Source organism: Nomascus leucogenys, chromosome 3 (assembly GCF_006542625.1).
Source record: "Nomascus leucogenys isolate Asia chromosome 3, Asia_NLE_v1, whole genome shotgun sequence".
In the NCBI taxonomy this organism is placed as follows: Eukaryota; Metazoa; Chordata; class Mammalia; order Primates; family Hylobatidae; genus Nomascus; species Nomascus leucogenys.
Genome location: NC_044383.1, coordinates 95,670,520 through 95,785,186, shown reverse-complemented (window position 1 = coordinate 95,785,186; position 114,667 = coordinate 95,670,520). Strand labels below are relative to the sequence as shown.

At 42.9% G+C, this 114,667-nt stretch overlaps 2 protein-coding genes, 1 non-coding gene and 3 pseudogenes across 4 annotated transcripts; 4 read left to right on the top strand and 2 right to left on the bottom strand.

The window, feature by feature from the left end:
• The first annotated feature begins 3,005 nt into the window (after window positions 1-3,005).
• Window positions 3,006-19,332, top strand: CD164 (CD164 molecule). Of its 2 annotated transcripts, none has more exons than XM_012505996.2 (6): window positions 3,006-3,361; window positions 5,886-5,969; window positions 7,638-7,709; window positions 9,258-9,296; window positions 15,385-15,441; window positions 16,834-19,332. In XM_012505996.2, the coding sequence occupies exons 1-6, from the start codon at window positions 3,187-3,189 to the stop codon at window positions 16,998-17,000; spliced, it is 594 nt and encodes a 197-aa protein (XP_012361450.1). In that variant the 5' UTR covers window positions 3,006-3,186; the 3' UTR covers window positions 17,001-19,332. The 2 variants fall into 2 exon arrangements, with proteins under 2 accessions (XP_012361450.1, XP_012361453.1); XM_012505999.2 differs by lacking the exon at window positions 3,006-3,361 and adding an exon at window positions 3,907-4,062.
• Window positions 19,333-30,753: 11,421 nt separating this feature from the next.
• On the bottom strand, window positions 30,754-78,695 carry LOC100601315 (coiled-coil domain-containing protein 162-like). The gene is given in 16 exon segments (XM_012505884.2): window positions 30,754-30,880; window positions 32,835-32,961; window positions 37,480-37,588; window positions 41,801-42,015; window positions 43,463-43,610; window positions 44,576-44,707; window positions 44,955-45,107; window positions 47,368-47,528; window positions 48,487-48,544; window positions 49,422-49,571; window positions 56,736-56,845; window positions 68,858-68,978; window positions 70,438-70,576; window positions 71,561-71,790; window positions 76,196-76,348; window positions 78,690-78,695. Coding segments are annotated over 16 exon segments (2,139 nt in total).
• On the top strand, window positions 57,909-58,670 carry LOC100603356 (annotated as a pseudogene).
• A 565-nt stretch (window positions 78,696-79,260) lies between the features above and the next one.
• On the bottom strand, window positions 79,261-91,968 carry LOC101176160 (annotated as a pseudogene).
• A 2,952-nt stretch (window positions 91,969-94,920) lies between these two features.
• LOC115834580 lies at window positions 94,921-95,022 on the top strand. The gene has a single exon (XR_004029520.1). It is a non-coding gene; the product is annotated as a small nucleolar RNA U13 (small nucleolar RNA).
• Window positions 95,023-95,420: 398 nt separating this feature from the next.
• On the top strand, window positions 95,421-97,880 carry LOC101177533 (annotated as a pseudogene).
• Window positions 97,881-114,667: the final 16,787 nt, after the last annotated feature.

Genomic DNA, 114,667 nt, shown 5'->3' with positions numbered 1-114,667 from the left:
AAGAATGGTCTAGGCAGAAGAAATTGCACGGATGAAGATCCACATGCAAAAGAAAACATGACCAGTTAGAAGAACTGGAAGTTCAGGGAGCTCTAGTGTAGACTGCATGGATGGAGTCAGAGCAGAGAGTAGGTAACAGACAGATTGGGAAGGCGTGGTACTCAGTCAACTTATCTCTTCCAAGAGCTACATAAGTGGAATACTGGGCAGTGGAGATGATTGGCTGTGGGCCTACAGATCTGGCAATGTCCTGTAGGGTTGAAGCCTGAAACGAAGTCCTAGCAAACCAGCTCCACATGCTAGGGATTCCTCCTTTTAAGTTCAAGTCTCCCTTGGCCCTCACACACTTGATTTCCCACTCCTGAATGCCTATAAGATTTACTGTCATATTCTTACAGTGAATGGATTCCCTTTAACATAAGCTAGTACAAGAGGGTTTGTACTTCTTGCTATTAAGTAGTGGAGCCAAACCTCTGATTATTAAGGGGCCACTGGATGTTAGTTATAGCTAGAAGGCAGGGTCCTGTTTGGAGTGTTGATCTTTTATTTGGGGAAAGGTACTGACACAAGGCTGAAGCATTGTTTAAAAATTTGCTGTTTAAAAATCTTAGAGGTAGCTTATACTGCTAGAAGATTCACAAGCGCAGAAGCACTGTGTCTTGCTGCTTTCGAGAAAACAAACGGTTAAGAAGGTCGCTCTAACAACCAATCAACAATCTAATTGCAAGCAATGTGTCTAAGAGGAAATAACCTGAGTGATGGCTGACTTTGTAGACAGAACTCTCTGAGGGTGCCTTTCAATTGTGATTTACCCCCAGGAGACATTTAACAATATCGGGAGATATTTTTGGTTGTCACACCTGAGAGGTGGGGTGCTTCTGGCATCTAGTGGGTAGAGGCTAGGAATACTGCCGAATATCCAACAATGCACAGGACAAGCAAGAATGAGTCAGCCTGAAATCTCGATAGTGCCAAGATTGAGAAACCTTGCTCTATGACAACAATAAACAGAACCTTACTGTCAGGAACTGGAAAAAAAAAAAAAAAAAAAAAGCTGTCTCTTTGAAATGGTGAAAATGACTTTGGAACTCCCCAATCTACCTCTACAGTTGCCATGCAAAATAAAACAAACCAATGGTTTTCTAGTCTTAAAACAAGCGCGTGAAATGTCCCTTTATCAGGACTGAGGAATATCTGAGGACTAGAGTTGAACATCCACGTGACAAACTGTTAAACAATGGTCTGCACAGAGGAGTGTGTTTATCCTAGGGTGGAAAGAAGATAACACACTGAGCTCTGAGAACAGAGCTTCTATTTACATTTTTTTTTGAGACGAGTCTCGCTCTGTTGCCCAAGCTGGAGTGCAGTGGTGTGATCTCGGCTCACTGCAACCTCCGCCTCCCAGATACAAGCGATCCTCCTGCCTCAGCCCCACTAGTAGCTGGGATTACAGGCACGCGCCACCATGCCCGGCTAATTTTTGTATTTTTAGGAGAGACGGGGTTTCACCATGTTGGCTAGGCTGGTCTCAAACTCCTGACCTCAGGTGATCCACCCGCCTTGGCCTCCCAAAGTGCTGGGATTACAAGCGTTGAGTCACCGCCCCCGGCCCCTATTTACATTCTTAACCTTAAAAAAAAATTAAAGTTGCCTTGTGCTTTCATTTGGTCTGGGTGCCAGATAGTCAAGTGTTAAATAAAGAGAGAGGCCTCCTGAGAGAAGAGCAGACACTTCTTTGAAGGGTTTATGGTGGGAGCTCACTTCCCTGACAGCATTCTCATGCTTCTGGGCTGGATCAGTCAAACTATCAGCTTTTTGTTTACATCCAAGCAACACTACTCCAACTAGCGTAGTCATTGGAACAAATATTCATAGTCCTGAGGGTACAGAAGGACGACACTGAAAAGATTCCAAGGGGGAAATAAGAGCTATTTGAGCAATAAGGTAAAGCACTAGGTAGTCATCTTTTTTGGCGTTCGTGGCACATCAAAACAGACCTCACGAAAGCAATTAATATTCCTATATTATTAGGATAACTTTGCATAATTAAAATTACATAAGTGTACAACAGCTGAAAACACAGCATTAAATACCACTTTTAAAGTCTAATTTTTACCATGTGATAACCGTATCAAATTTTGCGAATATTTTGTGAGACTTGGCAGTAGATGGCGCTCACCTTTACTAAAATTCTGAGCAGTGCCTGAACACTAACAGGCACTTAAGAATCCAGCTCTGATGCCAGGCAATCCCGTGTCCAGGTGAGGTCACTTTTCTAAGTCTCAGTTTCCTCACTGGTAATGTGGGGGTGGGGGCCGCCCCAATGGCCTCGCAACTCACACCGCTTTTGATTCTCTGACTACAGTGGTGGAGTTGAGACAGATCGGCTGCTGCAACCGCCGCCTGAAATAGCAATTCGGAAAAGTCAGGTTGGGAAAGTGACAGAGTAGACGCCCTGCGGCTCTGACTCGGGCGGCGCCTCAGCTGCCCACACTATGTGGGCGGCAAAGCACAAACTCCTTAACCACGTGGCGCCTCCATTCCCCTAGGGAGTCCTACCACGGGATAACTTCTAGCAAAATCAATCTTCAAGAAAAAAGGAAGGGGTCCTGCCGAAGATATAAGGAAGCACTCTGGGAATCCGGCAGCACAGCAGAAACTTAGTTCTTGTGAGCCGCACAAAACCAACTTCCGCCCCAGCAGAGTTACGTCCGGAAGGCGCGGCCCCCGAGGTCACGTGGGGCTGCGGAATTACGGCCTGGCGGGGCGCTCAGGTGGAAGCCGTAAGCCACGTCATGTCGGCTGTTCCATGCAAGTCAGGGTGGGGGCCGTCCCTATCGCAGGCATGAGACAAGTCCAGCTGCGTCGTGTGTGGCAATCTGAGGGCAAGAAGAACGATTTGCAGAGGCTCCCAGTTTTCTTGGCTGTGGCACAGTCGCCTTGAGGGCCAGCTTCCTTCGGCTTCCTCCCGACTCCCCCGCTTCCTCCTTAGGATTCTCGTTGGTATCGCCCGAGCCCCACCTCCCTCCTCTTCGCCCCCACAGGCCGAGAACAGGGGGCTCTCACGTGACCCCAGCGCGCTCCCGCGGGGGAGCGTAGTCTCGGAGGCGGCGCCGCAGGGGATTGAGGGGTTGACTGAGCGTTGCGCGCCACAGCTTTCGCCCGAACGCCAGCGCTGAGGAGACGATGTCGGGGCTCTCCCGTTCACTGCTTTGGGCCGCCACCTGCCTGGCCGTGCTCTGTGTGCTGTCCGCGGACAAGAACACGACCCAGCACCCGAACGTGACGACTTCAGCGCCCATCTCCAATATAACCTCGGCGCCGGTGACGTCCCTCCCGCTGGTCACCACTCCGGCACCAGGTGGGCGCGGGCCCTATGGGCTTCCCGCGCTCCCCTGCCCAGCCGAACCGCACTGCCTCCCCGCCGTGCGGGCGGGGCCCGGGTTCGGGCCAGGGTCGGGCGGGCCGGCCGCGCTCGGGGTGCGGCGGCGACTCCGGCAACATGGCGGCCAGCCTGGAGTCCACTCGCGGCCGGGCCGGGTGGGGAGCGCGCTGGGGGGAAGCGGACACGCGGTTCCCAGTGGCTGCGGGGTTGGGGCCCACCTCGAAGTGTTGCAAGTCGAGGTGCCTTTTAAAAGTGCATCGTAATTCCTAGCCTCACTTGGGGGTGAGGAAATGGAAATGGGGACGTGGCTTCCTTCTGTGGGGGCAGCGGTGGGGTTGAGGATGGGGCCGGGCGTCGCGCCTCTGAGGTTGGCGGTGGGGCCGAGCTGCCTCTCCCTGCCGCTGGTCGTTCACTCGCCCGGCGCCTCTCTCCGGAGGTAGCCTTCTCCGGAAGTCCGGGAAAGAGAAACTTAAAGACGGTAATGCTCATTCGTGTCTCAGTCTTAGAAAGTCGCTTGAGATTTAATAACATTGATTTTGCAGATAGGAATAGAACGTAGCTGACGTTTGAGCACGTAGTTAGTGAAAACTTCACACTTCAAGGTATGCGAAAAGGAAGAAAAGTACCCATCTATGTACCGGGTGTTTTGCGTACGAATCCTAAGGCTAAACTAGAAGGTAGGTAGTGAAACTTAGGAGGCAGATGCAGAGATGGAGATGAGTAAACTCTCCTGACATTGTATGTTTATTCTTTTTTAAATTGCATTTAAAATTTTCTTCACTATGTCCTGTGCTCAGATAGCGTATGTTTAGTAGGTCGTGGAACTGGGGTTTGTATCCAGGTCTGTGGGTTTTCTGAAACCCGATCAGGAGCATGTCTTTTGTTATGTGCAGTCGAATAGGGCTGGTTAAGGCATACATACATTTTAAAGCAGAAATTGCCACATACCGTGACAACACAAAAGAGAGAAGGAAGATAAGTTTGAGGTAATAAGCAGGAGAAACACTAGAGGTTTAAAACCTGCAGTCTCGTATGATTGGTTATTCTAGTTAACATTAGTTAAGAAGTAATGTTTACGTAGTTAACATTGGCTTCTTGACCGAAGAATGCCGAAGTGTAATTATTTTTATCACGGCATTCATATTCTACAAATTCTCCTCTAGTTTTAGTATTTGATAAAAGTTTAATAGAGTGTATAGTAAACTTAATGTTTTGTTTTTAGTTTAAGGAAGATGTAATGGTAACATTTCAAAACGAGGGAAGTAAATTGCAGTATAATACTGGGAATTCTAACCGCACTATTTTAAGATGATAGAGCAGAATATGTTCGTCTCCGTCTTAATTTGGCAGTTTCCTTTCAGAATTGTAGTGTGTGTGTAAGAGAAGGTTGGAAGTATCAAATTAATTTGTCTTTGTGTAATTGAAGTGCAAAGGAGGTATGTATTTTCTGGAAATCATAAGTGGATGTGGTGTGGTCTGAAAGGTAGCAAATTTAGTTCATTGTAAAGAACATTTCAGACATTTCACTGTTACACCCATCAAGCACAAAGGTTTTTAAACAGCATGTTTTACCTATACAAACTAAAGAAAATGTATTTTTACTTTATGAACCCTTCCCCACCCCACCGTACATGTCCCAGTCTTTAATAAGTACTAATGATGAAATATTGAAGGCAGTGCCTCTGCAGAACTGTTTTTTTAGGCAGGAGCAAAACAAATGAGAATGTTCGGAGGCATCTGGTTTCTAGGAAAATGAATGGAGCCCAATTCTTCTTTCTTTTATTTTGCTGCTTTTTCTCACTGGAAAAGAAAGCCCAGTTTTATAGTCCGTTCTCCAGAAATTGAATTATGGTGATGAGTACTTGTTTCTGGATTGTTTGGCCTAGGCTGAACTATTGACAAATACCTTGTTAACTTGAATTATATACACGTGAATATGGCCTTTTAGATGTTGTCTCCAATTGTGGAGGATCCTGTCGAGAGTGGATCATTTATTAATCGAGAATCCCTGGGAAATTGTCTTTGCAGCAGAATGGGCATCATCAGGGCTTGGGTTCAACCTGTTAAACTACTACTGTTACTACTAAAAATCTCAGCGTTTTATCTGATGTTTGGGGGTAGTGATTTTCCTATGTGTAGTGTTGGTCTTATATCAAAGCCTTTTTCTCGATATTTTTATGTATTAAGGATGCTTTGAAATGCCTAAATCCTTAATGGCTGTGTCTTCCAATAGTTGTCCTGTGAAAAAGGATTGGTTAGATAGATACCATCAGGCACTATACTGAGAGTGACCACTAGCTTGTTTTTCTAATGCGTTTACTTACAGCTTTGTAATAATTGGAATTTCTTAGTAAACCAGTATAAAGTTTTATCGTTTATCTGAATTAGTAATTTTGGTGCCGTATGTAATGCTTATTGTTCAAAAAGATAAGTAATACAGAGTCAAATAAGATACCAGTAAAATCATTGATTTCATGCATCTCTTCCCCCAACCCCCCAGAAACCTGTGAAGGTCGAAACAGCTGCGTTTCCTGTTTTAATGTTAGCATTGTTAATACTACCTGCTTTTGGATAGAATGTAAAGGTAAGAAACTTTGGGGATGCAAAACTGTTTTGTTATAACATTTTAAAACACAATAACTGTTGAACACTTGGAAGTTATGTAGGACATTTAGGATATTCTGCACTATTTATTTTGCAAATCCAATACCCTTTAAAGTGCCAGTTGCCTAGCACTCCCCCTGAAAATTTCTTCTTGTCTCCCATCCTCCCTTTAGATTCCTTAAGACTTGATAATTAAAGCTCAGTAGTTTGTTTTTTATGAGATGGAGTCTCCTGTGTTACCCAGGTTGGTCTTGAAATCCTAGGCTCAAGCAATCCTCCTACCTTGGCCTCCCTAGTAGCCAAGACTACAGGTGTGTGCTTCCTCACCTGGCTTTTTTTAAAGCCTGTTTTAAGGATTAAGAGTACTTTAATACACTGGAATTAGCTGTGAGTGAAGGTTGTGTTGAAAACTGTTTGAGACATTGATCCACAGGTGTCCTGCAACGTGAAATATAAAGAGACTTTATGAAACTGTTGGATGCTTAGGTGTAAAGAAGAATGAGGTAGGGGGAGAGTTAACTTTTCCTGTACTTTTGTTAATACAAGAGGTAGAGAGCTAGAGGGACGTACATTGAAGTTCAATAATGTTCTTATTAGAACCATGATATTACTGCATAAATTATTTTAATTCTGTTTTTTAATGTAAAGTGGTTGCACTTTCTTATCAGTAAAACAATCTAGTTGTTTTGGCGGTTTTTTTTTTTTTTTTTAAAGTAAAAAAACCAAACCATAAGTTTTTTAATATGGTAAAATTTTTAATAGTTCTAGAAATTATATCACTACGTAAATTTCAAAAAGCTCTTTAAGGTATTAACTAAATTGGGCTAAATTAACTTTTTTGTTATAGAAGTGTCTCTTTTTTTTAGGTCATAAAATGAGATTTAAGGGTGTACTCTTTCTCCTTTATATATAGAGAGTATTTAAGAGTTGGTGAATTTTGGAGATGGAATGCTCTACTTTAAGATTTGTTGGGAAAGGTTCTCCCCTTACTCTTGCTCCAAGTCTACCTATCCGGGAAAGTTGTTTTAGAAAGTATAGAAGACTAAAGCAGTGAGATCTGGAATAGAGTTTCAACAGTGTTACGGTGCCTCTTCTGTTTACTAACCTCTTAATAAAGACCCTGACCACTTCAACTTACTGTCTCTGCCCCCCCCGCCTTTTTTTTTTTTTTTGAGACAGAGTTCTGTATTTTTGGTAGAGGCAGGGTCTCACCATATTGGTCAGGCTGGTCTCGAACTCCTGACCTCAGGTGATCCTCCCGCCTTGGCGCCAACTCCCAAAGCGCTGAGATTATAGGCATGAGCCACCTGCCCTCTTTTTAGATGATGGCTGCCTTTCTTGATTGTACAGTAGTCTTTCCACAATTCTGAGATCTAAGTGTTGCAGATTTATTTGTTCAGTATATTAATGTGGATTTTTAATGGATAAAAGTTAGAGGGATCCTGTGTAATCTCTAAGTCAACGGGAAAAGGAGAATGACAGGGTTTGGTCTGTGGGTTTAACTTTAGGTCAAAACACCTCTAAAGTGGTTCCCACCGCCCACTTCTAAAGTGTTTGGGTTTGATTTCATAGAACTTAGTAGCAAAGTCAAAGATAACACAAATGGGTGGTTGATGCTGTTTGTCTCTTTTCCCCTGCCCCCCAATAGATGAGAGCTATTGTTCACATAACTCAACAGTTAGTGATTGTCAAGTGGGGAACACGACAGACTTCTGTTCTGGTAAGTATTCATATTGGCTGCTTGGAAGCTGACCACAGAGAGGTGAGGAAGATCATTGCCTCAGAAAGCCTTGTTTCAGTGCTTTGTTTGAAGCATTGCCATAATTCTCATCTTGTTAGAATTGGAATATGAATAGTATATTCATATTGATTGATTAAAGGATGATACTTGAAGCTTGGTTTAGTGATTTAGCTATAGTTTGGATGCTGTAAGTGTAGTTGCATTGTCTGCCCCCACACTTTTTTTTTTTTTTTTTTTTTTTTTTTTTTAACTTTTCTAGGAATTAGAAAGTTTAGACGCTATGTTTGCATCTTGCAGGTCTGGGAAACCTCATTCTGGCACTTTTGGTGTTATGATACTGGGGATTGTTGATTGTTAAATTTAGTCTGCAGCATAGTTGGTGCTATGGTTAAATGAGCTTTTCTATACCCATCCATTTTCTGTATTTTAATCTGAGTAACTTGATTACTTTTTAACCTTTACTATTCGTCCAGCAAAACGTTAAAATTCTACTTGAAGCTGCTGATTTTTCCAATGAGATTGTAAATCAGTGGGAAAGACACATTCCTAATTTGATGCATAGATAATAATTGAATAGAAGAAAGATTTTTGTGGAGTGTATCTAACCTTGGAAGACTACCTTTGACTCTTTAATTTTGGTAGGGGTTGCCCCATCCCAATGTGAATTTTGTAACTGAAGATTTCATTAGTATTAGATCAGTTTTACTTCACACAGGGTGCGTAATATAGTTAGGTGGCACAACTTTTTTTGAGACAGTCTTGCTGGAATTACATGCTTGAGCTACTGGACCTGGCCTAAACATTTTAAGTAATTAATATGTGTTAGATAAACTAATAACTCTGAGACCTGTTGTTTTGTAATATTGCTTAGAGACAAGATTAATGAAGATTTCATTAGTATTAGGACGTTTTTGAAAACTGATTTAAAGGAAAACTGAATTTGTAATACTGCTTATTTGATGATGCACCAGTTAGAATTAGTTTCAGCTATGAAGGACATAAACCCCCAAATTACAATGGCTTAAGCAGTGGACTGATTTACTTTTCTCTCATGTAAAGGAAGTCTGGACTAGAGTTCAGCTCTGCAACCATTAGGGACTGAGGCTTCTTAGGTTTTTACTCTTTCACTTCTCAAAAATGGCTTTGACCCTACTCTCCAAGGTGGGTGCTTATGTTCCAGCCATCACATTGATTATTTTCCTGCCAGCAGGATGAAGAAGGGAATGAAAGAGGCTTGTATCTTACTTTAAGGATGCTTCCTAGAGGTTACGCATGATGGCCTGGTTGCACTGGAGACTAGGAAATGTCTTTTCAGGAGGAAGGGAGGTGTTGATAAAAATTGGTGATTCTATTTCTAAAGAAGAGACTGGTATTTGGGGGCAACTGTCAGTCTCTTCCACAGGTAGTAGTTAAGTGTTGTAAAAACTGAAAAGTGGTACTCAAATGATTGCAGGTCAGGAAATAGCGTTATAGATTGTGATATTTTAAATAGCTTTGATGTATATGGTTTTTCTTTTTTCTTAATAGTTTCCACAGCCACTCCGGTGCCAACAGCCAATTCTACAGGTAATTCAAGATGACTGTTTTCTTCCTTTTCCTTCAGTATTTTTAAGCTTTCTTGATGGATTAATTTTAAATAATTATGTAAAAGTTGTTAGTATAATTTTAAAGATGAGTAAAAACTTAAAGTCTTGGACCACAGCAATTAACGTTAATCTCTACCTTTTGTGACAGTGACACATAGCTCCAGTGTTCTATGGTCGGTGAATGTGAGCAGATTTGCTGAGGCTGTGTACATTGAGTCTGTAAAGTACTTTTTATAGATTTAGTGGAAATCTTGGGAAATATAGAAGCCTAAAGCAAATTATAATTCTCATCATCCAAAGCATCCAAAATGTTTTCAGTGATTAATTTCTTCTGGTCTTTTTTATGTGTATCTAAATAAATACACTTTTTATGAAATTGTACGATAACGCTCATGCACCTTTGTATTTCTTTTTCTTTTTCTTTTTTCTTTTCTTTTCTTTTTTTTTTTGAAGGCGAAGTCTTGTTCTGTCGCCCAGGCTGGAGTGCAGTGATACAATCTCGGTTCACTGCAACCTTCACCTCCCAAGTTCAAGCGATTTTCCTGCCTCAGCCTCCTGAGTCGCTGGAATTACAGGCACCTGCCATAATGCCCAACTAATTTTTTTTAGTAGAGTCACGGTTTCACCACATTGGCCAGGCTGGTCTTGAAATCCTGACTTAAAGTGATCCGCCCACCTCAGACTCCCAAAGAGCCGGGATTACAGGTGTGAGCCACCGAGCCCAGCCTGTATTTTCTCTCTTAATGTAAGCATTATGGTATACACTTTACCCATCCTGCTCTTAATTGGAGAGTTAGGCCATCTCTCATTCTCCATGCAGTGAACATCTTATGTGGAATTGCATTTGTATTTATCTCTGATAGGTTTGAGTCAAACAATTTCTAGGTCAGAGGGTATGATTATTTTAAGGCTCTCCAGAAAGATTTATTATTTTCATTCCCATCAACCGGGAAAGTTTTTACCATGCCCTCAACAGCATGGATAAGAACTCCTTAAAATTTACTAACTTGATAGGAAGAGTAAATATTAAATACTTAATATTTTACCAATATTAAATGGAACTATTCCAAGACAAGTACTAGGGTAAATGCTAGGGATAAGCCAGCATTTTTTCTACTGTAGGAACAATGAAAGATCTTAGTGAGCACAGCGTGTTGGGAAATTTGTAAGAAGGTATGTGTATTGGGTGGGGTGCAGATGTGGTGATAGCTTGGTAGTGAAACTGCACTGGAAAACTTGGAGAGAGCCTCCAAGGTGGAGCAGTGGGTCAGCACATGTGGAGGAGATATGAAGTAGTACAGTGAGGTCGAAGAGTGTCCCATCCTGTACAAGGTGAGAAGGAGTTAAGCTGGTCCATCACCAGGGCAAGAGCAGAATTGGGAAACACCTTTGTATGCCTTGCTGGTAGACTTGAATGTTATCCTGAAAGATTTTAAAGTTTGTAGGTCATATGATCAGACTTACATTTTAATAAAACAACTTATTCTGGCATTGGGGAGAGTAGATTGGAACGATGCCAGAAGGAACTCAGGAGATTAGATAGCCTGTTACAATAATTCTAGAGAACAGATAGAGGTGGGCTGCAGATGTTTGCAAATAGGTTTGGGAAGTAGAAGGGGTAGGACTTCATGACTGAGAGGAGGAGAGGTAGAGTGATAAGGAGAAGGGGAGGAATTTTCACCAAAGTAAGCAAGAAAGAGGAAGAGCAGTCTATTGATGGTTGGGCCTGTCATTTGGGATTTTAGTTTAAGATGCCTAGAATCCATTTAAGTGGGATCTGTTCAGTATTCAGGAAACTGCAAGTCAGGCAAGAGCTCTTGGCTAGAAATATAAATTGGCATAGGCAGTAGTAGAGGCACTGGAGGAGCATATAGAAAGAAGGGATGGGGCTTGAAGACCAGACTCTAGGAAACAGTAATGTCTAAGGGCTAGGAAGAGGACAGGGGAGGAAATAGGGATGGGGGTAGGGTAGTAAAAAAGCCCAGAGAAGTATGTGCAAGAAACTAACAGTATGTGGTTGTGGGCATAGTTTTTCAAAGGGAGAAGTAGTCAAGTGCTATAACAAGGACAAGAACTCATCTTGAAACACTTATGCAGTGGTGTGTGGAGCTGGCTTGGACCAGCTTTTGCTAGCCAGTTATGCGTAGTAGCTCTTCCCAGCCCGTGTTCAGTGATACCATGTTGGTAACTTGAAACTGGTTACCATGGAAATAGTCATGCCATGGAAGTCTGCAAATGATACAAAACTTATTTTGAGCTGATGATTATATGGTGATGTCGTAAATGTTTAACACTCATTAGAAGACATTGACTAAGTAGGATGTTGAAGGTTGCTGAAACCAGAGGTGTTCGGAGAAAAGTAATTTTCAGAAGGTTGGTTATGAAAAGAAAATGGGGTGCAGGGAGTGGGGGAACAATTTCTTCAGAACTGTTGTTCATTTCTTCAGAACTGGGTTCACTCTTGATGTAGTTCTCTGCAGCTTTCTCCACCCTGGGTCCTCCTGTGAATTGTCATGAGTCTTTTGTGCTATAGCTCTCTTTGGTGCTGTAAAGGTGGAAAGCAGCAAGGGCTTATCTGCAGAAAATGCATCAGTTGACCGACACTAGTTGAAGAACAAACTTTTAGGCGGTTTCTTTTCCTGGCATGTGTACTGTCTGCCGAAGAGAGCAAGTGAGAAGTGAAGGAGCAGGTAAACAATGCAAGGAGAATCTAATTTATATAGAAGGGTGTATAATGAGGTTAATTAGAATGGCCCTCCTTCAGTGCAAATAATAGAATAGCCAAAATACGTCAGATATAGTGGGAAATGCTCGTATGAAGTGGAAGATGAACTGTATTAAGCAATTGTAATAAAATTTTAGCTTTTGTTATATACATGCCTAGAAAAATGGCAGGAAGTAACCTGTTACTCTGATGGGACTAATTCAGTATTTTTATGGCATTTTCTAGATTTTCTTACCACTAATAGCAACTTTCATAACTTACGATTTTTTTTTTAACATTTCCTAATGAAATTTTTTTTTTATTTTTTTATTTTTATTTTTTTTCAGTAAAAGAAACAGTAGGTCAACAGAGGTATATTCCCTAAGTGGCGCTTTTATTTTGAAAATACTGTCAATGTAATATTTTTTCAAAATTGAAAATAAAATATTTTGCCTACTTATTAAAAAGAAATAGTTTTTACCTTGTTCTGAGGCTGGGTAATGAGAACCAAATTGCAAATTTGCAGAATTTTTTTTCCTAACATTGTCAAACAATTGGTAATAGTGTTTTGAGATTGAACAGAATTTGATGTGTTTAATTTGTAAAGTGTATTTTTTGTGGTTACACAGAAGCAGTAAAAACCTTGACAGAAATAATGAGCTTTAACATAATCACAGCCTCTAATCTAAGAATTCTGTGTAAGGACCAGTCTTAACAGAGATAAGGTCTCTGTTATTTTCCTGTAAGATTTTCTCAGCATGGAGAGATGAGAGAACTGTTTAATCAAGAGCAGGATGGTTGGAAGTATGTACAACAATGCCTGAAGTAAGAGGGAAAAGAAAGCAAATGGGTCTGAACATATCCATCAGTATTATTTGTATATCACCTATTAGCTTCTAAGTAGTATCAATATTAATAAGTCTTTATTAATAAAAGTTTTTTATTATTATAAACAGTAAGCTCTCTGTTTACTCATGGTCATGTGAAAATTAGAATACCTTAGTTTCCTAGGATTCAGTCAACCTTGGGATTATGGGTAGTCAGCCTGTTACGAGAGTCCTGGTCTTAAAAAGATCTACTTTTAGCAACAATTCAGATATTTAGCAATGTCTGAAAACTGTCAAGCCCTGCCCTTTTAGTGTATATTTACTGTTAAAGCACAGAACTTCCTTTTTTATATTAGTAGAATTTGGGAGAATGCTGATTCCTATTGAGGTTTTTGTTTGATTGTTTGAAAGTCTAATGTAGTGAAAAGATTGCTCATTTCTGTGCTTCATCAACAGTTATTTGGCACCCTTTCCCTGTCTTTTGTGGGTTAAGCATATCACTTTGAAGTCTATTCAGTTATGTATTTTAAACAGAAGTAACATTTGTTTTCCAAATTCTCTTTAGCCCTCAAATCCTTTTTTCTGAAATAATACAGAAATGAATGTTTGCATAGCACCTTACATTTTTATAAAAATATAAATCTCATATGATTAATCTTCCTCATCTTTCCCCAAATCATCCCTAGCTGCCCACCAGCATAAGCAAATCCTCATATTGAAGCCCTTGCACTCTGAAGCCTGACTTACCTAATGATTTCCTGAGACAAAATAAGCTCTCTTAGCTAGTGACTCCTATAGTGCACTTTCCAAAAATTTGAACCCTACCCTTAGGACAACCTCTTAATGAAACCTTTCTCAAATGCTCCAGCAAACTTTGAATTTATTTGGTAGCCATTTGGATGTTAGAAAAAATGTTAATTTGTAGAAACTGTATTCACATCCTTCCTTTCTGAAGGCCTTGGTCAGACTTCTATTAGTATTCATACTACTAATAGAAACTTAATAGGTGATACACTGGCTGGGCGCGATGAGTCACGCCTGTAATCCCAGCACTTTGGGAGGCCAAGGCAGGCAGATCACTTGAGATCAGTAGTTCTAGACCAGCCTGGGCAACATGGTGAAACCCTGTCTACAAAAGTTAGTTGGGCGCGGTGGCAGACGTCTGTAATCCCAGCTACTTGGGAGACTGAGGCAGGAGAATAACTTGAACCCAGGAGGCAGAGGTTGCAGTGAGCTGAGATTGCACCATTGCGCTCCAGCCTGGGCAACAGAGTGAGAGACTGTCTCGGGGAAAAAAAAAAAATAGGTGATATACTAATTATTTAGTAGCTCTTTGGATGCTAGGAAAAATGTTAATTTGTATAAACTATATCCACATCTATGAGAACTCTTACAGATAACAACTTGTAATACACATTGTTCAATGTTCCTTTCTTAAGAGTGCTTTAGGTTGGGTGCTGTGGCTCATGCCTGTAATCCCAGCACTTTGGGAGGCTGAGGCTGGCGGATCACCTGAGGTCAGGAGTTCAAGACCAGCCTGGTCAACATGGTGAAACCCCGTGTCTCCTAAAAATAAAAAATTAGCTGGGTGTGGTGGCACATGCCTGTAATCCCAGCTACACAGGAGGCTGAGGGAGGAGAATCGTTTGAACCTGGGAGATGGAGGTTGCAGTGAGCTGAGAATGTGCCATTGCACTCCAGTCTGGGTGACAGAGTGAGACTCCATCTCAAAAAAAAAACAAAACAAGAGTGCTTTAGTCCCTAAAATGATTTTACATTCAAACTAATCCTTCTCAGAGTGTACATTTCTTTAGCGGTATCATCAACTATTAGGTTGGTGCAAAGTAATTGCAGTTCTTGCCATTAAAAGTAATGGCAACTCAAATAGTATTTTGGCCTCATGCAGTGTGGTGGACTAGAGCTTACTTACCCTTGGGCTCTTAGACTCTTACGTTGGGGAACTGTGGGCCCAGGGCCCCTGTTCTTATAAAGCTTTATTGGAATATACCATGCCCATTCATCTGCATGTTGACTTTGGCTGCTTTTGCATTACACAGTGCCCAAAGAGTAAAATATTTGCTTTCAACCCATTTAAGAAAAGTTTGCCAACTCCTGAAATGAAGAAGATAGGCAAATCTCAATACCCTCGTAAGAGAGAACTTACGACTTTAGTAGTTTTTGTCTTAGGAGAAAGATTATGAAGAACCTATAGTTTCCTCACCTAAATGGTCTTGCCCTTGGCAGTGAGCAAGATAAAAGTTTTTGCAAATTTTATCCAGATGTATACATAGATTTTATACAAGATAGATACATAGACATGAACAATTTTATGATTGCTTAATGTTTTAAAATACACTTAAATCCTAGTATTCTTGGGTGCATAGCTATGTTAGTGAACCATTAACGGAAATTTGGCTTTTGGTCTCTAAAAAATTGAAAGCATGTTGAAGTTGGCAGGATTTTTTTTTAAAGCTGTTAGATAACTGGGAAGCTAGAAATTTAAGGTTTTTTAAAAAGACATTTTGTTTTCATTCCAGCTAAACCCACAGTTCAGCCCTCCCCTTCTACAACTTCCAAGACAGTTACTACATCAGGTAATTGAGGCTTTTTAGATTAACAATGATGTAGGATGTGTGTATGATGTTGCCCTTTACAATTTCTACCATCATTTTCCAGCTTTCTTGATTAATGGTTATGGAACTGAAGTTCTTCTCTTACATTTAGGGGGGATCAAGGTAGTTCTTTGTTAACACAATAATGATAGCTTTGCTGAGATTCCCCTTCCCATTTATAAATGTGTAATTACATTTGACGTGACACTTTAGAATTAAGTAATAATGTTTTTCCAAACATTTCAGTACAACTTGTATGTAAAATCTAATTTGTAACTTCTGATTACTGTTAGGGATTGGTTGTGTGCTGTATGAGAGAGCGTGGCGATTTGAGGGAAGATAATATATCCGTCCTTTTCACTGAGAAAGGTCTAAAAAGGCAGAATCACTACCAGATGTGCACCTCACTTTCTTAACCGTTTCTTAACATTGCTCAGTAACGTGAAAATTAGCTTGTTATTAAATGATGATTTGACATAATCTAATTTAAATCATATTTAGGTTACGCCACAGGATACTGTAGGTACAAAGGTTAAGAATCCTTTCCTCTCTCCATATTTTAAAAAAACTGATGCTAATCTTCTACCTCCTTTTTGTGATTTCTTTTTCTTCATGCTTATGCCACCTTTTTCTCAGTTTCAGTGAAGCCATTCTGTCTTCACAAGAAGGAATACAAAACAGTTGTGATTAAAGTAACCAACTGGTACAGCCACCAGAACCAGTGTTCTTTGATAACTGTTACTTTTTTCTTAAATAGATTATTTTAAATGGGAAATCGCTTTTTCTGTTTCCTCTTGAAACATTTTTACTGCCTGAAAAGAAATTCAGATATTTGTTTTTTCCTTATTACTTGATAATACTTTCTCATGTGAAATTTGTTGGCAGGATATGCCTTTAAAAACAGTTATTTTACTTGTTGAAATTATAAATTGCATATTAGATTATTTTTGTAACATGAAAAATTGCAACCAAATTTTTTACCTTATACTAGTAAATTCAAAAGTCATGTGAATTTTCAGCACTATTGATGTTTACACTCACAATGAACTAAAAGTACATAGTCTGAAGAAATTGTTGCATATTTTAGAAGTGTTTGATATATTCCCAGGGCACAATTTATATACTAGGATAATTTTTCCCATTGTTTTTATATTTGTAGTAGTACAGCAGCATTGACCACTTTGGATCCTTGGGTGGAATGAAAAATGGGATATGGTTGTCTTCCTCAATTAGGGATAAATTCTAGCTGTAAAGACTTGAGGAAATACTTTATAGAATTTAACACATGGCAAAATAGAGGCTCAGGTGAGTCTTTAAATTACAATAGAGGACCATGAAACTTAGGATTGTTGTTTCTTTTGTCTCACCTAACAGGTACAACAAATACCACTGTGACTCCAACCTCACAACCTGTGCGAAAGTCTACCTTTGATGCAGCCAGTTTCATTGGAGGAATTGTCCTGGTCTTGGGTGTGCAGGCTGTAATTTTCTTTCTTTATAAATTCTGCAAATCTAAAGAACGAAATTACCACACTCTGTAAACAGACCCGTTGAATTAATAAGGACTGGTGATTCATTTGTGTAACTCACTGAAACCAAAATACTATCTTTCAAGATGTCCCACATGGAAGACGCTATTCCAGGATCTTTAAATTTCCATGGATGCATATAGGATGTTTGGGAGCATCATCCATGAAGAAAAAAATCAATTAAATCATTGTGTTCAACAGGAATATTTAAAATATTCTGCATGAATCCTGTGGCTGTCTTCTTTATTTTAAATAGCTGCTGCTGTGGGATTATATTTTTTTTCCTTAACATGCCAAATATAACTTTCTGTAAGTGATGGAAAATGTCTTGTGCAGACAACATCATGACTCTTGGCAGTTTAAATTTAGTAATTTTAGTGAACAGAATTGAGAAGAATGTGCCAAATGAGAATGGATTTTTGGCTGTCATTTCAAAAGTGGAATAAATTTATTAATTTAGTAGTACTAAATGGTATCCTTAGATTGAAATTTTGTGCTTGATAACAGCTATTTTTTCTACATTAGAAACAAGATGCCACAGAAGGAATTGCATTCCAGATTTAAAGAAATGAAAGGATACCATTAGTGTGTAAAACAGGTTATTGTTCATACTTGTAAAGCACCTTATGTCATTGAGAAAATAAAGAACAGTGCCTTAGAAGACAGTGAAAGGTAAGCTCTAGCTTAATGTCTATGATTTGTTCTTTGACATTAAGGAAGGTAAGGATTGGTCAGAGGATGTAACTTGATGTGAGCAGTAGTAAACCTGTTTTAGATATCATACTGTTAATATTTTATTGAAAATTTATTTCAGAGCGGAGAAACTTAAGCTAAAGGCTGTTATACAAAATTGAAAGCCTAAGTATCTTGAGTCTCCCAACATTTTTCTTATGGCTGTTGAAAAGTATAGAGCTAAATTGATTTAATTACACTTTCCTTTGTACTTTAAAAAAAAGTATGCTAGCACTATTGTACCTTAAAAGGATTTCCACCAGACTTCCTTGACTAGTGACTTCTTTGGTGAGGCAAGAAGGAAATACATTATTTTAGAATCATTTACTATTTAAATGAGACAATCATATTATTTTAGAATCATTTATTTAAATGAGACAATCATTTTAAGTTTTAAGACAGCAGAAGTGACCAATGTAATTTCACAACACCTAAGGATTTTTTGGTTGATCAGGTTACTGTAGATTTTTACTGATTGTCCTGGATGAATAGACTGTGCTTTTTCTTTTTCTCTCCCTTCCTTTCTTCTTGGTTTCCCATAGTATAGTAAGCATGCATACTTTAACTTCTATAGTTTTCTTGTTTAGAGGGTCTTCTTCAGTTTTAGAGGATTACTTCTCCCTTGCCTTTGACTCATTGGACTAGTGCAGAGGCTTTAAGTAGCTTAAAATGGGCTTTTGGTTTTCTAGGTCATTAACGTTTTTTATTTAGTTTCTTTAGCCAATAGTGGCTGAGTTTCGCAGTTGATTTTCAATATTTTATAGTAAGAAACGACAAATTGCTTGGTTCATTTCATAAACTGAAACTCTGCATTTAGATAACTATTAAAGGTTGTTAAGATGAAGATTTACTGTTTCCTTGTTACTCGTTGGTACAGCTGTTTGTTTTACTTGCACATTTGTACATATACTTAATGTTTTCAAGTGCCTTAATTGTTTAAAATCTCTGGCTTCAAAGTTTCTTGGGGAAAGGTCGGTTTACCTCACATTTTTTGTTTCCATTAGTAATATTCTAGGTACCTCACAAAATGTATTATGGTGCCATGGCTGTTAGTTTTTAGTGAGTGCTGTAGGATTAATTTAAAAATAGGCAGAATTCCATTCCTCCCAAAGTGGCAAAAATTAGCTACACTCATGTAATTGTCATTTACCTGGATATGAATTCCCTGACACCCATTAATGTCAACATATGTAGCAAATTTTGTGAAAATGTAACAGTTTGAAGCTTCTGTAATTTTGAGCACTGCTCTAACAACAACAAGCGTAATATAAAATTAGTTAGATTTTGCAAGTCTACAAATGAGCTCTTGCAACAGAACTCACAGCCTTTTTACTTTTTCCCCTAACTTTAGCAATGTAGTATCTTGAGCCATTAATTTTTGGATTTTTTTAAAAATCCAGAAGGTATATAGAAACCTTTTCAGATTTTTCATCTGATTTGTTCTTGCAGATGTCCTTTTATCAGATACCTTATTTTACCTTACAGATACTTGTTGTACAGGCAGATACTGCTGTATTTAGACATTTCTATTTCAGTTCATTAAAAACTTCAAAACCAATCTGTATCATGTACCAAACTGACTTAAAATAAATCTACATGTTTATTGAATTAATAGTGTGTTAAACTGCGTTTTGCTTATAAAATTTAATGCTTAGTGGATTTATCTTAGTCGGCTTGGGGTGGGCTTTCTACTCAATTTTTATTGCTCCTCTAGACCAGCCGATAGTAACTAAGGCACGTGTTGATATCAATAGAAAACAGAGCCTTGGAAGTAATAGGTGGAGGGAGGACTTGGTATACTTGTGGGAGTGATTTGCAAGTTGATCTTCCACAAATCAATAGAAATTATGCTGTAGTTTTCCAATAATTTTTGAGAGGAATACTATCTTGTTTTTATATATCTGAAAGCTAGTTTGTGACTTTCTGCCTTTCTAGTTCATATTGCATATACAGTAAAAAACCAAGAACTATTTGGTATAAATTACTATCAAGCCACATGCTGTGACTTTAGAGTGTGGTTCTTGTTATTTTGTGGGCAAAATTACGTTCTATTTTAAATCACTGGACTTGAACTAAGAATTTACTCCTCTGTAAGCCTTAAAACCTCTAAGGGTGGACTGAATAATTCCCTTCAGAAATCATGAATTTTGGGTTTTGTATTAGCCTTACATACAGTCACATTTGGTTTAAGTAATACAAAACTTGATGCTAAGCTTAATGACTCTGGTAAACATTAGAAACAAATTTTTTTTTTTTTTTTTTTTTTTGAGATGGAGTCTCATTCTGTCGCCGAGGCTGGAGTGCAGTGGCACGATCTCAGCTCACTGCGGCCTCCACTGCCCAGGTTCAAGCGATTCTCTTGCTTCAGCCTCCTGAGTGGCTGGGATTACAGGCACCCGCCACCATGGCCAGCTAATTTTTGTAATTTTTAATAGAGATAGGGTTTTGCCATGTTGGCCAGGCTGGTCTCGAACTCCTGGCCTCAGGTGATCCACATGTCTTGGCCCCCCAAAGTGCTGGGATTACAGGCGTGAGCCACTGTGCCTGGCCTTGTCCAGTGTTTCTTAGTCATTCAAGAATCCAGCCTCATTTCATCCCAGCTGGAAGAAAAAGTTCAACATAGGGTTTATAATGTATTATTTTTAAAATTTTCAATTAATACATAGATTTTCTTAAATATACTTCTTAGAAAACAAATTGCATTTAAATATTACAGATATGGTGTCAGTCTGCTTTGACCATCCCCAGCCCTTTTCTCCTCTTGCCTTCAGTGGTGATACAGAGGTAATCACTAACTGGTTTACAATTAATGGATTTATAATCACATAATTGTATGTACCTTTGGAAAATAATGTAATGTAGATTTTTTTTTATCCTGTAATGTTCATTCACTTTTTGGAGATCTTTCAAAGGTAGTGTATGTGGCTATACCAAATTTTTTTTTTTTTTTTTTTTTTTTTTTACATTCTTGGGTACATATGTACAACTTGCAGGTTTGTTACATAGGTATACGTGTGCTGTGTTGGTTTGGTGCACCCATCAACTTGTTGTTTACATTAGATGTTTCTCCTAACGCTATCCCTCCCCCAGCCCCCATACCCCAATAGGCCCCAATGTGTGATGTTCCCCTCCCTGTGTCCATGTGTTCTCATTGTTCAACTTATGAGAACATGCAGTGTTTGGTTTTCTTTTCTTGTTTTCTGTTTTGCTGAGAATGATGGTTTCCAATTTCATCCATGTCCCTGCAGAGGACATGAACTCATCCTTTTTTAATGGCTGCGTAGTATTCCATGATATGTATGTGCCACATTTTCTTTATCCAGTCTGTTATTGATGGGCATTTGGGTTGGTTCCAAGTCTTTGCTATTGTGAATAGTGCCATAATAAACATAGGTGTGCATGTTCTTTATAGCAGCATGATTTATAATCCTTTGGGTGTATACCCAGTGATGGGATGGCTGTGTCAAATGGTATTTCTAGTTCTAGATCCTTGAGGAATTGCCACACTGCCTTCCACAATGGTTGAACTAATTTACACTCCCACCAACAGTGTAAAAGCGTTTCTATTTCTCCACATCCTCTCCAGCATCTGTTGTTTCCTGACTTTTTAATGATGGCCATTCTAACTGGTGTGAGATGGTATCTCATTGTGGTTTTGATTTGCATTTCTCTGATGACCAGTGATGAGCATTTTTTCATGTCTGTTGGCTGCATAAATGTCTTCTTTTGAGAAGTGTCTGTTCATACCCTTTGCCCACTTTTTGATGGGGTTTTTTTCTTGTAAATTTATTTAAGTTCTTTGTAGATTCTGGATATTAGCCCTTTGTCAGATGGGTAGATTGCAAAAATTTTATCCTATTCTGTAGGTTGCCTGTTCACTCTGATGGTAGTTTCTTTTGCTGTGCAGAAACTCTTTAGTTTAATTAGATCCCATTTGTCTATTTGGCTTTTGTTGCCATTGCTTTTGGTGTTTTAGTCATGAAGTCTTTGTCCATGCCTATGTCCTGAATGGGCTATACCAAATTCTTAATTTCTGTGTTGGTATATGTAGTATGGATACCATAATTGACACAGGTATTTACCTGTTGAAAGACAAGCTTTTTGCAGTTTTTAGTTCATAGCAACAGTTTTACGGACCATCTTTGTACCTGCCACCTTGTTTATGTGTGACTTCCTCCAGAGTAGAAATGGAGGCATGGAAAGCTGCTTCATAGGGTTTCCACACTGAGCATTTTCACAGAGATTGCTTTCCACTTCTCACCAGCAGCAGATCACTTGGTATCCGAAAAGTTTTTAAATTTTAATATTCTGGTGAGTGGAATGATTTCCTTGGTGAATCATTTATTTTTCTTTTTTTTTCTTATCAATTTGTAGGGGTTTTTGTTTTGTTTTAATCTGAAAATATGCTGGCTGCTAATCCATGGTGAATAGATTTCAAAAAATACTTTCTTGGCTGGGTGCGGTGGCTCACACCTGTAATCCCAGAACTTTGGGAGGCCGAGGCAGGCAGATCACAAGGTCAGGAGATCGAGACCGTCCTGGCTAACACGGTGAAATCCCATCTCTACTAAAAATAGAAAAAATTAGCTGGGTGTCGCGGCGTGCACCTATAGTCCCAGCTGCTGGAGAGGCTGAGGCAGGAGAATGGTGTCAACCCGGGAGGCGGAGCTTGCAGTGAGCCGAGATTGTGCCACTGCACTCTAGCCTGGGCAACAGAGTGAGACTCCGTTTAAAAAAAAAAAAAAAAAAAATTCAAGTTTGTGTCTCTGATAATGGTTTGTGTCAACCAGCGTACAATCAGGAGACAAGCCACACAATATGAACAGGAAAAGTTTGATATGAAGAGATATTAGCTATAACAGTGGTTTGCAGTGATGAGGCATATTATCTGCAGAATTTTAAGAAATTTGTGAAGCAGTAAAAAGAACTTTTTTTATTTTTTATTTATTTATTTATTTTTTGAGACGGAGTCTTGCTCTGTTGCCCAGGCTGGAGGCTGGAGTGCAGTGGCACGATGACAGCTCACTGCAACCTCCACCTCCCAGATTGAAGCAATTTTCCTGCCTCAGCCTCCCGAGTGGCTGGGATTATAGGTATGAGCCACCATGCCTGGCTAATTTTTTTGTATTTTTAGTAGAGATAGGGTTTCACCATGTTGGTCAGACTGATCTCGAACTTCTGACCTCAAGTGATCCACCCACCTCAGCCTCCCAAAGTGCTGGGATTACAGGCGTGAGCCACCTCGCCTACCCAAAAAAGAACTTTAAAGAATACAGAGATAGCAGATGTAGGAAGCAGCCACCACCCACTCCCTCAAGCTGAATTTCAGAACTGATTAGCGAGCATGCAGTCCTGGCCCTCTGGGTGAAGCTCATGGTAGGTGCAAATCCATCTGAGAGAGTGCCAAGGAAGCCATCCATGTTTGTCACACCAGTGGCAATCTTCTGGGAAGTCATCCAAGGTGGTGAGGGGTAAGCCATACATAGGAGGTTGCCACACTAGTGGCATTCCACTGTAAAGTTGTGAGCTGCTGGAGCAGGGCACTGAGGGTGTCTCCCTAGTGGAGCAAACCAGAGCCAGGAAGAGAAATCCCTCCAGCATCCTGCCAGTGCCCTTACAAAACATCATGCTGCTTCCCCAATACTGAGGCCAGACTCTGAGGAGGCTTTCTAGTGTGGCTTAGTAGGAAGGACCAGGCTCAACTCCTAGCTTTGTGTGAGCTGCAAGTACTGTTTTTTCTAAACCTTTTCCCCAGCCTTGTGTATAAAGGAGAAATCGTCATATGGTCCAGCGTCATTATCACAGAGCAGGCAATGAGAGGTGGATTGGGAGCTGAGGCAAGAAGTTGGTAATAGTCACAGTCCACCCCTTTGGCTACTCAACTTCCACATTTGCCCATCTACACACTTTGACGCTTCTGAACAACATTGGAACAGCTCTACATTTCCATCTAACAAGATACAGCTATACTTCCTTATAAGTCACGTTTGCTCCCTTTCCCCAACACGAGAAGCCCAGTACCAGCAGTCATTGTATCCATTGTTGGCTATATGAATTACTCAAGTTCTGTCACTGTTCCACCAATTGCTCTGTTATCAAAAGACTGATTGTGGCCAGTGCGGTGGCTCACGCCTGTAATCCCAGCACTTTCAGAGGTCGAGATAGATTGGTCTGCATGATACATTGGTTTCATCTAAAAGTGGAATGCTAAAGCACTGCAGCCCCGCATCCAGACCAATCTGTCTTGGGCGGATCACTGAAGGTCGGGAGTTTGAGACCAACCTGGCCAACATGGTGAAATCCCATCTCTACTAAAAATACACAAATTAGCTGGGCATAGTGGCAGACACCTGTAATCTCAGCTACTCGGGAGGCTGAGTCAGGAGAATCACTTGAACCTGGTAGGCAGAGGTTGCAGTGAGCTGAGATTGTGCCACTGCATTCCAGTCTAGGCGATAGAGCAAGATTCTGTCTCAAAAAATAATAAACCGAATTGTCAATTTAACCTCTAAAACCGTGTATATTAAGTTAAAATGGAAGGAGAAAGTGAAAATGGTTAGAACATATGAATAAATACAAGAGGAAAATGGAAAACATTCAAAGCTACTATAGCCGTCATTTCTACAAACCTTCAACCTCTTTTAACTCCCTATTTGAGATTTATTTTGCCCTTGGCCAGAACCTCAGCGAAGAATCTTGAGTCCTCCTGTGCTACCTGTTTTGGTTGCTGTAATTTTTCATGAGCCTTTACTATTGGATGTGGGAATACTCAGGCACCCAGAGAATCTCCTGTGTTCCAGAAATAGTCCTTTTTGCCTCCATTGTGTACTAGCAATACACTCACTCTGGTAATCAGGATTGATCATTCCTGCCAGTATAGTTACACTACTTTTGTTCCTTATTGGTTCAGTGGTGTCAGAAACCCAGATGGCAATCTTGTCTTAGATCCTACATCAGTGGAACAAGTGTTGTATCTCTGATTGAAGGATCCCCTGGGAACTAAGACTGCCAAACCAGCAAGCTTGAGTTTGCTAAAGTAAGAAGTATAATCATGAAAGGAGCCACTCCCACTTCCACCCTGTGATTCCTAGAACTGTATACTCTGGCTCAAAGCATGTACTGTCATGTGGAACTCCATCCTTCACTGTGGTATCTGCCAGCTATCATCATAAGTGGGTATTGAGTGAACCATTCCACCTTTCAATTAGATTAACCACTTCTGGGTTTTGGAGTATGTTAATTTCATAGGCATGAACTCATTGCAGCATTTCATTTGCTGGGAAACTGATTCCATGCTTAGAAGCAATGCTATGGGAAATGCCATGGTGGTGGACAAGGCATTTTGTGAGTAGGTGGATTGGATAGTAGTACTGGCAGAAGCATTATGGGCAGGAAAGGGAATCCATATCCAGAATACGTGTCTATTCCAGTGAAGATGAATCTCTGCCCCCTACATGATGGAAAAGATCTGATGTAGTCAACTTGCCACCAGGTAGATGGCTGTTACCCATGGAATTGGTGCCATATTGCAGCCTCAATATTGGTCTTGGCTCTTGACAGATTGGGCAGTTGGCAGTAGTGCCTGTCAGCCTTGGTAAGGGGAATCCCCCGATGTTGAGCCCACACACAGCCTCTATCCCTGCTACTGTGGCTGCATTATTTATGGACCCATTGAGCAAGTGGTATAGTAGCTGGGGAATGTGCACTGAGATTATAATTAATGTAACTGATAACCTCAGCACATTGTTTTGTCAACTTGATTAATAAGAGCCTCCTCTGCTATGGATGCCCTTTGGTGGGTGTATTAGTCCGAAGCTGCTGATAGACATACCTGAGACTGGGCACTTTACAAAAGAAAGATTTAACAGGCTTACAGTTATTCCACATGGCTGGGGAGGCCTCACAATCATGGCAGAAGGCAAGGAAGAGCAAGTCACATCTTACATAGATGGCAGCAGGCAAAGAGAGAGCTTGTGCAGAGAAACTCCCGTTTTTAAAACCAGATCTCATGAGACTTATTCACTATCACAAGAACAGCATGGGAAACACCCCTTCCCCATGATTCAGTCGTCTCCCACTGGGTCCCTTCTACAACACGTGAGAATTATGGGAGCTACAAGATGATATTTGGGTGGGGACACAGAGCCAAACCATATCAGTAGGCATTAACCTAGGGCACAAATATCTTTAGTCTGTGCCCGTTCCCAGAGGTCCATCCACAGATGATTCCCAGACTTCCTTGTCACCAGCCTTCCAGACCTGTTTCTTCCAAGTCCCTATCTAGCCAAGCCATCGGCAGCTACCCATTAATTAGTATAAGTCTGTACTTATGGCCATCTCTCAGTTGAGACAAGTGGCCAACCAAAGGTATTACTTGAAGTTCTGTTCACTGGGAGGATTTTTTTTCTTTTGACCACTGTCCTTCAGGGTGGCCCTTGGGTGGGGCTATAGTGCTTTAGCTATCCACTTTTGCATGAAACCAACATATGCAGACCAATCTGTAAACCAGACTTGATTTTTTTTCTTTCTTGGTCAATTGGTTAGAACAACCCCCAGGAGACCATAGGTATGGGTTGAGGGAGAGAAGGCAATGAAAGAGGAGTTGGTGTTGAAAGAGTCTGAGCCAACCGTTGAAGCAAGCTATGCTACTTCTGTCTTCAGACCTGCTAAAGCAAGCTAAGTCTATTGTGCACCATTTCTGTCTGATGATAGATTGCTGCTTTGCATGTCCAAGTTCATGACTAGGCTAGCTACCATCCACATTATGATGGCAAGCTCAGGCCCCATGATCCCCTGCCATCCTATGGTTAGGTATTCAGTCTCCACCAAGGCACAGTAGTAAGACAACGGTTTCTTAAAAGCAGAGTAGTAATCTTCAGAAGACATGGGTTTTCTTCCCCATGATTCTCCTACTGGTGCTAAAAGAGGCTCCACACAATATCCCTATAGGCCGTGATACTTTCAGTATCATTGGATCTGCTGGATCATAAGACCCACATGGTAGAGCATCTTGTGCTGTAACTCAAACTTGCAATAGAGCCTTTTCTTGCTCTAGTACCCACTCAAAAATGATAATCTTATGGGTGACTCTAGATGGGCTGAAATAGCACATTGAATAAAGTATATGTTGCCTTCAAAATTCAAAATGACCTACCAAGCATCATGTCTTTTTAATCATGGTACACAGGTGAAGTGCAGCAACTTATCTTTCATTTTGGAAGGGGATATTTTAATTTGTTCCAAATCATTGAACCCCTAGAAACTTCACTGAGTTTCTGAATTACGGGATTTTTCTTTCACCTTTTAGTTTTTGTATGTTTTATTAAGCACCTAAGTACTTGCCACATCCTGCCCATTATTTCTAGTCAGCATAATGTCATCAGTGTAGTGGACCAATGTGATACTGTGTGGAATATCATGATGAACAAAGTCTCTGTGGACTATATCATGGCAGAGAGAAGGAGAACTGACAAAGCTTTGAGGCAAGACTATAAAGATACACTGTGGCTTTGCCAGGTAAAAGCACACTGCCTCTCATGGTACAAAAGGCTTTAAGGAAATAACTGCATGTCAAGTCCCAGGAGCATATTTGTTGCAGTAAAGATAATAAGTCTGTGACAGCAGCTGCAATTGAAATCACCACCTCATTAAGATGTGGAACTGATACTCCCTAGTTGTTTTCTAAGATCTGTTTTCTGCACAGGCCAGAGTGGTGAGTTAAATGAAGAAGGGATGGTTATCATCACTCTTGCTGCTTTCAAGTCTTTGATGGTGGCATTAATGCCCAGGGCCATTTCCCCAGGGTTATGGTATTGCTTCTGGTTTGCTTTTTTGATAGGGAAAGTTCCAGGGGCTTCCAGTAATCCCTTCCTACCATAATTGATTCTTAGCTCATATGTCAAAAAACCAATATGGAAATTCTTCATATTGTTAATTATATTTATTCTAATTATTCACTCAGAAACTGGGGAAGTAGTCACAGGGTGGGTCCATGTGCCAATTTGGTCCACTGTAATTCAGACCTGAGCTATGACTCCTTCTATAGCACCTTACCACTGTAAGCCTTCATTTTGTCTGGTAAGCCACAGTGGTGTTTTGGGAACAAGAATTAGCATTAATTTAGGCCCTGGGTCTAGTAACCACCAAAATGTCTGGATATTTTCTTTTCTCTGAAGAACAGTAATTTAAGAAAATGATTGCAGGTCCCTTAGGGAACGGTTTGGAAGAAGATATATAACATGAACCTGCAGCAGTGAAAGGGTCCTTCCTCAAGGAGATCCATCCTCCCCTTTGGTCAAGGGCCTCTGGTCTGTCAATTGGAACCTGGATCAGGGGCTGTGACTCTTCACTGTGGTGACTCAAGTTTTGGCTACTAGACCTATAGATTTTTCTGTTATATACATTAAGCAATTTTCTGTTACATACATTAAGCAATGTTATATACATTAAGCAATTTCTGTTACATACATTAAGCAATCTATGATTTCGTATGATTTCATACCTGGGGACACATTAACTACCAAAGATCTCTGCAGGCCAAGGGATTCTGACTACTGATACATCCCTGTTGCCCTTTATAATGGATGTGCCCACCTTGTCTTTGCCAGTTAAAGCCTGCCACTTCGCTCTTCTACTTTGGAATTGCATTTTCTTCATTGAAATCACAGGGCCCATCTCAATGGCAATGAGAAATTTGATGAGCTTATAAATACAACTGTCATTGTAATTTAGCATGCCCCTAATAAAAATTTGTGCTTGATTTTTAGCAATATTATCCCTGTGACTGAGAAATAAGAGATACTTTTAGGGGTATCATGGAAGTTCTCTGGTTTCAGACCATGAATTAAGCCTAGAATTAAAGGTCATGACTTGCCATTTTCTTCCAGAAGTGCTGAAGTGCATTCAAAAAAATCCACCTCACACCACAGTCTCTGTAGTCAACATGACTACCATGATAGTCAATGTAGTAGCAATTTAGGCTCCTAAAGGCACATGCTTCAGCAGGTACTTCAGCACAATCTGCCACAGGTAATAACGTGATTGTGATGCCACTACATGCAAAGAATACTAACATTCCAATTTCCTGTTGGCTCAGCACTGTGTTCAAGCCTAAGGTTGCAGCCAACCAAATCCCAAGTTCCATCTGTGTTCTGTTTCAGTACATTTTCTGTTGCTTATAACATAATACCTGAAATGGGGAAATTTGTGAAGAAAAGGAATTTATTTCTTAAAGTTATGGAGGCTGGGAAACCTAAGGTTGAGGAGGCATGTCTGGTAAGAGCCTTCTTGCTGGGGGGGACCCTCCACAGAGACCTGAGGCAGCACAGGGCGTCACATGGTGAGGGAGCTGAGCATGCTAGCCCAAGTCTTCCTTCCTTATAAAGCCACCAGTCCCACTCCCATGATAGTCCATTAATTTAACAACCCACAAATCCAATCCATGAATGGATTAATCGATTCATAAAGGCAGAGTCCTCATGACCCAATCACCTCTTAAAGGTCTCACCTTTCAGTACTGCCACATTGGGGATTAAATTTTAACATGAGTTTTGGAGAGGACAAACACTCAAACCATAGCAGGTCTATCCTCTGGGAACACCCTGCTCCTGGTACCAGTTCTGTCTCAGTCATGGGCCAGTCGGGAGATAGAAAGCACACAGTAATTCAAACAGGGAAAGTTTGATATAAAGAATTATTAACTATAACAAAGGATTGGCATACTGCTTGTAAGCAATAAAGAGAACTCTAAAGAATACAAGGATAGCGGATGTAGGGACCAGCCACTACCCTTCAGGGCTGAGATCCAGACCTCATTGGAGAGGATCTGGCCAAAGCTTACTGGATGGCTGGGAAATTCACCGAGACTGCAAAGCTACTCAAAGGGGTGCTGGAGGGGACCCGTCACAGGAGGTGCCATGCAAGTGACACTCTACCATGGAGCTACATGCATCACTGGAGCCAGGCACCGCAGAAGCTGTATATACTACAAGAACCTGGTGCTGCAGAAGCCATGCACACTGCAAGAGCCTGCCTAGAGGAGCACAAGGTAACCTGGAAAAAAACCCTGCCACCTCCTACAGGGTCCCTCCAGCAACCTCTACTGACAAAGCTTAACTTCTTGCCAGTTGGCAAAGAGGAAATATTTATAGGGTCCATATTTGTTATTGCAGAACAGACAATAAAGAATGAATTTGGAGCTGAGATATAAGTTGATAACTGATACAGTATTTTATCATACTGAAGTTTTCTGATATCAGAGTTATCAATTTTCCTATTGGCTTTTATATTGTTTAAAAAATCAGTTTGTGCATGTGTGTCGTGTGTATGTATGTGCATTTAGATCTTTAGTCCATTTGGAATTTATAGTGTATGGGGTAAGGTGATGATTTAATTTATTCTAAATAACCTCCACGTTCTCTTTAGTTTGAAACGCCATGTATATCATATATAAATTTATGCATGTAAATATGTTTCTCTGTTCCATTCATCTGTTTATTAATTGCTTTACACAATACAGATTTTCTTGTCTGAACAAAGGACTTGGGTTAGGACTTTATACTAAAGTCTGAGGAAGTCTGGCATTTATAGGAAGAATGAAAAGATTAATAGAGGATGGCAAATTTGTTTTCTAAGTGAAACAAATGCTTTGACGTTCATTTGTCTGTTGATCTCTATTAACATACTTTGGTTTTTCACTTGTTAGTAAACACTGCTTAGAAGCACGGGCCGCCATCTTAGCTGTCCTGTCTACCCACTAACTCTAGAATTCGTATTGAGAGGCTGCTGGTTGACCAGAGGCAAAGGCTAGCTTGTAGAAATGCAAATCAATGCTTAGGTTTTAAAGTCTAGGACCAACCCCTGCTTCACCTGGGGTTGGTTCAAGATGTAATCATCTTAGTCCTTCAACCCTGTCTTCCAAGTACAGACAAGAGAATTTCATACATAAAATTAAATAAGAGGTTTAATGGCATTTGGAGTCATTTTTATTCATTCAAATACTCATAGAAATAAAGGTTGGAAAAAGAAGATACGATCACCAGTCAGCTCTAAATGGGAATCTGGATGGAGCTGTTTGAACCTGAAAAGCTGTCAGTTGAAGATTTTCTGCCATATTGGGTAGGAAAACTTCGTCAATCCTTTTTTTGTGTTTAATAGGTACCTGTAATATAAGTAGATATCGGTGTTTATTAAGAACACGGTGAATAATTCTTGTTATAGCATCATAAAAAGTCACTTATTAATGAGACCAAGATCATTGATTCAGTCTGGGTTAGGCCATATAGTATGCCTTCTTGTCTGTATTTTGCCACTTGTCCTAAAGGGAATTGGTCAAGAATGAATCCATCAATGGAAAGCCATTTCCAGTTAAGTAAGAAACCACAGCTCATATTTCAAGTAATCTAAAAATTCCTTAACTTTTTGTCATTTGTGTTAGTGCAGGGCTAATTTTTAGAAAATTAACTGTATTCTTACATTTCAGCCATGTATAAATTCCTCTTCAATCAGTATTTATCTGACTTGTCTCATAGGCCTTGCTTGAGAAGTCAGACCTGAGATCTGAAGAAGTTCCAGCTAACTGTGTACCTTCCCTGGCCTTGAGGTTTTTTGCTTGGGGTTCCCATATTGTACACAGCCACTGGGCCAGTGGGCCACAAGACATTTCATTGTAGGCTTTATTTATTTGGTAGGGCAATGTTCATCAATTAGCCTTAGACCATCACCCTTCTGAAACTCTCAAATATAATAAATCTTCACTAATGCACTTATCTGCTTAGCAGCCTTTTCAACAAGTCACGATCACCAACACCCCCATGGTACTTACAGCTTTCAGGGTGAAATGGAGATGAAGTGATTGTTGAAAGCCCTTGTGATCCTACACATACAAAGTGAACTTTGCTTCTTTTTGAAAAAGGCTTTTGCAGAAACATAGACATACAATTTCACATTTTCAAGAAAGATGACTGCACAGAGATTGGTGAGTCAAGCAAATGGTGGACATTAGTAATGTGGCCCTCACTTGGTCAAGATGGTGTTTGGGTATCTTCCCAACCTGTCTTTCCCCCTTCTTAACTGCATGTTTAGAAATCTTGAAACTTTTGATCCTTATAACTAGACCATCAGCTGCAGAATTACACCATCGAATGACTTGGAATGGCATACTTTTCTCTGAAGGAATGATTAAATCTTTTCCTCTTAATTTTTCATCAGGTAATGGGAAAGAATATTTTTTTTTTTTTTTTTTTTTTTTTTTTTTTTTTTTTTTGAGATGAAGTCTCGCTCTTGTTGCCCAGGCTGGAGTGCAATGGTGCAATCTCAGATCACCGCAACCTCTGCCTCCCAGGTTCAAGCGGTTCTCCTTCCTCAGCCTCCCGAGTACCTGGGATTACAGGTGCCCGCCACTACGCCCAGCTAATTTTTGTATTTTTCATAGAGACAGTGTTTCACCATGTTGGCCAGGCTGGTCTCAAACTCCTGGCCTCAGGTGATCTGCCTGCCTCGGCCTCCCAGAGTGCTGGGATTACAGGCGTGAGCCACCGTGCCCAGCCAGGAGTTCTTAAATGTGTTGATTAGATATGTGAATCTCTAGAAGGGATTCTGAAAGAAAATGGAGCAAAGAGTAAAATATTTACTAAAGCAGTAGAAAGGCAGTGGAAGAGGAAGTATGTGTTGTTTTACATAAACTAAAAACAAACATTTTACGAGTTCTTCAAATACGTGCTAATCTGCATCCCAAGAATTTTCTTGGAAGGATAGATTTCTCACGTGTTTTAAAATGACTTCCGAAACTATTTCTGCTCTGTTGGGGAACTCAGATAAGGAGTCTGATGCTGCTAGTTAATTGTTGAAGATGATTGGGGGAAAAAAGAAATTCAGAGATGGAACACAGCAAGGTGTTGGTACTGATTCCACACCCATTTATTGACTTGTAATTTAGAAGGTGCTATTATAGGATTATTTCAACATCAGAATTTTCTTATCCAGATTCAAGGCATCTACATAAGCTCCTGATATATAATTTTTCTAATGTAAGTCTGAAGTGACCCAAAAACCATGAAATCAAATTGTAAGGCTTTATTGTTTAATGCATGTAAATCAATCTTATTATTACTTAGAGTCTGTGGCCTTTGAATCCATCTTGTTATTTTACTGCCTTTGAGATTAGTCTTTAAAAAGCGTTGCTGGGAGTATCTGGATGATGTGGAGACAGAAGTTGGGGAGTATTGAGCCTGGAATATAAGGTCTATAAAGTTAAAAATGTTAAATTATATCTCTGGTTGCAATGGATAAACCTAGATTATTTTGATTTTTTATTTTTTTGAGAGGGGGGGCCTCACTCTGTTGCCCAGGCTGGAGTGCAGTGGCACGATTATAGCTCACTATAACCTCAAATTCCTGTACCTAGATTTAATTCATAAAATTTAGGGCTTAAAATTGGCATCTAACTCAGCTTATTTTTCAGCTTCATCAATTTTGAGCAAATATGTCAAAACTTGGAGAGAGTTTTTTGCCCAATAGTCACATGACCAAGTAAAAGTGAAGGAGGTGACGAGAGACTTGGACTATGGTAGGTAGAAGCGGATGGACTGAAAGCTACTCAAATTAATAGGAGTTGGGAATTAACCAGATTTGCAGGGTGACAAAGAATAGCTCCCAAATTTCTGGCTTAAGCAACTGGGTATTTGGCACTACCATTTGCTGAAAGAGCATCTCCCCCACCCCAAAAGTAGGAAGGGGGCAGGATAGGAAGATGGGTTCCATTCCTGTTGAACTTGTGAGCCTGAGACGAATGTAGACATTATTCACTGGATATATGGGTCTACAGCTCAGAGGAGAGTTTTGAGCTGCAGATGTAGACTTAGCAAACAGTGATTAAAGCTGTGGGAAATATGCAATTATCTGGAGACAATGTGAGGTGAGAGGAGAAGGGGCCAGAAACAGAAAGATCCCTGAACAACTTCAATGTTTAGAGGTTGGTTACAGTAGGAGGAACTAGAAAAGGAAGCCAGAGGAAGAGAAAAACCACAAGGAGCAGTGCCAGGGGAATAATTAGGAGAAGGGTGTGGTCAGCTGTTTCAAATGCTGCTGAGACGAAATCAGTGAGAATTCAGCAGTGTCCTTTGGACTTGGAGACAGAAGTGAAGGTGATATTGGCAAGAGCAACTGCAATGAAATGGTGGTAAGAAAAATCAGATTGCTGGTGGTGTGGTAAAGACCTATTCTTGGCCCCCAATTGTGAATCTCCCCTAAGTCTTAGAAATAGACCTCACATTTTTTGTTCACACAGCATCCTAGAATAACAACTACATTTCCCAGTCTCCTTTGTGTGTTCTTGGGGCTAAGTGCTGGCCAATGGGATGTATGCAGAAGTGTCACAAGTGACTTCCAGGAAGCATTCCTCAAGCTTCAAGAGAGGGATGGGCCCTCTTTGTTGCCTTCCTCCTTCCTATTGGCCAGAAAGCTTAAGTAGTCATCTTGGACCATGAGGTAGTGAGCAACATTTGGAAGCCACAAGTCGAGAATGGCAAAACCTGAGAGAAATTAAGTGAGGTGAATCACGAAAGTGAGTTTAGGCAGCTCTTTTAAGAAGTCTGACTGGGAAGAGAAAGACTAGGGGCAGAGGAAGGAATATGTCGTCAAGGGGGTGGGGCGGGGGGAGCTATTTTACAGTGAATTTTATGATCCTGGCATATACGTCATAAGTAATTGTTGGTTGCAAGATTAGAGGGATGCATGGATGGGAAATGCAAGTATGTAGAAAAGAAGCAGATAGTTCAAGGCCCCTGAGAAGGTAGCAGCTGATGGGCCCTTTACATAGGGATTGGCCTGGGGAAGAAAAGGGACATCCTTTACATGTTCACAGGAGGGAAGGAGAAGCAGCAGAGTACAGATGTAGGTGGGCTGGGAGACAGGGAGAAGATGGCATTCCTGTCTGAGGGTTTCTAATTTCTCTGTGAAGTGGGAGATGAAAGGATGAGGGGTTGGGGGGAGTGTATGAAGGTCTGAGGAGACAAGGCAGATTTAAAACAGTTGCTGCAGAGAGGAGAGAGTGAGCTGACCCAACCCTCAACTCCAGTGGAGGAGCAGGTAAGCTGGGCCTAAGCCAACCAGGCATCTTAGGCTGTGGCTCCACCGATTTGTTCAAAATTGGCAACATGACCCAAGTCAGTGCAGGCAGAGCCCAGTTCTTTTTAACTGTCCCATCTCCACACCCTGCTCCTGCCATGCTGAGCATGAACAGACGGAAGCTACAGAGGTGGCTGCCATCTTGCTTTCAAAGAGCCTTGCTTCCTTTCTGCTCCCAGCCTCCTCAGAGCCAGAGATGGAGAGAGTGAAAGCAGTCCTCGTGAAGTAGTTCAAACCTTGATGAAGCTACCTTTAGCCAGGCCTCTTCTCAACATTTTACAGTTTTATGAGCCAAGTGGTTTCATTTTTTTCTTAAGCATTTCTAAAATAATTGATTTAGAAAAAAATCTTCATTTCTCAGAAGTTGCAAAATCCTAGGGGAATCACGTTAATGGCAAGGAAAGAGAGTGTGCCCTTTGAGTGCACCTATGCAGGATGCACCAGCAGGGATGCTGCTGTGGCTGCTGCTGCAGAAGACCCCTGGGTCACTTTGAGACTCCAGTTGGACAACAGCGGAGGAAGGAGTGGGAATATGGCTGACTTTTACTGCTTAGCATTAGCAGTATGGGTGATAGCTGACTGTGCCCTCAAACCCCTCCTCTACTTCCTGGGAAAGAAGCTTCCTTCCCACTCCTGCTCCCGCCCCAGTCCTGGGAATTAGGGTCTCCCCCACTTGCCTCATGCCTCACTCTGGTTCTCCTTCACAATAGGCAAGTGTTGGAGGACATGGATGGCAGTTCACTAGGACGCATTATCCCAGGAAGGGATTAGAAAGATGCTTGGCTAGGCTGCAGGCAGCGGTGAAAGGGAGAGAAAGAAAAAATCCCCTGGCACATGGAGAAGACAGTGTAAGGTACAGAACTGCATAGGGTCAGGTGCCAAAGTAGGGCCCTTGTGTGCTCTTGATGCCCTTTGTGTTGGGGCTGGGGCAGCAGCAACAACCAGTAGCTGGGGCAGGGGACACCAGCTCCCAATGTCAGGTCCAGGCAGCAACCCAGAGGCAGGAAGGAGGGCCCTGTGAGCTTTACTACCAAGTCCAGCTCTGCTCTTAGTAAACCCAAAGTAATTTCATCTGTGACTTTGTGCTCCTGAAAGGCTGTGTTTCCTCAGCTCATTCACGCTGGAAAGTAGCCAAAAGGAAATACAGATAAAGGGCTAAACACATGTATGCAAGTATAGTAACCAACACTTGCACAATTACTAAGTGCCACTAAGGTGTCAGACAGGAATTACTTCATTTAATCTAGGAGCAAGCCTTTGAGTGAGTATTCCCATTTTACAGAGAGGCTAATTAAGGTCTAAGGTCATGCAGCTAGCAGTGACAGAGCCAGGGCCTGAATTCTGGTTGTTTCACTCCAAAGCCCATATACTCAACTACCAGGCTATGTACAGAACAGGAAAGAAGAGACATGGCCAATCATAACAACAGGCCAATCATGGTTAGTGATATTTGGTGATATTTCTTTTTTTTTGAGACGGAGTCTTGCTCTGTCGCCCAGGCTGGAGTGCAGTGGCGCAATCTCGGCTCACTGCAAACTCCGCCTCCCGGGTTCATGCCATTCTCCTGCCTCAGCCTCTCCGAGTAGCTGGGACTACAGGCGCCCGCCACCACGCCCAGCTAATTTTTTTTTTTTTGTATTTTTATTAGAGACGGGGTTTCACCGTGGTCTCAATCTCCTGACCTCGTGATCCGCCTGCCTCGGCCTCCCAAGGTGCTGGGATTACAAGCGTGAGCCACCGCGCCCGGCCTGGTGATATTTCTAATAGTCAGATCTAGAAGAGAACTTAGAATGTATTTAGTCCTCATCTTATAGAGGAGGAAGCTGGTTTAGAGACATCCTGGGGTCTGGCCTCGGCTCCATGCTGCCTGCACTGCTCAGAGAGCTATTTTGATTGTTATATTCAAGGACACCCCAAACCCCCAGCACCCAAGAATCATCACGTACTTTATGAATAACTGAGAAATGGGGTCATTGGTATCCCAAAGCATTAAGATGTCTCAAAATCCAATGAACTGGTTCTGGGACCAGATTGTGTGTGTGTGTGTGTGTGTGTGTGTGTGTGTGTGTGTGTGTGTGTGTGTGTGTGTTTGAGACGGAGTCTTGCTCTGTCACCAGGCTGGAGTGCAATGGCTCCATTTCAGCTCACTGCAACCTCCAACTCCCGGGTTCAAGCAGTTCTCCTACCTCAGCCTCCCGAGTAGCTGGAATTACAGGTGTGTGTCACCATGCCCAGCTAATTTTTGTATTTTTAGTAGAGACGGGGTTTCACCATGTTGGCCAGGATAGTTGCAATCTCCCGACCTCGTGATCCGCCCACCTCGGCCTCCCAAAGTGCTGGGATTACAGTTGTGAGCCACTGTGTCCAGCCAAGACCAGTTTTTTATGACTGAAACCTTTTAGTGTTGTATGTCAGTACTCCAAGGTGCTAAAGTAGGAAGTTTTGACTGTAAATCAGAATTACGGTTTATCCATTTATGTGTCATTCAACAAACATTGTGGAGGACCCACTCAATAACCACTGGATAGTTATTGACTCAGTCCTCCCTGAGCCCCTGAGCCCCTCCTCAGTTCAGACCCCAGAGACTGGGAGGGTTTTCTAGCCAGAGCAGGGGGTATCCTTACCGCCTGATGACCCGTGGGGACAGCTGACCGCTGGGCATCGTGAAGCTGACTCTGCCGCTCCTCTACACGCTGGAGAGCATCCAGCTTCACACTGCGCTCCTGGGCAAGCCAGCTTCTCATCTGAGGGGAAAATGAGAAGCAGAGATGCTTTGTGCTCACTTTCATTTCCTCGGTTCACAGGGGGTTCCTAGGAAGAATGGGTGTCCCAGGCTACCCTGCAAAGAGAACTGGCTCTGGCCTGATTAGGCTCAGCTCAGCCTTCTGAGAATCAAGAACTTCAGGAAGACCAAGAACTTAACCAAAAAGGAACAGTCCGTGGAATCCCTTATACCTTATAATAGCTAGGAACTTATTCACAAGGTTATATCATTCATGTTTATTTCATCAGATAGGTAGAGGAAGAGGGGAGTGAGGGCCCAGTGCACACAGGGCCTTGGAGGCCCAGCCACTGCATCTACAATGAGGACTTGTCAGAGCCCCTGGACAGTTTCAAACAGAGGAAAGACTTGATCTCTGTCCTAGATCTCTGCTCTCAGCTCAGCATCTGCCAGGAATGCCCTGTTCTGACAAGCCCATCTCCAGAAGCAACCTTTGTATTGGCTTGTATGGCTCTCCCCCAGCACAGCTAGCCCACACTCCCCAGCCAGACAGTGCCCGGGTCCAAAGTGTATCATCTCATCTGCACAGATCACAGGTGTGCTTTTTCAATTTATAATCTCCTAATTGTTTTTACTTGTGGAAAACTAATACGTACTGTAGTGGTTTGAAAGTACCCCCCAAATTTCATGTCTACCTGGAACCTCAGAATGTGACCTTATTGGGAAATAGGGTCTTCATAGATGGACTTGTTAGGATGAGGTCATACTGGATTTAGGGTGAGCCCTGAATCTAATGACTGTTGTCCTTATAAAGAAGATAGGATGAGGATACAGACAGTCAGAGGAGCACACAGGAAGAAGGCTCCGTGATGACAGAGGCAGGATTGGAGTGAGGTAACTACAAGCCGAGGAATGCCAGAGACCAAAATGTGACTAAGAAGAGACATGGAACAGATTCTTCCTCAGAGCCTCCAAAAGGAACCAGCCTTGCCAGCACATTAGTTTCAGGCTTCTGGCCTCCCGAGCTGTGAAGGAATGCGTTTTTATTCTATTAAGCCACCCAGTTTGTGATAGTTTATTAAGGCAACCCTAGGAAGTGAATACACGTGCTAATCTCAAGCATTCAGCCACGTGTGTTGTACATCCCACTCTGCCTATACATACCCGGCCAGAAGGCCCTTGCATAGTATTGCCCTAAACATTAAAGTGGGCTCTTCCTTATGTCGGGGGGCTCCCAAGCATAGTTTAAATTTCAGAAGATTACCAGAGCTCCAGAGTTAGGAAAACTTCCTAATATAAACTAGGTCCAAAGTCCCTCTCCATACTGTAGGGATTTGTGTAGGATCCTCATTCCCTATAGGCTGGTGCCAAGGAAACATATCAAGATTTCCTGAGCCAGTCTGGCACTAGGAAACCTGAGAAATACCAGCAAGAAAGCGTGCTTCCTCAGGACCTCATTGTGTTAGGTCACTCACCCCAATGTCACAGAGGCTGGTGAAGTGACTTGCCCAAGGCCACACAGCCAGGATTTGAGTCCAGGTCTACCTACCTGTTTCCAAGGCTGTCTACCTTCACATTCCCAACAAAAATATCAACAGCCAAAATTTACTGAGAGCTATGTATCACACCGTGATTTTGCTGTTGTTTTGAGACAAACTCTCACTCTGTCACGCAGGCTGGAGTGCATTGGCACAATCTCGGCTCACTGCAACCAGGTTCAAGTGATCCTCCCACCTCAGCCCTCCGAGTAGCTGGGACCACAGATGCACACCACCACCCCTGGCTAATTTTTGTATTTTTTGTAGAAACAGGGTTTCACCATGTTGCCCAAGCAATCCTCCCACCTTGGCCTCCCAAAGTGCTGGGATTACAGGAGTGAGCCACCGCGCCTGGCCTGTTTATTTTTGTTAATTTTTTACTTTTTTTTATTTTTTAGAGACAGGGTCTTACTCTTTCACCCAGGCTGGAGTACAGTGGCATAATCTTAGTTTACTGCTGGCTTGAACTCCTGGGCTCAAGAGATCCTCCTGCCTCAGCCTCCCAAGCAGCTGGGACTACAGGCATGCCTGTTTGAGGCCTGGTTTTAAGGGCTTTATTTGAATTACCTAATTTCCTAATTTAATCATCCCCCAAATTCAGTGAAATGAGTACATTGTTTCCATTGTAATGATGAAGAAACCAAAGCATAGGGAGGCCACAGACCTTGCCCAAAGCCACACCGCTGGAGGGCCGGCGGTATGAACCACTCAGTTCCACTCCAGGGCCTGTGTTCTAAATCACTGGTCCCCAACCTTTTTGGCACCAGGTATTGGTTTCATGGAAGACAGTTTTTCCACGGGGTGGGGGCAAATGGTTTCAAGATGAAGCTGTTCTACCTCAGATCATCAGGCACTAGCTAGATTCTCATAAGGAGCAGGCAACCTAGATCCCTCACATGTGCAGTTCACAATAGGGTTTGTGCTCCTATGAGAATCTAAGGAGCATTGGTCTGACAGGAGGCGGAGCTCAGGCAGTTATGCTGTCTGCTGCTCATCTTCTGCTGTGCAGCCCAGTTTCACAGGCTATGGACCCCTGCCAGTCCACAGCCCGGGAGTTGGAAACCCCTGCAATAAATGACCTCAACCAGGTGCAGGCAACAGGTTAGGACACTGAGGCTCTCCGAGGTCAGACAGTGAATATCTGCCCATGGAGTCAGAGGCCAGAGATAGATTAAAGAAGCCACTTCTGGCTGGAAGGGGCCGGGGATGAGGGTGAGGGGCTCGGGTCTTGCTGGCTGAGGATTGCTGTTTAGAGTAGGTAGGCGCAGGGACACTTGAGCTGTCAGGAGAGCTGGAGGTGTACTCTACAAAGGGCCAATGGCTTATACATACATATGATAAAGTGCACATTTGTTGAGAGAAACCTCAAAATATTTGTTTTGACCACCTCTAGAATCTCTGCCATGAAACAAATAATTAACTAGAGAAAACCTTTAAGAAATGAATCTATGAACTTCTCTGTTTTTGTGGTGGCTTTTAGAAAAGCATAATTTGTAACAAAATTAGGATGCCAAAGTTTTCTTATAGGTTCATATTTTTGTTTACTTTTCAGGCAATAAATATGAAATTCTAATTTTTGTTCTAAAGCTACTCATTTTCTCTACCCGTTTCTATATAAATATTTTCTTTAGCTTTTACTCAATTCAAATTTTAATCTTTTTTTGTCATTTTTATGGATAGAATTCTCCTTATTGATCTCTTCCTTGAACACTTACTTGACCAGGGGCTGGGCGCGGTGGCTCACGCCTATAATCCCAGCACTTTGGGAGGCCAAGGCAGGCGGATCACCTGAGGTCAGGAGTTCGAGACCAGCCTGGCCAACGTGGTAAAACCCCGTCTCTACTAAAAATACAAAAATTAGCTGGGCATAGTGGCTCGTGGCTCATGCCTGTAGCCCCAGCTACAAAGGAGGCTGAGGTGGGAGAATTGCTTGAATCTGGGAGGTAGAGGTTGCAGTGAGCCAAGATTACACCACTGCACTCCAGTCTGGGTGACAGATGAGACTCTGTCTCAAAAAAAAGAAAAAAAAAAAAACACTTGACCAATAATTTATCTTTCAATTTCCATCTCCTTCTATCTCTGATGAATGAATTCAGTGATTTGCTCATTCAGTGGATATGTGTGAGGCGCCTGCTTTGGAAATTACTTTTTCCTTTTTTATTGAATTACATTGTTTTCTGCTTTGTTAAAACGTATTAATCCACATCTACATTCTAGTATTCTCTTCTATTTCTTTGTTGTTAGGTATAGTTAACAAAATACATTGGATCTGCAAACCACTTTTGCCTTTCATTTTTGTCTCTGCAGTTCCTGAAACACTTGAATAAAATCTTGTCATAGCCTCCATTAACACTTGCTGCTTTTCCAGGTTACTTCTTGGAATTTTCTAAAAGATTCCTAGTTCAAAGATAAGAGCTGGGTAGAAACAGGGTTTTCCAGTAGGTTACAGGGGTCCTGAGATTCCGAGCCCTGAGGCAGCCAAGCCACCATGGCCTGCCCAGCAATACCTGTGGTATGGGGAGACACTGTGGGGAGAGAGGCTGCCATTCTCCTGGGCTGCCTATAAGTGACAGAGGTTGAGAAACACTGCTGTGGGGGACAGGAGAGAGGCATGGGCACGCAGGGGAAGGATGCAGCAGCCCTCACTGGGGCACCAGGTGCACTCTGGTTGGACACTCCCTCTTACTGAGGTTTACCTGGTGGAGGTCCCTCTTCATTTTTTTCTGCTGCAGTTGGCCCAGCTTAGAAGCCTTCTCAGCCTCCTTGCTAAGGAGCTGCAGTTGCTGTTCTTTTTGCCCCACATCTTCCAAGAGCTTCTCCATCCTGGATGTTTTCATGAAATGCAGCTGCTGCTGGGTGAGAGCTTCCTGGGTCACTCTATGTTCTAACTCCTTCAGCAGTTGAGCCTGTGGCAGGAAAACACCAAAAGAAAGGAGGAGGCAGGGAGCCTTTCTTCCCAGCAGAAGTGGGGAGAGGTTGGACAGCATAATAACCATCCCCTCCTTTGGGGCTCAGGGACACAACTACATGGTGTATTCCTAGGCTCTAGAAAATGCTGCCCAATGATTCTGTCCTGTGCCAGCAAGAGCACCAGGATCTAGCCTAGCCTGGCATTTACACTGTGAGCCCTGCAGTGACAGTCAGAGGGAAGCAGAACAGACACCAAAAGCCAGGCACGCAATCACGCCACTGTACAGCAGTACCAGGGCAAATAATTTGGTCTTTTAATACCCAGATTTGATAATATGTATCAGCTTACTAACCAGATAATCATATCTAGCACAAACAACATTTACATTGTCGTGGAGCCTTTGTCAGGAGGTAGCCGTGGAAGCATTTAACACCAAGGAGACGGAGCCATGCCATACACACAATGAGCGAAGATAGGAGGTTCTGATTTAGGCTCTGTTTTCACTTCCAAAAATCTGGGGAAGTCAGATTCTAGATAGTTAAAGAAGGATAAGGGTAGAAATAATTTGGTTCTGTTCCAAAGTTTTTCTAATAAGTATTATCCTAAGTACTAGATGGTCAATACTTAATATTATTATTCATACCTGTATGATGACTTTACAGTTTATAATGTACTTTACATAGTTAACTCATCTGATGCAGAATCATGGAGGAATTAGGGTCCAAGATGAACAAATTAAATTTCATGCTTTAAATATGCCTAGCTTTCCCAGGCTGTTACTTCAACTCGGCTGTTCTCACTCTAAACCTAGAGTCGCCCTGCTTCATTCATGCCCAGAAGGTTGGCACAGTAAGGAAATGCTTAGGCTTAGAATGCCTTTATTTTGGTGCCAGCCCCTATCGCACAGCAGTAACTTCTGGAAGTGAGACACAGTATGGATCATTGGGACAGGACAGAGTCTCGCGTGGGGGATAATACTGCAAAGCTGGACCACACTCTACTTGCCAAGGATTGTTGTCAACTGAAAGTGTGCTGCTTGCCCCATGAAAGCCTGTGTTCAAGGCAGAGGCCTAGATCACAGGATCCCAGGACAGCCTCTAGCAAAAAGATCCTCAAAGAAATGGACACACACACACACACACACACACACACACACACGTATGTGATAATGATCTTGCTTATGAGTAATATTTTCTCAGCCGCATATGAGTAAGAACAATAGCCTTTTGGCCACCACCCTTGGTTTCCGGGCTGGAGAGGAGGGAGGAGAAGGGAAGCCCAAGTCCAGGCCATCTTTTCCTGGATGTGCCATCTGTGTGGCTTCAGGCTGTGGTGCTCTGGTGACTGCTCCTGGCAGCCACAGCACCAAGTGTGGTGGCCACGTTCAGCTTTGCAGAGTTAACTGCAAAGGGAACAAGGAAGAGGCTCTGAGGCTTGGATATCTGGCTGTCCTGCTGCTTCCATATCCTCGCGCTGTCGGCCTGTGCCCTGGCCAGGGCCTGCCTGAGAGCCAGGACCTGCTGACGAAATAAACCCATTTCTCGCTCTGCCATCAGCTTGATGCGCAAATACTCTTTTTTACTTTGAATAGATTCCTGTAAACATCCCAAACACAGTAAGATAGGAAATAGGTTTCCTTTCCAGATTTTTAGTTTCAAAAGCAGTATCTAAACCACTTTCCCATCCATTCTTCTTTCAAACTTCTGGTAAAAGGGAGCTCCTGCTAGTCACTGCTTCCATGATTTTATTTTATTTTATTGTTTATTTATTTAGAGATGGAGTCTTTCTCTGTCAACCCAGCCTGGAGTACAGTGGTACAATCTTGGCTCACTGCAACCTTTACCTCCCAGGTTCAAGCAATTCTTCTGCCTCAGCCTCCTGAGTAGCTGAGACTACAGGTGCCCGCCACCACACCCGGCTAATTTTTTTGTATTTTTAGTAGAGATTGGGTTTCATCATGTTGGCCAGGCTGCTCTCAAACTCCTGACCTCAGGTGATCTGCCCACCTTGGTCTCTCAAAGTGCTGGGATTACAGGCATGAGCCACCATGTCCAGCCTGCTTCCATGATTTTAATTCAGAAGAGGGTAACATATCAGAGTAAATACTTTCAGAAACAGGACGTGAAAGTTTCCAAATAGCTATCAATATGCGCTTTGGATTCAATTTGCCTTAAAGCAGATTTCTCACTTATTATTTTGTGACTTCATTTTCCTCAGATAATCATGTATGAAACCCAAAGATATGCAGTATTTTGACAAAGCAGCCTCAAGCCCTTGGTGAAGCTTTTCCTCCATCTTTTCACTGCCCTCCCTTATGCTGAATTCTCTGATCTGTTCTTTCTTGCCCCTTTTGCTTCTGCCCCCTTTCTATTTCTCCTGAAGTTCTCACATGGCCTGTTCCCAGGAAAAATCGCCAACTGTCAGGTCCTTCAGGATGGTTGGCCCTGCCACCTGAGACCAGTGCCACTCACAGCTACAGTGACACCATGGCAGCTGCAGCCATGGAGGCTTGGGATCAGCCATCCTGGGGACTGTCTGGGCCTCCCCCACCAGAGCTCACCTTCTCTGCCCTGCTTAGCTGGGCCTGGAAGTGTGCCTGCTGCACAGCCAGCCTCCAGCAGCCCAGGCTCCTCACTTTGCACACCAGGGTGGCCAGGCTGCAGTTGTCCTGCTCCAAGGCCCACAGCTGTTCCTGCTAAGAAGTCTCATTTTCAGGAAAGGCTGCCCCCAACATTTTCATAGGAAGGGCACAAACCCTAACATCAGAAACATGCATTCCAGAAGATGACACAATTGTGCAGTACGTCCCTGTGCCCTCTTTACAATGCCTGATGCAATGCTTTCTCAGAGAAATCAGGCTGGAATGCTAACAGGGTGAATGGTGGAGTCAGATGCTAGGATGAAATGCTGATATCACATTGCTAAATGAAATCACATACTTTGGCTGGGTTTTCTTTCATTCCTTCATCAGGGCTGGCAGAGCCCCATTTTTTCTTTAGGTCCTTCATATTGTCAATCCCTTCTGTTCTCACTTCACCGATGAGCTCACACACTTTCTGGATCAAATTAAGCTGATTCTCATCCAGCTTCTCCTGCAAATTGCAGAATCAAGTCAAGGAAGTAAAATGGATTTGGGTAGTGTGAAGGGCAGTTGAAGAAAAGCCATTTTGCCTTCTACAACTTAACTTTTGTAAGTAATTTCACATTAAGATATCACCTACTCAGACAATTATTCTGACATGTACTATAAGGAAGTCACACTTAGCGGCCCCCTGAGTGCTGTCTTTTATTCACAGGGCTTCATCATCTGGACACCAGCACATCTTAGATTGTGCCTTCCTTGTCAACACCAAGGCAAGCTGAGCCAGGAGGACAGTGGAAGGTCACACAGGTAGAAAACCTGCTGACCAAACTGCCCCTGGTAAGAGTTACTTGGGAAGCTGAACCAAAGATTTTTGCTGCTAGTTGACTCACAGCAGAATGTGACCAGACAAGACACTGCAGATGAGCCACTCCTGAGGAGCTCTGTTAAATATAGATAAAGTGGAGGAGGGAGTCAGGCTGGCTGCCTTCCTATTTAGGATCTAGCAGAAACCTCATTAGGAAATATTCCGTTCTGAATGGCTTCTGGCTAAATGGCTTGTGAGGAAACAGCTTGATCAATGGTAAGTACAACTGAAGACCCAGTGCTATGGACTGAATCGTGTCTTCCTCAGATTCATATGTTGAAACCCTAACCAGCAATGTGACAGCATCTAGAGATAGGATCTTTAAGAGGTAATTAAGATTAAAATGAGGACATAAGGGTGAGGCTCTATTGCAATAAACTGTGGCCTTATAGGAAGAGGGAGAGAAAGAGACCTTTTTTTCCCTCTCTTCCATGTGAGGACAGTGAGAAGGCAGCCACCTGCAAGCCAGGAAGCATGCCCTCAGCCAGAAGCAGACCACGCTGGCACCCTGATCTCAGACTTCTGGCTTCCAGAACTGTGAGAAATACACTTTCTGTTGTTTAAGCTGTGCAGCCTATCATATTTTGTTATGGCAGCCTGAGCAGACTAAGACACCCAGTGTCTCTGGGGTGAGAGGTAGGGTAGGGGTGTCCTCTCACTTCTAAACCACTTCCCTGGAGAGGAAGGCAGGAGGAGGTTGCCCAGCTGGGAGCCATGGAGGGAAGCCTGGCTCTGGCCACACAACAGAAGCTTTAGCACTTCGTGGGACCCTGGAATATAACAGGGATTCCCTGCTGTAGGAGGCTTGGTGGAACTACTTCAGCCTGGGAAACAGAGAGAATCTACTTTTTAACTGGGAATCTGGCAGAAGCTAAAAGGAACTTAAGACATTTCTCAACAATCTCACACCTGAAAGATGGCTTAGCAAATTCCAGCTGTCACTGTCTGCCCATCCTTCTCCTGCAGCACCAGACCTAATACATTTTGGGTTTGATCCCTTAATATGTGTAAGCATTTACACTGCAAGTAAGAGGAAATTCTCGCTGGAATGACCAGGCCAAGGTGAGTACTGGTGGAAGCTCCTGTTAACCTAGCAACCCTCAGGGCCACTCTGCAATCCTGGGGAGAGACGCAAGGACCCAAATGGGGCTGGCTTTGGGGTGTATCCAATAGCAGGGAAGGGGACAGGGTTGGGGGAAGCTGTGGACTTGCAGGTGGTAGGTTGTACTGAAATTCACACCAGTGAGTCAGCTGGACCAGTCTCCCTGATGGCCCATTTTAGGCATGGGGCATCTATCTTATGGCTGCTCAAACATCAGATGAAAGCGATTGGCTTCCACAGTGCTGCGGGTGCACGCGCGCCCCATCGCTTCTGCAATGGGTCTTTGCTGACATTGAATGTGAGAGTGAGGCTGGCAGGCATTTTGAGGGTTGGAAAAAATTGTGGAAGCTGATTCAAATTCTGAATGTGTCCAGGGAGTTCTCCAGAGGCACCTGCTGCTACCTACATAAGGTCTGGCCTGGCCCAGGCACTGTAGTCTGGAAAGTCACACTAACAGATAAAATGGTGGTAGAAACTGGGGAGGTGGGGGATTGGGGGGAGCAGAACACTCTCTCCTCCCAACAGCAATCAGACAGTGACAATGGCAACTGTCAACAGAGGGTAAAAAAAAGACTTCTATATTATCCCCAAATTCAGTGTCTGTCGTGGTTAATGACAACCCATTGCTGACTCTCTTTCTGCAGTGAAAGCTTAGAGCTAGAAAATTCTTGGGCCTAAGAATCTCTTGTTACCACAAAGCCCATCATTCTGTCATCGATCCCTGGGTGTGCAGCCACCATGGGAATCTGTTACACTCGGCTCCCCAGTGGGTGGCCCAGACGTTCAACACGGGACACTTACTTTTATGTGTAAACAGGTCTCAAACAAAGCTCGGACTAATGCTTCGTATTCTTCTTGGACTTCTTTTCTAATCTACTTCTTGAGATTCAGATTCACCTCTTCCCAGTCTGTGAGTTGGGCTCTTAGAGCGGTGATTTCCATGCTCATATCATGACTGAGCTCTGCAATCCAGAAGCATGAGAAAGTGTGTGTGTGTGTTTAGGAGTTTCAAACTGCTACTACAAAATAGTTTCTTATAGATCAGTATTGAATTTCACTGCTATTTTAAACCTAAAGAAGAGAGTGAACATTCTGCTGCATAAATGTGGGCAGAAGAATTTAAGGACAATTCAAAGGTCCCAGAACAGTGCCAGGCACTGACTGGTGAATAAGTGACCCCAGAAAAGCCACTACATAGGCCCTTTTCAGTTAGAGAAAAATACTTCAACTGTCTTGGCCTCCATTTCCAAACTGGCCTCCCCTTGACACCTCAGCCCAAACATCCCTTTTCTTTTTTGGAATGCATTTTATTTTATTTATTTATTTATTTTGAGACAGAGTTTTGCCCTTGTTGCCCAGGCTGGAGCGATCTTGGCCCACTGCAACCTCCACCTCCTGGGTTCAGGCAATGCTCCTGCCTCAGCCTCCCGAGTAGCTGGGATTACAGGCGTGCGCCACCACACTTGGCTAATTTTGTATTTTTAGTACAGACAGGGTTTCTCCATGTTGGTCAGGTTGGTCTGGAACTTCTGACCTCAGGTGATCTACCCACCTTGGCCTCCCAAAGTGCTGGGATTACAGGCGTGAGTCACCACGTCTGACCTGGAATGCACCTTAACTGGCATCAAAAGAAAACAAGCAACAACAACAAAACTCCCCAAAGTAACAACAAAAACAGAACAAAACAAAACCAGTACAAAATAACAAAAGCGACCAAAAAACTCAAGAAAAAAAATGCACCCTAAGGAGGGTTGCTCACCAAAAGTGAAAGCACACTCCTTGGTGTTCCTGCAGTGGACCTTCACTGACGGGACTTCTATGGGTGACACAAGCAAATGACTCTAAGGCATCCCATAGCTGGCTAACCCTGAGAGAGTGGATGTGAGAAACGGAGAAGAGAAACTTTTAATAGGAAGTGACCTACCTGGCCAGCACTGTCTTCAGGTGGACCCTGGCCTCTTTGTGTAGCATATAATTCCTGGGCAGGAGAAAGCAGTACACAACAAAACTCAAACATTTAGTCTTCCAACCATGGCTCAAGTCAGTACAGCACATTCCAAACACCTCCTATTTGTGTTAATGGAGCCCCATTTTGAGAACCTTAGGCTGTGCCTGGAGCTGAGACTGTGTGAGTTGCCCCACTGGACTTCAGGATGCCTAACACAGCCTCAAAAGACAACATTGACTTCCAGGTACCCACACTGATGCCAAGAACTGAGTAATGGGGATAGGCCAAAAGGGGGGTGGCTCCAAGGCTCATTGTTCATCATTTTAATGCTTCATTTGGTGTTTTGGCTAGTGGTTTAGATTTTTGAACTTTTCTAAGGTATAAACTAAAACCACACTAAACCTCTGATTCAATCTACCTTCACAATAGTGGGCAGCCCAGGGCAGGAGGACTGACTCTTCCATCCCACCAGTGGGCTCATATTTTAAGGAAGTCTCCAGTGAGACTGACCCATGACATGCTTCCTGAAGAGAGAGTTTACTCAAGGATCCTGGCTTCTTTCCCAGACCAGGAACAGCACATGGTGCCTTGTGTTTGCCGAGGGTGGAAAGGACAGCTACGCACTTTCCCCTGGAGGGCCAGCCCCTTTGTTGCTCACCTTTTGTATTCCCCACCGGACACCTCCCAAGCACATAACCTAGTGTGCAACTGAGAACACCAGAGCCCAAGAGAATGACTGAGCCAATGAGTAGAGAGATTTGAGGGTACCATTCACTCTCAGTTCTGGCATAAGAACCACTGTATGTATCCCAACCCCCTCAGCTTTACTTTTCTCTTCTGAATGCCTCCTGAGCCTCCTTGCCCACGCCCATTCCCCACTGCAGTTCTCCTCTCTCTGGGAACCTACTTGCTCTTTCTGGCTGAGCCTCTGCCTAGCACGATGCAACACATGCTCATAGCACATGGAGTAGGTCTCAAAGTTGCTGCATTCTCTTGCCATCACATCACAACCCAGGGAAAGGAGGTAGGCCTCAAGGTGATTTTTCCTGAAAGTGATCTGAAAGGAAAGAGGCATTCATTATTCACAGCCACTCCAGCAGTGCAGCCTCATCATGCCAGGGCCCCAGGCACTCTTTGCCTTGGCTCACAGACCCACTTTTGTTTCTCCTCTATATCCAACATGGGCTCTAGTCTTGCAAGCCTCTCTTTCAGGTCAGCTTTGAACGTTTGTAGGGACACGAGGACAATGGAAGCCCACATAGCATGTGTCGAAACATTGAAAGGTTATAAATCAAACTAACAAACTATCAGAATGAAATGTTTAATTCTCCCACCTTGAAAAACAGACCTGAAAAATGACCTGGAAAGCCAGATTTGAATTTATTATTCGTGGACTACTCTGAGTTTTTTTTTTTTTTTTAGATGGGGTCTTGCTCTGTCGCCCAGGCTGGAGTGCAGTGGTATGATCTCAGCTCACTGCAGCCTTCGCCTCCCAAGTTCAAGCAATTCTTCCACCTCAGCCTCCCAAATAGCTGGGATTACAAGGGTGCACCACCACACCCAGCTAATTTTTGTATTTTTAGTAGAGATGGGGTTTCACCATGTTGGCCAGGCTGGTCTCAAACTTCTGACCTCAGGTGATCCAGCTGCCTCAGCCTCCCAAAGTGCTGGGATTACAGGCGTGAGAGTCACCCGGCCGACTACTCTCAGTTCTATGCTGAAGTGTGGTGACCTGGGGGGGGACTGGTCCCCAACCTATAGTTTACAGTGTGACCCCCTTCTCTTCCCAGCTCTGGCCTCACGTCATGCTGTGAGGTCTTCACATGCCTGTCAGTGGACATCCTAGCCTGCATGTCCAAACTCCATCCACACGCCCAGTCGCCCCTTGGCCACTTCCAGGCCAGGGGTGTGCACACTAGGGATGAGGTCCACTCTCACTCTGAGGAAGGTGATCCATGAAGGAGGCCCATTCAGGCCAGGGACTCAGGGAATTCCAGGTCCCAGGTACTTAGAGCATGGTCTAAAATGAAGGCCAGGGCTCTGAGTGGATATGTCCCTGTGGCCCAGGGGATTTCTTACCTTGTGAGGAAGATCATGGCTGGAAAAAGGCCAGAGAGGGGCCCTCTGGTATATGGGGTATCTGGCAGGGGCTTCTCTTGCTCTGGTCTAAGGGCCACACAGCTCATTCTCTAGGCAATTCCACTCATTCCCTTTCTCCAGGAGACTGGGCATAGTTTTTGAATAGGTGGCAATTAAGGAACAGCCCAACCTTCCAAGGCAGGCTTAGATTTAGGTTCTGGAGAGAAATGGAAGCCAATATTTGGAAGGTAGGACAGACCTACCCAACTAGGACCTGCATATCTATGCGAGTGTGTTTGTCCCTCTGTGCATCAATGAGTGCATGTGTGTGTGTGTGTGTATCTATCTGCAGGGATGGGAGGGTGAGAAAGTTTATGGGGCCAAGTCTAAGACCCAGCCTACACTGTAATGTGAGTTTTATCTGTGACACTTCTGGGGTCAGGCCATCTCTAGCTCCCTGGCCATCTGCCATTGAAGCCAGCCTGTCCTTTGAGCCTGGGGGATCCTCCTGGCTCTGATTTGCTTGTCCTGGAAGGCCCAGGGCACTGTCCTATCATTGCAACCCCAGTGCTCCACTGACCTCCAGGGAAAGCCCACCATGGGCTTGGCCAAGGTAAGTTATTGAGGTAAACTAGCAGAGATGGCAAATAGCAGTAAGACGAGCCCTGATGGAGGAGTGAGGACAGTGGCTCACTCGCTGCAGCTGGGGAAGGGAGACAGGATGCTATTTTGGAGGCAAGCTGACAGTATTTATGACAACATTTTACATGCTTGTGACTTTTGACCTCGTAGCTCCTCTTCTAGGAATTTAGGGAATAAAAGTTATTCACGAAAATATATGTAAACAGATATTCTTTATATTTTTTCTAATAGAAAAGAAAAATGGAAATGACCTAAAATGCCTAACAATGGAAATGAGTTGAATCCATCTGGCTCATAGACATGACGAAATACTGAATGGCCACCATAAATGGACATATGTTTATTGATGAGGAAGGATCTTTATAACATATTGCCAAGTGAACAAAAAAGCATGCTATAAAAAAAGGTCATGCAGAATAATCTTATTTTGTAAAAAAAAAAAAAAAAGTGTGTATTAGTCCATTTTCATGCTGCTGAAAAAGACATACCTGAGAATGGGCAATTTACAAAAGAAAGAGGTTTAATGGACTTATAGTTCAACATGGCTGGGGAGGCCTCACAATCATGGTGGAAGGCAAGGAGGAGCAAGTCACATCTTACATGGATGGCAGCAAAGAAAGAGAGCTTGTGCAGGGGAAACTCCTGTTTTTAAAACCATTAAATCTTGTGAGACTCATTCACTATGGTAAGAACAGCGCAGTAAAGACCCACTCCCATGATTCAATCACCTCCCACTGGGTTCTTCCCACAACATGTGGGAATTGTGGGAGTTACAGTTCAAGGTGAGATTTGGGTGGGGACACAGCCAACCTATATCAAAGTGCATGAATAGAAAAATGTTATAAATAAAGTTTGGAAGAAAATATGTCAAAATAATAATAGTGGAGGCTAGGCGCTGTTGCTCACATCTGTAATCCCAGCACTTTGGGAGGCCAAGGAGGGATTGCTTGAGGCCAGGAGTTTGAGATCAGCCTGGCCAACAAAGTGAGACCCCATCTTTACAAAAAAAAAATACAGAAACTAGCTGGGCATGGTGGTGTGTGCCTGTAGTCCCAGCTTCCGGAGGCTGAGGTGGGAGGGGCACTTGAGCCCTGCAGTGAGCTATGATCAGGCCACTGCACTCCAGCCTGGGTGACCTATCTCTTAATAATAATAATAATAATAATGGTTATCAATGAGCACTAAGATTATGAGTGTATTTTCTACTACAATATAATCATAAAATGTATATAATTAAAATAATTATGTAAATATATGTAAAAATAAAATGCATATAGTAATCTAAAGATAGTTGAGCTTTTTAAAAAGTCATCAACTATATCAGCTTGGCAGGATATGATCAAGATACGGGCAATGAAGCAGCAGATGGAAACCTCTGCTCACGCTGGATTTAATGAGCAGTGGACGGGCAGTGAGGGGCAGGAACTCAGTGTCTCCCACTCACACTCTAGGGCCCTCCTCAAGGGGCTGCATTAGTGGGTGGGGTGAGGGCAGGATGACCTGCCCGTTACCCTTCTTGCCCCACCCAGTCTCTGGAGAGCAAGCACCAGGACAGCCATGGTTTAGTTGCTGACACAAGGCAAGGAGAACTCAAGATTCTACCCCCCGGACCTTGACCTCCTGGTGAAAGGGCAAGGCTACGTGGGTTTGGTCATGACAAAGGAAGCACTTCCTGGTTTGACTGTAATGAAAGCCTGCAGCCATGAGAAGTCAAAAGACCCTACTGGAGTTCAGCAAGGTGTGGCCAGTGACCTCTTCTGGGCCCAGTGCTCCGAGCCAGCCACAGCAACTCAGTCTTTACTATCCTGGGCATCAGTGCCCAGACATGGGTGTGCCAACAGGGCATCCAACAGCTCTTATGCAGGGCAAACACTTCTCACAGTAATGCCACCACAGCCTCTGCAGATATAGGATCCCAAACCCACAGAAATGCACAACTAGACCACAGTGGCCCTCTGCCATGCCCTCTGAGCCAACATGATGTTTTACCCGGCCAGCAGGAGGAGTCTATGGTGAGTCTGTATAACATCAAAGAGGTGGGAAAGGTAGGACTCTCCTTGAGCGTCTCCAGAGGCCAGATAAGTTCTATTGCTTCCTTCTCTCAGGGCTCTACTGAGGCCTCAAGAGATTGAGCTGAAAGAGCAGCTCAAGGGGAGAGAGGCTGGAAGCAGGGAGAGGGAGAAGGGTGCAGGCAGAGTGCCTGCAGGGGACATGGGACAGGGAACATGTCTGAGGAGGGGCAGACAGGAAGCAGTGAGTGGCCAGTGAGGGAGGGGTGCAGGGAGGTTCTCAGGCTCCCAGCAGCCCCTCTCTCCAGGTGAGCTTTGGTCTTGCACCCTGTGCACTCAGCCTTCTGGAAGCAGCATATGAAGCAGCCGGTGTGGCTTCCATGGGCTCAGCCTTCTCTGGGCTCTCGGAGCAATTTATTTCCTAAAACTTGCTCTGCAACCTACCCCTGCCTGCCTGAGTCAGCTATGCTTGTGTCAAAATGCAGCGTGAGTGGGTACCATTGGCCAGTTTCTTCTCCAAGACCCTGGCTGGCATAAGAGCTGCAGACTAAGATTATTGGCCCAGTTCTGCCCAATAAGCAGCACCGCCTTCCACTGGGCTGTTCTGTCACCATCATTCAAACCTGAACCATGATGGATGGCACTGGGTGGAAGAGCAGCAGATTACCCCAGGGATTCTTCAAGAGAACCAGCCTGGGGTGAGGCATGGCAAGCACTGGGCCTTGTTATGGCCAAAGTCTAGCCCTGAGGCCTGCCAGCAGCAATTGAGTTTCTGTGGTTTGCTTCATCTTGGAATCCCTTGTAACAATTTGTTTAGTATCAGGCACACACGAGGTATTTTGAGGATGTTTCTAAAACACCCACCTCTGCTGACAAAACACGTCAGTGGGCTGGGGAGCAGTGGCTCACACCTGTAATCCCAACACTCTGGGAAGCCAAGGCAGGCAGATCACTGGAAGTCAGGAGTTCAAGACCAGCCTGGGCAACATGGTGAAACCGTCTCTACTAAAAATACAAAAATTAGTCAGGTGTGGTGCCATGTGCCTGTAATCCCAGCTACTTGGGAGGCTGAAGCAGGAGCATCACTTGAACACAGGAGGTAGAGGTTGCAGTGAGCCAAGATTGCACATCTCCATGATGGAGACAGGGGGTAGCTGGAGGAGTAAGTTCCCTGTCACTGCAGATGATCTAGAAGAGGCTAGAAGCCTACCAGGCATAGACTTGGGAGGGGCTGGAGCATCCTGAGGACCCCGACTTCAAGACACTGGCGGGCTGACACCAGCCTCTTCAAGTGTGCCCAGAGTGTGGGGTGTACCTGATATGGGTTTGCTTTGCCTACTGACATTCATGCTTCTTTCCCACAAGACCTCATTGTTGGGGTGAAGCATATAGATAAGAAATGAGAAGGACTTGAGTCACAAAACTGTCGTTTTTGTTGTGTTAAACATAAAATTTGTCACTATACCATTTTCAAAGGTACAGTTCAATGGCATTAGGTATATTCGCGTTGCTGTGCAGCTATCACCACCATCCACCACTAGAACTCTTCATCTTGTAAAACAAAAACCCCGTACCCGATAATCAATAATTACCTATTCTTTCCTCTTGTCCCCTGGCAACCACCATCCTTTCTGTCTCTCTGAATTTGGCTACTCTAGGTACCTCATATAAGTTGAGTCATAGCATATTTGTGCTTTTGTGACTGGCATATTTCGCTTAGCAATAATGTCCGCAAGGTTCATCCTCATTGTAGCATGCATCAGAATTTCCGTTTTTTTTTTTTTTTTGAGATGGAGTCTCACCCTGTCACCCAGGCTGGAGTGCCATGGCACAATCTCGGCTCACTGCAACTTCCACCTCCTAGGTTGAAGCGATTCTCCTGCCTCAGCCTCCCAAATAGCTGGGACTACAGGTGCCCGCCACCACACCCGGCTAATGTTTGCATTTTTAGTAGAGATGGGGTTTCACCATGTTGGCTAGGCTAGTCTCGAACTCCTGGCCTCAAGTGATCTGCCCATCTCGGCCTCCCAAAGTGCTGGGATTACAGACATGAGCCACCACATCAGGCCAGAATTTCCTTCCTTTATAAGGTGAGCCACAAAATTTTTCCATCCATTTTTCTGATATGCCCCACCCTAACCACTTCCTTATCTCAAGGATGGAAAACTACTTCACCCACTCAGAGTACCCAGTACCATGTTTGTTTATGATTGAAAGCTTAAACTAATACATGTAAGTCATCAAGTTCTGAGGAAAAATGTATCCCCAACCAAGCTTGTGAATTGTCTACCTCATAAGAACTGAGATGTATATTATAAAATAATGGAGAACATTTGAAGAACTTGGAAAAATGTGAATTTGGAGAAGACATTTAAAAAAATGAAGTATGTTTTGCCAAGTCAAATTTCTTTAAATGGCTGAGTTTCAAAGGAAACTGGATTCACAGTTACCTAAAAGCACTTGTTAACACTCCTCAAAACTCTGTTATGGTCAAATATCTACGTCTACTCTCTTATCCTCCCTGTTCAGTGGGTTGCTTTGATTTAGCAAGGCACTTCCTGCCAAGAATAAACATGTTTCAAAACTCCAAGGACTGTATATATGCGTGTGTGTATGTATTAAATGTATATTATTATTTAATATAATATATAGAGTTGTCATGGATTCGAATATTTTTTCTGGAAGGACACACACAGATTGCTGAAGCTGGCTTCCTTTGCAGAGGAAGCTGATGATGGTGGCATGGGGAGGGGTGAAAATGCTAGCTTTCTGTGCTATTGGCTTTTTTTCATATGCTACATTTTAATGTTTTCTAGGTAACAGCATTATAGGCTATTTTGGTTTTCCTCATTTAGGCTTTCCATACTAACAAATCAACAACAGAATATGTTGCTAAAAATCAACTCATTCATAAACAAACTCCAAGGTTACTTTAAAAAAATGACCAAATTTGAAATTTGCCAACACATATATTCTAATTACTCAGATCTGTAGTGGAAATCAATTTTTTTCCAAAATTAAAAATTAATGATTACAGCTGAGCATGGTGGCTCATACCTGTAATCCCAGCACTTTAGTAGGCCAAGGCAGGCGGGTCACCTAAGGTCAGGAGTTTGAGACCAGTCTGGCCAACTTGGTGAAACCCCCTCTCTACTAAAAATACACAAAAATTAGCTGGGTGTGGTGGCACATGCCTGTGGTCCTAGCTACTCAGGGGGCTGAGGGAGGAGAATCGCTTGAACCCGGGTGGCAGAGGTTGCAGTGAGCCGAGATCGTGCCACTACACTCAAGTCTGGGAGACTCCGTTTCAAAAAAAAAAAAAAAAGGAAAAAAACAATTAACAATTGCTCTATTTTGGGCTTAGCCTCAGTATTCATATAATCATTCTTAGGGAATAAGGGAAGCATTAGGAGATCCATTAAATGAGAAAGTTTTCCTTGTTTGGGATGATGTTATAAAAACCAACAGAATGACTAATTTTCAATACATACCTCTACTCCATCATCCTGATAATTCTGCATTAATCTCTGTATGAATTTTTCAACTATTTGTGGTCTTGAGACTGAAAAATTTTCTTTCATGACTTGGTGTTTCCAGAGATCTAGGGGGAAAAACATACCGGCACTAGTACCACAAAACATTGTGCTGTCATTAATGGCTATAAAATGGCAACTCTCTGAGACAGAACATGGGACACAATAAGCTGTTTCCAAACTCAGCTGCCCCTTGATACATGCAGGGGACTGGAGACTGTTCCCAGGAACACCCTTGGATCCTGAATCCATGCATATTCAAATCCTGCAGTCAGCCCTGGGGGGCTCGTGGATACAAATATCTGCCCTCTGCACACGTGGTTTTCACATCCTGAATGCTGTATTTTCTATCCTCATCTGGTTGAAAAAAATCTGTGTATCAGTGGACCTGCACAGTTCAAACCATGTTGTTCAAAGGTCAACTGTATGCAAAAACTAGTGGGGGCTGGGCAACGGGGGATCCAGGACCCTCTGGACATGGGAACTAGGAAGATCTCTAACCTGACTCCTAATGCAAAGATTTGGAAGAGCACCTATGAAATCCAGGGAATATTCCATTACCATAACTAAAAACCGCAAATCAAATATTAGTATTAATCCTACATTATGTTTATTTTTCTTAAGGCCTTCTATGTATCTGCCAATTATTTTGGTCTGAAACAATGATCAGAAATAAATGAAGAACTATTACATTTATCTGCTTAAGTTCCTAGTGCTAGAGGGCAAAATTAACTTGAATATATAGTGATAAAAAAGGAGAGGAAATTCAGAAGAGAGAAGATAGAGTTACAGATTAGAAATGTTGACAGACTGAACTTTAGCTCCAAGATTGAAGCAGCAATATGGCTGACACAGATGGGATGAGGCATATACAAAGTTCACTTGAGGCCAGGAGTTCAGACCAACCTGGGCAACACAGTGAGACCCCATCTCCACAAAACATTTAAAATAGACAGGCGTGGTGATGCATGCCTATAGTCCTAGCTACTTGGGAGGCTGAGGTGGGAGAATCCCTTGAGCCCACGAGGTCAAGGCTACAGTGAACCATGATTACATCGCTGCACTGTAGCCTGGGAAACAGGTTGAGATCCTCGCTCTAAAAAATAAAATGTAAAGGGGTTGCGCGTGATCAGTAGCTGCAACACTAGAAAGATGGCAGAGTAAGAGCAAAGAAAAAGCCCTTTGGTTCCAGAAAATCTCCTGAAAAAGAGGAAGGCTTATCAAGCCCTCAAAGCCACCCAGGCAAAGCAGGCACTTTTAGCAAAGAAGGAGCGGAGGAAAGGAAAAGGGCTCAGGTTTAAATGACTGGAATCATTCCTACATGGTTCCTGGCGGCAGAAACGTGACAAGGTGCATCTCAGATGACTAGAAGTGAAACCTCACACCTTGGAATTGCCAGATAAACATTCCTTGGACTTTGTTGAATGCATTGAAAGGATTAATGGTGTGAGTTTACTGGTGTAGAGAACCATTGCAACACTTCACCTAAAGAAAATTTTTAGTTGTGTCTTTGTAAAAGTAACCCCCCAGAACCTAAAAATGCTGTGTATAGTGGAACCTTATGTTACCTGGGGATTTCCAAATCTGAAGTCTGTCCGGGAACTCATTTTGAAACGTGGACAATCCGAGGTCAAGAATAAGACCATCCCTCTGACAGACAACACAGTGATTGAGGAGCACCTGGGGAAGTTTGGCGTCATTTGCTTGGAAGACCTCATTCATGAAATTGCCTCCCCAGGGAAGCATTTCCAGGAGATGTCATGGTTCTTGCACCCTTTCCACCTCTCAGTGGCCTGTCATGCTACCAAAAATAGAGTGGGCTTCCTCAAGGAGATGGGCACACCTGGCTATCGGGGTGAATGCATCAATCAGCTTATCCGCCAGCTGAACTAGACCCAGGTGCCAAACTGCAGTAAAGTTTTGTCAATGAAGTGGAAGCATGTGTTTTTGTTTTTTTGGGAATTTTTATCAAGTATCTTCAGAGAAGATTATTTCCTGCTTTATCTTCAAAAACTGGAAAGGAAGCGCCAAAGAAAAGACAGTAGCTGGCTGGGCACGGTGGCTCGTGCCTGTAATTCCAACATTTTGGGAGACTGAGGCAGGCAGATCACCTGAGGTCAGGAGTTCAAGATCAGCCTGACCAACATGGAGAAACCCTGTCTCTACTAAAAATACAAAAATTAGCCGGGCATGATGGTACACACCTGTAATCCCAGCTACTCGGGAGGCTGAGGCAGGAAAATTGCTTGAACCTGGGAGGCGAAGGTTGCAGTGAGTCAAGATTGCGCAATTGCCCTCCATCCTGGGCAACAAGAGGAAAACTCCGTCTCAAAAAACAAAACAAAACAAAAAACAACCCCAAAAACAAAAGATAGTAGCTTATGTTCATGGCAAGCACCTCTCTTCACAATCCAGTTCCAAGAAAAAATGTTAGTGTTTTCTACATTGGCTGCTGCCCCATCTGAAATCAGCACATTCCATGGAGGAAGTCGTCCTTCTTTGCTGCATTGTCTATCCCAGGGTTTAATGTTGGTAAATGAGTAACTCTAGCTTCTGTACAAGGCTCCCTAAGACTCCTGCAGCACTCGGCCAAGCCCAGGGACATAACTGAATCTAGAGATTCCTGGGGCCTTGTTTTGAAAAAGACTTGAAATACACATAGGAAGAAAGGCACAAAAATAAATGTTCACTTGTCTCTGCAATAAAAAACATAAAATTGAAAAAATATAAAAATTAAAAAAAATAACCAGAGTTATTCAGAGGAACATTGGTTATAGCAGCAAAAGCTTGGAAGCACACAAGTGTCCACCCTTCAGGGTGTACTTAAAACTATGGCATATCCTTCCAGTGAAATAGTATGCAGCCGTGAAAAAAAAGAAAAATTCTCCATATGTTACGAAAACAAGCACAGATTATTAAATGAAAAAGGCAAGGTGCAGAACAATGGCCATAAAATGCCACATTTTATAAGAAAGATAACTACAATGATAATAAAGGGGGAGGATATCCCCTCAAGCCTGCTAGGATTACTACCCCAGAAACTCCCCTTTCTTCTCTATCATCATTTCTCCCCTCTTTCCTGGATCACTCACAATAGTACACGTTATTTCTCCCATCTCATAAAAACCTTTCTCTTGACCCCACTTCACCCATCAGCTATTGCCTCATTTCTTTGTACCCTTTTGTAGCAAAACTCCCAGAAAGAGAAGTCTATACTTAAACTGCCTTTTTGACGTCTTACAAATTCTCTCTTAACCCCACTTACCTGGTTTTCACCTCCACCACTGCACTGAAACTGATTTTGTCACGAACACCAGTGATCTTCATGTGGCTAAAGCCAGTGGTTTTACTCAGCTACCAGCAGCATTTCACACAATTTGTCGCTTCCTCCTGCTTGAGAAATCTCCTTCACTAGGCATTGGGACACTGCGGTGCCCTAGTTTTCCTAACTCAACGTTTGTTCTTTATATTCCTTCTAGATGTCTTTTGCTATTTCTCCTCCCCCACCACCCCCAGCTGTTAACATTAGAGTGTCCCAGGGCTCAGCCGTGGTCCACCTCCTCACTTCTATATATATTCACTCCCTTGGCGTTTTCATCTCGTCTCACAGCTAAATACCATTCATATCCTGACAACTCCCAAATTTAGATCCAATACTCACTTGGCATGTCTTCTTGGATGTCTAAAAGGCATTTAAAACTTAATTTGTGCATAATCAAATTCCCAGTCTTCCTTCCCTAACTTGCTTCACAGTTTTCCTCTCAGCTGATAGAAATTCTATCTTCCCAACTGAAAACGCTGGAGTCATAATTGGTTCTTCTTTCTCACACACCTAACAATACTCAACCCATTAGTGCCTACTTCACAATAAGCCCAGAGTCTGACCACTCACTATTTCCACTGCTCTCAACTTTGAGCCACCATCACTCCTTTCTTCAGTTATTGCAATAACCTCCACACCAGCTTCTTTCTACTTTCACCCTTTCTTCCTTCCTTCCTTCACAGCCTATTCTCCACACCTTAGCCAGAGAGATTCTGTCAAAATATAAGCCAGATCATGACGCTCAAAATCTGAGACTTGGTCCCCACTGCATTTGGAGCAAACAAAAAAGCCTCAAAAGGCCTTGCATGGTCTGCCCCCCTTCCCCCTCCCTCTCTGACTTCAACGCTTACTACTTTCTCTCCCTCACGGTCTCCACTCCAGCCACACTTAGGTCCTTGCTATTCTTTGAATATAGTAGGCATGCTCTGCATAGGGCCTTTGTATGACTTGTTGCTTTTCTGGAATGCTCTTCACTTAGATACCCTCATAGCTCAATTCCTCACCTTATTTCAAACTTTTGCTCAAAACATCACTCACTCAGTGAGGTCTACCCTAATGACCCTATTTAAAATTGCAATGGGCCCCCTCCAAACCTCCGCAACACCACCCTTCCTTACTCCATTATTTTCTCTTTTCTTATGTTATCGCTTGTTGTCTGCCCCTTCCTAGACTATAAACTCAATGAAAGGAAGAATATATTCCTAAAGTATTTCCTAAAATATAGTAGCCTAGGACATGGAATAGTTCCTGTAATGAAAGAATGTAAATATTTATTGAATAGTTATTGAATGAAAGAATGAATATATGCACAAAGCAGCACTGAAAGGACATACAGAAAACTAATGAAAGTGGTTACATACAGGTGGCAGACTAGGGTGCAAGGGGGTTCATGGTGACAACAAGACTCTAAATGTATATTTTTCATCATTTTGAATTTGGAACCATGTGCATATATTATCTGTTAAAAATAAGATACTTAAAAATAACATGACGGTGGAACGATGTGAGAATGTCAACACTGCTTGACTTCCATCCACATGGAAGAGCAAAAGCACATGTGCATGTTAATTATATTGGTAAGAACTGGCTGGATAGTGCCTACCTCCTCGTGGTGGTCCCAGGGGAATACTGAAGTGAAGCGATCTATGGAGTTGGACTGAGGAGCCAGGCTCCACCTCGCTCCATTTTCTGTTAATGGGGGGTGCTGGTCATCAGCAGGGACACCTGCCAGCCTGCTCCCGCCCCAGCTGTTTCTAATTTCAGATGAGACTTCCTACGTGCACACTCAATTTACTGACAGGAGGCTCAGTGCTCCCAAGACAAAACACCTAGCACAGTCCCCCCAGAAATGTGGGCACAACAGAGCCAGAGCCTTTGGTATTTGTACTTACGCTATTTACTGCCAAGTCCTGGTTTTGAAAATGGGATTCTATGTTTCTTCAACAATTGACTACTTTTCATAATAAACATATAAATCTGTTTTTGCTTTTCCTTTAGGAAATAAAGGCCAGAAGACACATTGCCACTGTCCCAGTACAGCTGAAATGGAAAATCCAAGAGTTAATGTGCCCAGCAATTCACACTTCTTAAGATGTTTAAGGCTTTTTAAACGTCTAAGCTATGACAAGACAGGGCTCACGTGTATTTCACACGAGAAGTTGGATATCTTTTCCAGGGTACTGTTGTGGCGGGTCTCCAGCTCACAGATAAGCCTGGTGAGGGACCACATCTGTTGCACACTTCTAGTATGGGGACCCTCACCTGGCAGATGTCCAGTGAGCTGGTTTGGGGTTTAGCTCTGCACTCAGCTGAAGGGAAAACTTAACAGAGCGCTGGGCCGCACTCTCTCCTTGCTCGTGAATTCAGGTTCAGACATGCATTTGCATCTGCAGGCAGGAGTCAGGGAGCCAGGAAAAGCAGAATCCATCCAAAAGAAACAATTCCTGGCAAAGGGGAGTTGGCTGTCTCCAAATGGGTCTCATTTTCAGTGTGTGTTTGGTCATGGCTTCTTTAAGAGGAGGCAGCAGTTTTTGACAGAAACATGGAAGTAGGAAGGAGACAGCACACTGGGGGTTAAGTTAGGACTCCATTTTCTCCTCTCACTCTGTTCCAGGTCATTTGACTAGAGGAAACTTTGACTTCCTGTTAGCCAAACCACTTCCCCTCTCTCCTTCTCTGCACACCACCCCCCAGCCTCCTCCCTCTAGGAAGGACATCTTGGCTGGGTAACATTCCACTTCCCTAACACAACCACTAGCTTTTGGTGCCTCAGTGGTTCCTGGGTCCCAAACCAAGGCAGAACTGAAACTTGAAGACATACAACTACCAATCAAGGCTGTTCTCCCAACCAGCTGGGGCACCCCAATAAGTGGGTAGGTTGAAAGCCTTATTGCAGAGTATGTATGCATCTTGTACTCTTGTGATTTTCAAACTGCTCCCCAGAACACTAATTCTTTGTGTTGATAATAAATGTTTCCAAGGAGAGAAAAAGTTTCTATGGTCAAATAAATAAAGAAGTAAATAAAATTTAAAAAAAACATTGCATATTTTCTCTCCTTTGGAGATACACAGTGCACAGTTGGATAGTAAAGGCTCTAGAGTAGAGGAAACTGTTTAATATTATTTACCCTGAGTTTCCCAAACTTATTTTGAACAAAAGACAAATGAACAAAACCCTTCTCCACCGACCCTGAAAAACATGGTAGAAATCCTCCTATCCAATGCAATCAAGACTAAGAGTTAGTTGGTTAGTTAAAAAAAAAAAAAAAGTCAGTTAAAGCAGAGAATGCTTTACAAATAACATGTACTATCTAAAACATTTTATTTAACTTAAAACTACGTAAATTTACAAACATCTGCCAGTCATCTAACATAGGGCCTAGGCCTTTTCTTTGTAAGTACCCACTGACTGAAGTTCTGCACCATCTTTGTTCTATAAATCTTGGTCTATAGTTTCTACTTTTGTTTGTTTGATTTTAGAGAAACCTTAAAGACCTGAAAATCCAAACACATCATTTTGCACAATTTCACAATTTTACCTAGTCTTTTCAGCTATCTGTCTCATAACCGATTTGATGATTTTTCTTTTTTCTACACAACTAGCCTTTTATTCAGGTTTTCCAAATCCTTTCAACATAATTTTTATTTTATTTTTTCTTTTTTTTTCTTTTCTTTTCTTTTTTTTTTTTTTTTGAGACAGAGTTTCGCTCTTGTTGCCCAGGCTGGAGCACAATGGCGCAGTCTCAGCTCACTGCCTCAGCCTCTTGAGTAGCTGGGATTACAGCTGCCTGCCATCACGCCTGGCTAATTTTTGTATTTTGAGTAGAGACAGGGTTTCGCCATGTTGGCCAAGACGAAGTGCTGGGATTACAGGTGTGAGCCACCATGCCCAGGCGTTTTACTTTATTTTCTTTTTCAAATACATTTAATTTTTTTAGAGCAATTTCAGGTTCATAGCAGAATGGAGGGAAATGTATTGAGAGTGCCCATAAGCTCCCAGTCCTCACACGCATTCTCCACCATCAATGTCCTGCCCCAGAGGGTGCATTTGTTACCATCAATGAACCTACACTGACATGTCATTATCATCCAAAGCCTATAGTTTGCATTACGGTTTACTGTTAGTGTCCTACATCCTATGGGCTTGGATAACATATGATGACATGGATACACTATGTTAGTATCATACAGAATAGGTTCACTGCCCCAAAATCCTCTGTGCTCTGCCTATTCCTCCTTCCTACCCTCCTAAACGGTGGCAGGCACTGATCTTTTTACTCTCTCCATAGTTTCGCCTTTTCCAGAATGTCATATTTGGAATCATAAAATATGTTGCCTTTTCACATTGGCTTCTTTCACTTAGTAATATGCATTTAAGCTTCTTCCATGTCTTTTCATGGCTTGACAGCTCATTTCTTTCAAATGCTTAATGTTCCACTGACTAGATGTGCTACAGATGATCAATTTCAATTTAGTTTTTCTAGAATCAACAGATCTCTTTCTTTTTGTATTCCTATTACACTGGTTTACATAGTTTTTAATTAAATTATCTCAATACAATGACAGTTAAAACTGGCACAAACAGGTTTGGAGCAAACAATGATCAGCGATGCTAGGTAAAACACATGCAACCTAAAGACTGTGATTAGTGAGCACTTTGCTGGCTCATGTTACCAGGAGAACGGAAAGCGTCAGGTAACCCAGAAGCCTGTTAGCGAAGAAGGGCTGGGAGAACTGCTGCTGTAGTATCTTGAGGAACTTGTGTTCCATGGCACTGCTGGGGAAGTGCTGGCTGACACGACGCTCTTGTAAGAACTGTCTCTTGAAGCAAAACGTTTGTTCATCTCTCACCTTTAATATATGTACACTTATATTTTGATTATATTTATTATCCTATATTATTATATTTTTATATTTTATTTTATTTATATGTATTTATAACTACAATACTACCAATAGCGAATATCACAAAGCATGATATACTTAGGGGAGGATTCATCAACAATGAGAATGGATCTCAATCCGCATTCCCAATAGTTTCCTTGAGCTTTTACAATTTTTTTTGTCTGGTAGGCAGGTGGCTTACACCTATAATCTCAGCACGCTGGGAGGCAGAGGTGGGAAGATCACTTGAAAAGTTCAAGACCAGCCTGGGCAACATAGCAAGAGGATGGCTCTACAAAAAATTTTTAAAAATTAGTTGGGCATGGTGGTGTGCACCGGTGATTCTAGCTACTTGGAAGGCTGAGGTAGGAGGATCATTTGAGCCCAGGAGTTCAAGGCTGCAGTGAGCTATGGTGGCACCACTGAACTCCAGCCTGGGTGGCAGCGTGAGATTGTATCTCTAAAAAAAAAAAAAAAAGAAAAATTTATTGTCTCTCTTCTTATCAGATATGATTAGATTATGTTTTATGACCTCATAATGTGGCTGAGGATAAGCATGCACTAGGATTAGCAGTGTCACCTCTACTATTTTCTTGTTACTTGTGGATTGCCTGCCCATGGTCACTTCAGGACACCTCAGTGTAGAGTGTGGCATGTGACTCCTTACATATGGCTCTAATCTATTTAGAAGTTCTAATATTTTCTTCCCACACCCCTGGGATATATGCATTCCACTTTGGACACTGTTGGCCTTATAACTGCTCAGAGAAAATTAGAAAATCAATTAAAAATCACTGCAATGCCAAAACATCAAAGATGAGGGATGGCAGAATCTTTGTGAACCAATGGGGCCATCTCTGCTAAGATAAGCCCCGGGGCTGAACAAAGATGTCTGGATCCACTTTAGATAGTTTTCAGGGGACTACTAGTTCAGCCACCGAGACCTAGTATGAGGGCCAGGTCTGGATGCCACATCCTCAAAGGCTCAATGACAAACTGGAAACTCATTCAGAAGCTGTATGATCAAGCTCCAAGACAAGGTGAGGGGGAAGGAAAGAGGGAGAGGGAGAGAAGTATTCCAGGGTTCCTTTTTTTTTTTTTTTTTTTTGATACAGAGTCTCACTCTGTCACTCAGGCTGGAGTGCAGTGGCACGATCTTGGCTCACTGCAGCCTCGACATCCCAGGCTCAAGCAATCCTCCCACCTCAGCATCCTGAGCAGCTGGGACTACAGGTGTGCACTGCCATACCCAGCTAATTTTTTTCCATTTTTTGTAGAGTTGGGGTTTTACCATGTTGCTCAGGCTGGTCTCAAATTCCTGAGCTCAAGTGATCCGCCTGCCTTGGCCTCCCAGAGTGCCTCTGGGCTCCAGGAGTGAGCCACCATACCTGGCTCAGGGTTTCTTTTTGGCAGATGTAAATGTAAACACCAGAGTCAGTCAGCCCACAGGGAAGGAGAAGACCCTGAGGAAAAGGATAAGGGCTTTTACTGTCCCTCTGGTTCTCAATACTCTCCATTCCTAACTTCCTCTGGAAAAACCTCCAGCCCTAAGCTAACCTTGACCACAAAGGGTGATCTCTGCATGAAGAGGCGGCCCTTGTGTGGAAGCCCTGTCCACTATGGCTACTTCTTGCTGCCAAGATAAACAGTAGGTAGGTGGGGATTCCAATATGTTATTGCCTTCTTTGAAGGCACCAAACCCACAGAGGTCTCAGGAAGATGACACTGAAGAAATGTATACCAAAGCACCTTGGCACACAGTGAGGACTCAATCGCTTGAATTAGGAGAACTCAGTAGAGGTGGAGATCCAGGTCTCCACACTGAGTCATGCCTGACAGACCAAAGAACAAAACAAAACAGAACCAGAAACAACAACCCTTCCCATTTGATATTGGCATGGAGTTTGAAAGTCTTATAAGTATAGCATCAAACAAGAGTTTAGAACTAGCCAGCACACTCCAGCCAAAGTGAGGCTTGGTAATATCAACCTAGCCACTGTTAAAAATAACTCTACCCCTCCCCTCTGCCTGCCCCCCACTGCATTGAAGGCCCTTTGCAGCACAGCTGACAGGCACCCTGCGCAAGGCAGCACAACCACAAAGCAAAGATGCTTCCCCACAGCCCCTCACCCCGGGTGTCTGGTAGGAACCACGGCCCCAACATGTGCAGATGGTTGCACCTGCTGCAGGCTTGTGGATTTTCTCCAAGGACTCGGAAGGGAGCCGCCTGGATGCAGCAAACACAGCACAAACAACAGGCGCTTTGTGTCTTGTTGAATGTTCTGTAACTAGAGCTCAACCACATTCAGCTCTCTGGTGGCATTAGAGACGCCCAGCTGGGGAGAGGCTCACGCTTTCATTGCACAGCGCCCTGTTTACAGAATTCAGTTACTCGAAGCACTAATAAAATGACTATGTCTTAGGTGAGGACAGAGGTTATTAATTAACACTACAATGTCTGTGGACTTTGTCTCAAAAGCAAAACCTAATTTAAGTTCGTAGTCAGACAACTCCCTAGCTCAAAGGTTATGAATTTCCTACAGAATATTCAAAGTTAGGAATAGATATTATAGTTCAGACAGGACTAGCTACATAATGCAGGGGCCTGGTGCAAAATAAAAATGTAGGACCTCTTGTTCAAAAAGGAGGAAAAAGTGTCACACAGATATTAAAAGATAAACCTTTTCCCTTTCTTCTGCAGTCTTTCTCTTGACCTGTCACGGTGTTTTTAATTTGCCTTTAACGTTGCGCTCCCTTGGTCATGGGGATATGTGCAGGGGAAGTGAGACCCCCATAAGCACCCAGTGGACCTGCCTGTGTCTCAGTGCATGAATATGCATGACCCACCAGCTACCAGACTGAGGCACCGGGCCCTGCCTGGGGATGAGAAGTTGAGTCAGGCATCTCCCCTCCCCACTACCCCAATCCACCGTGGAAAGGCAACCCCCAAGAGTACTGCAACCTCTGTCCTGGGAGACTCTAGGTACCCAAGGTGGGCAGGAGGCTTGCCCTCACTGAGCTACCCATTGAACACATGGCAGTGCTGCCAGCCTAAGACCCCTGAGATGCTGCCGGGTGCACACGCCTGACCTTGACCCTCCCTGTGCCAAGGTCCCCCTCCCTTCTGGGTATGGGGAGGGTCAAGGTCAGATGTGTGTACCCAGCAGCATCTCAGGGGTCCCAGGCTGGCAGCAACACCATGTGTTCAATGGGTAGCTCAGGAAGGGTAAGCCTCCTGCCCACTTTAGGTACCTAGAATTGTAACTTTGAACAAATTCAAAGTTAAACCATTAAAAGTTTCAGGATGGTGACCACAGAACATGAAACCCCAAGTGCCCCTCTGCATCCTGTGTCACGTGCCCATGAAGTGGCCCCAGGTTTGGACCTCAGATGGAAGGAAACCATTCTGATTGCCTTCATACCCTAAATATGCAAATTTGACATATTATAACTTATATATGTTACAAATAATAAAGGCTTTAGGTTTCCCTTCATTTCAACTTTATTTCAGTTATGAGTTAATCAGTAGAGTTGAAACTGAAGTGAAACTATGTTTCCATTTGTTTAAAAAAGACTTTGTACAGGAAAAGAAATATACCAAAGTGCTTTGTGTCTTGTTGCAGGTTCTATAACTAGAGCTCAGCCACACTCAGCTCTCTGGTGGCATTTAGAGACGCCCAGCTGGGGAGAGGCTTGCCCTTTCATTGCACAGGGACAAGGGTAAAAGATCATTTTTATATCATTTTCTGGGCATCGCACCGATGTTTTGGTTTTTGCTTGTTTTTACAACAAATGTCGATACATGAATTGCTTTCATAATTAGGAAAAACCAATAAACATTATTTTGTGAAGTAACAAAATAAATGTACTTTACCTGTAGGGAGAGAACACTTCTCCTTGGACTTTTCAGATAAAACCAGTGTCATCTCTCTGTTAACTTTTCTTAGTACCTCTTGGATCATATGCATTTCACAATTTTCCAGAAGTTTTTGAAGCTAGAGTAAGCACAGGTTGAGGGTCACTCTCTACATTCGGATTACATTTTGGGTCCCGTGTCACATTCCTGCAAAAGGGCTTTGGGCTAGGGCCTGCCCCTCAGCTACTCTCCCAGGAAAGAAGAAACACTTCCCTTCTAGGTCTCCCTAGTGCTTCTGGGGGCACAGATGTACCTCCCTGGAGACCAACACCTTTTCTTCCTGGCTCACATCCTCATTGATAAAATACAATCCTTTTTTTTTTTTTTAACCAAGTTTTGCTAAATTGCAAAGTGTCTAATCCCTGGGGTGACCTCATGTCTTTTGGGGTCTCTAAATGTGGCTAGGATTCTGTGAGTTCTCATTACAAAAGAAGCTCTCAGCCGGGCGCGATGGCTCACGCCTGTAATCTCAACACTTTGGGAGGCCGAGGTGGGTGGATCACGAGGTCAAGAGTTCGAGACCAGCCTAGCCAAGATGATGAAACCCCATCTCTACTAAAAATAAAAAAAATTAGCTAGGCACCTGTAATCCCAGCTACTCGGGAGACTGAGGCAGGAGAATTGCTTGAACCTGAGAGGTGGAGGTTGCAGTGAGCCAAGATCGCGCCACTGCACCCTAGCCTGGGCAACAGAGCAAGACTCCGTCTCAAAAACAAACAAACAAACAAACAAAAAAAAAAACAGAAGCCCTCAGGTATAAAACTTGATTTAGATACCAAGGAAGATTTCACAAGATTTAAAACTCCATGTAGGACCAACAGTAAAGTCTTCCAAAAACTGTGAGCCCTCACTCAATTCATTACGCTTGCAGAGCATAGGTTTCTCCCTGTTGAAGGCCCCCAGGTGTTGGAAAGGAATAGGGCTCAGAAGGGTAAGCAGTGAGCTTGGCACTGGGGCCTGACAGGGGCTTACTTCTCCTTGTTGCTCAGTGGATGAGCATCTCTGCATTGACAACCAAACAGCTGAGGCTTTGCTTGCCTGGTACAATAAGCCCAGCCACAGAGCGCCTGAGTCCCAGGATCAAGCTGAACAAGGAATCGGGAAACAACTTCTCCACACAGATCATCTTACACATACCGAATGGGCATTTTCTTATTCTCAGAAAAACAGTTACAGGGAGATTTTACAAATATTTCATTTCCATGTGGATACTTGCGTGCTAAATTTTATGCTGAAGATAATGGTTATGTTTTCTATGATCATTCTTATGAAGGTACACATCAATTTGAGGAAAATCAAAATGATAAAATTCCAGACTTATAGAACAGGGACATTAAGGGTAGTAATTTGCTTCATCGAAGCACCACATGCCTTTAAATACTTAGTCCTGTCCTCCCTCCAGCCCATTCAATGATTTACAACCCTGCAATTTACGCTTAGCTTCTTAGAAAAAATACCATTTTGGTATGCCTGTAGTTTTACATGCTAATGCCATAAAGGACGTTTTCAAAGGCAAATTTAAAATATATCCTGCATACCTGGTGAGTTTTTATTTCAATTTCTGAGGCTCCACTGGGGGGAAGAACAAACTGATTATTTACTATAAATCCTTCAAATTCATCTTCTTTCCCCATCTGCCTGGCTATAGCTTTCATGCTGGGGTAGAGAATGTCAGTTCTATTAAAGAAGAAAGACAGAAATTAGCAAACATATTTTTTCTCATTTTGATTCTCTGATAATCATTTTTGTTCATTTTCTCTTTCCTATCATCAGTATCCTAACCCATTCACAGATATATCAACATCTAAATTCACCACAGTTATCATTCCTTAGCCACATGAAATCATGAGGCTTTTTCCTATTGGGTGCATATGATCTCAGTCCTCATTCTTCAAAATATTGACAAGTCTTCACCTCCCCCAGTTAACAGGGACACTGACTATAATAATTTCACAAGATAAACAATCTGGCTATACCAAAGTGAACTTTTTGTTGTTGTTGTTGTTGTTGTTTCTTTTTGTTTTTTTGAGAGCGAGTTTCACTCTTGTTGCCCAGGCTGGAGTGCAATGGTGCGATCTCAGCTCACTGCAACCTCTGCCTCCTGGGTTCAAGCCATTCTCCTGCCTCAGCCTCCCGAGTAGCTGGGATTACAGGTACCCACCATCATACCTGGCCAATTTTTTGTATCTTTAGTAGAGACAGGGTTTCACCATGATGGCCAGGCTGGTCTCAAACTTCTGACCTCGGGTAATCCACCCGCCTCAGCCACCCAAAGTGCTGGGATTACAGCTGGGAGCCACCACGCCTGGCCTAAAGCAAACTTTCTTAAGCTTGGTAAGGCTCAAGGTGTATGGGGGTGCTTAGTAAATGTTTGTTTGTTAACAGACACGTGGCAGAAGCAACACGCCTTCCCAGCCAGCTATGTCGTTCGAGCCAGGGCCTGCAGCTGCTAGAATGCCTCCCATTCCCCAGACCTGTGCCACATGTGCCATCTGTATATCTCTGGCTGCAATGCCGCAAGCTCTGAGAGACTCAGTCTATGGGTCTAATGGTTCATATTAGGATTCATGGACCAAATCTCGCCCTCAGATTAAGGGGCAGGAATCTGCCATCCCCCAGGTTCTAGTCATGGCCGTGAATTTCATCCTCAGCAGCACTCACTCATAGAGCTCTGAAAACCGTTTGTGGAGAGAGACACAGTTGATATCCTGGCCTTGCAGCTTGAGTTGGCCCCAGTGCTCCTTTAGCACTTCCAGCTGCTTCCACAGTATCAGAAATGATCTCAGCAAAGCAAAGGACATCACCGCATCGCACGGGCCCTCCAGCAGCTCGGAGGTCTTTGGGCTGCTTCAGAACTGACTTCTGAATCCTGGCACTTTGGACCAATCTGGCTGAAAGCATTATGGAAATCCTTCTTTACTGATCATGGACCAACACAGGCTAACCTTTTACATGCAGCTTGTGCAAAACAAAATCTTTGGAGAATTAACTTTTTCCCCAGGAGGAATGGTTTACAGGCCCACAGCACATGTAGAGTTGAGAGAGGTTGACCATCCTTCATGAACAGTTTATGGAAAGGATAGGAATGCCTCAACTGCAGCTTTCTGCTTGGGTCTGGAACCATTCATTTTGAAAACTCTCTTACTTGCATACTAACATTTTATCTGCCTTTGAAAAACTGAGCCTTTTGTGTTTTCCCTCTGCATTCTGGAAAGTGCTCTTCAATACACCTGAGATTAAAATTCCCATCACGGTGGAGCCATGAAGTAACCTTCCATTGAGGATTTTACCCATCTTATGGGTAAAGAAATGGAAACTTAAGTTTATCCTACCTCCTGTTTCTTCTCATCTTTTAGAAGTTAAGCAGGAAACATTTCTCTTAATTAGAATTTATCATTCAATAAGAAAGATTACTTTAAAATTATGATTTCTTCATGTATTCATTAGTGCTTTCCTTAAGTAAATAATTGTGGAGGGGCTGCTATGAGCCCTGGAGGATGTGGAGGAAACAAGGTATTCGGGTCCTTGTTTGTCCTGCTGTCCTGCAGCCAGTGGTCTGAGGGCCAGGGTCACCCAGAGTGAGGAACAAAATGAGGACCAGATTCAGGCCCACTGCCTGTCCACAGTGTCTCAGTCACAAAAAAAGGAGCTCTTCTTGGCAGACCAGGATGGCAAATCCCATGATGTTATGATAAAAAGAGCCTTAGAGAGCATTTAGGTGACAGTACCCGAGACACTCAAGTTTCCTGGCTAGAAACAGGGAGAACAACCTGGTATAATTGCAACCTAGAGCAGTGGTATTAACATATCTAAGGAAAAGCCTGCCTGCCAGGAAGAGCATCGGTCAAATTGTCCAAGGAAGAATTGATAAGCAAAACCCAGGGGAGAGTGAGTTCCTGTAGACTGCTGGTAACTCCTCAGTCTTGTAGCCTGCCTCCCCAACAATCAGCTAGTGTATAGATTTCCAGATTTTATTTTATCCTCAGAGCTCTTTCATCAAATGAATTCTTACACACTGGCCCAAATATTCAACAGACCAAGGCCAAGCATGGTGACATGAAGGGGACAGGCTGGAGGCCATGTAATTGCTGCCCCCGCTCCCCAGCTCAAGAAGCCCCAAGGTGTCTTTGAGGAACCCCAGGGCTCCTTGGACCACAATTTTAAAAGCCCTGAGCCAATTCATCACCTTTACTTTGGAGCTTTGGAGACTGAGGCCTAGTGAGATCAAAAACCTTGTAGCATAACTGGGGCAGGAACTCAGGAGTCCTGACTCTCAGGGCAGTATAAATTCTACTGCTTCTTATTGTCTATGAATAGCTAAATACTCCTAAATAAAAACACATGAAATAAAGTTAATTAAAATAAATAATAATTTTAAAGCAAACTTGTTTGTTAATATGTTCATATGATGAGAAGTCTTTTCTACCTACGTGCTTTAATTTAACAGACAAGAGAAGGAACAGGAGCCAAGATAAATAACAAGGTGGAGGATGGTGGGGAATGTCAGGAAAAGATGGTAATCCATCACAGATAGGGCCAAAAAATGGCAAAAAGAAGGACCTGAGGGCCCAGCATGTTTTTTTATCTTGGCACAATTTGGTCTATACTCAGCTTTGCAAATGATCACACTGGGTGAAGATCTAATTATGTTGTGGAACGTAGATGGCACATACAAAACCACTTCTTTTTCCACTAATTGGCCCCAAGTGGACTTGTGACTCAGTTTAGGTAAAAAGACACAAGGAAAATCTAACGGGGGGGCTTCTAGAAAATATTCCCCTCCTTGATAAAAAGATAGATCTCCAAGGAGAAAGCTTTTTTGTTCCTGTTTTTATCATACAAACAGGAGGGAGATGTTTGCCAACACACCTAAATGGCAGAGCTTGAGTCCTTGAAGTCACTGTCAAGGGGCTACACCAACCTGAACTGCCTCCTTCTAGACTTCTTATTATGGAGGATTAATATGCTTCCCTAATTTAAGTTATAGCTAATGGAACAACCTGTTACTTGCACCAGAAGCACTCTAATTGGCACAGAGAAGCATCGGAGTAAGGGTGGATTATCAGAAAAAGCTTCCTAAAGAGAGTGGTTTGGAAGTGGAAATCTGAAGGATAAGTAAGAGTTAATCAGGTGATGAAGCAGAAAGAGGAAGGAGAGGGAAGTTTTCCACTACAGGGACCAGTTTGGGAGAAGTACCGAAGAGAGCATGGTGCATTTGACAAATCGAAAGACATTAAGGGTAGAAATATTGGCAGGAGTCAAGTCACGAGGGGCTGATGAAAGCATTTGGACTCTTCTCAGGGCATCTGGAATCCATTGAAGAGTTATAGTGAAGGAAGTGATATAATCAGGCTTGCATTTAAAAATATTACCCTGGTGAATGGATTGGAAGGAGGTGAGAGTATGTGTATTGAATCCAATTGGAGGTCAAGATCATAGCCTAGTGATCAGGGATGATGATGGTTTGGACTCATAGAAGTGGGTACTGTGGGGGAACAGAGAAAGAAGACAAACTTGAAAGATATTAAAATAATTGATAGTAAAACTTGGTGACTGGTTGTGGGGTGTGGGACAGAAGTCAAAGATGGTGCCCAGAGTTTTTGGCTTGGCCAACTGGGCAGGTAGTGGTAAACTGACAGAGAGGGTCAAGATTTAGGGAGTAAGAGGACCTTAGCTTGAGAAACGCTGTCTCTGAGATGGAATAAGTGGAGATATCCAGCAGGCAATTGAACATGTGAGTCTGATAGGATTCATATTTGGGCTAGACATATAGATTTGGATCATTGCATGTGAATGTCATCAAAGTTATAAAAGTGGATGGGTTTTCCTAGGGAGAGGGTGAGGAATGGAGCAACCTAGTAGAGAAGAGGATGAGGGAGCTCTAGGGCCAGACCGTTGGGTTGGAATCTGAGCTTCTTTCCTCATTAACCATGTGACTTTGGCCATGTTACTTAACCTTTTTAAACCTTAGTATTCTTATCTATAAAATGAGAACAATGAAACAACCTATCTCATGGAATTATTGTGAGGACTAAATAAATGAATACATAAAAAGCAATCTGAACAAACCTCAACTTCTAGGCAATAATAGTAGTGGTATTAATAGTATTCAGGGCTGACTTAACAGCTTGGGCAGAGGAGGCACAGTGCCTAGGGACCACAAAATGCTTTATTTTTTTTTTAATCAGAAAAAAAGACCTTTTAGGCTAAATAAAATGCTTTAATATATGATATTAATATATTTTTCTTTGTACTAGCACAATGTTAAAATATAACTTTTAATGGTTTTTCATGGAGGAGGGAAGAGCCCACAAAGGTAAAAGTGTTAGGGCCTGTGGAAGTCAAAATGTGGCCCTGGTAGCAATGGTGGGATAGATTATAAAAAAATTTTAGGGTTGGCAGAGGTAGAGGACCCTACAGAAGGGTCTGAGAAGGAGGGCTCAGCGATGTTGGAGGAAAGCTAGGAGAGACTCATACTGTAGAAGCCAAGGGCAGAGAGGCTTTGAGAAGGACTCTGTGTCAAATGCTGCCAAGGGGTTAGGTAGGAAGGTGACTGAAAGTACCCAGGGGATTTAGTGACAAGGACCATCTCTTGATGAGAGAGGTTTCAGTAGCAAGATTGGGAAGACAGACTGCAGTGCTTCGAGGAGTGGCAGGAAGGTAAGAAAATGGAGATGTTGGGTTTAGGCATTGCTCAGAAAGTTTGGCTCAGACAGAAAAGCTCTTCAAGTAGGGGCACCAGCTAGTTTGTCTGGCATCCAAACATTGTCTCTGCCTAGTTCCTGGATACATGCAAAATTGTTTAAAGTCATGATACTAGGAGGGCTAGTGGCTCTTGCACCTTAGAGCTTGAGAGTGATAAACCCAGAGGAGGCAGTGCCTGCCCAGGAGTCCATAGGCCAGTAGTTGAGTGATGAGGACAAGAGCCCAGGCCTGAGATTTCCACCTGGGGCTACCAGACCCCTCTGGCCCTTCCAACTCCACTTCTAGATGTATGACTCACAAAGAAAGCATCCAGTTGGTGTTTTTGTTTCATTTGGTTTCAATAGACCTCCCACAACTTTTGTCGTATTTTTAAAATTAAAATAGATGGATATACCATAATCATGGAACTTAGAAAATGCTTTGCAGTGGCTACCCCTGCTCCACTGTTGCTGCCAGGTGGTGTTGGCACAGTCCTGGGACCTACTGAGAGAGGCTGTGGGAAAACATGACTCCCCGGACCAACTCCCCAACAGAGAGGTCCTTCAGTCCAATACAGTACTGGTCAATATGGAAACGATTCCCCAAGAATACCTGTGTATTTTTGCCCAGTGTGGCTTGCTGTCTTTGGGGGACCTCCATGGTCACATGATAGCTACTCAGAACATCTTCCAGTAGCAGTTGCACACCCACCAGTTCTCCATGAGCCACTTTGTGGTCACGGTCACTCAGCCCACAGAGGCACAGCTAAAAAAAACAAAAAACCCTTCCATTTGAAGACCATATATATTTTTTACATATGGTTTTCAGGAAGAAAACTGGGAGTAACTGTATTTACAAGAACCCATTCCCTCAACTGCTAGAAAATTCATAAAAACCAGAGTAACATTTCTAACTTAAAGTTTTCTTTGAGCACATCACCACTCCTATTCAACATAGTGCTGGAAGTTCTGGCCAGGGCAATCAGGCAGAAGAAGGAAATAAAGGGTATTCAATTAGGAAAAGAGGAAGTCAAATTGTCCCTGTTTGCAGATGACATGATTGTATATCTAGAAAACCCCATGGTCTCAGCCCAAAATCTCCTTAAGCTGATTAGCAACTTCAGCAAAGTCTCAGGATACAAAATCAATGTACAAAAATCACAAGCATTCTTGTACACCAATCACAGACAAACAGAGAGCCAAATAATGAGTGAACACCCATTCACAATTGCTTCAAAGAGAATAAAATACCTAGGAATCCACCTTACAAGGGATGTGAAGGACCTCTTCAAGGAGAACTACAAACCACTGCTCAATGAAATAAAAGAGGATACAAACAAATGGAAGAACATTCCATGCTCATGGGTTGGAAGAATCAATATCGTGAAAATGGCCATACTGCCCAAGGTAATTTATAGATTCAATGCCATCCCCATCAAGCTACCAATGACTTTCTTCACAGAATTGGAAAAAACTACTTTAAAGTTCATACGGAACCAAAAAAGAGCCCGCATTGCCAAGTCAATCCTAAGCCAAAAGAACAAAGCTGGAGGCATCACGCTACCTGACTTCAAACTATACTACAAGGCTACAGTAACCAAAACAGCATGGTACTGGTACCACAACAGAGACATAGATCAATGGAACAGAACAGAGCCTTCGGAAATAATGCCGCATATCTACAACTATCTGATCTTTGACAAACCTGACAAAAACAAGCAATGGGGAAAGGATTCCCTATTTAATAAATGGTGCTGGGAAAACTGGCTAGCCATATGTAGAAAGCTGAAACTGGATCCCTTCCTTACACCTTATACAAAAGTTAATTCAAGATGGATTAAAGACTTACATGTTAGACCTAAAACCATAAAAACCCTAGAAGAAAGCCTAGGCAATACTATTCAGGACATAGGCGTGGGCAAGAACTTCATGCCTAAAACACCAAAAGCAATGGCAACAAAAGCCAAAATTGACAAATGGGATCTAATTAAACTAAAGAGCTTCTGCACAGCAAAAGAAACTACCATCAGAGTGAACAGGCAACCTACAGAATGGGAGAAAATTTTTGCAACCTACTCATCTGACAAAGGGCTAATATCCAGAATCTACAATGAACTCAAACAAATTTACAAGAAAAAAACAAACAACCCCATCAAAAAGTGGGCGAAGGATATGAACAGACACTTCTCAAAAGAAGACATTTATGCAGCCAAAAAACACATGAAAAAATGCTCATCATCACTGGCCATCACAGAAATGCAAATCAAAACCACAATGAGATACCATCTCACACCAGTTAGAATGGCCATCATTAAAAAGTCAGGAAACAACAGGTGCTGGAGAGGATGTGGAGAAATAGGAACACTTTTACACTATTGGTGGGACTGTAAACTAGTTCAACCATTGTGGAAGTCAGTGTGGCGATTCCTCAGAGATCTAGAAGTAGAAATACCGTTTGACCCAGCCATCCCATTACTGGGTATATACCCAAAGGACTATAAATCATGCTGCTATAAAGACACATGCACACGTATGTTTATTGCGGCACTATTCACAATAGCAAAGACTTGGAACCAACCCAAATGTCCAACAACAATAGACTGGATTAAGAAAATGTGGCACATATACACCATGGAATACTATGCAGCCATAAAAAATGATGAGTTCATGTCCTTTGTAGGGACATGGATGAAACTGGAAACCATCATTCTCAGTAAACTATCACAAGGACAAAAAACCAAACACCACATGTTCTCACTCATAGGTGGGAATTGAACAATGAGAACTCATGGACACAGGAAGGGGAACATCACACTCCTGAGACTGTTGTGGGGTGGGGGGAGGGGGGAGGGACCGCATTAGGAGACATACCTAATGCTAAATGACGAGTTAATGGGTGCAGCAAACCAACACGGCACATGGATACATATGTAACAAACCTGCACATTGTGCACATGTACCCTAAAACCTAAAGTATAATAAAAAAAAACCTGTTCTACTCATGGATAATTTTGAATATATAGAAATCAAACAGAAAAGTTCCCATCACCCAGACCCAACAACCATTAACCTGTGGCCAGTGCTACCTCATCCCATCCACTCCCCACCTCCATATTGTTTTGAAGCGTATTAATGGTTGATTTTCATGTTGTTCTTAATACTTTTCTATGCTTTCTATTTTTTAAATAAAAATAGTATTTACTTAATCAGGGGAAAACCTTTAATAATGAAAAGAATCTAACAATTTAAAGGAAGTTAACAGCAAAAAAGAAAACAATGAACAGAAATTCTCCCTAGGAGTCCTGCTTTAAAAAGTTCCCTTCCCACCACTGTTTATGCACAGGTCAGGAGTCACACATCTCTGAGCCGCCAGCCTGGGAGTTTCTGTAGAGGCCCAGCCCATGACTAGAGATGACTGGCCATTCTCCCAGATCACTACTGTTACGAAAACTGCAGCTGAGTCTACAACCCAGGCCCATGCCAGTTGAGAGCATGCTTCCCTTCTATCATAAGAAAACGTGACTCGCCTCGTGGCCCCAGGTTTACAGCTTCAGAATCAAACATCTGCTTATCTCACACATTATTCATCGTGGGTGAGAGTAGGAGGATCTGACCTATGAACCCAATGGCAACCATCTGCAGTCTGCACTCAATTCTCTCTGCAACAATGGAGAAGACCTATCCTACCTGCATATTATATTCTAAGGTATCTGGGCTGCTACTCATAACTGGGAATGGTCCTCCATCTTCCAGAAATGCTCTCCAAGGAAACAGCTCAAATGCCTAAGATAACCAAATAATAAACATGATAATGTTGTACTTTGTGTTCAGAATTAATAGATATCTGTATATGAATAGGATATCTGTGTCTGCACCCCAAAACAATTTTGGATGACTTATTTATTATGTGGGAGTATTTCTTGATAGTTCCTAGACATATAGAAGAGAGAGTAATAATCTATTTTTTAAATTGTTTTCTCAGCAGATGGTGAAACACAGAAGAGTACTTAAGATTTCAGTGTAACTAATCAGCACCAGTGTTCAGAAGTTCCAGAGCAGTATAACACCAATGGGACATATTTAAAATCAATAAAAATAAATTTACTCAAATGCTCTCAATATCAGGAACCTTAAAAAGTTGTCCTTCATCACTATTGTGCTCCAATTCTAGGTAACAACTCAAGACCAGTGCCACAAATTATTACATGTGAGTCTCTGGCTCCTCCATATCACTAACCAACAGCTAAGGCATCCTCTGTCCCTTGTGACACCATGTGCAGCCCTGGAACCAGTGGGCCTGCCTATCTGACTCCATTCTACACTTCCAGACCTGGTTCTGGTTTTAGTCAAGTCCTGGAGTTGGAGTTGATTCTGACAGCAAGGAGCCGGGACTCCTATTTCCACCTAATCCCAGGCAACACCCAAAGGAAGCAAGAGCAGATCCAACGGTCACGGTCCAACCCTGTCTTCTGGGTCTAAATGAGGGCCAAGGCTTGGGCCAAAAGTCACTGTCTTGCAGCCACTGAAGGTAGAAATGTGGGACTTGCTTGAGGTTGATGTTGGTGTCCCTTGGCTTAGCATTATAAGATCAGAATATTAAACTGGAAATTTTGGAGTCAAAAGACCAGGAATTGTGAGGTAGTTTGAAAGAGATATCCACTAGTTCTTTGATACTCCTCCTGTAAAGAGGTGGAGCTTACTTCCCCTCCCCTTGAATGTGTGCTGGACTTAGTCACTCACTTCCAGTGAAAAGAATATGACAGAAGTGATGGAGAGTCACTTCTGAAATCTGGTAATAAAAACACTGTGACTTCCATCTTGGGTTCTCTCTTGGACTGTTTGTGCTGGGGGAAGCCGTCTGCTGTGTTGCGAGGAAGCTCTGTGGAGAAGCCCATGTGAATAAGCCTGGAAGTGGATCTTCTGGTGCCCACCAGCAGCCATAGGAGTGAGCTTGGAGGCAGGTTGTCCTCCAGTCGAGCCTTGAGATGATTACAGCCCTGGCCAACATCTTGACTCATGAGAGACCCTGAGCCAGAACTACCCACCTGAGCCGCTCCCAGATTCCTGATCCTCAGAAACTATGTTAGATAATGAATGTCTATTGTTTTAATCTGCCAAACTTTAGGGTAAATCATTGTGCAGCAATAAGTAACTAATACAGCTTGCAACCCGGTGCTGCCATGATTCTGGAATAGTCTGATCTCTGGCCTTCCTGAATCTTGAACTCTTTGGTTGTAGAAGGTGGGTAATATTGTTCCTGCCTAGGAGCAACAACAGTTGCCAGGATTACCTTCAATAACAGGTGCTATAACCAGGGCTATTGAAAACCCAGCTACTGACGTCATTTATGTATTGCAATTGCTATCATGACTATTTATTAAGTGGAGAAGATTGTTTGTTTTGCTATCAACTGTGAACAGACAAGCTGTTGCCCTGATCAGCCTGTTGAGTGTTTGGAGACAAAGACCCTGACTGGGAATCACAGCCGGCCCTGGGGCCCAGACTCTTCCACTGTTCAAGTGAAGCAGAGCCAGTGAAGACAGAGGGCATTAAAGTCTTGAAAGCCCCTGCAGAATCTAAACCAAATGGAAACAAACTGACTAAATTCCCTACACACCGCACACTATTTACATCATAAAAATACATCTGAAAGACACCTGGAGGCTCCATGGATCCAGTGGCTGGGGCAGGCTGAGCTGCTAGGCAAAAATGCTCTTCCTGAGAGAGTTGCTCAGTGCTGGTAGCCCATGGCACATGCCGTCTGTGACAGACTGGTAGGCAGGAACATTTCCAGCTGCCAAAAATGTTCTTCTACCAAAATATGGGGGGACATTTCATTAAAAACAGTTACTTACAATTCTAAAGTTCAAAACTTTCCTCAAAGTTAGAGAAGCAAAATAACATTTTGAGATATTAACAGGTTCCTTCTTCAGCCACATCAACCCCCGTGCCCCTTGCCCTCGACTTTCACAGTTCGTAGCCCTCATGGGGAGGGTTGGCATACTCTCGACTAGCAATGTCTGCCAGAACAGTCTGCAATGGTGGAAATGTCCTATATTTGCACTGTCCAACAGAGTAGCCTTTGGCCACGTGTGGCAGTTGTACACTTGAAATGTGACTACTGTCACTGAGGGAATGAATTTTTAATTTTCTTTTTCTTCTTTTTCTTTTTTTAAAGGCTAATCAAGTGAAGCAGTGTGAGTGGAGAAAGAATAAACCAATCTGTAACTGGTTGTGATCAATTAGTTGTAAACGTGACTGCACTCAGACCAGCCTGAATTTTTAATTTTCTTTCATTTAAATTAATAATAATTTTAATTAAAGTAAATTAAATAGCCACATGTGGCTACTGAACTGAATAGTGCAGCTGTAGCTCTAGAAAAAAGCTGTCAATTGTTTATTGAATGAATTAAGACCAACAGCTGAGACAATAGTTCTTTATAAAAACTAAATTTTAAATTTTAAGCCTCCTTGGGGTTTGGAGGAGAAAAGTTCTTGTTTGGTTTTAAACAAAACGTGGCTTTGTATATCAAGAACCACAAACCCTGAAGACTGGAGCATGAAATTTATACCATAAGTCAGAGAGAAGGAAGTATGCATGATAAATCAGAATGATTTTTCTTGCCTAAAAGGAAATAACAGTTAAACAAGGAAAGACTATTTCTAGAGCTTAGTTCTAGTGGATGCCTAAGGAAAGATGCTGGATAAGTTGGAGGATGGTATCCCAGAGCAGAAGGTCCCTTTTGCTTGGATTCTCTGTGAGGTGGCCTCCCAGGAAGACTAGCAGCCCCTCAAAGTGGGGAGAAAGACCCCCACACGTGGGTATCCAGAGGGGTGCTGAACAGCAGGCTAACCAGAAGAGGCCAGCTCACCCACAGCAGAGATAAGGGAAGTGGCTGTGTCTTCCCAACTGCCAGGAAGATTTGAAAGCACTGCCAGAAACTTAGATCACCTCTGAGAGGATGGAAGAACGAGAAGAGTGTCGTGTGAGCCCTAAACTTAAGGTCCAAAATTTGTGCTGCCTTGACTTCTGGCAAAATCGGGAGGCCTCAAATAGCTTAGCCACAAGGTCCCCCGCTCCCCACTCTGCTCCCACAGATAAGGTCTCCAGGTTTAACGAACCTCCTTATCAAAGGAACCAGGTGCAATTCCTGCTTATCCCTGAGCAGCGGTTTCAGTTCCCTGCCAGACCACAGCATTATTCAAATCAATCACCCCTTCCTGTGTGAAGCATGGAACATCACACTCTCCTGATATTACAAAACCTGCCTCCCACAGCCCTTGCTTGTTCACTCTGTTCCCAAGTGGCCCTATGTGGAGGGGGGCAGTGTCCTCTTAAACCTGGGAGGCAGAGGTTGCAGTGAGCTGAGGTCATGCCACAGCACTCTAGCCTGGGAGCCAGAGTGAGACTCTGTCTCAAAAACAAAAACAAAAATGAAGAGAAAAGCAACAAACATTCAAGGAATGAGAGGCTGGTGTTGCTTTCTTTAGAAATTCCTTGATGTATTCCTAAAGCAGGCTTGCTACAGGAAGGATTGTATTAACAGGATATCTCTTCAGCTTTCTCCTTTTTACCCTAATCACCCTGAACATCAACAATACATTCAGACTAGAGGCATGTTTCATGCTATATATTTTATACTGTGCTATAGAGTACCTTTGAGGGACTTCTTTGCTTCCTTCTACCCCTGAAGTGCAAACGAATTGTATTCTTTAAATCAGGGGATAAAAATCTAAACTTTTTTTTTTTTTGGGACAGAGTTTCGCTCTTTAGCCCAGGCTGGAGTACAGTGGCGAGATCTCAGCTCACTGCAAGCTCTGCCTCCCGGGTTCACGCCATTCTCCTGCCTCAGCCTCCTGAGTAGCTGGGACTACAGGCGCCCGCCACCACGCCTGGCTAAAATTTTTTTTTTTTTTTTGTATTTTTAGTAGAGACGGGGTTTCACCGTGTTAGCCAGGATGGTCTCCATCTCCTGACCTCGTGATCCACCCACCTCAGCCTCCCAGAGTGCTGGGATTACAGGCTTGAGCCACCGTGCCCAGCTGAAACTTTTTCTTAAAGGACCAGATGGTAAATATTTTCATCTTTGCAGACCCTACGGACTCTGTGGCAACTATTCAGCTCCGTGGTTGTAGTGTGAAAGCGGCGACAATCCGTAAGTGAATGGGCATGACTGTGTTCCAACAATGTTTCATTTACAGACATGGAAATATGAACTCCATAGCATTTTCATGGGTCGCAAAATACTATTCTTTTACACTTTTTTTTTCAACCATTTAAAGATGGGAAGGCCATCCTTAGCCCACAGACCATACAAAAATCGGCAGAGACCTCCAGCAGTAGTTTGCCAACTCCTGACTTAAATAGATGAGATTGGATAGAACTGCTTTGTCACCCAAGCATTTATCTTCAATGCGAATGATTAATTCACCTAGCATTAAAGATAACTCAATCCTCGGGCATTTCTTGAATTGGCTAATCAATAACTCCTGCAGGTTGGTGGACATGTCCAGAGATGAATACTGGGCCCTGGTCAGTGTGATCCAACCCTTCGGAGGACAGCTATCAATTTCCATCAGCCCTTTGGCTAGTAGAGGGGGGTTGAGACGGGCAGAGTGAAATGTTTTGTGCCTAGAAACATGCACATAGCCAGTACCCAAGATGATCTATGCCACAGGGAAGCAGGAGCCAAATTTTCAGCGACTTTACAGGGCTGTCCTGTCATCCCTGAGCCACATCCTTCCTCCTCCTACACCCCACCCTCATCTGTGAAGCATGCTGCCCTCATTCCAGGTAAGAGTTCAGTTTTTCCTTTGCAAATTCTGGAGAAGCCTTCAGCTTACATGGGCAGAAAATTCCTGGGGTAAACAGTCAGATTTGCTCAGTCTTGGTGAGCTCTAGGAAGGGTCAAGGAACTGTCCCAAGCTTCCTATCTCTTTCCATCCTCTAAGGACTTTCCCTTGTTTACAGGTTCAGCACTAAGTAAAACAATCAAGAGGGATGACATTTATCTTTTAGCTTCTCTTTTTCTCCTGCCTCTTGCCTTTTCTTCAGCATCCTCTTCTCTGTCCACGCTGCTGCTTGGTCTCCATCATAGATCTCGGGTTTTGGAGTCAAACACACCTACGTTCTAATTCTAGTCTGCCACTTACTAGCTGTATAATTCCAAACACACACAACCTGAACAGCTCTGAGGAAAAAAGCCTGGAGAAATGTAACCAGTGGAGGACACAGTGGGGTGAACCATCTGGGTGATTCTCTCCAGAGGGTCACAGAAAAGTACATAAAACCAGAAATAGGACACAATGTCCTCCATTTCTGTAGACCGAGTGTGAGGATAAAGAAAGCACTGGCAAAGCAATTCCAGGGGATTTCCTGGAAGCAGAGTGGTTCCCCTGGGAGAGCAGTACCAAACCGAATCCTTCGTAGCTGAAATCGAAAAAGGACTTTTCTTCACCAGTACGTAAAATCCTCGCAAATTCTGACCTTGGGCTTTCAGAGCCCAGAGGACTAACAAATGGCCATCCTGATAATTGTCTGAGGCTTTACATCTTACCTGCTTGACTAAGCTACAGCTCAGGAAGCTATTTGTCAATATAAAGAAAACAAATTAGCCTGATTTTTGTCCTGCTGAATTTACATTCTAAATCCAAGAGTCCTCTGATGTCAGAGTAAAGATGATTGAGAGTAGAAAAAGAACAAGACAGTTCAGTGCAACCCCCACCTTGTCATTCTCCATGGATGCCCACAAGTGCAGTGGAAAGCAGCTGCAACCTACAGGTAAGAGCACAGACAGCCCTCTGAGGCCCTCTCAGTGGCTACATACTCACACCGGGAGCTAACCCAAAAAAGTTAATTTTGACAATTAAAAAATAAGCAGAGACCTTTAGGGCTAACCCTCCTTCCCTCTCATACAAAACTTATTTATACTGGAAACATTATGTATCTTAATCCAAGCTAATTTTCCCATCAGCGTCATGATTAATTAACCAAATGAAACATTCCTTTTGTATGTGGAATACTTAACACAATGGTACCTACAAGGCTAGAGGTAGATGGATTTACTTATAAATTTAACGCTGGTAGCCAATTCCATTAGCTTGAGAGGTGCAGTAAAAATTCTGTCTTTTTGAAAGGTAAACAAATGTTGAAAAAAAAACCCTAATCATCTTTAGAAGTATAAAAATGTTATTCCCAGTAGAACCCCCTGTACATTGAAAGCAGCAATCATTATATGAACTGTTCTGAAATTACATTTGCTAAAATCAAGAGTGTTATTAGTCAACAAGAACATATTCTCACAGACAGCCTTTGGGCAGGTCATGTTTGGTAGCCATGGCGTTCTGGATCTGCTTGTGCCCATGACTATTTTAAGCTCATTATCTAACCTTGCCAAGAGTGGCCTCCCTAGATGGTCACTCAGCAAACACCTCTGCTGCAGAATTTACCAGAACAGGATTAGTGCTCCAGCCCTTACGGGATGAGATGCCTTACTGCAGCATCAAACTGCAAAAACATAACCTCCCTCCGGAGGAGGAGTGCCTGGGCCACCCGGGTAGGGTCTTGGGGGCTCTGGAGGCTGTCAATCATGTTCTGCAGCTCTTGAAGCTCAGACCCTAGAAGATGGACAACATTTTAGTCTGACAGTGAGAAATATAGGCTACTATAGCTAAACCAGTAAACCAACATTTTGTCCCATACTTGTCACCTAATCAGACTTCCCTTGTTTTGTTTGTGGGTATACTAATTATACGTTTTGCAAGACCAGCAAAGCCTTATGCTGTAGAATCAAAGGTCTGATTTATGTCTCCTTCCTTCCTCAGGAAGATAAAAATTTGCTTTGCTTTTCAGTACAATAAGAGCAGGCCATGGAAAGAAAGTTTTAAAATTTATAAGGCTATGGTCTTGAAACAGAACAAAAAGGAGAAATGACAAGAATGGGAAAGTCTAGTCCTCAGTATATCTGTTAGGCACTTGAAACGATCAGAGATTATGAATCAGCACTCATCTCTTATTGCCATGCTATATCCAAATCAGCCCTCCCTGTCACTGGCTCATGGATTAAAGAAGACTCAAGACCATCTAAAGCAAGTAAAAAACACATGTGCATATATGTATATATAAAGATATGCACACATATGCATACATACACATGTGTATACATATGCATACATATCCCTCTAGGAGATTCTAGTCATTTTAGGAGTAAATGTGAGGGATCCATATTTGCCTTATTTCTTAGACCCTTACTGCAAGAGTAGGCTACATATACATAGATTTGTATTCATTTTGGGTGAAAATCTAACTTAGGGGCCCTGTGGGGCACTCAGTGCTGGGATGTGGAACCCAGCCTGAGTCTGGATGACCATCCTAGCATCTAGGTATGTATATCCTAGTTATTGGCATAGAAAAGGAGCTAGTCAGAACAGGATAGCACAGTGGAAAGTGATGAGCCCTTGGGGAACACGCTTGGGCTCACAATTACAGGGCTACCAGAATTTCAGCTGGTCTGAAATATCCCTGTGAACATAGTGATCGTTTTCTACCCTGAGAGGACATCCCTGTTTTCAGGATTGTGAAAACTGATCACAATGCCTTGACATGCAGTCCAAGGCAGGAGTGAGACAGGAAGCCCACAGGGCATTTCTGGAGATGCTCTGTCTTGACAGCTGGTTCACATGCAAGCAGCCTTCTTTCCTCCCTAGCCCAGTACTGGGCTCCAGCATCTACCGACTGAGAAAGCAGAGAGTTGTGGGAGGGGGAAGCTGTCCATGAGAGCTTGATCAGGCAGATCCAGGGCTGAGAATGGTTGCTAACATGTGTAACATGTGTTTTGGCTTTAAGAACAGATAAGCAGTCCAGATTTCATATCCATTTGCTGTTTTATACAATAAAAAATGTGTTTTATTTTTGTTTCCAGCCCCAAATAATTGAGTCCAATCAGCAAACTTTTTATGACTCCTCTAAATCTGATAGTTCTATTGGGCTGAAGAGTTCACCAGAAAAAGAGTAATATTAGAGTGAATTGTACAAGAACTTTTGTGGTGGTGGGAGGGAGGTGGTCAGAGAGCCTCATTTGTTCAAGGCCTAGTGTGTTCGGTCTAAAAGTAATATACTCTATCAGGCTACGCAGTAACCAGGGGAAAATTTACTAATCCTCTGCAACGACAATGAAAAAAGGAGAATATAAAATTACACATACCCTATGGTTAAAGCTCTGTAAAATGTAAATATGGAATATATTCGGGCAGGGGCTAGAAGGGAGTAAAGACAAATAAAATTATTTCACTTGTTAGAGTGGCTGGCTTACAGGTGATTTTTTTTCTGTTATTTCCGTCGTTTATATACTACTGGCATGTGATCGCTTCCCATCAAAATTGTTGTATGTTGATATGTAGTATTATCATTAAAATACAGATGTGGAGGGAGGACTGCCTTTCCTTTGTTATTTTACTGATCTTTAAATCCTCATTCTGACTTTCCTTCCTTTGTGGAGTCAAGAGGCTTGGTGGCAGGGGAGGTGGCAGGACAAGCAGCCTGGCGGTGTGGACAGGGCAGAGGGTTGTTGCCGGCAGCGATGGTGGTGAGGCTGGGGTGAACCCTGTGCCAGGAAACATCAGGAAAGGAGACTTTGCTCATGTCTTTCCCAGGAGGGTCCCGTTTGGGAAGTCAGAGAAGACAGACAGCCAGACAGCCAGAGAGAGAGGGAGAGAGAGAGGAGTCACAGTGGCCCTATCTCTGCATGAAGACTCAGAGCTTGTACACTTCATTCCTTGTTTGTCTTGAGAGTTCCTGAAACCCTAAGTTCAGTGTGAAGTATTTGGGCTTTAATTGGCCTCCTTATCCTTTGCAAAGGAAGTCACAGTGTAAACGTCCACATTCTGATTACATCCTCTGCTTCACTTGGACTTCAAAGGCAGTTACTGGCTTTCAGGGAAGGAGAGAATTGGCTGCATCCACAGAGCTGGTCCACAGTGTCTAAGAGCTGTTTTCTTCAGTCAAGGGGAGGACTAAAAGCTGAAATCTTGAGTTTCCCTCAAGATTTGTTTTAAAAATACTTTAAAGCATACAAGTCCACAAAAGTAATTTGAACTAACTAAAAATTAGAACTAACAATTTAGAACGAACTCTAAATTGTTCTGAGATAGCTTAAAGGAACAGACTCTCATTTCATCTTTTCCCTTAATTCTTCTTGCCTCCTCTGGGAAATAGGCCAGGAACTAAGCAGCCTAGTCTTTTTAAAAAGATTATCTTGGAGGGGATTTTTTTTTTAAAGTTTGCTCTTTATTTTGAGCAAAGCAGAGTATGCAAAACTGTACATTCTCCCTGGAGCACAAATGTGCAACCTGACAATGTGTGCCTCCCTGCATGCTTCAGAAAGCCTGGGCCGCACATATCTCAATGGTTTCTGGGTTCACAATGCAGAAATGGCAAGAAAACAATTCCTTCTTCCTGAATTCTAGGTCCTCAACTCGGCCTCATTTCCCATTGTTCCTCAGAGCCATACTCATGGGTTCGCTCACAGGTAGGTTCACTTCTCTGGACTGGCCATGTGCAGTTCTGCCTGCTGCTTTCGCCAGTGTCCTTTTCTTATGTTGCTAGAACTGTCCCTCCTATTTTCTACTCCTGTCCAGTCTGGAAAGCACCCCAGATCACCTCCCTGCAGGTTTTGCCTGGGGGCACCCTTTACTCCCAGCTGCTATAGGACTTCCTAAGTAGTGACTTCACCAGGAAACATGGCTCTGGCTCTCTCGGCTTCTATCTCATCTCCATGTAACACCTACCTCCCCATCTCAACGGCAGGCAGGACATTTCTCTTGGCCACACTTCTTCTTCCTGTGCCTTAGCTAAAGCTCAGCCCCCACACCCTCCTGACATCCAATAGCTCCCCTAAGAGTGTCTTAGCTTATTTTCTGAGTAAGCCCCACTTACAACAGTCCCCAAACTAGTAAAAGGAAAGGACCTAAGAGTGCTTTGGAGCTTCTCTAATCGGATGCTTATGTTGAAGACTTGTGAGTCACTCTGAGAGCTCATTAGTCTGCAACAATTCTGTGCCTTCTGCTGAGGCGGCACCACTACCACTTTCTCTTCATCCTGCCACGCCTAGACACAGGCATTATCCTTCTCCCAGATCAGCACTCATGCCCTTCCCTATGTCCACATCTAAATGTTTACAGAGCCCTTCAGTGTTCCTTAGCACAATGCAAATATACCTGGCACCAGCTCCAAGGTCTCCCACAAATGTATTTCCTTTATGCACCAACCAGCCACAGGGGAATATCCTCAGATTCTCTGACATTTGTTTTAAGAGCAATTAGGTTTAAATAGGCATGCTGCCTCATTTCTTAGGCTCTTCCTGTTCTTTAAAATCCCTGGCTACTATAGTATTTTGCTATTAATTTATATTTACATGACCAGTGACATTATTTGGATGGTAGTCACATTATTAAGGCAAGATTACTTTCCCTGATTCTGATAATTGTAGCTTAGTAAACATTTTAGTGTCTTTAATTCACCTCATGTGTTTATCTTATAATATAACCTGTGCTGATGAGCGCTGGACGTATAAAACTAAAGCCTCAATCATTCTTACCACAAAGACTTTTAGGTCATTGATAGCTACCCAAGGGCTGTTTACAAGCTTCTTAATAGACAGTGATTGGCTCTGGCCTTGCCACATGAGTTTATGAAGGCCAGGAAGGAAACGGGAATGAAACAAAACTAATATTTAATGGGGGCTTATATATCCTAGAATTTTTACATAAATTTCAATCCACAGAACATCTTTATGAGACAGATACTATCACCCCATTTTATAGATGGACAAGAGAGACCCAGAGAGTAAAGTACCCAGCTTTCAGTAACCAAGTGGCAGAGGCAGAGTAAGAACCAGGCCTCCCGACTCCCAACTTGGTGCAGTTTGTGGTATAGCCCATGAATGCAGAATCAAGCAGATAGCTGTGCAGTGTGGAGACAGTCTATAAGACAGTTTGGACTTTTCCTTTGCCCTTCTGATTGCTGTCATTTATGAGAGTATATTGTAGTTCTGCCTTTCCAAGTATTAAGAGCTTTATAGAACTTCCAGTGAATATTGAAGGTGATTTGAATCACTTTTAATCACTCACCAATGCCCTCGGTTCCTCCCCAGTCACCTCTCAAAGGGTTGGGACTTAGAGGAAATTCAAAACATGCTGGACAATTGCCAAACTTAGCAAAACTGACAAGGTAGGCCACGATATCATGCAGAGGAGCTATCAGCTGTAGAGTTCACTTTAAGGCTGTAAAAGCTGCCTGTGGATAAAATTAATACAAGGAAATACGTTTTAGGAAGCTTCTAAGAGGCATATAAAAATACATGAACACTCAATGGGGACGATATCTTTAAACAAGAATATTTCAATAAACATTGTCACAGTATATACAGGATAATATCAGAGAAAGAACAATAAACCTATTCATGAACCAGGGTTACATGCCCTTGGACAAGGGAACTCCTGTGGGGGGTTAAAGCAATGTGTTTCTTTGTTTAAAGTCACTGAAGGCCATGAACACATCAAAATGTTTGTATGGCCATCAATGAATTACAAGGGTCACAAATCAATTCATAGAAGGAACTCATATTCAGACAACATTATCTTGAGAGAATACCTGTAAGCAAGGTATAGATATTTATCAACATTGTTTAAAACAACACATGACTGAAAATCAAACCGTGGATCTTATATATCAATGTCCAAGTGGAGTAAAAGTGAAAAATTATGACCTAACTGCAGAAGGCAGTATTTCCATATTTTTAAAAATAAAAATCTGAAACTTCTTCAGTGAAAGTAGGGGTAAGAAACCAAGGTTGCTAAATAAGATTTCGCTTACAAAGAAAAATCAGAATATTCCCAAATGCCATTTTCAACATTGTATTTTATTTCTTTAGCAAATACATATGTTTTTGTGTTCCTGTGTTTTCTTTTTTTAAAAAATTGTTACCAACATTGCCCTTGATCAGTAAGTGAGGTACACAGAGCACCCCTCAGAAAACAGTAACCCTAAGTTACAAGTGTGATCTCGACATCCCATTAGCTTCAGAGCATCAGTGGGCTTTTTTGGAAGGGTTGGAAGGAAATTGAAGATTAATAAGAAATGTCAGAGGCTTGAACTAGTGTTCATTAGTGACTAGGGAGAAAGAGAAATCAAAGCATAGTGAGACCCAAGACAAATTATAATAAAGCAGAAAAGGCTGCTGTGAAAAGATTTCAGTAGTTAGATGTCTGAATAAAAGAAGGGATGTTCTCTGGAATTGATATGTTTAACTGTGAGACAAAAACCAGCCAGTTTCCATTCTGGCACACATGCAAAAAAATACAAACCTTTTCTGGCAGAGTTTTGAACATAACCAGCACTTCAGAAGAATGGGGTATGAACCAGAAATTGAGGAAGACTTTCCCATCCGCTGACAGCAAACATCGTGGCCGGGGCTGAAATCTTCTGCAAGTGTTAGAAAAAAGGACCCATAGCACACATTTCTCTCTAAACAAGAGGCGTCATGAATGACCCTGTTGAATCACCGCCCTCCGTCACACAGGCCTGTCACCATAGGCCCAGCATCCACGCCCCAGGGTAGCAGCCCTTTTCATGCCACTCCCAGGTGGCCAGTTTATAAATAACTCAACAGGAAGAAGAGCAGTTAGGCTGATTTTAGCCAGAGCTGTGTGGGGGAAGGAGTGGGGATGGAGGGAGGGAAAGACATGGTAAGAAAGGACAGAAAGGCCATGAATTAGATAGCCAGCACCACACTAGGTGGTACATATATTATGTCACTTAATTCATCTGGCAACCTCAGGATGGATCTATTTTCGTTCCTCTTTCACAGCTGAGGAAATTGATGCCCTGAGAGGTTATGGAGATCTACCCAGCTCCTAAAAGACAAAGTTAGAATTCAAATGCACATTTCTCTGGGAGGCCGAGGTGGGTGGATCACAAGGTTAGGAGATCGAGACCATCCTAGCTAACACGGTGAAACCCCATCTCTACTAAAAATACAAAAAATTAACCGGGTTTGGTGGCGGGCACCTGTAGTCCCAGCGACTCAGGAGGCTGAGGCAGGAGAATGGCATGAACCTGGGAGGCAGAGCTTGCAGTGAGCGGAGATCGCGCCACTGCACTCCAGCCTGGGCGACAGAGCAAGACTCTGTATCAAAACAAACAAACAAAAAAAAGAATTCAAATGCACATCTATCTGTCCACCTGTAGAATCTGGGCTCCAGAACCAGGCTCTGTTTCTCTTGCCTTGCCATCACATTTCTTGCCAGGTTCTCCAGCTTCTGGCCTTCTTTTCCTTCTTTCTCCTCCTCCTCCAAATACCTTATTATTTCTTAATAAGGTTAGTCATCTCTTTGTTGCAGGTTTATATACAAACATATTGTCCATATATGTCTAGTTTAAGGATTCACACAAGCCCAGGTACTCACCACCTGGCCTGAGAAAAGGAATGTTGCCAGCACCCTTGAAGCCTGATGTGCACCTCCCTGGAGGCCCCCAGACAAACCACCATCCTGAATTTTACATTAATCAATGCCTTCTTTTTTTTTTTTTTGGTGGAAAATCCTTGGTGCATCTGTGCTGCTGCAAATGACTGATTTGTGGGTTATTAGGTTGATTCTATATCTTGGTTGTTGTGAATAGTGCTACAATAAACATAAGTCTCAGGATTTTAATTAGTTAATTCTCAGCTCAGGAATAAAGTATGGTCTTAGTTTGGAGAATTGCCTTTCTTTTAGCAACCACAAAGTCAAACAATTCCTGTCCTGAAACAGATCAAAATCAGCATAATCCAGTCTCATCTCTATTATTCAGCTCACTGTGCTCATTCCTGCCCAGAGGTAACAACGAATATCAAAACTAAAAAGTTGCAGGGTCTGCATCCGGGCACATGGGCCTGCAAGCCACATGCTGGCAGGTGCTGCTAGCAGCAAGGACTGAACCAGTCCTTCCTTGGCCTCTGAGAAGCACATGTGTCCCTGGAGCCACTGGGCTCTCTACCAAGTGCTATCCTTTACTTCTTATCTGTTATTTCCTGCCATTTCCAGTCCTGCCTGCAGTGAGCAGCCATCGGCTGAGAAGAGCAGAGATGACTGCAGAAAGCTTTAGGTGCTCAGTACATGAAGCATAGCCTGGTTCTCAGCCCCACAAGGAGACTTGCCCCTGCCCCTTGTGGATGGCCTGCCAATTATCTGGCCTGGCAGTTCCCCAACCTGCTCAACACTGTCCCCTTTCATTCGCCTTCAGCTGACCACTTCTGGGCCACACCCAAGACTTTATTATCCTCTGAAACCATATCACCTCCAAAGTCTTAACTTTCCCAGCTCCATATTTTATTCCTCCAGTTTTCTGAGTCATCCACTCTCACTAAACTTCCCTTCCTTTATTCCCCCAAAATAGGTTCCTTGACATCATCCAGTCCTCTGGTCTCCCCTTCCATCTGTCAGCTCCTTTCTGACCTCCCTCCCTTCCCTACCCAGACTGGATCTCACAGTCAAGCATAGGAAACACTCTCTCCCCAGCACCTTCAATTCTCTGCTGCTTTGTACTCACAACCCACCTACCTATCAGAGCCCCAGTTCTGGGTCCCTCCAAATACTCAGCTTGCTGTTTCTGATGGCATGCTGCTAAGCACAGCTGGAGGAAATCACACTGCTAATTATACTGATGGAAATGGTTTCCAGCCTGAGGTATGTCACCCCGGAACAATCCTTTTCCTTTCCTGTGATCAGCTCTTCTTGTTTCATAATTCCAAGCCTTCTTTAAGGCCCCCATACCAAATTCCTGCCAGCAGATCATGACATGGTCTGCTATTTCATGATCAAATTAAAGGCCACTGCTGGAACTCCCTCCCCTTCCTGATGGCCTATTTCCCCAAGCCCCACCCCCACCCCTAATACACACACACCCTCCCTTTCAACCAGGGTCAAAGTCAGAGGTGCACATCTTGGATATAAAATGAAGACAGCGTTTGCCCTCCATGCTCCTACCTTCCAGAAGCAGCTGGGAACCATGACACTGTGGTAGCAGCATGGCTAATGGAAGCGTATGGCAGTGCAGAGGACGCCCAATAAGAAGCACCTGAGCCTTATTGGGAGGCTGGTGGAAGAAATTCACAGCTGAGGCTTCTGAGCTGTGATTTCTCATCTCCCTCCATATCCCTTTGTCCCAATGACATTGTCATCTTTTCCCCTCCATTAAAAAATTGTGGTAAAATATGCATAACACAAAATTTACCATTTTAGCCCTTTTTTGTTTTTGTTTTTTTCAGAGCAGGAGTGGAAGTTTATTTAAAAGGCTTGAGGATTCTTTTGTAGTTCATGAGCCTGATGATTGGGTGTTCACACGTGTGTGAGATATGCTACTCTTGAACCTTGTTACAACATCGTCACATTACCTGTCTGACCTCAAACTGCTACTGGGTGAACTGCAAGAAAGGTAAAATCTGTCACTCAGGACACGTGGAATTTCTGCGCCGTTTATGTATTGTGGGGAGAAACACCCAAATTCTCCCAATACATTGCAAGTCCCGTAGGACAGGCACGCATCTGATGGCCTTGAAGAAGTGTTCATTGTATTTGCTGAACCCCCTGAAAGGCCAGGCACGCCACCAACACATCTCAGATTAGTTGAGCGACAGGGCCAACCACGTGCTCTCCACGCCGCCTCTGCTCCAGGCGCGCTCACACAGACTCCCCTATAATTTTTCCAGGAAGCCATTGGATAGGGCAGAGGTGGCAGCTCTGCCAGCAGCTGCTTCTTCACCGGCAGTGCCGAGTGAGAACGCTGCCTGTGCTTCCTGGAAATGGGCTTCAGCTCCTCTAAGGTCGTGGCACAGCTGGACCCCAAGACTGAGTCGCCGCCCAGGAAGCGGGACTGGGCAACGGGGCCGGGGTCTGGCCGGGGTCGGGGCCGGGGTCTGGCCGGGGTCAGAGCCGAAACCGGAGTCCGAGTCAGAGGGGAAGCCAGGGCCGGGGCCAGGCTCCAAGAGGCCGCAGGGGTCCCAGACAGAGCGTAGCTCGATGCCACAAGGTTCGGGGCCGGGGAGGTCCCGGAGTGGGATCAGGAACCGGAATCGCTACCGGGCGGGGCTTCAGGGCAGCCCTCGGAGCGGCGACCGTCGCTGGGGCAGGGGCAGGGGCAGGGGCCACAGCCATCCCCGGCGTTGGAGGGGGACAATGCACCCCTGCCAGAGGTGGAAACCCTGGAGACCCCGTCTGCTGGTGCCACTGCCACACCGACTGCCTGGAGGCGCCGCTCTTCTTCCAGTGGCCGAGGTGGCAGGTGGACGCGCACCCCTGGATCTTCCTGCTGGCGCCCGTGATGCTGACGGCCGTGCTGGGCGCCAGCTTCCTTCACCTGCCCAAGGACGAAGAGGAAGATCTGGAGGAGCAGTGCACCCCGGTGGAGAGCCCGGCCAAGGCGGAGAGACGCTTTGTGCAGGGCTATTTCACCACCAACGATTCCTACCGCCTCTCCACCTCCAGGAGGTGCACTCAGGCCAATTTCACCTGGATTCTGGTGGGCTCCCACAGCAACCCACTGCTGGAACCGGACATCTTTGCGAAGTCAGTAAATTGGACAGCACGGTGCAGGATCTACGTGTGGCACAGGGAAACGGAAGCCAGATCCAGTACGAGCAGGTGTGCGTGAGGTACAAGAGGCTCTGTGTGTCCCCCAACCCGTTGCTGGATGTCTGGCAAGTGGACAAAACGTTCGACCTGAGCTACAACCACAGTGAGCATCCCTCTGTCTGATCGGCTTCTTTGGAGGACACATCTTGGGATGTAACTGGCATAGGTAATGGGCCAGTTCCTCCTGCAGGCCAAAGCCATGTGGCTGCTGAACTGCCTGAAGAGCACCCTGAGGACAACGTGCAGAGCGAGATGGCTCACCCATTCCGTCAACCAATTTAGCAACATTAACAACAGTCTGGCCTTGAAGAAAATTGAGGTACCTGGTAGTTCAGGTTTACAGGGAGGTCAGGGGAATGTGGGAGGGATGAGGAAGACTTGCTCCGAGAACCCTAACAAAAGCACTGCATGACTACTTGATGGGGTCCTTGCCTCACAGCTGGGTTTGCTCTACTGTATTTGGTACTTAATCTGACTTTCTTTCTTTCTTTTTTTTTTTTTTTTCAGGTGAATCTCGCTGTGTCACCAGGCTGCAGTGCAGTGGCACGATCTCGGCTCACTGCAAACTCTGCCTCCCAGGTTCAAGCGATTCTCCTGCCTCAGCCTCCCGAGTAGCTGGGATTACAGGTGCCCGCAACCATGCCCAGCTAATTTTTGCATTTTTAGTAGATACAGGGTTTCACCATGTTGGGCAGGCTGGTCTCGAACTCCTGACCTCAGGTGATCCACCTGCCTTGGCTTCCCAACGTGTTGAGATTACAGGCATGAGCCACCATGCCTGGCCAATCCAACTTTCTTAAATTAACACTGTTGGGGCCAGGTATGGTGGCTCACACCTGTAGTCCCAGCACTTTGGGAGGCCAAGGCAGGTGGATCACCTGAGGTCAGGAGTTCGAGACCAGCCTGGCTAACATGGTGAAACCCTGTTTCTACTAAAAATTTTAAAAAAAATTAGCCAGGCATGGTGGCGCATGCCTATAATCTCAGCTATTCCGGAGGCTGAGGCAGAAGAATTGCTTGAACCCAGGAGGTAGAGGTTGCAGTGAGCCAAGATCGCGCCATTGCACTCCAGCTTGGGCAACAAGAGCGAAACTCCATCTCAAAATAAATAAATAAGTAAATAAAAAAAACTGATGGATGCCAGAAATCATGAATCCTTGGTAACATTCAGGTCGATAACACAAATCTTGTGTCCACCACATGAGGCTGTTTAGTACAGACATTGATGTTCATGTTTGATTTAGGGGGTTGGTTTCTAACTAAATTACAGTACTTTGAAATTCTACTTTTAGTTGAAGTTTTTGTTGGTTTTGGGAAGTCCCCAAAACTTACTTGGAGCTCACTGAGTATATTTTTTGTGGCAGGTGGTCCACTTTACATTGCTTTCCAGACAGCTGGAATTTGAGGCAACTTCTATGACAGTGATCCCTTTGTTTCACCTGGCACACGTTCTAATCATACAGTTTGCTAATCATATTATTGTTGCTGCAAGTTCTGGATTGAAAGTATCATCTGTGAGCCTCAAGAGGTGGCTGAACTGGCCCACCCCACTCTCACCGATGATGAGGATCTTCAGGGTGGTCAGCACATCCTCGTCCATCCTGACCCTGCTTGGCTCCGAGCCCAGCTAGCCGCCCAGGGCCCACCTCTCAGCCATTTTAGCCATTTTTAAGTGTATAGCTCCATGGAACTGAGTACATTCACAGTGTTGTGCAACTATCGCTACCATCCATCTCCAGGACTTTTTTCGTCTTCCAAAACTGAAAGTTTGTGTCCATTAAACAATAATGGCACTGCTCTCTTTTCATCCACCCAAGCCAGAGATTCTGAGTGACATCCTAGATTCCTCCGTCTCCCTCAGCTTCTTATTATATCCGCCATCTGGCCTAGCTGATTTCACCTTCTAAACATCTCTTGTCTGTACAATTTTAGTAGCTTCCTACATAATGTCACTGACAATCATCTTGCTCCATTTCTCCCAATGACCTGAAGGACAAACACAGACTTCTGGCTCTTTCCTCACCCTTCGATACATTCTGTTTCCCATTGCTGCCCTCACATACTCTGGATATGAGCACCGCACAAGTCCACATGCTGTCTCACACCTCTGTTCCTTTGCACATGTGATTCTCCCAGCTTAAGCTGAATTTCTTTTCCCTGTCTCCCTGGACCACTAGTTGTCATTCAAGACCCAAGTTAAGCATCCCCTCTTCCCTGAAGCCTTTTTTGCTCCCCATCCCCATCAACCCAATCCTTCAGATAATACTGTTTCTTGGTGGGTGCTTTCATTAAACATTTATTTTACTTTATTCTTTATCACAGTGTACTGTAATTACCTATTTCCCGTTGCTGGGGAAGGACCAGCACTTGATACCAAGGCTGCTATATACTGTTGTTCAGGTTGTACCCTAAGGCAACAAGCGATGGCCAAGATCCAACCTGTACTTTACTTGCTAGAGGCTTTTCCCTGGGATGAGCCCACACCTGCCCAGAGGAAGGGGTGCTGCCTTCTAATTTGCACAAAGTAGCTGTATGGGATGACAGTGGCTCTACCTGTCACAAAGTAAGGGCTCAATTAATGTTAGCATCCTCTCTCTGTTCATCAGCAAATGCAGCTTCTCCTGGAGTGGATTGAAGTGTCATCCTAGGCCTCAGACTGCAGTCTTCTCTGGGCCATGAAGGGAATGGAAGCCTCAAGGGACTTCCTGCTTAGGAAGAGGGCTCCCCTTGACTCCTTCTCTACCGGGGCAGGGGTGTCTTTGCTAAACCAAACACAGTACATTACAGCCTTTGCAGAATTAAGTAGGATTATAGAATTTTACGGGCTCTTCTAGTCAAGGATGGCAAACCCGCAGCATGGAAATTACCTTTCTGCCTTCCCTTGAGCATGGCAGACATTGCCAATCAATTACAATTACTCTCACAAACTTGAGATGCCTCAGAATCCTCAGCAGGGCCACTAATGCATTGTTTGAACTGACATTTAGAATAAACCTTATTTCTTATCTTCATTCTAACTCAACCCCTTATTTTATGAATGAGATGAGGACCTCTTTCCTCTATGGCCCTCACTCCTCAACTCTGTCCCTTCATCTCTAGTTAACTCTGGCTTGGGATGATTCCTATTTGCCATGTCCTGAGCAGTCTTAAAAATGGCCCCTTTCCATAAAGTATTTCTTCAGCAGTCCTATTCCTTGGAATCATGCTCTAGATAACTTAGCACCAAGAATCATAACATGTTCAACTTCAGAGAGCTGCTTCTTCAATTTCCTCAGTCATTAGACGAAGAGATTGAAAAAGCAGTCAAACAGCCTATAAACAAAGAACCCCTTCTGGGTTCAAATACAAAGATACTCTTATTCTTGGAGTATTAACTCTTCCTTTTGCCCTTTTGGACAAGAATATTAAGGTCAAGTGCAGTAAAGGGAGCAAAGATTTAATATTAAACTTAACATGCCTCTCCCCAGGGAGAAGTAGGGCCAAGGAAGGAGAGTAATAAACACTGAAGCAAATTACGCACCTGGGGTCAGTCTTGAGGCCCTCCTTGGAGTCCCTCAACCCCTTCTTCTCCTGTGGTTGCCCTGCCATGAAAAAGGTGTCCCTGATGGTAGGAAAATCTTCCAGAAGATCTCTCAGGCTATTGCAGTATGCCATGATCTGACCCCGAAGAGCAGAGTGAGACATGCGGTGGTTAAACCTGAAAGTCAGAAGAGAGGATGTCCAGAAGGAGAATCCAAATTCTTCCACCTCTCACAGAAGCTCCAGAATCTACATCCCTGGAGGACTTTTCAAAGAGAAAGAGTACTTCTATCAAGAAGGAATTTCCATTTGGGTCAGGTGGCTATTGCCTGAAGGCAGAGGCATGAACCCCTTCATAACGACCCCTATCCTTCACTTCCAATGCTTCTATGCACGTCAAAGGACAGTTTAACTTGGTTTTACCCAATAAAACTGCTAGTTATTACATTTAGAGTCAGAGAAATCAGCATGTGTTATTCACATATACTATACTTACTTCTGACAATATTCAACTATAACATCTCTCTTGACTTTTCCAATTTCATCCTGTGATAAAGGAGAATGATAGTTTTAGTAGACAATTGGCTATAAGAACTCCCCACCCTAGTACATGTGTACAAACTTAAAGCAGACTTCAAGCAGGAAAAGGCTACAGAGCTGAGACATTCTTTCTGGGTTAAGCTTGTTGGGAGGCACTCCTGTGTCTCTCTCCCACTCCTACCCATCTTGCTGATTATGCCAAGGATGCAAGGCCCTGACCACTTTACCTCACAACCATTTCTCAGGGTTGTGTTTGCAGAGAGCAATCTTGAGTGATAAGGTAATGTCTCCCTCCAGGAAAAAGAGAAGGCTTATTATAAAAGAGGTGGGTTCCCCAAGCTCAGTGCTTTTCACTTGTGACACAAGCCACTACCTGCATGTAGGCTCCTCCACACTATCCCCATGGGACTGGCACGAACATGAAGATCACATTGCCTACTCTGCTGTGCACAATAAAATTCTTTGTCTCTGACAAAGGAGTCTTGTGTGCCTTCTGCCAGCAGCCATGGAACAGTAACAGGTTAACTTATTAGACAGTAAGTAGTCCCCAGACCCTGACCAAATTAATACAGGTAATTATATTGCCTGAGCTCTTTCTGATCTGATAGGTGTGGAATAATCCTGAAGGGCAGTTCATGAATGATTATATTTTTTCCACTTGGTCAATATTTTTTGAGAATTGCTTATTAGAAGGGACCCTTTGCTTCTATTATTGCTGAGCAGTAATTGCTGGCCCTCGTCATATCCCATCTGTAGAACTAAATTAAGTAAATTTAAGTCTTTCCTTTAAAGTCACAAGTAGGGAAGAAAGCCTAGAATTATAAATCTTGTCATTCTCCTCCTAAATAACTATGTATTACCATAATGATTTTCTCATCAAAAAATTAATAATGAAACGATATTCACAAAATTAAGGAATAATTTTTACTGATTAAAGTTTTGAGTTTTAGTATTTTTCAATAGATTAGGCTAATATAAAAACTTTAAATACAAACATAGTGGTAGTGTCTGAAAAACCAAGATAACCAGATGGTTATCAGGTGACCAGATGGGTAAGAGCCATTGTTTACCTTGTCTAATCCCCGAACCCCTGTGGGTCACTCAAGAGTGGGCTAATGTTCCAGTGCAGGTGCTGAAACTAGTTCATTTAGAAAGTGACAAAACAGAGGCCGGGTGTGGTGGCTCACGCCTATAATCCCAGCACTTTGGGAGGCCGAGGCGGGTGGATCACGAGGTCAGGAGATCAAGACCATCCTGGCTAACATGGTGAAACCCCGTCTCTACTAAAAATACAAAAATTAGCCGGGCGTGGTGGCAGGCACCTATAGTCCCGGCTACTTGGGAGGCTGAGGCAGAAGAATGGCGTGAACCTGGGAGGTGGAGCTTGCAGTGAGGCAAGATCACACCACTGCACTCCAGCCTGGGCTACAGAGTGAGACTCCGTCTCAAAACAAAAAAAGAAATTTATATAGAAAGTGACAAAAAAAAATGTGGCATTGGGAAAATGCATACATTTTTAAAGCATGACTGTAATCCACTTGAACTGATTCCTTTCTACTTCTTATTGAACTTCCCTTTTCACTTCTTTACAATATATTTCCAATGGTCCTAGCCAAATAGGATGAAAGCATCAGATCAACAGATTCCAAGTGAAGAATTTTCATTTGCTCAAATACAAAAGAGGACCAGAGCTTTAGGCAGCATTTCTCACTACACACTCCCAGGGCTCTTCGTTCTGTCGGCCATAGTTTGTTTCCTCAGGAGGAAGGTGTTCAGCAGCATGTCCTGCAGCCCCACCTTTTCCAGTTGAATAGACACAAAGGCCTCTGGAGCCCTGACAAGTGAACAGAAACATGGGAGCCCAAGGCAGGAGGTATGTGGACATGGATCAGAAAGACAATGTGTATACTGGGCATTGCAACAGGAGGGCAGGTGGCTGTGTCTCCATGGTTCTTGCCTGTTTCGGGTGTTTCTGATTATTCACCAGGGATGAGGATGTGTCACCATCCTGCTTGGGGACCCTCTGTGCCTGAAGCATGCTTCAGCAGTCCTTTCTCAGTCCTAAGCCCAGTATTTGTACTACCCATCTCCCTTTGCATTCTCCTAGCCTTGACTGTAGGGATATTTAGATTGAAGTGGCCTCCCAAGGATCCTCTTGACTAGACATGTTGGTCTTAAATCTTCCATCCACACATTGGAAATGTGGACTTTAATGCACTTGAACTCTGGCCATGTGTCAGATTAACAGCATCTTGAGTAGTAGAGTTGCTTTGCCTGTTATTATTTTTTATTCTAAATTTGCTAGAATTCAATTACAGTGTCATTTGTAGGCCTCGATAAAATACTCTGACTAATCATACTACAGAGTATGATTTACAGAGTATTCAGACAGAGTATCATACAGAGTATTACAAAGTAATTCATACTATAGAGTATGAACGTCTCTCTTTCTCTGTCATGGTGAAAAGAGATCCAGACAGAATAGGGCATCTCTGATTTATAGACATGTCTCTGGAGAGGTCGTGCCTCTCTGACAATAATTCACCATCCTATTATTCTAAGCAATGTTAAAACCTTTGTTAGAACAGTGAGGACAGGCTGGGCATGGTGGCTCATGCCTGTAATCCCAGCCCTTTGGGAGGCTGAGGCGGGCAGATTACTTGAGGTCAGGAGTTCAAGACCAGCCTGGCCAACATGATGAAACCCCATCTCTACTAAAAATACAAAAATTAGCCAGGTATGATGGTGCATGCCTGTAGTCCCAGCTACCCGGGAGGCTGAGGCAGGAGAATTATTTGAACACAGGAGGCGGAGGATGCAGTGCACCAAGATCAGGCCACTGCACTCCAGCTTTCCCGCCTGGGTGACAGAGCAAGACTCCATCATAAAAAAAAAAAAAAAAACGGCCGGGTGCGGTGGCTCACGCCTATAATCCCAGCACTTTGGGAGACCTAGGCTGGCAGATCACAAGGTCAGGAGATCAAGACCATCCTGGCCAACATGGTGAAACCCCATCTATAATAAAAATACAAAATATTTAGTTGAGCATGGTGGCGCGTGCGTATTATCCCAGCTACTAGGGAGGCTGAGGCAGGAGAATCACTTGAACCCAGGAGGTGGAGGTTGCAGTGAGCCGAGACCGTGCCACTGCCCTCCAGCCTGGTGACAGAGCGAGACTCCATCTAAAAAAAAAAAAAAAGGACAGTTCTGTTCTTCTCAATTTAAATAGATTTGGAGAACTTGGAAAGGCCTTCCTTGTGATATACACTCTTTGGAGTCTGAAAAATATACAGAGAGAGAAGAAGGGAAGTGAAAGAGAAAAGAGAAGAGGGGAGGAAAAAGAGAAGAGGTTAAAATGAGGGACTGTTCACTGTCCTTTATTGACTGGAGTATATTGGAAGGAGCTGAGCCCTCTCAGTATCCATACAAGGTCTTTATATAAGATGCTAGTCACTCCGAGGGTTTAGACTCCTTCAATCCCCCCAATACTATTAATTGACTTAAAAGAGGACACTTTGGTTATTCTAAGCAGTATCCCTCCTTCCATCTCACCAGGTACAGTACCTTTTGGTAGCCTGAAATCTTTCTGGAGAATGAGTAAGGGTATCTGGGACTTTTGGAGTTGGAGCTATCAGCGAGCTGTCTATGCCGTTCACAATTCTGGAATGTCTTCTTCTGGTTGGGCCCATTCCACCATGATTTCTCAGATCTGAACTTATTTCCTAAAATATTTTAAACCAAAGTAAGTTAAATTTTTGGGCATATAAGTCCTGAAGTACTGCTGTAAAATGAGCTCACAGCCACAACTGATCCCCAACACATGTAAAGGCCTGGGTACATGTGACAGGGGAGTAGAAAGAAGAGGAGGGGAGGAGACGGAAAGGGAAAAGAGTGGAGTGGAGAAGGAGAGATATCACTTTGCGCAATTAAGAGGTGAGGCACTAAGTGTGATTATTTTCAGAAGAGAGTGCAGTTGTCTAACGTGCTCTGAGAAAAAAATCTCCATTCTACGAAGTGGCTAGATAGTATGCTCTGTATATAGTAGTCTTTCAAGGAATACCAATAATAGTTTTCATGGCTAGAAGATCTGAAAAGTTCCCACAGGTCACCTAGGCAGATGGAAGTGGGCTTTATATGCCACCATGCACAACATAATGACAAAGAAGGGAGGGAGAAGGGAGAGGGAGAAAAAGAGGAGAAGGAGGGAGAAGGGAATGAGGAATGGGGAAATAAAAGGGAAATTCATGTCTTCCAATATTCCAGCTCCATTGGCTATGGAGCAGCAGGCCATGTTGGATGGAACTCATTTATATTTTTCTAAACTACTAACTAAAAGAAAAAGGTTAAAGCTTTGAAGGAAAGATCATTCTTCAGTGAAAGACACAAGGAGTTACCCATAGCAGAATTACCATAGGAGACATAAGGAGAAAAAGAAAAAAGATCCTAGGTAAAAAAATCTAAAGTTTTTAACCAGATTTTTTTCTGAAGACCCTTGAGGTATCCCAGTCTCTTGGAAATAGGAGCATCTGCCAGTTCAGGGGACCGGGGAGGTCTTACAAGGTCATGAGTGAGGGCAGAGGTAAGAAAGCACACGCTCTGCAATCAGATCCTGGTGCTGACACTGAGCTGCTCATCTTGTCTCTTTTTCTTAAAATTTCAGAACTTGTTTCCTCACCCAGAAAAAGAAGATAACGCCCCCCCATCGCATGGGGCAGTGAGAGGACTCCATGAGTCCACCTATTTCTATCACCTAGCTTACTGCCTGCCTGGGCCACAGAAGCTGCTGAATTAAATCATTAACTCCCTGACCCCCCACCTAGACTCTCCATTCCAACCATGCCCAGTGTTCATACTCATCTCTATCCTCAGTTGCTTCCTCTTGTCCAAGTCTCTTCCTACAAATGTGTTCACATTTTTTTATTCTTTACTCTTCCTACCCTTTCAAGTTTCTTCCTCAATTCTTAAAGAGCTACTATGGCCTGAATGTTTGTGTCCCTCCAAAACTCATATGTTGAAGTTCTAACCCCAAAGTGATAGTGTTTGGAGATGGGGCCTTTGGGAAGTAATAAAGTTTAAATGAGGTCATAAGGGTTGGGCCTTAGTCTGACATGGCGCTGCGCTTATAAAAGAGGAAGAGACACTGGGGCTCTCCTTCACTTGTTTCCCACCCATCCGTCCTTTAGTGTGAGCACACAGTGTAAGGAAGCCATGTACAAGCCAGAAAGAGAGCCCTCACCAGAAAACAACCATGCTGGCACCCTGATCTCAGACCTCCAGCCTCCAGAACTGGGAGAAAATAAATTTCTACCTCTTAGTCCATGGTATTTTGTTATGGCAGCCTTAGCAGACTAATACAAGAGCAATAAACACGCACTCCTTCACGCCTATCAGCCTCTTCTTGCTCCTTTACTCTGGCACTCTAGCTTTCACTCTGACTTCATTAGCAGAACTGCTCTCAGAGTCAGCAAGAAGTTTTTGTGGCCTCATTTTAATCCCTATCCTCCGAGTTTTCACTCTACATTCAAATCTATTGGATTCCTTTTTCTTCTTCTAAAAATAATAGCTTTATTGATACATAATTGACATTCAATAAACAACACATATTTAAAGCATTCAGTTGGATTAGCTTTGGCGTATGTACTCAATTGTGTAACCATCATCACAATCAAATTATGACCATAGCCACCCTTCCCACCTTACCTCTTCCTTAAGCAATCACTGCTTGGCTTTCTGCAACTATAGATGAGAATGCATTTCCTAGAATTTAATATGCATGGAATCGTGCATTATGTGCCCTTTTTTGTCTTCATATTATTGTGGATATAAATATTTTACTTGTTTGTATTGCTGAGTAGTACTATTCTGTCATATGGATGTACTACAATTTGTTTATCCATTCACTTGTTGATGGGCATTTGGATTCTTTCCAGTTCTTGGCTATTATGAATAAAACTGCTATAAACATATTGTGTAAAAATGTTTGTATAAACGTGTGCTTTCATTTCTCTTGGTTAAATACCTAGGAGAGGAATGGCTGGATCATATGGTAAGTATATGTTCAATTTTTTTAAGAAACTGCCAAACTGTTTTCCAAGGTGGCTGCACTATTTTGCATTTCCGTTAGCAGTGTGTGAGAGGCCCAGGTCCTCCACAACCTTGCCAATACTCAGATGGTCAGTCTTTTACATTTTAACCATTCTAAAGGGCATGTAGAAGTTTCTCAATAGGGTTTCAGTTTGCATTTGCTAATGACTGACAGTGTTGAACATCTTTTCATGCTTATTTGTCATCTGTACATCTTTGGTGACTTTTTCTTTCTTGCAATGTTCTCTTCCTTTGGCTTTGGTGGCAGTGCACAATTTGCTCTCCATCTCTTTCCTTTCTTGCTCGCTTCCCTTTCTTCCCCTGCACTCTTTCTTTGTCTCCATCATTTATTCATCCTTATTATGTCATCAGTCCTCTTGTTGTTTCACACTTGTAAGAGAAGCAATGTGTGTGTGTATTATAGTATACCATTTTATAATGAAGTAGTCACAAAATGCATTTTAGCCAAGAGTCATGAACACATCCTAGAAGATACAAGTTGAATCTTGGAGGCAAAAAAATAAAATGGGAGGGTGGGATGTGGTAAACTAAGGTTAACATTTTCTGATAAATATGAGTAGAAGCAGAGAGACATGAAATAGCACAAAATGTTTAGGATACTTAAAATAGAGGGCAGGAGAAGTGACAGAATAGAGGGCTGGGATCAAGAAGTGAAGGTCTTGCATGCCTAGCCAAGGATGTTGAGTTTTGCTCTTTGGTCTACAAGAAGCCACTGAAGGGATTTAATCAAGGAGGCATAGTTTCTCTGGTCACTGTGTGGAGGACAGATATGGTTGAGGGCAGAGGTAGTGGTGCAAGGCATGAACCCAGAGGGATGGAGGCCACTTAGAAGGCCATTACAGTCACACAAGTGAGATAATGAGAATTTGAACTAAGGCAGTGAGGATGGAGAAGAGGGGCCATATTCAATAAATATGTAGAGTGTGATATTGGCAAGAGGTAGTGCTTGATTGATCTAAAGTAAGAAAGCCAGAGGAGTTGAGGACAATACCCACATTTTAATCCTTTCTGATGGCTGGGCGCGGTGGCTCATGCCTGTAATCCCAGCACTTTGGGAGGCCAAGGCAGGTGGATCACCTGAGGTCAGGAGTTCGAGACGAACCTGGCTGACATGGCGAAACGCCATCTCTACTAAAAATACAAAAATTAGCCAGACATGGTGACGTGTGCCTGTAATTCCAGCTACTTAGGAGGCTGAGGCAGGAGGATCACTTGTATCTGGGAGGCAGAGGTTGCAGTAAGCCAAGATTGCACCATTGCACCCCAGCCTGGGCGACACAAGCAAAACTCTATCTCAAAAAAAATAAAAAATCCTGTATTACTACTCAGGTGGTGCTATCTTAACCAAGAATAGAAATACTAGAGAATTAGATGGGAGAAGGATGAGTTGCCTTTTGATGCCAAGTTGAGGTGTTTGTGGGATATCCAAACACTATCTGTGAAGCATTTAGATACTCTAGTTTGGGGCCTGGGAGAGAGGTTCCATGAAGAGATGTAGATTTGAAAGTTGACAGTATATTGGAGGTTTTAAACCTCAAGAGTCAATGAGATCACCAAGGGAGAATATGAAAGGAGAGAACAGGAGTTCTAAAAAGAGGATCCACGAAAACATCATCATGTTAGAGATGGGTGGAGAAGAGGTCCCCAACTCCAGGAAATTGAGAAGGAAGAATCAAAGATGTAGAAGAGTTCCAGAGAGAATGGAGTCACAGAAGTAGAGGAAGAAGAGTATCGAGGACAAGGGAGTGACCAACAGCATTAAATGAAGGAAAGTAGTCAAATACAACATCTTAATAACGTTCCCTGGATTTAACAATTGAGAGGTCATTGCTGACTCTAGTGAGAACAGTTTCAGGGGTGTAGTGGAAGAGCAAGCTACATTACAATGAAAGGATATAGAGCTAGGGGGTTAAAGAACATCCTTTCAATAAACCTGAATAAGAAAGAAAGGTCATAATTAGGGTACTGGCCAGAGAAGCACACAGGATTCAGTTAAGCTTTCTGGAGAGGATGAAAACAATCTAGCCTGCACATAAGTGGAATGTGGGAAGTACCTGTAAGTGGAAAGAGGTAATGGAGGAAAAGCTTGAAAGTGCAGTAGGGAAAGAAGATAACCAATGAATCAAGGCCTCAGAAAAGGAAATGGATCGCGAATGTTGGTGGGAGGCATTGAACTTGACTAGGAAGAAGAACACTTCACACTCTGTGACTGGAGGGAAGCATGGTAGCAGGTGTAAGATAAGTTTGAAGAGTGTGCATTTGAGGGTGGCAACCTGGTAGGAATCTTCAATCTTGTCCGGGGACTCACCCGAAGCCTGTGTGCTGTATGCATTCCAACATGCCGCTCCCACCCATCCCTCCTGCTCATCCCCACGGCTGTACCCATGGCTCAGGACTTCACATCTTCTTGCCTTTTGGTCTCCCTAACTTACCTTTCTCCCCTTCAACCTGTCAAACACAGTGAATATTCCTAATGAGAATCTCAGGTCAGGTCCTTCCTCAGCTCGAAAACTTTTTAGTGTGAATTCAGCAATCACTCAACAAATGGTACTTATTATTTGCCTTTGTGTCTGTCTACAGCATTTTAAATCTCTATTAAGTGTGAATTCGGCAATCATTCAATGAATAGTATTTCCTACTTGTCTTTGTGTCTGTCTACTAGGCAGACACAAAGACAAAAAAATATACAAGGAGCCGTCCTCACAGTCAGTATAATGTGGAAAACATAATTGAAGTACAAATGATTTTGTATGTAGAAAATATAGTAACTAGTGATCTGAGAGACTAGGAAAAGGCTCTCTGGGGAGATGACACCTGGGCCGGGTCTTTCAGGGCACTCACATTATAGTCCTAGCCCACCTTCCCAGGCTGTTACCCTAATGCCTCCCTACCCTTCCTGATGCTGCAGGTCTTTCCAGGCTATCACTTTCCCGCCTTCCACCCCTGTCCTGTGCTCCTGTCCAGTATCTTTTAACATGTGCTCCTTGGATTGATCTTAGGAAGTGACTTACGAGCTCTCAACCTTCACTTCAACCAGAACAGCCCCACTTACATCTGTTTTATATACTGGTATTCTTTATAAGATCAAATTGACTGAGTAAAGGATTCTCTGTGTCAACTGTGTATGAAAATCATAGGTGGTTATCAAGTTGGGCTTCTCATTTTTTCCTGGTCTCCATTTGCCCTTTCTGTCTCACATGCCTGGGTATCTGAAGGGTTTTTCCTCTACTCAGAATGATCAAGTGGTCATCTCTGCCTGCCAAAAAACTCATCCTTCAGGGTTTTCCCAAATGCCCCCTCTCTGTGCTGCCCTTTCTGTTTCCCCAGATGTGTATTCTCATTTCTTTAATATCCTTTCATATAGCTTGTTGAACCTCTCTGTGCCTTTGTCTTTGAACCACTTGTGGGCCTACCCCCCTTAAATACACCAGCCGAGAGGTTCATCAGGTTCAGGAATTGTACCTCAGTATTATCTTATGAGCCTAATTTACAATAGGCACTAAATTAAGATTTTGGGGGTTGTATTTTTAAAAATCTATATAACTCACTCTATCCCTATTTTCTACAGCAGTTGATTTCGATGGGGCTAAGTATTTGGCAGTAGAAGTATTTGGCATTCAATATTGTTGCCATGCCCATAAATTTGTATTTTCCTATTAATATGAAGAGTACAGGCCAGGTATGGTGGCTCATGCCTATAATCCCACTGCTTTGGGAAGCCAAGGAGGGAGGATTGCTCAAGGCCAGGAGTTTGAGACCAGCCTGGGCAACATAGTGAGATCCCATCTCTAGAAAAAATTTAAAAATTGGCAGGACATGGTGGCACACACCTGTGGTCCCAGCTACTTGAAAGACTGAGGTGGGAAGATCAATTGAGCCCAGGAATACGAGGCTGTAGTGAGCTATGGTCACACCACTACACTCTAGTCTGGGTGCCAGAGTGAGACCCTATCTCTGAAAAAAAAAAAAAAAAAAGAGAGAGTAGAAATGGGTAAATAGAGGTAGATAAATGTGATAAGGGGTTAATGTGGTGAGCTGAGTAGAATCCATGAGGCTTAAAGAATGTTTAAAACCATCTGGAAAGTTGATTTCTTAAAACCATATTTAATTTTACATGTAAGTTACATTCACTAGTATACACATAAAAGAGAACTATTGCAAAAAGAGAACAGTTTCAAAAAGAGGAAAACCTCTATGAACTGATTTGGAGTGATAACCAAGATATACTGTTAAGTGAAAACAACAAAATACAAAAAAAGTATATATAGATAAAATCCAAAACCCCTTCACAATAAAAACACTCAACAAACTTAGAATAGAAGGGAATGTCCTCAACCGGGTAAGAGGTATCTATGAAAAACCAATGCTAATATCACACTTAATGGTGAAAGGCTGAAGGTTTTCCCCCTAAGAGTAGGAATAATACAATAATATCTACTGTCACTACTTCTCCTCAATCTTGTATTGGAGGGTCTAGCCAGAGCAATTAGGCAAGAAAAGAAATAAAAGGAATAAAGATTGGAAAGGAAGAAGTAAAACTATCTCTACTTGCAGATAACATAATCTTGTATATAGAAAATCCTAAGAAATACCACGAACACACACATACATACACACAAACACACACCTGTAAATTACTAGAACCAATAAACTGGCTTAGTAAGATTGCAGGATACAAGATCAATATACAAAAGTCAATTTGTATTCCAATATACTAGTAATGAACACTCTGAAAATGAAGTTAAGAAAAATAATTCAATTTATAATCACGTTAAAAGGAATGAAATATTTTGGAATTAATATATAACAAAAAAGGATAAAGGTTGTACCCTGAAGACTATACAATATTGTTGAAAGAAGTTGAAGAAGATCTAAATAAAGGCACACCTCATTTTCTTGCACTCAGCTTTATTGTGCTTTGCAGATATTGCATTTTTTTACAAGTTGAACGTTTGTGGCAACCCTGCATTGAACAAATTATTGGCACCAATAGCATATTCTTACTTCACGTCTCTGTCACATTTTTGTAATTCATACAGTATTTCAAACTTTTTCATTATTATGTCTATTATGGTGATCCGACATCAGAGATCTTTGATGTTACTATTGTAAATGTTTTGGGGCACCATGAACCACACCAAATAAAATGAACTTAATAAATGTGTGTGTTCTGACTGCTTCACCGACTGGCCATTCCCCTGTCTCCCTGCCTCTCCTCAGATCTCCCTATTCCCTGAGACACCCTATTGAAATTAGGCCAATTAATAACTCTACAATGGCCTCTAAGTGTTTAAGGGAGAAGAAGAGTCACACAACTCTCACTTGCAATCAGTAGCTAAATATGATTAAACTTAGCAAGGAAGGCATGTCAAAAGCTGGAATAGGCCAAAAGCTAAGCCTCTGGTGCAAAACAGCCAAGTTGTGAATGCAAAGGAAAAGTTTTTGAAGGAAATTAAAAGCGTTACTCTAATGCATACAAGAATGATAAGAAAGGAAAATAGCGTTATTATTGATATGGAGAAAGTTTTAGTGGTCTGGATAGAAGATCAAATCAACCACAAAATTCCCTGAAGCCAAAGGCTAATCCAAAGCAAGGTCCTAACTCTCTCCAATTCCATGAAGGATGAGAGAAAAGTTTGAAACTAGCAGAGACTGGTTCATGAAGGTTAAGGAAAGAAGCCATCTCCATAACAAAGAAGTGTAAGGTGAAGTGTGGTAAATGCTGGTGTAGAAGTTGCAGCAAGTTATCCAGAATACTTAGCTAAGATAATTGATAGAGGTGGCTACACTAAACAACAGATTTTCAATGTAGACAAACCAGTCTTCCACTGAAAGAAGATGCCATCTGGTATTTTTATAGCTAGAGAGGAGAAGTCAATGCCTGGCTTCAAAGCTTCGAAGGACAGGTTGACTCTTGTTAGAGATTAATGCTATTGGTAACTTGAAGTGGAAGCAAATGCTCATTTACCATTCCCCAAATCCTAGGACCCTTAAGAATTATGCTAAATCTATTCTGCCTGTGCTCTACAAATGGAATAACAAAGCCTGGATGACACCACATCTCTTTACAGCATAGTTTACTGAACATCTTAAGCCCACTGTTGAGACCCACTGTTCAGAAAAAGAGATTCCTTTAAAAACATTACTGTACATTGACAGTGCCCAAGAGCTCTAATGGAAATGTACAAAGAGATTAATGTTTCTATGCCTGCTAACACAACATCCATTCTACAGCCCATGGATCAAGGAGTATGTCTTGTGTCTCTGTGTCATATTGTGAAGTCATTGTTAAGAAACACATTTCATAAGACTATAACTGCCATAGATAGTAATTACTCTAATGCAAGTTTGTCCAACCCGTGGCCCATGGGCTGCATGAGGCCTAGAATGGCTTTGAACGCAGTCCAACACAAATTTGTAAACTTTCTTAAAACATTATGAGTTTTTTTGCGATTTTTTTTTAAAGCTCATCAGCTATCATTAGTGTTAGTGTATTTTATGTGTGGCCCATGACAATCCTTCTTCTTCCAATGTGGCCCAGAGAAGCCAAAGATTTGGACACCCCTGCATAATGGATCTGGGTAAAGTAAATTGAAAACCTTCTGGAAGATTTATCACTCTAGATATCATTAAGAACATTCATGATTCATGAGAGGAGGTCAAAATATCCACTTTAACAGGAATTTGGAAGAAGTTAATTCCAACCCTCATGGAGGACTTTGAGGAGTTCAAGACTTCAGTGGAGGAAGTCACTGCAGATGTGGCAGAAATAGCAAGAGAACTAGAATTAGAAGTGGAACCTGAAGATGTAACTGAATTGCTGCATTCTCATCATAAAACTTAAACAGATGAGGAGGTACTTCTTATAGATGAGCTAAGAAAGAAAGTGGTTTCTTGAGATGGAAACTACTCGTGGTGAAGATGCTGTGAGCATTGTTGAAATGACAGCTAAGGATTTAGAATATTATATAAAGCACAGTTTGAGAGAATTAACTTCAATTTTGAAAAAAGTTTTACTGTAGGTAAAATGCTACCAAACAGTATTACATGCCAAAGAGAAAATTTTCATGAAGAGTCAATTAATGTGAAAAACTTTATTTTGTCTTATTTTAAGAAATTGCCAGAGACCCCTGGCCCGCAACCTTCAGCAACCACCACCCTAATCAGTCAGCAGCCTTCCATATCAAGGTAAGACCCTCCACCAGCAAAAAGATTACAACTCACTGAAGGCTCAAATGATTATTAGCATTTTTTAGTAAAAATATATTTTTTCTTTCTTTTTTTGTAACTTAATATTCTTTGGTCTGCAAATGAATAATGTATATTTAATTAAGGTATATGTACATTGGGTTTTTTTAAGACAAAATGGTATTACACACTTAATTGGCTACAGTGTAATATAAACATAACTTTTATATGCACTCAGAAACCAAAAAATTTGCATGGAACCATCTGGAACCAAACCTACAACATCTCCAAGGTGTGTCTATAAATAGAAAGACATCCCATGCTCAAGAATTGGAAGACATAATATTGTTAAAATGGCAATCCTACTAAAATAAAATAAAATAAAATGGCAATACTACTCAGTCTATAGCTTTGATGCAATCCCTGTCAAAATTCCAACTTACTCTTTTTAAAGTCCCCAAAATTGACACGCTGACACTAAAATTCATATGAAAATGCAAGGGACTCAAAATAGCTAAAGCAAACTTGAAAAAGAAAAACAAATTTGGAGGGATTATGCTTCATAATTTCAAACTTTCTACAAAGCTACAGTAATCAAAACATAGTAGTACTGGCATAAAAACAGGCATTTAGATTAATGGTATAGAATTGAGAGTCCAGTTATACATTCTTACATTTATGGTCAAGTGTTTTTTTGGCAAGGGTTCCAGGATAATTTAATGAGGAAAGATGAGTCTTTTCAACAAGAGATTCTGGGAAAACTGATTAGCCACATGAAAAGAATAAAGTTGGATCCCTACTTCCCATTATACAGAACAATTAAGTATAAATGGACCCTAGACCTAAATGTAAGAGTTAAAACCATAAATCTCTTAGAAGAAAACATAGGAGTGTTTTCATAACTTTGGATTAGGCAATGGTTTCTTAAATATGACACCAAAAGTACAAGTAATGAAATAACAGATAAATGGAGTTAATAAGACAATTCGTAGAAGATATTTGCAAGTCATATGCCCTATAAGGGACCTGTATTCAGGATATATAAAGAACTCTTACAACTCATCAA

What these genes read in the sequence shown, in the direction of transcription:
- CD164 (XM_012505996.2), top strand. Translation starts at nt 3,187, where the DNA reads ATGTCGGGGCTCTCCCGTTCACTGCTTTGGGCCGCCACCTGCCTGGCC. An exon ending in CACGACAGACTTCTGTTCTG is followed by an intron (nt 7,710 to 9,257) that starts GTAAGTATTCAT and finishes TTTTCTTAATAG; the next exon opens with TTTCCACAGCCACTCCGGTG. An exon ending in GCCAACAGCCAATTCTACAG is followed by an intron (nt 9,297 to 15,384) that starts GTAATTCAAGAT and finishes TTTTCATTCCAG; the next exon opens with CTAAACCCACAGTTCAGCCC.